This window comes from Rana temporaria, chromosome 1 (genome assembly GCF_905171775.1).
Source record: "Rana temporaria chromosome 1, aRanTem1.1, whole genome shotgun sequence".
Lineage (NCBI taxonomy): Eukaryota > Metazoa > Chordata > Amphibia > Anura > Ranidae > Rana > Rana temporaria.
In genome coordinates, this window is record NC_053489.1 from 358674956 (window position 1) to 358819134 (window position 144179).

Consider the following 144179-nt stretch of genomic DNA (forward strand, 5'->3'; position numbering starts at 1 on the left):
ACAGTGTCAGTCCTTCTCCATGCACAGTCAGTGAGCACAGTGTTAGTCCAGTGCAGTCAGTCCTTTTCCATGCACTGTCAGTGTGCACAGTGTCAGTCCTTCTCCATGCACAGTCAGTGTGCACAGTGTTAGTCCAGTGCAGTCAGTCCTTCTCCATGCACTGTCAGTGTGCACAGTGTCAGTCCTTCTCCATGCACAGTCAGTGTGCACAGTGTTAGTCCAGTGCAGTCAGTCCTTTTCCATGCACTGTCAGTGTGCACAGTGTCAGTCCTTCTCCATGCACTGTCAGTGTGCACAGTGTCAGTCCTTCTCCATGCACTGTCAGTGTGCACAGTGTTAGTCCAGTGCAGTCAGTCCTTCTCCATGCACTGTCAGTGTGCACAGTGTCAGTCCTTCTCCATGCACTGTCAGTGTGCACAGTGTCAGTCCTTCTCCATGCACTGTCAGTGTGCACAGTGTTAGTCCAGTGCAGTCAGTCCTTCTCCATGCACTGTCAGTGTGCACAGTGTCAGTCCTTCTCCATGCACTGTCAGTGTGCACAGTGTCAGTCCTTCTCCATGCACAGTCAGTGTGCACAGTGTCAGTCCTTCTCCATGCACTGTCAGTGTGCACAGTGTCAGTCCTTCTCCATGCACTGTCAGTGTGCACAGTGTCAGTCCTTCTCCATGCACTGTCAGTGTGCACAGTGTTAGTCCAGTGCAGTCAGTCCTTCTCCATGCACTGTCAGTGTGCACAGTGTCAGTCCTTCTCCATGCACAGTCAGTGTGCACAGTGTTAGTCCAGTGCAGTCAGTCCTTTTCCATGCACTGTCAGTGTGCACAGTGTCAGTCCTTCTCCATGCACTGTCAGTGTGCACAGTGTCAGTCCTTCTCCATGCACTGTCAGTGTGCACAGTGTCAGTCCTTCTCCATGCACAGTCAGTGTGCACAGTGTCAGTCCTTCTCCATGCACTGTCAGTGTGCACAGTGTCAGTCCTTCTCCATGCACAGTCAGTGTGCACAGTGTCAGTCCTTCTCCATGCACAGTCAGTGTGCACAGTGTCAGTCCTTCTCCATGCACTGTCAGTGTGCACAGTGTCAGTCCTTCTCCATGCACTGTCAGTGTGCACAGTGTCAGTCCTTCTCCATGCACTGTCAGTGTGCACAGTGTTAGTCCAGTGCCGTCAGTCCTTCTCCATGCACTGTCAGTGTGCACAGTGTCAGTCCTTCTCCATGCACAGTCAGTGTGCACAGTGTCAGTCCTTCTCCATGCACAGTCAGTGTGCACAGTGTCAGTCCTTCTCCATGCACTGTCAGTGTGCACAGTGTCAGTCCTTCTCCATGCACTGTCAGTGTGCACAGTGTTAGTCCAGTGCAGTCAGTCCTTCTCCATGCACTGTCAGTGTGCACAGTGTCAGTCCTTCTCCATGCACTGTCAGTGTGCACAGTGTCAGTCCTTCTCCATGCACTGTCAGTGTGCACAGTGTTAGTCCAGTGCAGTCAGTCCTTTTCCATGCACTGTCAGTGTGCACAGTGTCAGTCCTTCTCCATGCACAGTCAGTGTGCACAGTGTTAGTCCAGTGCAGTCAGTCCTTCTCCATGCACTGTCAGTGTGCACAGTGTCAGTCCTTCTCCATGCACAGTCAGTGTGCACAGTGTTAGTCCAGTGCAGTCAGTCCTTTTCCATGCACTGTCAGTGTGCACAGTGTCAGTCCTTCTCCATGCACAGTCAGTGTGCACAGTGTTAGTCCAGTGCAGTCAGTCCTTCTCCATGCACTGTCAGTGTGCACAGTGTCAGTCCTTCTCCATGCACAGTCAGTGTGCACAGTGTTAGTCCAGTGCAGTCAGTCCTTTTCCATGCACTGTCAGTGTGCACAGTGTCAGTCCTTCTCCATGCACTGTCAGTGTGCACAGTGTCAGTCCTTCTCCATGCACTGTCAGTGTGCACAGTGTCAGTCCTTCTCCATGCACTGTCAGTGTGCACAGTGTTAGTCCAGTGCAGTCAGTCCTTCTCCATGCACTGTCAGTGTGCACAGTGTCAGTCCTTCTCCATGCACTGTCAGTGTGCACAGTGTCAGTCCTTCTCCATGCACTGTCAGTGTGCACAGTGTTAGTCCAGTGCAGTCAGTCCTTCTCCATGCACTGTCAGTGTGCACAGTGTCAGTCCTTCTCCATGCACAGTCAGTGTGCACAGTGTCAGTCCTTCTCCATGCACTGTCAGTGTGCACAGTGTCAGTCCTTCATGCACAGTCAGTGTGCACAGTGTCAGTCCTTCTCCATGCACAGTCAGTGTGCACAGTGTCAGTCCTTCTCCATGCACAGTCAGTGTGCAGTGTCAGTCCTTCTCCATGCACTGTCAGTGTGCACAGTGTCAGTCCTTCTCCATGCACAGTCAGTGTGCACAGTGTTAGTCCAGTGCAGTCAGTCCTTCTCCATGCACAGTCAGTGTGCACAGTGTCAGTCCTTCTCCATGCACTGTCAGTGTGCACAGTGTCAGTCCTTCTCCATACACAGTCAGTGTGCACAGTGTTAGTCCAGTGCAGTCAGTCCTTCTCCATGCACTGTCAGTGTGCACAGTGTCAGTCCTTCTTCATGCACAGTCAGTGTGCACAGTGTCAGTCCTTCTCCATGCACTGTCAGTGTGCACAGTGTTAGTCCAGTGCAGTCAGTCCTTTTCCATGCACTGTCAGTGTGCACAGTGTCAGTCCTTCTCCATGCACAGTCAGTGTGCACAGTGTTAGTCCAGTGCAGTCAGTCCTTCTCCATGCACTGTCAGTGTGCACAGTGTCAGTCCTTCTCCATGCACAGTCAGTGTGCACAGTGTTAGTCCAGTGCAGTCAGTCCTTTTCCATGCACTGTCAGTGTGCACAGTGTCAGTCCTTCTCCATGCACAGTCAGTGTGCACAGTGTTAGTCCAGTGCAGTCAGTCCTTCTCCATGCACTGTCAGTGTGCACAGTGTCAGTCCTTCTCCATGCACTGTCAGTGTGCACAGTGTTAGTCCAGTGCAGTCAGTCCTTCTCCATGCACTGTCAGTGTGCACAGTGTCAGTCCTTCTCCATGCACTGTCAGTGTGCACAGTGTCAGTCCTTCTCCATGCACTGTCAGTGTGCACAGTGTTAGTCCAGTGCAGTCAGTCCTTCTCCATGCACTGTCAGTGTGCACAGTGTCAGTCCTTCTCCATGCACAGTCAGTGTGCACAGTGTCAGTCCTTCTCCATGCACTGTCAGTGTGCACAGTGTCAGTCCTTCATGCACAGTCAGTGTGCACAGTGTCAGTCCTTCTCCATGCACAGTCAGTGTGCACAGTGTCAGTCCTTCTCCATGCACTGTCAGTGTGCACAGTGTCAGTCCTTCTCCATGCACAGTCAGTGTGCACAGTGTTAGTCCAGTGCAGTCAGTCCTTCTCCATGCACAGTCAGTGTGCACAGTGTCAGTCCTTCTCCATGCACTGTCAGTGTGCACAGTGTCAGTCCTTCTCCATACACAGTCAGTGTGCACAGTGTTAGTCCAGTGCAGTCAGTCCTTCTCCATGCACTGTCAGTGTGCACAGTGTCAGTCCTTCTCCATGCACTGTCAGTGTGCACAGTGTCAGTCCTTCTCCATGCACTGTCAGTGTGCACAGTGTTAGTCCAGTGCAGTCAGTCCTTTTCCATGCACTGTCAGTGTGCACAGTGTCAGTCCTTCTCCATGCACAGTCAGTGTGCACAGTGTTAGTCCAGTGCAGTCAGTCCTTCTCCATGCACTGTCAGTGTGCACAGTGTCAGTCCTTCTCCATGCACAGTCAGTGTGCACAGTGTTAGTCCAGTGCAGTCAGTCCTTTTCCATGCACTGTCAGTGTGCACAGTGTCAGTCCTTCTCCATGCACAGTCAGTGTGCACAGTGTTAGTCCAGTGCAGTCAGTCCTTTTCCATGCACTGTCAGTGTGCACAGTGTCAGTCCTTCTCCATGCACTGTCAGTGTGCACAGTGTCAGTCCTTCTCCATGCACTGTCAGTGTGCACAGTGTTAGTCCAGTGCAGTCAGTCCTTCTCCATGCACTGTCAGTGTGCACAGTGTCAGTCCTTCTCCATGCACTGTCAGTGTGCACAGTGTCAGTCCTTCTCCATGCACTGTCAGTGTGCACAGTGTTAGTCCAGTGCAGTCAGTCCTTCTCCATGCACTGTCAGTGTGCACAGTGTCAGTCCTTCTCCATGCACAGTCAGTGTGCACAGTGTCAGTCCTTCTCCATGCACTGTCAGTGTGCACAGTGTCAGTCCTTCTCCATGCACAGTCAGTGTGCACAGTGTCAGTCCTTCTCCATGCACTGTCAGTGTGCACAGTGTCAGTCCTTCTCCATGCACAGTCAGTGTGCACAGTGTCAGTCCTTCTCCATGCACTGTCAGTGTGCACAGTGTCAGTCCTTCTCCATGCACTGTCAGTGTGCACAGTGTCAGTCCTTCTCCATGCACTGTCAGTGTGCACAGTGTTAGTCCAGTGCAGTCAGTCCTTCTCCATGCACTGTCAGTGTGCACAGTGTCAGTCCTTCTCCATGCACAGTCAGTGTGCACAGTGTTAGTCCAGTGCAGTCAGTCCTTTTCCATGCACTGTCAGTGTGCACAGTGTCAGTCCTTCTCCATGCACTGTCAGTGTGCACAGTGTCAGTCCTTCTCCATGCACTGTCAGTGTGCACAGTGTCAGTCCTTCTCCATGCACAGTCAGTGTGCACAGTGTCAGTCCTTCTCCATGCACTGTCAGTGTGCACAGTGTCAGTCCTTCTCCATGCACAGTCAGTGTGCACAGTGTCAGTCCTTCTCCATGCACAGTCAGTGTGCACAGTGTTAGTCCAGTGCAGTCAGTCCTTCTCCATGCACTGTCAGTGTGCACAGTGTCAGTCCTTCTCCATGCACTGTCAGTGTGCACAGTGTCAGTCCTTCTCCATGCACTGTCAGTGTGCACAGTGTTAGTCCAGTGCAGTCAGTCCTTCTCCATGCACTGTCAGTGTGCACAGTGTCAGTCCTTCTCCATGCACAGTCAGTGTGCACAGTGTTAGTCCAGTGCAGTCAGTCCTTTTCCATGCACTGTCAGTGTGCACAGTGTCAGTCCTTCTCCATGCACTGTCAGTGTGCACAGTGTCAGTCCTTCTCCATGCACTGTCAGTGTGCACAGTGTCAGTCCTTCTCCATGCACTGTCAGTGTGCACAGTGTCAGTCCTTCTCCATGCACTGTCAGTGTGCACAGTGTTAGTCCAGTGCAGTCAGTCCTTCTCCATGCACTGTCAGTGTGCACAGTGTCAGTCCTTCTCCATGCACTGTCAGTGTGCACAGTGTCAGTCCTTCTCCATGCACTGTCAGTGTGCACAGTGTTAGTCCAGTGCAGTCAGTCCTTCTCCATGCACAGTCAGTGTGCACAGTGTCAGTCCTTCTCCATGCACTGTCAGTGTGCACAGTGTCAGTCCTTCTCCATGCACAGTCAGTGTGCACAGTGTCAGTCCTTCTCCATGCACTGTCAGTGTGCACAGTGTCAGTCCTTCTCCATGCACAGTCAGTGTGCACAGTGTCAGTCCTTCTCCATGCACAGTCAGTGTGCACAGTGTCAGTCCTTCTCCATGCACAGTCAGTGTGCACAGTGTCAGTCCTTCTCCATGCACTGTCAGTGTGCACAGTGTCAGTCCTTCTCCATGCACAGTCAGTGTGCACAGTGTTAGTCCAGTGCAGTCAGTCCTTCTCCATGCACTGTCAGTGTGCACAGTGTCAGTCCTTCTCCATGCACTGTCAGTGTGCACAGTGTCAGTCCTTCTCCATGCACTGTCAGTGTGCACAGTGTTAGTCCAGTGCAGTCAGTCCTTCTCCATGCACTGTCAGTGTGCACAGTGTCAGTCCTTCTCCATGCACAGTCAGTGTGCACAGTGTTAGTCCAGTGCAGTCAGTCCTTTTCCATGCACTGTCAGTGTGCAGTGTCAGTCCTTCTCCATGCACTGTCAGTGTGCACAGTGTCAGTCCTTCTCCATGCACTGTCAGTGTGCACAGTGTTAGTCCAGTGCAGTCAGTCCTTCTCCATGCACTGTCAGTGTGCACAGTGTCAGTCCTTCTCCATGCACTGTCAGTGTGCACAGTGTCAGTCCTTCTCCATGCACTGTCAGTGTGCACAGTGTTAGTCCAGTGCAGTCAGTCCTTCTCCATGCACTGTCAGTGTGCACAGTGTCAGTCCTTCTCCATGCACTGTCAGTGTGCACAGTGTCAGTCCTTCTCCATACACTGTCAGTGTGCACAGTGTTAGTCCAGTGCAGTCAGTCCTTCTCCATGCACTGTCAGTGTGCACAGTGTCAGTCCTTCTCCATACACAGTCAGTGTGCACAGTGTTAGTCCAGTGCAGTCAGTCCTTTTCCATGCACTGTCAGTGTGCACAGTGTCAGTCCTTCTCCATGCACTGTCAGTGTGCACAGTGTCAGTCCTTCTCCATGCACTGTCAGTGTGCACAGTGTTAGTCCAGTGCAGTCAGTCCTTCTCCATGCACTGTCAGTGTGCACAGTGTCAGTCCTTCTCCATGCACTGTCAGTGTGCACAGTGTCAGTCCTTCTCCATGCACAGTCAGTGTGCACAGTGTTAGTCCAGTGCAGTCAGTCCTTCTCCATGCACTGTCAGTGTGCACAGTGTCAGTCCTTCTCCATGCACTGTCAGTGTGCACAGTGTCAGTCCTTCTCCATGCACTGTCAGTGTGCACAGTGTCAGTCCAGTGCAGTCAGTCCTTCTCCATGCACTGTCAGTGTGCACAGTGTCAGTCCTTCTCCATGCACTGTCAGTGTGCACAGTGTCAGTCCTTCTCCATGCACTGTCAGTGTGCACAGTGTTAGTCCAGTGCAGTCAGTCCTTCTCCATGCACTGTCAGTGTGCACAGTGTCAGTCCTTCTCCATGCACTGTCAGTGTGCACAGTGTCAGTCCTTCTCCATGCACTGTCAGTGTGCACAGTGTCAGTCCTTCTCCATGCACAGTCAGTGTGCACAGTGTCAGTCCTTCTCCATGCACAGTCAGTGTGCACAGTGTCAGTCCTTCTCCATGCACTGTCAGTGTGCACAGTGTCAGTCCTTCTCCATGCACAGTCAGTGTGCACAGTGTTAGTCCAGTGCAGTCAGTCCTTCTCCATGCACAGTCAGTGTGCACAGTGTCAGTCCTTCTCCATGCACTGTCAGTGTGCACAGTGTCAGTCCTTCTCCATACACAGTCAGTGTGCACAGTGTTAGTCCAGTGCAGTCAGTCCTTCTCCATGCACTGTCAGTGTGCACAGTGTCAGTCCTTCTCCATGCACTGTCAGTGTGCACAGTGTCAGTCCTTCTCCATGCACTGTCAGTGTGCACAGTGTTAGTCCAGTGCAGTCAGTCCTTTTCCATGCACTGTCAGTGTGCACAGTGTCAGTCCTTCTCCATGCACAGTCAGTGTGCACAGTGTTAGTCCAGTGCAGTCAGTCCTTCTCCATGCACTGTCAGTGTGCACAGTGTCAGTCCTTCTCCATGCACAGTCAGTGTGCACAGTGTTAGTCCAGTGCAGTCAGTCCTTTTCCATGCACTGTCAGTGTGCACAGTGTCAGTCCTTCTCCATGCACAGTCAGTGTGCACAGTGTTAGTCCAGTGCAGTCAGTCCTTTTCCATGCACTGTCAGTGTGCACAGTGTCAGTCCTTCTCCATGCACTGTCAGTGTGCACAGTGTCAGTCCTTCTCCATGCACTGTCAGTGTGCACAGTGTTAGTCCAGTGCAGTCAGTCCTTCTCCATGCACTGTCAGTGTGCACAGTGTCAGTCCTTCTCCATGCACTGTCAGTGTGCACAGTGTCAGTCCTTCTCCATGCACTGTCAGTGTGCACAGTGTTAGTCCAGTGCAGTCAGTCCTTCTCCATGCACTGTCAGTGTGCACAGTGTCAGTCCTTCTCCATGCACAGTCAGTGTGCACAGTGTCAGTCCTTCTCCATGCACTGTCAGTGTGCACAGTGTCAGTCCTTCTCCATGCACAGTCAGTGTGCACAGTGTCAGTCCTTCTCCATGCACTGTCAGTGTGCACAGTGTCAGTCCTTCTCCATGCACAGTCAGTGTGCACAGTGTCAGTCCTTCTCCATGCACTGTCAGTGTGCACAGTGTCAGTCCTTCTCCATGCACTGTCAGTGTGCACAGTGTCAGTCCTTCTCCATGCACTGTCAGTGTGCACAGTGTTAGTCCAGTGCAGTCAGTCCTTCTCCATGCACTGTCAGTGTGCACAGTGTCAGTCCTTCTCCATGCACAGTCAGTGTGCACAGTGTTAGTCCAGTGCAGTCAGTCCTTTTCCATGCACTGTCAGTGTGCACAGTGTCAGTCCTTCTCCATGCACTGTCAGTGTGCACAGTGTCAGTCCTTCTCCATGCACTGTCAGTGTGCACAGTGTCAGTCCTTCTCCATGCACAGTCAGTGTGCACAGTGTCAGTCCTTCTCCATGCACTGTCAGTGTGCACAGTGTCAGTCCTTCTCCATGCACAGTCAGTGTGCACAGTGTCAGTCCTTCTCCATGCACAGTCAGTGTGCACAGTGTTAGTCCAGTGCAGTCAGTCCTTCTCCATGCACTGTCAGTGTGCACAGTGTCAGTCCTTCTCCATGCACTGTCAGTGTGCACAGTGTCAGTCCTTCTCCATGCACTGTCAGTGTGCACAGTGTTAGTCCAGTGCAGTCAGTCCTTCTCCATGCACTGTCAGTGTGCACAGTGTCAGTCCTTCTCCATGCACAGTCAGTGTGCACAGTGTTAGTCCAGTGCAGTCAGTCCTTTTCCATGCACTGTCAGTGTGCACAGTGTCAGTCCTTCTCCATGCACTGTCAGTGTGCACAGTGTCAGTCCTTCTCCATGCACTGTCAGTGTGCACAGTGTCAGTCCTTCTCCATGCACTGTCAGTGTGCACAGTGTCAGTCCTTCTCCATGCACTGTCAGTGTGCACAGTGTTAGTCCAGTGCAGTCAGTCCTTCTCCATGCACTGTCAGTGTGCACAGTGTCAGTCCTTCTCCATGCACTGTCAGTGTGCACAGTGTCAGTCCTTCTCCATGCACTGTCAGTGTGCACAGTGTTAGTCCAGTGCAGTCAGTCCTTCTCCATGCACAGTCAGTGTGCACAGTGTCAGTCCTTCTCCATGCACTGTCAGTGTGCACAGTGTCAGTCCTTCTCCATGCACAGTCAGTGTGCACAGTGTCAGTCCTTCTCCATGCACTGTCAGTGTGCACAGTGTCAGTCCTTCTCCATGCACAGTCAGTGTGCACAGTGTCAGTCCTTCTCCATGCACAGTCAGTGTGCACAGTGTCAGTCCTTCTCCATGCACAGTCAGTGTGCACAGTGTCAGTCCTTCTCCATGCACTGTCAGTGTGCACAGTGTCAGTCCTTCTCCATGCACAGTCAGTGTGCACAGTGTTAGTCCAGTGCAGTCAGTCCTTCTCCATGCACTGTCAGTGTGCACAGTGTCAGTCCTTCTCCATGCACTGTCAGTGTGCACAGTGTCAGTCCTTCTCCATGCACTGTCAGTGTGCACAGTGTTAGTCCAGTGCAGTCAGTCCTTCTCCATGCACTGTCAGTGTGCACAGTGTCAGTCCTTCTCCATGCACAGTCAGTGTGCACAGTGTTAGTCCAGTGCAGTCAGTCCTTTTCCATGCACTGTCAGTGTGCAGTGTCAGTCCTTCTCCATGCACTGTCAGTGTGCACAGTGTCAGTCCTTCTCCATGCACTGTCAGTGTGCACAGTGTTAGTCCAGTGCAGTCAGTCCTTCTCCATGCACTGTCAGTGTGCACAGTGTCAGTCCTTCTCCATGCACTGTCAGTGTGCACAGTGTCAGTCCTTCTCCATGCACTGTCAGTGTGCACAGTGTTAGTCCAGTGCAGTCAGTCCTTCTCCATGCACTGTCAGTGTGCACAGTGTCAGTCCTTCTCCATGCACTGTCAGTGTGCACAGTGTCAGTCCTTCTCCATACACTGTCAGTGTGCACAGTGTTAGTCCAGTGCAGTCAGTCCTTCTCCATGCACTGTCAGTGTGCACAGTGTCAGTCCTTCTCCATACACAGTCAGTGTGCACAGTGTTAGTCCAGTGCAGTCAGTCCTTTTCCATGCACTGTCAGTGTGCACAGTGTCAGTCCTTCTCCATGCACTGTCAGTGTGCACAGTGTCAGTCCTTCTCCATGCACTGTCAGTGTGCACAGTGTTAGTCCAGTGCAGTCAGTCCTTCTCCATGCACTGTCAGTGTGCACAGTGTCAGTCCTTCTCCATGCACTGTCAGTGTGCACAGTGTCAGTCCTTCTCCATGCACAGTCAGTGTGCACAGTGTTAGTCCAGTGCAGTCAGTCCTTCTCCATGCACTGTCAGTGTGCACAGTGTCAGTCCTTCTCCATGCACTGTCAGTGTGCACAGTGTCAGTCCTTCTCCATGCACTGTCAGTGTGCACAGTGTCAGTCCAGTGCAGTCAGTCCTTCTCCATGCACTGTCAGTGTGCACAGTGTCAGTCCTTCTCCATGCACTGTCAGTGTGCACAGTGTCAGTCCTTCTCCATGCACTGTCAGTGTGCACAGTGTTAGTCCAGTGCAGTCAGTCCTTCTCCATGCACTGTCAGTGTGCACAGTGTCAGTCCTTCTCCATGCACTGTCAGTGTGCACAGTGTCAGTCCTTCTCCATGCACTGTCAGTGTGCACAGTGTCAGTCCTTCTCCATGCACAGTCAGTGTGCACAGTGTCAGTCCTTCTCCATGCACAGTCAGTGTGCACAGTGTCAGTCCTTCTCCATGCACTGTCAGTGTGCACAGTGTCAGTCCTTCTCCATGCACTGTCAGTGTGCACAGTGTTAGTCCAGTGCAGTCAGTCCTTCTCCATGCACTGTCAGTGTGCACAGTGTCAGTCCTTCTCCATGCACTGTCAGTGTGCACAGTGTCAGTCCTTCTCCATGCACTGTCAGTGTGCACAGTGTCAGTCCTTCTCCATGCACTGTCAGTGTGCACAGTGTCAGTCCTTCTCCATGCACAGTCAGTGTGCACAGTGTTAGTCCAGTGCAGTCAGTCCTTCTCCATGCACTGTCAGTGTGCACAGTGTCAGTCCTTCTCCATGCACTGTCAGTGTGAACAGTGTTAGTCCAGTGCAGTCAGTCCTCCTCCATGCACTGTCAGTGTGCACAGTGTCAGTGTTCCTCTCCCGGTGTATACAGCCCCCTCACCTGCTGAACCTCTTCATCCCCTTGGTGGTGTCCCCAGTATCCTTAGGTTCTTCAGGCAGGACTCCCTGTCCAGCGACACAATGAAGAGTCACTCACTTTACCTTGCAGTATTTTTATTGTAGGGTTAACTTGGGTAGAGTCGAGAAGGGTGTAATGCAGAGTTCGACAATTCCCGGGCGCCAGGTCGCAATTGCGACTAGAATTAGCGACCTGGCACCTGAGGTGAGCTGGGGTATCCTGCGTCCCCCCCCGCCGCGTGATCGCGAAGCGCTGCTTCGGCCAGTAATTGAGGCCGCGGCTTTGTGGCCTACAATTCCTACTGTAGTCTGGCGCCATCTTGTGGTCGCCGCTGGTATGACAAGAGACAACCATCAATACCAATAGGGATTTCTGCCTGTATTTACTGCCTGCCCATCTCCTTCCCAAAGTGAAGAAGAGCAGGAAGTGATTGTGACCGTCATTTGGCACCTTTAGCCTAATGGTGAGTGTGGGGGGGGGGGGGGGCTGGTTTAAATGGCTTCATATAGCTTCTTTTTTTTTTTTTTTTTAAGTAAAAACTGTTTTTTTTCCTTCTTAATTAAAATGATTTTATTATTTGTCATCTCCCTGCTTGGCCTTTTTTTATATTTTTTATTCCAACACCCTAGAGAATAAAATGGCCAATGCTGCAATACTTTGTCACACCGTATTTGCAGCGGTCTTACAAGCGCACATTTTTGGAAAAAAAATAAACTTTTTTAAATAAAAAAATAAGACAACAGTAAAGTCAGCCCAATTTTTTTTTATATTGTGAAAGATAATGTTACGCCGAGTAAATTGATAGCCAACATGTCACGCTTCAAAATTGTGTCCGCACGTGGAGTGGCGACAAACTTTTACCCTTTAAAATCTCCATAGGCGACTTTTAAAAAAATCTACAGGTTGCATGTTTTGAGTTACAGAGGTCTAGGGCTAGAATTATTGCTCTCACTCAACCAATCACGGCGATACCTCACATGTGTGGTTTGAACACCGTTTACATATGCAGGCGCTACTCACATATGCGTTCGCTTCTGTGCGCGAGCTCGGCCGGACAGGGCGCATTTTCTGTCTCCTAACTTTTTTAGCTGGCTCCTAGATTCCAAGCAAATTTGTCAAACCTTGGTGTAATGACATGGGATGCCCATAGATATTAGCACATTGGTCATTTACATTCTGAAGATAAGGCACAGCAAAGATTGTAGTTTGGTGAGCTGCGTCACTGCAGACTATTGCTTCCTTGTGTGCATCACCGATTCCTGCAGAATATTACTTTAAAGAATTTCTTGCTTTCTTGTGAGAGGTCACTCTGAATGACTCTCTGTGGTGATAACAGTTATCCAAATGCTGGCCATGTGTCCGGAGCATATCCTCACACACCCCCCTCTGACCCCACAGTCCTAATAGCAAATGGTAACTGCCGGACTACTAGGCCCAAATAGTCCAGTGAAGGAAAGGCTGAGTTCCACATTAAATTTAGTCTCTCCTTTTAACATCATGCTGTATAGGACTGACCGTACAACATCCCGTCTAAGACACCCCCTTGTGGCTTTCAGTTACTAGGGGCAACAGCAGATATTCACAAGCCTCTCTATTAATAGACTCCTCTGTTCCTATCACTTGCTGAAGTGTAACCACTGACCTTCTCCATGGTTTCTGGTCCATGGAAGAGACATGGTTCAACCGCACAGTTCAGCAGTAACAGTTCCATAACTTCTTTCTTTTAATCTTGAATTCCTCCTATTCAGTGTTTGAAGAAAAGTGGTCCTCATCCAGGACTTTCTCCTCAGCATCAGGTAGGCCCCAAGCCTGGGGCCTTCACACAGAAAACACTACTGCTCCATGTTCTTTCCTCTCAGAACTCCTCCCCAGTGGCATGTTACCTCAGGTTATATAGCTGGCCTGCCAATCCTAGTTGGGGATTGGTCAGAGCTGCCATACAAGCTGCCTGCCACTCCAATCCCAGGCCCTGCCTCCTTCTCTGTACATTCTCCCCAGAGACAGAGGAGGCGCTTCAGGACTAGAGCACAGGTGGCCACACCCACTACTACACTGACACTCCCAGTCCCAGATCAAAACAACCAGGCCTGGCATAAGGCACAGGCCTGACTAGATTTTCCTGCACTGACAGTTAAATAATAAAAACCCTATTTCTACACATACCAAAAGGTAGTGGGCGCTACACTTGTAATATTTTTTTCTCACGAAAGCGGAGTTACTCTTTAACCACTTAAGACCCGAACCATTATGCAGGTTAAGGACCTTGCCCCATTTTGAAATTCTGCACTGCGTCACTTTAACTGACAATTGCGCGGTCGTGCGACATGCTTCCCAAACAAAATTGGTGTCCTTTTTTTCCCCACAAATAGAGCTTTCTTTTGGTGGTATTTGATCACCTCTGCGGTTTTTATTTTTTGCGCTATAAACAAAAATAGAGCGACAATTTCGAAACAAAATGCAATATTTTTTACTATAATAAATATCCCCAAAAAAATATATAAAACATTTTTTCCTCAGTTTAGGCCGACATGTATACTTCTACTTATTTTTGGTAACAAAAAAAAAAAAAAAATCGCAATAAGAGTTTGATTGGTTTGCGCAAAAGTTATAGCGTATACAAAATAGGGCATAGTTTTATGGCATTTTTATTAATATTTTTATTTTTTTACTAGTAATGGCGGCGATCAGCAATTTTTTTCGTGACTGCGACATTATGGCGGACACTTGACACATTTTTGGGACCAATGTCATTTTCACAGCGAAAAGTGCTATAACAAATGCAGATTACTGTGAAAATTACAATGGCAGTGAAGGGGTTAACACCAAGTGGCACTAAGGGGTTAAGTGGAGTGATTCTTACTGTAGGGGGGTGTGGCTGTAGGCGTGACGTCACCGATCGTCGTTCCCTATATCAGGGAACAGACGATCAGTGTCACTGCCACAGAGAACAGAAAAGGTGTGTTTACACACACACCTCTCCCCGTTCTTCAGCTCCTGTGACTGATCGCAGGACACCGGCGGCGATCGGGTCCGCGGGTCCCGCGGCCACGGAGCTTTGGACCCACGGCTGGGCTCTTAAAGGCGACGTACAGGTACGTGCCTGTGCCCAGCCGTGCCATGCCATTTTGCCGACGTATTTGTGCAGGGGCGGTCCTTAAGTGGTTAATGTATGAGTAGAGTGAATATCTATGCTTGATAATCCTCAAATTTTTAAAACGTAGAGAGGATTGTAGCCAGTAGGTAGGGGCTATAGTGAGAATCTTGCATTTGATACAATTATAGCAAATCCCTATTAATAGCCTAAATCAGTAATGACACCCAGGGCTGTTTTTAAAGAATTGGGGAAATCTGATAGGACAGAATCGTGTATGGAAAGCGTAAATGTATTCCTCCATTTCTTGATTCCACATGCCCTGTATTGTAGGGTGGCAAAACAAAAGCTCAGTTTAAACAGTATATAATAGTGGAGGACTTGAGGTACCCTTGTCTATTGCATCTTGATTGGGTGAATAAATGATAAACCCAGCTATTAGCACAGCTCTAGCACTTAGGGAATTGTATAATAGGCATATAATGTTAAAGCGGAACTCCAGCAAAAAAAATAACCAGATAAACAATCCAATAAAGAACATTAAAAAAAAAAGTTTTCGCCTGCTATAATTAGCTTTGATCCACAAATTTCCACTGCACAATGTCATAAGTCCGATGGCCAGTGTCACTCAAGCAAATTCTGAGCCCAAGTCACCCTGGACTGGATAGTGGAAGGAAATGCAGGGAAAAAAAACATTTACATGATGTATTATTGATTAAAAAGCTGCATTTATATGCGTCGTTTACATTTGCACTACATTCAGCTTTAAAAAATAAATAAAACATTCCAGGCCTGGCAAGTTGTCTTTAAAGTGGATCTTTGTCCCTCTTCCTAAAGTAGGGTTAACAATTATTATGCAGTTGTGTATTTTGTTTGGATAGTGCCATGTGTGATTGTTTTTTTTTCTCCAATAACTTATTTTTCACAAATCTCGTTGCTTCCACATTTGGCTGCCCAGGCGTTTTAAGTAATCTGTATTCTTGACTGCTGGGATATTGGCATCATCGATCCCAGGAGATTTGGGGCATTATCAGTATGTACCACGCAGTGTGAGTACTGCACAGGTGCAAGATTTCTACAGCAGGGAGGAGACAGGCCGAGATGGGTGCATGGTTTGGTTGCCCATCCCTGCCCGTTCTCCAGTTCCCCAATGTCCTTTTTGTGAACTGGTGACTAAACTGTATATTCCCAGATAAGGGCTTACTAATGATTTGTGCAAAGGTTAAAAATCTACTCTTCTCCCCCCAGTGTGTGCACTTTATTTAATAAAAAAAAAATGCTGCTCTATACCTTATTTCAGAGTGCGGCTCCCGTAACCACCCCACCCTTCCCTCTCTCATACTGACCACTACAGCGGGAGGGGCTGAGAATTCCCCGCTGTCAGTTGGGAGGAGGAAAGCGCTGGGTGGTCACGTAAACACCACTCTGAAATAAGGTATAGAACGGATTTTTTTTTTAAATAAATCAAGCGCACACACTGGGCATATAGCATTATCAAACACTGGGGATTGCCTGAAAATTACAGTTATTTTAGCAGCGGGAGGGGCAAGCATTGCCAGGCAGGCAATTTAAACCACAATAAAATTGATATATATATATATATATATATATATATATATTATAAAAAAACTAATTTCTTCATAAATTTAAGCCAATTTGTATTCCTCTACATACTTTTGATAAAAAAAAAAAAAAAAAAAAGACACAAACACAATAAGCGTATATTGATTTGTTTGTGACTACAAACTATGGGATAGATTTATGGACTTTTTTTTTATTATTATTGTTGTTGTTTTTACTGGTAATGGCAGCGATCAGTGATTTTTAGCAGGATTACGGCGGACAAATCTGACACTACTACTTTTTGGGGACCAGTGACACCAATACAGTGATCAGTGCTAAAAATAAAAATGCACTGACACTGTATAAACAACACTGGCAGAGAAAGGGTAAACATCGGGTTGATCAAAGGGTTAAGCGTGTTCCCTGCGAGTGTTTTCTAACTGTGTGGGGGATGGACTGACAGGAAGAACACCGATCGATGTTCCTGCTTACAAGGAATAGAAGGTCTATGTGTACTTTCCTGTCAGAATAGGGCTCTGCCCTGTTTACATAGGCAGATCCTAGTTCTGCCTCTGTGGAGCAATCGAAGGGGGCTGGCGGACATCCGCTGATTGGCTCCCACTCCATGCAGCGGGCACGTGTTTTCATTTGCTAGAAAATTACTCAGAACCCCCAAACTTTTTTTTTTTAGCAGACACCCTAGGGAATAAAATGGCAGTCATTACAACTTTTTATTTATCTGCGCAAACATTTTTCAAACGCCTTTATTGTGAAAAAATAAAAAGAGATTTTTAATACAGCTTACCTGTAAAATCTTTTTCTTGGAGTACATCACGGGACACAGAGCGGCATTCATTACTATATGGGTTATATGGAGTACCTTCAGGTGTAGACACTGGCAATCTCAAACAGGAAATGCCCCTCCCTATATAACCCCCTCCCATAGGAGGAGTACCTCAGTTTTGTAGCAAGCAGTATGCCTCCCAAAATGGTCCTCAAAAAAGAGGGGTGGGAGCTCTGTGTCCCGTGATGTACTCCAAGAAAAAGATTTTACAGGTAAGCTGTATTAAAAATCTCTTTTTCTTTATCGTACATCACGGGACACAGAGCGGCATTCATTACTATATGGGATGTCCCAAAGCAATGCTTACAATGAGGGGAGGGAGAACATCTCCAAGACAAAAGGATTTAATTTAGAGATATACTCAAATCATAATAAATCCAACTTAGTTGAGAAAAATAATTTTAAATTTTAAATTTAACTCAAAAAAGAGGAGCCCCCGGAATTCGAGGGTCTCAAACTGCAGCCTGCAGCACTGCCTGCCCGAAGGCAGTATCAGTATTCCTTCTTACGTCCAACTTGTAGAATTTTGTAAACGTGTGGACAGAAGACCAGGTTGCCGCCTTGCAAACTTGAGCCATAGAGATCTGGTGGTGTGCTGCCCAGGAGGCGCCCATGGCTCTAGTAGAATGAGCCTTTAATGATACTGGAGGAGGCAACCCTTTCAAGCCGTAGGCCTGAGTGATTAATTGCTTAATCCACCTAGAAATGGTAGACTTTGCAGCTGCCTGCCCCTTCTTGGGCCCATCCGGTAGAATGAACAGCACATCTGTTTTCCGGATCTTCTTTGTAGCTTTAAGATAGGCCTTCATGGCCCTGACAATATCCAAGGTATGCAGCAACCCTTCCTTTCTGGAAGTAGGTTTAGGGAAGAAGGATGGTAATACCAAATCCTGGTTCAAATGAAAACTGGATATGACCTTCGGTAGGAAGGAAGGATGAGGGCGGAGAACGACCCTGTCCTTATGAAAAACAAGATATGGTTCCTTACAGGATAAGGCCGCTAGCTCCGAAACTCTTCTTGCGGAAACTATGGCAACCAAAAATACTAACTTCCTTGTCAGTAGAACCAAAGGAATTTCAGCCAACGGCTCAAACGGTTGTTTCTGTAAACTTGACAGAACAAGATTTAAATCCCACGGACAAAGCGGGGATTTAACTGGAGGTCTAATACGTAAGACCCCTTGAAGGAAGGTCTTAACCAGCGAGTGGGTGGCCAGCGGCCGCTGAAACCACACTGACAGAGCAGAAATCTGTCCTTTGATTGTGCTTAATGCCAATCCTTTATCCACTCCTAGCTGGAGAAAACTTAATACTCTATCGATGGTAAATTTGCGAGAAAGCCATCGCTTGGACTCACACCAGCCTACATAGGCCTTCCAGACCCTGTAATAAATCACCCTAGAGACCGGTTTCCTGGCTCTGATTAGGGTAGAGACTACTTTCTGAGACAGACCTCTACCCCTGAGAATCAGGGATTCAGCTTCCAGGCCGTCAAATTTAGATGCCGTAAGGCAGGGTGGAGGATCGGACCTTGCGATAGCAGGTCTGGCCGTAGAGGAAGAGTCCAAGGGTCTCCCACTACCATCTTTAGGATGAGTGAGTACCATGCCCTTCTGGGCCATGCTGGAGCTACCAGGATGACTGGTATGTGTTCCACCCGGATCCTGCGCAGCAGGCGGGGTAGTAACTGGAGCGGGGGAAACGCATAAAGAAGTTTGAACTGATGCCAAGGGCAAACCAACGCATCGGTTCCGCAGGCCATCGGATCCCTTGAGCGGGATATGAACCTGTCTAGTTTCTTGTTGAGTCTCGATGCCATGATATCCACGTCCGGCACTCCCCATCTTTGGCAGAGTGCTTGAAAGACTTGTGGATGCAGAGACCATTCCCCCGGCCATAGAGTCTGGCGGCTTAAGAAGTCCGCCTGAAAGTTGTCCACTCCTGGAATGAATATTGCCGATATGCAGGGCACATGCGCCTCTGCCCATAGGAGAATCAAGCTCACCTCTCTCTGAGCGGCTTGACTCCTGGTTCCCCCTTGGTGATTTATGTATGCCACGGCCGTGGCATTGTCTGATTGAATTCTCACCGGGAACCCCTGCAATTTTGACGTCCAAGCCCTGAGGGCTAGTCGAGCAGCTCTGAGCTCCAAGATGTTGATGGGCAACTGCTTCTCTGGCTTTGCCCAAGTACCTTGGCGAGTGCAACCATCCAAAATTGCTCCCCAGCCCGTCAGGCTGGCGTCTGTGGTCACTATCTTCCAAGCCACTGGGCTGAAAGACTTCCCCTTCAGTAGATTCTGAGGGTCTAACCACCAACACAGACTTTGTCGGACTCTTGATAAGAGCGGCAATGGGATATCCAAGGCCTGTGGCCTTCTGCTCCATGCTGACAGGATGGCTGCCTGTAGGATGCGAGTGTGGCTCTGGGCGTATGGTACCGCCTCGAACGTGGCCACCATCTTGCCTAGTAACCTCATACATAGGCGAATAGTCGGTTCTTTCTTGCTTAGAACCAGTAGGATCAATTCCTTGATGGCTTTTACCTTCCTCAGAGGTAGGAACACTCCTTGTTGTTCTGTGTCTAATCTCATGCCGAGATATTCCAACTGCCTTGTGGGCTGGAAAGCTGACTTTTCTCGATTTAGGACCCAGCCGAACCTCTCGAGGTATTGGACCGTGAGGGCCACTGCTCGCTCCAAGCCGGGAGACGAGTGGTCTATGACTAGGAGGTCGTCCAGGTATGCTAGGATCGTGACCCCTTGGATCCTTAGCTTGGCTAGGATCGGAGCTAGGACCTTCGTGAACACCCGGGGGGCCGTAGCCAACCCGAAGGGAAGCGCCACGAATTGTAAGTGACGCGAAGCCACCATGAAGCGTAGATATCTTTGATGTGGCTGATAAATTGGAACATGAAGGTAGGCATCCTTTATGTCTATGGACGCCATGAAGTCGTCCTTCTGGAGTGTGGCAGCTGCTGACCGCACGGATTCCATCCGAAATGAGCGGATCTTTAGATATGCATTTACCATCTTTAGGTCCAAAATTGGCCTGACATCTCCATTGGATTTTGGATGATGAATAGGTTGGAGTAGAAACCCAGCCCCTGTTCCAGGACTGGCCGGAATCCGAGGCGGATCGTTTGGAATCCTCGACTCCTGGAAATGAGGAGGAGGAAACCTTAGGAAATCTAATTTGTAGCCTGTGGCCACGGAAGACCGTACCCACTCGTCGGGAATGCTGGCTTCCCAAATCTCTGAAAAGAGTCGCAGCCTTCCCCCCACCTTCGTGGGTGGGGGCGCCCCTTCATAAGGTTGGCTTGGGGGCTGGTTTTGCTGGTTTGCGAAACCACTGCCTTTTGCCTCTAACAGCCTGTCCTTGTGATCTGCTGTTGAAGCCGAAGTTTGCTTTTGCAGGAGGCCGTCGATACTGCTTGGCATTAGAGGGCCCCTGCCCAGGGGAATACTGTCGTTTAAACGCAGGCCCCTGAACCTTCTTCTTAGTTGGCAAGAGAGTACTCTTGCCGTTTGAAATGGTCTGAATGTATTTATCTAGGTCTTCTCCGAAGAGTCGTCCTCCATGGAAGGGGAACCCTACCAGGAGCTTCTTGCATGGGGGCTCAGCCTCCCAGCTTTTTAACCATAAGAGTCTTCTCATATGGATAAGGGATAACGATAAACGTGACGCTTGCTGGATAGAATCCTTGATTGCGTCTACCGTAAAACATATGGCCTTAGGGACATCCGAAAATTCTTCTGCCTGCTGGGCAGGAATAAGTTTAAGCATCTGCTTAAATTGATCCGATAATGCTTGAGCGACCCCAATCGCAGCCACAGCTGGCTGTACTACTGCCCCTGCAGTAGTGAAGGAGTTCTTAAGTAGTGCTTCCAAGCGCTTATCAACTGGATCCTTGAACACCTGTATGTTTTCTACAGGGCATGTTAACGATTTGTTAACACATGAGATGGCTGCGTCCACTGCAGGAGTAGCCCATCTTTTGGAAAAATTTTCTTCCATAGGATATAGGACAGAGAACTTCTTAGGTGGTAAGAAGATCTTATCTGGCTTGTTCCAATCTTGGAACAAAACTCCCTCTAATAGAGGATGGATCGGAAACACAGCATTGCTTTGAGGCGCCCTCAGTGAGCCCAAAGCTGAAACCGTCGATACCTGGAGATCTGGTACTGGCAAGTTGAATGCCCTATGGACCAAGTCCGACAATCCTTGAATCCACCAGCTCTCCCTCAGGGAGACTGCCCCAGACTCCTCTGTATCCGGATCTTCGATCCCTGAACCTACTTGGTCCTTGTCCAAGAGGTCGTCCAATTCCCCTGAGGAAAGGACCTCCTCTTCTGAGGGTCCGCGCTCGGGCGACGGAGATCTATTCCGCTTACTGCCCCGCATAGCTGCGGCTATCATTTTACCCATGCTTTTCTGCATCTCTTTTAAAGAGGTGAGTAATACCTCCTCCGTGACCATCTTAGGGTTGGACTGACCCGCGTCAGCTCCAGCCCCAGATCCCGATGGCCCCAAGGCTCCCTGTGGGGAAAGCAGCGGCATAGCTTTGTCCGAGACCTCAGACTCTCTGGGGGAATCCCCACCTCTTGTACCCTTGTTTTTTGATGCCATGGTACAATACCGAGGTACACCTGCTACTTATTGGTACCTGGGACTTATAAATAGTTAAATGCCCAAACACCTGTTTGGGGGATAAAAAATGCTTCCTCTCCCCTAGATGACACTTTTTTTTTTTTTTTTTTTTCAAATCTAGGAAAGAAAAAACATTCTGTCCCCCTGAGTAGTATTGCAAGAAAAACTATGAGATGGAAAAGAAACAGCCTATTCCTAGGCTTGAAAACAGTCTTCTGAAGACTGCAATATTCTTTCTGGCCACTGTGTGTCCTCGGCGCCCCGTGCTTGCCGTTCTGGTCTTTCCTCCTCAGTTCCAAAGTATTGAATGAGCTATATGGAACAAACAAGGAAGGGCCGCCCCTTCCTTAAGCCACTGACCCGCCCTTCCCCCCCAGCAATCTCAAACAGGAAATGCCCCTCCCGACAGGGGGGGGGTGGGGTGGGGTTGGGAGGAAGGGACCTCTCTGCTCCAGCAAACTGCAGCCTGCAGCCTGGAACCATGAGGAGGTCAGCGTTTTGCCTGCTTTGCAGGCCGTGAGGAGGAAGACTGAATGGAGCATCGCCTGGAGGCTTGCAGGTAAGCACAGCTCTCTGACACACACATATAATTTTATATCACACAGGCCCCACTCAATGCTTTTCCAACACTACAAGGGAGGTCACATCTTATGGGGAATAATACATATAGAGCCATCCTATCTTTATGATATGTGACTAGTTTGCCAGATGCAGTGCATAACTTTAGGCATGTCCCCTGTGACCCCCCAGAAAAAACCTGCTAAGAACCAAGTTCCGCAAGTTTTCCCCTCACTTACCTGCTCCATGCCGCAGGACTTTGCCAAGCAAGAGGCCCAATCTTCCCCCATCTCGGTGGGGATGTCTAGACCTTCAGGCCCTGGGTTCCTATGAAGGATCCACTGTCCTGGGCCCATATAGCACTCTGGCAACAGAAACATTAGGCACCCAAAGGTTTCTAAGTTCTGGGCCCAGGGTCCAGCTCTCTAAAAAGAAAAGCATTATGGGCTATACCCCAAGGGTTTGGGGTCCGGTTACTGACCACTTTAGCGCTGAGGCTTTTTTGGACAGAACCGGTTAGCTCACCTAATCCCAAGGATGTGGAGGCAAGCTAAACCATGACTAACACCTAAGACACTGGCGGAAAAACTGAGGTACTCCTCCTATGGGAGGGGGTTATATAGGGAGGGGCATTTCCTGTTTGAGATTGCCAGTGTCTACACCTGAAGGTACTCCATATAACCCATATAGTAATGAATGCCGCTCTGTGTCCCGTGATGTACGATAAAGAAAAAAAAGTTTCATGAATTAAAAAAAACAAAAAAAAAAAACAGTAAAGTTAGCCCATTTGTTTTGTATAATGTGAAAGATGATGTTATGCCGAGTAAATAGATACCCAACATGTCACGCTTTAAAATCGCATACACTTTTTTTTTTTTTTTTTTACAGGTTACCAGTTTAGGAGTTACAGAGGAGGTCTAGTGCTAGATTACAGATGTGGGCGCAAGCTACCAGGGACAGGTTAGTTAAAAAAAAAAAAAAAATTATTTTACATTTCTTTTTTCAAATCACTTTTATTCCTATTACAAGGAATGTAAACCTCCCTTGTAATAGGAATCTGTCGTGACAGGTCCTCTTCATGGAGAGATGCAGGGTCAATAAGACCCCACATCTCTCCTCCAGGCTGGAAAATATTAGATCGAAAAAAAAAAAAAAAAAAATTCACCGATCTCATACGGACAGCCCCGATCGCGGCCCGGACGTGACGTCATATCCAGAAATTTCTATGGTGGTCATCTGGCAAGGGTCGATTATTTCTCCAGGTTCCCGATGGCATGGGAGAGCCCGGAGAAGCGTCGCTTGTAAGGATCAAGTGGCTGAACTGCCGCTATGATCATTATCGTGCACAGAAAATAAAGATATCTGAATGATGCCTGTAGCTGCAGGCATCATTCAGATATCCCCCCTGAAGTCAAGGATATCATATGACCTACTGCGGGCAGGAAGTGGTTTAAGTGTAAGGGTCCCATCTCCCACCATTAAGAGTTGTGGAAAAGTGAGGCGGGATGACGTAGCACGTCACAGTAGCTGGGGGAGGAGCCCGACAGTGGCGCTGAAGTTGAGGAGCTCCAGGCGCCGGGGGAGCAGGACGAATGACAGTAGCCGGTGCAGAGCGGTGAGAGAGACTGCCAGCAGCAAGCTACCAATGCCCCCAGGACCCCCCCTGTACACTCTGGGTGGCTGCCGCTGGTGAAAAGAGCAGATCGCGGAGAGGAGCCAGGGGAGGGATGGCAGCTTTGCATGGATTAAGAACATAGATCGTCAGCACAAGGGAGGAAATCTACACCCCCCTGGTCCCAGGATTTTTGGGAAGTGAAGCGCAGGGGGAGAGGTGAGCGAACTTTAAAAGTAAGCTGCAAGATTGTAATTGCAAATAACCCTGCCACTATACTAGAGGGGCACATTTAAGGGGCAAGCTACCTTGGAAAAGGGCACATATACTGCAATAAGAGTAATAGCAGGACTGGACTTTCTCTGTCCCCTTCATATCTCCCAGTAATTGAGGCAACATCGTAGGGAGTAAAGTGACTGTGTGAGGGGGGGGGGGGGGGGGGGAATATCTCTTGCTATGCTGTGCCTGTAGAAACAATGGAACATTACTAAGATATATTAACCATGGTGTATGGGGAAATCACAGCAGGATGGACTGCTTGTGCAGTAGTAGAGCTCAGCACCTCTGGTCATGTGGTATAAAGTAACGGACAAATGAAATTAAATAAAAAAAAAAAAAAAAAAAAAAGAAGAGCACGGCCCTGGGAATAGACCACCCTGGAATAATTTATCATTTGACATACAATTAATATGATAGCTCTATCACAGCCTGAATGTTGATTGGTTTGCTATGTGCAAGAAAAAGTGTATAAGGAAAAAAACTGTGGTTCTTCATGTTCTATGCAATAAAATACTGCAAATGGAATGAGTCAATATATGAAGGCACAGAAATGTGAGAATAGTGGCAGGGGATGCAACTATGCAATTGTGCAGAAAGCAAATACGGGAATTATTGACACATTATTCTCCTGGTAGAGATCCCGTTTTTTTTTTTGGCCCCTTATTTTCCATACTCGGATACATTTGGAATTATCTGGAAGTTGGAACGTGGAGAGCAACGGAAACCCTGAATTGATTCCGAATACTAGGCTTTTATTGCCCTGCCTCTTTTTCGGGGTGTAGTACGTCTAAGACGCTCTGCTCTTCCCTCTGTTTGTAGGATTCACGGGGTGCAGGATAGTGCATATTTTTTAGCCTCTTCCTCCATCCTTATTAGGATGAGCACAAGATCTACAAAAGCAACAAATGCAACTAAAGCATTAAAAACAGCAGAACCCAAAGCAGCAAGAGAAAGCTTTAATACGAGCAATATACAAAAAATATTTAACAAAAAAGGAAAGTAGCCCTGCAACCCCTATACCTGGAAAATCACAGGCAACTAAAAGAAAAAAAAAAAAAAAAAAAACAACAGTGGTGAAACAGAATGGAGAGGAACAGAAAAAAGCCAAAGAAAACACCAGGATGGAGAGCCAAGCGGGCCTAGGAGAACAAAGTATACAAACCCAAATGCCGACTAAATTAGAAATGGCGGAAATGTTTGAAGACCTGGAAAGGAGGCTTGAAAAATCCTTCAGAAATTGCAACAATGCGAGCGGACTTGGGACACCTTAAAAGGGTGGAGGATGCAGAGGATAAGAACGATAAGCAAGCACTGGAAATACAAGTTAAAAATACAAAATCAAAAATTTGAGGGAAGTAGTATATAAAATAGAAAATCAAGAAAACCAAAGCAGACGTCAAAATCTAAGGAAGAGGGGAATACCAGAGGAAGGAGGCGAGGAAATAAGGAAAACTATGAAGGAAATATTTAATCCTCTATTAGATAGGGGAGTGGATCACGATCTTAAAATAGATCGATTACACAGGATCAGGACGCAGAAATTCCACGAGATATCATTGTTCAGTTTCAGAAATACAAAGAGAAGGCGGAGATATGGAAGAGATTGGAGAGATCGACCACCTCTAAAATATAAAGGAAAGGAACTCCAAATCTTTACAGATCTATCAGCTGAGACATTGGCGAGAAGAAGACTCCTTAAGCCATTATTGGTTCAATTGAGAACAGCGAATATTAAATATAGTTGGGGGGTTTCCGGCATCCCTGGTTGCCCAAAAGGACGGTAGATTTGTGAGGTTAAAGTTTCCGGAGGAATTCAATTTTTTTTGTAAAGAAACAAACACCAAAGATGGACATACCGCAATGGACTAAGAGTTGGAGAGGGATGGGGATGCAGGGGGGGGGGGGGGGAAGATGGTAGCCTAGAAAGAGGAGGGGGAGAAAATCATGAAATAACTATAGAATAAAATTACTGTAATAAGAGTGGGATCGGGAGGATGAAACGAACCAAGCAATCCGGATAAGTCCTGGGTGATGAACAGCCGCTCTCTCCCCCGCTTCTTATCCAGTGCGAGGGATGGGCGGCGGGGGGACAGGTTGCGGAGGCCACGGTTGGAGTAACACCCCAGCAGGAAAAATATAGCTTGTGAAAGGGAAAATGGAGGAGTTCAAACACGAGCTAGGAACCAGCAAGGGGTGGGAGAGGGCATAGGAGTTATGGGTGGGGGGCAGGATGGCAACCTCATGGAAAAAAAATACCTATTTGGAAATTCACCACGTTCTAAGATAGAACATGGACCACTCAATCCAGTGAAAAAAAAAAAAAGAAGAAGTAAAGATGGTATATTAAGATGATTGTTACATTTTTCACATATAATGTTCGAGGGTTGAATACCCCCTACAAAAAGACAACATTTTAAAAGAAATTGAACATCATGGAGCAGGGGTAGTCTTTTTACAGGAGACACACCTGTCCCATGAAACAAATGTGAAGTTGTATTCCCACCGACTTCCAACTTGGTATTACGGAGATTCAATGACCAATAAGGCAAAGGGAGTAGCAATTGGCATAAGTAGAGGAGTTAGGTTTGTCTTGGAGGACAGACTGACAGACTCAGGGGGGGAAGATATATCTTCTTTAGGGGGAAGTTGATGGGAATAGAAAGCACACTCGCCAAAATATACTGCCCTAATAGAGACCCAACAAGATATGTGGGGAGAGTACTGGAAAAACTGTCAGGCCTCGTACACACGACCGAGTTTCTCGGCAGAATTCAGCCAGAACCTCGATGGGAGACGTATTCTGCCGAGAAAACCGCGTGTACACTTTTCGCTGAGGAAACCGACAAGGATCTCGTCGGGCCAAAAAGAGAACATGTTCTCTATTTCCTCGTTAGTCAATGGGAAAAGTTGGCCCGCCGAGATCCTCGGCGGCTTCACAAGGAACTCGACGAGCAAAACGATGTGTTTTGCCCGTCGAGTTTCTCGGACATGTGTACAGGGCCTCAGAGTTTAAAAAGGGGAAAGTGTTTATGGCGGGGGATTTAAACTTCTGCATGGATCCAAAACAAGATAGAACGTCACGTATACAGGCGACAAGGAAAGTCCAGCTGAAGGCAAATCAAACATAAATTACATAGCCACCAATTGGTAAATCTATGGAGAATACAACATCCTAAAAAGGTACAAGACTTTACCTTTTTCCCCCCCTGTGCATGGGACGTACACTAGGATAGATTACTGGATGATAGAGCATAGGATGTTAGATTTGGTGATTTCTACAAACATTGAATAACGACTATATCTGATCATCGACCAATGACTATGAAAATTAAGATACCTGAAACTCAGAGACAATACTCCTGGATGTTAAATGAAGAGCTATTAGATAAGCAAGGAGAGGAGCTAGTGAAAAAAAGAATTGGAACAATATTTTAGTACAAACGGAACCAGCGAGATGGCAGATAATACTCTGTGGGAGGCCCACAAAGCCTACATAAGGGGGATCCTGATCTCGCTGGGTGCCTGAAAGAAACGAAAAAGAATATAAAAGAAAAAAAAAAAGGGGGAAAAAGTAAGAAGAAATATATCAGTTAGAACAGAGACATAAGAGAGCGGGAGGACAAGAACAGGAACTATTACAGAGTACGAAATAAAGAAAACGTATAATAAGATCGTGAAGGAAAGATGATATCAATGGGGAAATAACAGTAGGTGCCTAGCAAGGAAAAAACAATTTGTGATATATATATATATATATATATATATATATATATATATATATATATATATATATATATATATATATATATGGAAATGGTCCACAACACAAAGGACATCGTGAAGGTCTTCTGCTAGTTCTCTGAACAATTATATTCAGTAAAACAGGGTGGATTAGGGAGGGGGGGAAAAAAAAAAAAAGGGGGATGTAAGAATATCCAACAAAAGCCAGGATCCCCCAAATGACTGAAGAAAGAGCATTAGCACTTGAAAGGCCCATAACAAAAAGAGGAAATCAACCAAGCATTAAAAGAATCCGCAGCAGAAAAAAAAAAGTCCTGGCCCAGACGGGTACACAAAATTATATTTGAAAAGGTTCAAAGAAATATTGACCCTTGAACACTTCTACTCCTCCAGAAAATTAGAGTGGGAAGGGTCCCTGGTCTACTCCTGTCAATAGATGCCGAAAAAGCGTTTGACAGGGTAGACTGGGTTATCATGAGGAATACATTGGAGAGCATGGGAATAGGCCCTAGAATGATGCAGTGGATACAGACATTATATAAAGGGCCTAGGACCATGGTAAGAGTTAATGGAATATTATCATCCCACTTCGAGATGAAAAATGGAACGCGACAGGAACCATTGCTGGCGATGGTGCGGGGCGGATATATGGGCTTTAGGGTAGGAGAAGAAGAGCATAAGTTGGAGATATTAAATATAAAATCAAACATTTTACAACAAGAAGTCCATTTCCTTGGAGAGAGACAGAAATTAAATATTTGGGGATTAAATTAACGGCTTCACCAAAGAAACTATATCAAGCAAACTATATCCCATTATTGGAAGAAATTAAAGAGAATAGAAGTACGTCCTATCTCATGGACAGGTAGGATTAACGCCTTAAAGATGAGAATACTTCCAAAGATCATGTACAAGTTTCAGATGCTCCCCATACGCATACCCCAAGTATATTTTAGGGTATTAAAAAAACACTCATCACAAAATTAATATGGCACAATAGGAAACCTAGAATAGCATTGACGACACTGCAGAAAGAAGAAAAAAAAAATTTAAATCAAGGGGGACTGAGTGATTTTCAAAAATACCATGAGGCAGTATTGTTAACGCGGCTGGTAGAATGTGTGAAAATATCAAATGAAAAAAGATGGGTCAATAAAGAACATGTGCTGGCCTGGCCAATACACAATTAGGAAATGACATATGGACACCTCCACAATATAGGTCACTGGGGGCCAATACACATACACTTACACAGACAGTATTAAAAAGTTGGGATAATGTGCATAAGAAAAGTAAATGGAAATATAATTCACCACTGATGGCACTAAAGGAAATTATTTTGCACCCGGGAAAAATTTAATGGGAGGGAATTGGATATAAAAAAAAAAAAAAAAAAAACCTTACAACTACTGGATATAATGCAAGGGGGGAAGAATATGCACTCTACAAGTATTAAAAAAAGAAAAAAAGAAAAAAAGATTTGATGGATTTAAATGAATGGCGGTACTTCCAGCTTAAGCATTTCATAGAGGCGCTACCCTACCCGCTAGGAAGAGGAAAGAATTTAACATCATTTGAAAAATCTTGCAACTTGTGCATGGATCAACAACAAGATGATGGAAATGAATTACAAATGCATATCTAGGTGGTATAGAACTCCCGCCACACTAGGGAAGTAACAAATGGGGCAGACAATGGAGTGTTGGCGGAGGTGTGGTCAGGTGGGAACTATGGCCCACATATGGTGGGGATGCCACAAGATAGTGACCTATTGGAAGTAAGTGCTAAGCTATATCAAAGAGATCACCAAGATAGCTTTACCAGAGGAACCTTGGACATGTTTATTTCATGGAGTAGATATCCCGATAAATGAATATAAAAACGTAATAATACACATGATCAATGCCGCAAAAAGTTTGATTCCAAAAAAGTTTAGAGCCCAAAGATAGGCGATTGGTTCGATAAAATAGACGAGATCCGCAATATCTAAGACATTGCTACGAAGATACAAGAGAGGGGTTCTTAGAGAGGTGGGAAGCGTGAAAAAAATTTAAGTCAACAAAGAAATATGGTGAAATTAAGATTATGAAGTGAGGTTGAAGGGGGGAGAGGAGAGTAGATTTGCAAGAGGAGATGGCGTAGTGGGGGGGAGGCAGTGTAGAAATAGTTAGGGGTTAAAATACACACACACACACACACTATTTATATATATATATATATATATATAAATAAAGGGTCGCAACACTGAGTAAAGGCCCATACACACGATCGTACTTTTTGACAATTGTCCGACGGACCTGTTTGATCGGATAATCCGACCGTGTGTATGCTCCATCGGACAAATTTTTACGTTTTTTCATCAGACAAATGTTCACTGTGAAAACAGACAAACTTTCCAACAACAAATGACCAGTGGCGCATAATCCAATCGTGTGTACACAAGTCCATCGTACTAAAATTCAAAGAACAAACACGTATGCTCAGAACTAATGCTAAAGATCAGACAACAATAGCAGAAGTTGCCCACAGGGTGGTGGTAAAGAGCTGAAAAACCACGTGATTTGGTGAAAGTTGGCTGAAAAAGTCTTGCCGTGTGTATGCATAACAAGTTCACGACCAACGCCCCTCCGGAAGAAAAATCAACGGAAAAGTCTGATGGAAGTCCGATCGTGTGCATTAGGCTTATGAATCATTAACCACTACTCTGAATTCTGTCTTTTGGCCAGTTTTCTATTCATTTACAAAATAATTTTTTCAAGCCTGTAAACTTTACCTTACACATTGGCCGTGTGGTGTCAAACGCTTTTGTAAAACCCAAGTATACCACATCCACTCTGGTCTTGTTCACTTGCCCAAAGTGAATATGACAGCATGCAGGAAACCAGTGAGAAAAACATTTTTACATGGAAATCATCAATATTATTAGCAATAGACTAAATATGATTATTGCTCTTTTAAAAAAGTGTATTTTTTTTAAAATTTAGCTGCTTTGCCTGGAGTTCCTCTTTAAAAAAGGTAGCACAGAAATCATTTAACCTCATTTTGCCCCAAATATGGATAATCAGAAATATGCATAGATCGTAGCTGCAGCACCACCTATTAAAATCACCAATATCAGTCCTCAGATCAAATTTGTGTCCTGAAATCACAAATTTTATTTTTCAAACATCCTTGCAAAGTCAGTCAAATACACATAAAAAAACACACACACACACACACACACACACACACACACACACACACACACACACACACACACAAAATATGCAATTCAAATCATACAAAAGAGAAAATAAAATGTATAAATAAAGTTTATTTTTTCTTATATACAGAGGGAATCACTTCACTGAGTCTTTTATATACTTCCAGCCATCCGCTGTGTACTCACAAACTTTGGTTGGTGCAGATGAGAGAGCAGAGACAGACTTCTGCACCCCTAAAAAAACAAGAGGACAGGTACAGAATTAGTCGCAGTTCTGAACAGCTGATGCACAGTATATATGGTTTGCTGGAAAGGTTTATAAAATGTTTATTTCATATCTTCTGAATTAAGACTCATGGACCTAAAGTTTCACCAAGTGTTTCAACCCCGATTGTGCACAAAAATCAAATCTGCATAGATGCTGCTTGCCTGGTTAAATACAAACAGATTTGGACTGCACAAGTAGATGAGCTTTGAACGCTGCAAGAAAAAGTATTAGTCAGATGCTCAGCTTAGAGTCACACAGTAAGACCCCTTTCACACTGAGGGCATTTTGCAGGCGCTATAGCGTTAAAAATAGCGCCTGCAATCCGCCCTAAAACAGCTGCTCTATTCACTCCAGTGTGAAAGCCTGAGGTATAGCGTTGCGCTGGCAGGTCGTTAGAAAAAGTCAGCCCTTACGCTGGCAAAACGCCGCTGTAGCTGCGCATTGCGGGCGGTTTTAGCCCCCTCTCGCAAATCTGACGGTAAAGCGCAGCGTGAAAGGGCTCATGCTCTGTCACTCTAGATTACATAAATAAAAAGCAATTTACTTGTCACATGATTTTATCTCTCATTCAAAAAAAAATAATTGTTTTCAACTTGCAAACGCCAAATCTCATGTTCTAACACCCTAGAGAATAAAATGGAGGTCGTTGCATTACTTTGTCACACCGTATTTTGATAAAAAAAAAAATATATATATTTATAAAAAAAAAAAAGAAAAACAGCAAAGTTAGCCCTTTTTCTTTTTTTTTTATATTGTGAAAGATAATGTTACGCCAAATAAATCAATAGCCAAACATGTCAAGCTTCAAAATTGCACCCGCTCGTGGAATGGCGACAATCTTTTACCCTTAAATATTTCTACAGGTTGCACGTTTAGAGTTACAGAGGAGGTCTAGAGTTACAGAGGAGGTCTAGTGTCATATGAGGGCGCTACTCACGTATGCGATCGCTTCTGCAAGCGAGCTCGGCAGGACGGGGCGTATTCATTCATTTATTTTCTTCTCGTTTAACTACCTTTCACAATGTTCTTTATAAAAAAAAAAATGTAAACATCCCTTGCAATAGAGAAAAAAAAAAAAGAAAAAAAAGAAAAGCATGACAGGTCCTCTTAAATTCGAGATCTGGGGTCAAAAAGACCTCAGATCTCACATTTACACTAAAATGCATATATAAAAAAAAGGCGGAAGAAGATAAGATATGGTAGAAGAGCTATGAGTAAGCACCCGACCTTGGTGTGAAACATGTAAGCCGATACCTGTAGTTCACCTTTGTATCCGGCACTTAAAGAAATTGCACAAGAGTGTGGATGTCCAACCTTCTTTTTTTCTAAATATCTGTTTGCATACAATGCTCACACCCTCCACGTGGGAATGAGGCTTTTTGGAGCAGCAGGGTAAGAGAAACTGCCTTAGAGCGATGTACATATATGCTGAAGAGGATGATACCGGGGTTATGGCAGATAGCTGCTGCCATACATCGGCTGTTTGAAGACAAATATCGTTAACGACGGCAAGCGGTTAATGGCATCCCAGTCTTAGTCCGAAGGGATCAATATTAAAGCGGGGGTTCACCCAAAAATTTTTCTTGAACATTACATACAGCATACCAAGCACATTTACTGTATGCAGGTCATTTTTTTTGCCGTACATACCGTTATATTGTCATTTTGTCCAGGGCTTCCGGGTTCTGATGACTGCGGGACTGGGCGCTCCTATCCTTGGATTACATGATTGACAGCTTGTGAAACAGTTCCCCCTGTCGCACAACGCGCGTCACCAGATTTCCGGAAATAGCCGAGCTGCCAGTCGGCAATATACGGCGCCTGCCGTGTAGAGCTGACTGCGCAGGTGCCGTATAGTTCCGACTCGCAGCTCGGCTATTTGCGGAAATCTGGTAATGCGCGTTGTGCGACAGGGGAACGGTTTCACAAGCCGTTAATCATGTAATCCAAGGATAGCAACGCCCAGTCCCGCAGTCATCAGAACCCCGAGGCAGGGATAGGAACGACCAGTCCCGCAGTCATCAGAACCCGGAAGCCCTGGACAAAATCAGAATATAACGGTATGTACGGAGAAATAAAAAAAAAAATAAAAAAAAAAAAAAGACCTGCATACAGTAAATGTCCTTAGTATGCTGGCTCTAATGTTAGAAATTTGTTTTTAGGGTGAACCGCAGCTTTAAGTTCGCACAACCTTTGCAGCTATAACAGCTTCAACTCTTCTGGGAAGGCTGTCCACAAGGTTTAGGAGTGTGTCTATGGGAATGTTTGACCATTCTTCCACATTTATGAGGTCAGGCACTGATGTTGGATAAGAATGCCTGGCTCACAGTCTCTGCTCAAATTCATCCCAAAAGGTGTTCTATCGGGTCAAGATCAGGCCAGTTCAAGTTCCTCCACCCCAAACTCACTTATTCATACGTTTATGGACCTTTATCTGGAAAAGGAAGGGGCCATTCCAAACTTTTCCCATGTCTTGGTATGCTGACACCTTAAGAGTTCCTTTCACTGGAACTAAGGGGCCAAGCGCAACTCCTGAAAAACAACCCCACGCCATAATAATTCCCCCTCCACCAAATTATTTGGACCAGTGCACTAAGCAAGGTCCATAAAGACACGGATGAGCGAGTTTGGGGTGGAGGAACTTGACTGGTCTGCTCAGAGTCCTGACCTTAACCCGATAGAACACCAGGACAGCCAGAACCAAAAAATCCCCATAGTAACACATGCGATGTTAGTGTGGCATTATCCCCTGCTGTGCCTTTGTGTTCTGACAGGGTGATAAACCCCTGCAAAATACACACCGATAAGCACTCAAAGTCATTGTGACCGCTGATCAGATGCTGGTTTTCCAGCATGTCCCTTTGTCAAAAGCCGGTTGTTAGACAGGCTTCTGTGATAAAGACAGCTATACATACTGACAATGTTGGCCAGCTCCTATTGAACCAGCCGATATTTGGCCTATGTGTAACCAGCCTTAAGCCTCATACACACAATGAAAATATCGGACAAATGTTTTTTTTTTTTGCGTGCTAGTCTCATATCGAAAACTAATAGTTTACTAGAGTTCTAAAAATTTTCGTGAGACAGAATAAAACTTCCTGATGATGTGATGTATCATATGCTTTCGTTTCTGAGCATGCGCAGCCTTGGTTACTCGTGTTTTGCATGAACTGTCGTGATCGGCTCTCGAAAGCTGTGTACCAACAATTCGATCATTATACGATTGCTCCAATCGCGGTATTTTTCATCCGATTTTCTCATCATGTGTACTAGTACTACTAGGCATAAATATCTTAAACTATTGAATCAGGATGGCTAAAATGATAGGCAAGAGTACTGAATTTTGCATAATGAGCCAGCATTAGAAGCCTCAATGTCTTTTCATAGAAACCTCTCTCGGTCTTAATGTAAAAATAAATAACGCACAATGGAATTTTTACTTTCTAAAAAGAGTTTAATATAACCTAATTTTTGCACTGTGTATTAGCACCTTTATAATAGGTAATACTTAACATGTATGCATCATTAATCCAAAAAATGTATGCATCATTAATCCAAAAAAAAAAAAAAAAAAAACACACACCCTCGTTCGAGGGTCTGAATTTTTTCTTTTTCTGCAAAGTAAGCAGGCTTATTCTGTATATAGATACTTTTCAAGATTGAGGCAGATAAAATATTATATAACGGTTTAACAAAATGGACAAGACAACTACTGCATGCATTGTAAAGAAACTCCAAGGAAATTTTTACCCCAATTCCATGACTCGCCAACGGAAAAGTCCAGCTTCGGTGTAGATGGAAGCTGTAAAAGGAAATATATAAATCATATTTACTATTTTTCTCTTGATGTAAAGCAAACAGAATGTTTACAAAATTATATATATAGATGAGTAAAAGTACCATAGACATAGGTTGTTGCATTACTAATATTAAGCATCTTTACTGTGTCAGTACACCATGCACAGACAAGAGATTAACAGATTTCTGATGTGCATCCTGAAACAGATTGAATTCCAAACATACTGCATAGAGTAGCAGCAGTCATTGTATCTTCTTCCAATGATGTATCTGCTGGACATTTCAAAAGCCATCTACCTATTTTAATGTAAGCAAGTATCACAGGGGCACAAATCCTTGTGGCAACTGAAATGGTAAAAAAAATGTATAATATATATATATATATATATATATACAAAATGTAATTATCACTAAAAGTATTTTAAAAGATTCAAAAAAGATTGCTCAAGCATGATTTGCAGTTCCAGAAGGCAACGTGATAGAACAAAAAAAGAAAAAAAAAAAAAACCTGCAAACAAAACACTAAAATTGGAACGATATACCGGTTAAGAAATAAATAAATCTATTGTTCCGATAGTCAGCAGCTGAATACTGTGGCACTATTTTCTGAACCTGCAATTATTTCTCTGTGTGGCAGACCTCCCACCTCTCAAGAACTAACAATGTGCTCATCCCCAAGCACCTCCCTACTCTGGTAAGCAAGTGAGAGTAGCTTTATGTAGAACAGCCTACACAGACTTGGGTCAGATTCACACCATTGCAAGGTGTAACTGCATGCATTAACGCACTGCAAGTTGGTTCACTAAAATGCAAGTGGAGCCATTATCCGGAATGTGATTTTTTTTTTGTGCTTACCGAAAAATCCACTTTACTGAAGGACACGGGATTTCAAATAGTCCGATTATATTTATTTGTTAACTACATGAGGACTGGAGGCTGGCAAACAGAAAATGTGTTCCCCCAAAAAGGTGCCAAATGTGTTACTGGAGAGGGGCATGGGGGTGGAAGTTCTACTTTTGGGTGGAACTCCACTTTAAAGTTTGTGAGGGATCGATTTTTTAACGATTAACCGTGCAGCTTTAATGCGTGGGAAGCGAACCCACACAGCAAACTACATCCAAGTAATGGAGGGAGATCTCCTTCTGACCAATTGGAGCCAGAGAAGAAAAAAAAAAAAAAGGGGGAAGAATGATGTTCTGGCTGAGGTAAAAGGCTAAAAACGACTTTAAGAAAAGAAGGCCTCAACACCGCCTTGTTCAAGACCAGAATGTTTAGCCACCATCTCAGAGGTGATGGCAACAAGAACAGCAAATTTGTGATCGACAGCAGAAAGGGAAATTCTCCTGATGGGTTTCAAGAGGCGATTTTCAAAGTGAACCAAATTCAGATGACAAAGAATCACAAGATGGTGCACTGGGGAAGCCACATAGGAAACACCCCATTTAAAAGCCATGATCAAAAAGAATGTAAAGCCAGCAGTCTGTGGAACAAAAATCAAAAGAATCTCCTAAAATGAAGGGAGGCTATGGCAGATTTTGTGGTTTCCATGCAGAATTTCTAGGCCAGAATAAAGACATTTAAAACCTTAGGATCCAGGATGGAGTGGAGGACCATTTTGGTTTGGAAACTGAACAGGTTGGAGTAGAACCCCTGGAACCATTCCACCACAGGAACTAGGGCAATTACACCCTGCTTCAGAAAATCCACCAGGGCTGCATAGAGAGATTAAAATACTATACAGGATTTATATAGCGCCAACATATTGTGCAGCGCTGCACAATATAATGGGAGGCAATACAGCAACAGTACAATTCAATATTAGAGGGTTAGAAGGGCCCTGCTCTTGCAAGCTTATAATCTAATAGGGAGGGGCTGTTGAAACAAATAACTGATGAGGGAAGTAGAAGATTTGGTTCTTAGCTGAAAGCAGTATAGGCCTCCCTGAAGAGAGGAGTTTTCAGGGATTGCCTAAAAGAGAACAGAGTATGAAATAACCAGACAGATTTGGGGTAGTTAGTTCCAGAGGCTCTGGAGAAGTCCTGGAGTCGAGCATGGGAGGAGACAAGGGAGCTAGAGAGCAGGAGGTCTTAGAAGGAGCAGAGAGGATGGTTTGGGTGAATTTGGAAAGAAGATTGGTGATGTAGCATGGAGCAGAGTTGTTAAAGGGCTTTGTATGCAATTGTTAGCGTTTTGAATTTTATTCATTGGGCAATGGGAAGCCAGTGGAAAAATGGGCAGAGAGGGGTGGCAGACACTGAACGGTTGGTAAGGTGGATGAGTCTGGCAGGGGCATTCATGATAGACTGAAGAGAGGGATAGCTTGCGTAGAGGTAGGCCAAAAAGGAGGGAATTGCAATAGTCAAGGTGAGAGAAAACAAGGGTGTGAAAACGTTTGAGATCTGCTAATCCGTGTGTTGATACAGGCAGGTTGAAAGTAAAGACCTGTAGGGTACTGGGAATGAAATTCTAGCCAGTTGCCCCTGGAACTGACCACCCAAACTCTCGCATCTAAGATGTTGGTTGTCCACAAGGGCTAACCGATTTCCCCCACAAAAGTATGCACTAATTGCAAGTGTTTTGAAACACAAAGTATAAACCATCTTTTTTATCAACTGGTACATGTTGCCTTTACTGAACTGACAAAAGTTAAAGCATGATTAAACCCAAAACAAAAAAATATGTAATATACTGTATTGCAGTTTACCAATCCCTAGATGTGATGGCTGCATTAGTTTTTCATGCTTTCATTCTGTTTTTACCTAAGGATCTAGATAGTAACACACCTCCTGGATTTGCATGCCCCCACTTTGGATGAAGGAGCACAGAGGTACAGCAGCATTGTTAATCTTTGAGTTGTAGTGCATCTAAATCTGTCAGTACATCTAACAAAATAAAAAGTCAATCTTAAAAAAATATAAATCTTGAATTAAAAAAAAATAAAAAATAAAAATATCTCCCCATTAATCCCCATGATGCAAAGAATACAATAAATGTTCTGGGTGACATTTGCTTTTACTTTGTATACAATAAACCTGCACATTTTTATTCAGAATTGTAATGATGGCAAACTTGATTGCGTTTTAAAGCTACAGCAATAATTTACACAAACAGATTTGAGTGTTTTAGTGTGTCACAAATTATTAATATCACAAGATAATAAAGTTCTGCTAAATTAAAGCTTTGGCTGTCACGTCAATCAGGAAAGGAGCTAGAGGAGAAAACTCCAGAAAAACAGCTTTCTAGAAGAGCATATTGGTTCGTCCAAAGTAAACCTGTAAATCTTATTTTAACATCTAATGAATACTATCCTAACAAAACAAATAGCACATTTACAAAAAGTAAGCCATTATTTGGGCTCCTAGATATTTCAGCAGTAAATAAATCTTTAAAAAAAGCCTTCACTGACCTCTATCATTACAGACATTGCGGAGCAACTCATCCTCAAATCCACTGCAGCAGCAATAAATTTATTGCACTAAGCTTACTTTGCTCCCACCACTCCGCATATAACTTGCCTTTATTTTGCTCCCCTCACTGCTCTGTTCAGCAGTGGAGAAGCAGAAAACGTTCCCCCCAGTATAAAGTATTTGACTCATTCCATTCATTCGGCCAATTAGCCCCCTCACAAGAAGTGTCCATAGCCCTATTTAAACTAGCTTAAACAGCCACTCACTGCTTAAACAGGACTATATTTGCAGCCACTAGTCGCAAAAGGAAGCTATGTTAACATAGAGGTAACATTTTGAGTAGAGTAAGTGAGGATTAAAACCAGTCTGTTTTTTTTTTTTGCTTTTTTTTTTGTCCGTCTGTCTAATTTAGGAGTACGAAGGAGAAGGTGCACCAATCTAAGTGCAGCAACATAAAAAGTTTAATGGGAGTATGTATAACACACAGCCAAATGGCTACTCACATGGTGTAAGAAGTAAAAGGCATATATGGAGCAATCTAGTCCAGTGTCACTAAAGAGTGGAGATGGCAGCGATCAATATCCAACACGAAATCCTCTGCAAGCAGGGGAGCTGGTCATAGTTAGGCGTACACTATCGCCCTGAAAGGCCACGGAGGAACAGGAAGTGCTGATCGAGACGGCGTGAGCCTCAGCGTGGAGCGCAACGCCGCGTCGTCGGACCGGAAGTGACTGAATAAAATTCCACCACCAACACCTTAGTCAAGATTAAAATAGACAACGTTGTCTGGTCAAGATGCATGTGAATATATGAATGATGCATGTGCATCCCTGGGCTAGCACTGTGGCAGAGTGAAATCACTATTTGGGCACCATGGCCACCGTGAATGGAAAATCCAGGCACAGGGCACCACGTGGATGACGTATTGATGTCACCAAAAATACCAGCTTAAAAACCCGCACATGCTCAGTGGAATCTGCATTCTGCAAGCATCACAGCATCCATCTTTACCAAGGCCCCCTGAGGCTGCCACGGGACCAGACCGAACTAACCGCACCCGCTGCCATCCACAGTGGCCATAGGATGTCCTTTTGCTGCACTCCGAGCCCCAATTTTTGATCAACCATCTCCAAATCTGCAGGAATATTTTTAATCTATGGTGCCCAAATAGTGATTTGACTCCGCCATAGTGATATTCTTCATATTACCCCAGGGATGTTATGTTGATATGTGCATGGATATGAATGATGCAGCTGCATCTTGACCAGACACCGTTGTCCATTTTAATCTTGACTGGAAGTGTGGGTGGTGGGAATTTTATTAAGTGATTTTTGTACTACCATTTGATATTTGTGTAATTTAGGATCCCTTACCTTTAGCCCTGGTTCACACTGGGTACGATTTGGAACGATTTGAGATGCGATTTGACATGTCAAATCGCATCTCAAATCGGTGGCAATTGTCGGCAATGGCACTGTCCTAATCAGTGCGACGCTGCATCTACGATTTCAAAAAGTAGTTCCTGTACTACTTTTTGCGATTTCGGGCCGCGATTTACATTAAATTGCGGCCAAAATCGCGGCAAAATCGTGGCCGCGAAATCGCGGTAAAATCGCGCATTTTACCGCGATTTTGAATTCGCAGCAGTGTGAACCTAGGCTTAAGCTGCATGGTCCTCAGTAATTACTTTAGGCGAGTTCCATCATCACCTTTTTTTTTTGTATGCTTTACTTTTGATTACCAGGATCACACCGTACCAGTAAGTCAGCAATCTGAGGCATGCCGTGTCTGTTCTTATACAGAGCCTTCCCAGCTTATATACACCCCAGTAAGCTATGGCTATTCCTTGTTTTTTCTAAATTAACATGGGGACTGGAGGACCTCAATTATGAGGAACGACTAACAAGCGCAAAATGTATTCTTCTTGGAGAAGAGACGCTTGAGAGGAGATATGAGATCGATATACAAATATTGCAACAGTGATCCCAGTGCAAGTATGAAACTGTTCAGTCTCACAGAGTGTAAGAGGACATACGATGAGACTGGAAGCGAAGCGATTTAACCTTACGCTGTGTAGGGGGTTTTCCTCTGCCAGGGCGGTAAAGATGTGGAACTCTTCCACAATATGTGGTGGCGGCAGGAAGTATGGATAGTTTTAGAAGACTCTTGGACGTTCATCTTAGAGAAAATAATACACAGGAATATGGGAAATTATTTTTACACACACACACACACACACACAGAACTGGGTGGACTGTTGTCTTTATTCAACCTTACCAACTATAACTGTTATGACAAATGAGAGGGTGAATGATAAGGAAAAAAAAAATGTTTAACAGGTGTTCTAATCCCTCTCCATTCTATCCAAAACAAAATGTAGTTTGCCTTTAATTATACTTTAAGTCCAAGTGTTAAGACCAATCACATCAATACCCAACCGGCACTATGCATGGCTAGTTAAAATTTCTGATCCAGTATACTGTACCTGCAAACCAAAGTAGTCTGCCCATTCATGAACAGCAGGAGGTATAGCTGCTGTAGTCTTTTTCAGGGCTTCTTCTCCCTGTGTACCACTGCCCAGCAGGCCATAGTCATACGCTACATAGACAGCTCCTCCAGCCACCGCAACTTTTGTGGTGAACCTGGAATAAAAGTACATAGGAATATGAACAGTTAAAGTGATTGTTATTTTTATAGGGGAAACAACAAGACTTTACAATCATGTTATACTTACCTGCTCTTTTGCAGTGGATTTGCACAGAACAGCCCACATCCTCCTCTTCTGTGCTCCTGGCCCCTCTCTTCTGTTCAGTTCCCCCACAGCAAGCAGCTTGCTATGGGGGCACCCAAGCTGAGTCACAGCTCCCTGTGTCCATTCAGACACTGAGCCCTGATTCAGCTCCACCCCCTCTCTTCCCTGATTAGCTAGCTTACTTTGACAGCAGCGGGAGCCAATGGCGCCACTGCAGTCTCAGCCAATTAGGAAGCAGAATCTCAGACGGCTGAGACAGTCGTGGACATCAGGTAAGTGTTAGGGTGTCTGCTGCACACAGGCGGCTTTTTATCTTAATGCGTAGAATGCATTAAGATAAAAAATAAAATAAAAAACTTCTGCCTTTACAACTACCGTATTTTTCAGGCCATAAGATGCACTTAAAATATGCCAACCTGCTCTGCTGGCTCTTCTTTGGCACACGTCAGGCTGCATTTCATGGGCACTGGTAAATATTTTAGTACACCATTTGGTTCAGAATATATATATTTTTTTGTTTTCCTCCTCTAAAATCTTGGTGTGTCTTATGGTCAGGTGCGTCTTATAGAGCGAAAAATACAGTACTTTAAGAAATAATAAGGAAAGCAACAAGTTAAGGTTTTTTTTTTTTTTAACTGCCCCTCCCTATGCTGAAAGTGGTAATTTTTTGGCTTTGACACTTTCTCATTGCCCTGGAAGTATGCAGATAAACTCAGTTTTCAGTTGATGCTAGCGTATTATGGCTCAGTGACTCAGTAGCAGAGCCATATGCAGCCAGGCAAATAGCATTTTTAGAGAAAGGTCAGAAATGGCAAGCCGTTTACTTTTGACAGGGCACTTCAATACTACTCATCACTTTGGACTGTAGGTGTCAGGAAGTATGCCATACTTGTGCATGTGGTCTATGCATAAGGTGTCATAAAAGACCACATCTGTTAATGAACAGAAAAACGATGCAGTGGCTAAAATGTGTCATAACATTTTTACTGGGCACGCAGGAGAATTTTATCAGTTGACACAAAAGATTTTAATGTCTTCAAAACAAAGATGTAACAAAACAGAAAATGCAAAAAGAAGGCTTTATACCGTATTACCCTGTCCCACTGCCTGCTGGTCTATACTTTGCTTTCTTGTACAGCAATATCCTCTTCACAATGGACACACATACAAGTTTGTCAGATGTCTGGTCCCCTGCTGTGCTCTGTGGTTCTTTCCATAATAGAAGACAAGTAATATGGGGGTCAGCAGAAGGAACCACAGCATATAGCTGAGGAACAGAGTGAAGGGATGAGTGACAGGACATTATATAGCCTTTTATTTTGCAGGTCCTGCTTTGTTATATCATTTTAAGTACACCATCAAAAATGTGGACATATAACAAAGAAAGCCAATACAGTATCCTAGGGGCAATACACGTGAATGGAATGACAGCATGTGCAGGAGAGGCATGTAGAGGCCACCAAACAGGATGTCCAGGAAAGTACAAAAGATATGACTTTGGTCTGTATATACAATAGAAAAGGGTGGAGGGTAGGATGTGCAGGAGAGGAGTGGGAGATAAGGACTGCTGAAAAATTCATCTTTTGACTTACCAATGGTGGTTACTGATCCTTCAATAATTTTCAACAAAATCATTAATAAAGTACATAGTCCTAATCATAGATGGGAAAGTGCTCCCTAGATCAATGTAAGCAGTCATTTACAACACTTACTCTAGTACAGTGTTTCTCAATTCCAGTCCTCAGGCCCCCCCAACAGGTCAGGTTTTCAGGATTTCCATTATTTTGCACAGGTGATTTGATCAGTTTCACTGCCTTAGTAATCACCACAGCCTTTTCATCTGAGGGAAATCCTGAAAACCTGACCTGTTGGGGGGGCCTGAGGACTGGAATTGAGAAACACTGCTCTAGTAGCAGCATGACAGCCAAGGTCTTCACACAGGGGGTTTTATAGCAGAAGAGAGGTCAAAATCAGTGTTCAGGAAATAACTGAAATAAAAGCATCTTTATATGGGGCAGTGGAGGGAAGTGTGTCAGCAGTACTGCAGTCCACATTGCTGCTCACACACTCCACACCACCTCCACTGAGGTGGTCTGCAAACTGTAAAGATAGTGGAGGGGAAGCATTCAGAATGGAACAGCAGGAATGTCTTAGTGCAGTTGAGGTGTTGCTGGAGAAGTGGGAGATGCAGCACAGCTTTGTTGCCAGAGAATGTTTACAGAGGAAATGAGTGGGGCGGAGATTACCACTTGACCAGTCAGTATAGATGAGATTGATAGTTGGAGCAATGCACTGAATAAATGTGAGGGATAATCCTAATTTCGCTACAGACTGGGAGAAGAGGGGTTAACATACATGCACTGGGCATAGAAGGGTAAACAAACATGTGCTAGCTACTGTTTGCTGACCAGCCGCTAAGGGGTAAGTTCAAACATGCTAGGTACTGCCAACTGAATGATAGATCAGTTTATGATCTAGAGATTAAATCTTACAAGGGAAAGACCAATCTGTCTGCTGGGGGGTGGGTGGTACAGGGGAAGGACCCATGTAAGTGCTGGAGGTGGGATGGTACAGGGAAAGGCCAATCTGTGTGCTGGGGGTAGAATCCCACTGAGCAAAGTCCAATCTGTATACTGGACCAATCTGTGTCCTCCAGGAGCTAGACAGGGGGAAGGCTAATGTACGTGCTGGAGGTGGGATCTCTGTGAGGAAGGACCAATCTCCATGCTGAAGGAGATCTACAGGAATATGACCAGTGTGTGTCCTGGAGGCGGGATCTTACAGGGAACAAACCTACCGTATTTGCCGGCGTATAAGACGACCCCCTAATTTTCCAGCCAAAATGTTGGTTTTGGGATATACTCACCGTATAAGACTACCCCCTTCCTACTAGTCATGCCTCGCCTCACGGTGCCACCATTACATGCCAGACTGTGCCCCATTACATGCCAGACTGTTGCCCCATTACATTACCCCTCCATTGTGCTGTTCCCTTACCTTATCCTAAGGTAGACATGCAGAATCGCGGCCGTACTGTACGTTTTTTCAAAAGCCGCGCCTCCTACATCTTCTGTTCTGTGATAGGCGGAACAGTCAGCTTCCCAGGAGGCACTGTGTTCAGTGTTCGCCTATCACGGAGGCCCTCTCGTCCGAGGATGAGAGGGCCTCCGTGATAGGCGGACACTAAACACAGGACGAGAGGGCCTCCGTGATAGGCGGACACTAAACACAGGACGAGAGGGCCTCCGTGATAGGCGGACACTAAACACAGGACGAGAGGGCCTCCGTGATAGGCAGACACTGACCACAGTGCCTCCTGGGAAGCTGAGTGTTCCGCCTATCACGGAACAGAAGATGTAGGAGGCGCGGCTTTTGAAAAAACATACGGCCGCGATTCTGCATGTCTTTAGGATAAGGTAAGGTTAGGTTACCGGCGTATAAGACGACCCCCAAGAAGATTTTAAGGGGTTAGAAAGTCGTCTTATACGCCGGAAAATACGGTATGTAAGTGCTGGTGGAGGGATATTATAGTGAAGGAAAAAGTCACACTTCTTTAAATTTGTCACCCACACACAAAGTTCAGCCAATTTATCAGGAACTGGCTGAACCTTCTTCAAATGGATGGCCCTGCTGGCTGCCTCCCAGCAGACAGCCTTTGATTAAAATAATAATAAAAAAAAAAAATTAATTTTTTTTTTTAATATATATATATATATATATATATATATATATATATATATATATATATATATATATATATATATATATACATACATACATACATACACACACACACACATATATACACATATATACATACATACAGGGCTTGACAAATTTGCTTGGAATCTAGGAGCCAGCTAAAAAAAAGTTAGGAGCCCCGTCAAGCTCACGTGCAGAAGCGAACGCATACGTGAGTAGCGCCCACATATGAAAGCAATGTTCAAACCACATGTTAGGTATCACCGCGATTGGTAGAGCGAGAGCAATAGTTCTAGCCCTAGACCTCCTCTAACTCAAAACATGCAACCTGTAGAATTTTTTAAATGTCGCCTATGGAGATTTTAAAGGGTAAAAGTTTGTCGCCATTCCACGAGCGGACACAATTTTGAAGCGTGACGTGTTGGGTATCAATTTACTCGGGGTAACATTATCTTTCACAATATAAAAAAAAAAAAATTGTGCCAACGTAACTGTTTTATTTTTTTAATAAAAAAAAAAAAATTCCCAAAACAAGTGCGCTTGTAAGACCGCTGAGCAAATACGGTGTGACAGAAAGTATTGCAACGACGAGCCATTTTATTTTCTAGGGTGTTAGAAAATATAAAATGTTTGGGGGTTCTAAGTACATTTTTTTTTTTTTGCTAGAAAATTACTTTAAAAAAAAAGCTATTTAAACCAGCCACCCCACACTCACCATTAGTCAAAAAGCGCCAGAAGACAGCTGCAAACACTTCCTTCTCTTCTCCACTTTGGGGAGGAGATGGGAGGGCAGTAAAACAGGCAGGAAGCACCATTAGCATTGCTGGTTTTCTTCTGGTCAACGGCCACTACAAGATGGCGCCAGATCACAGGACGCATAGGCCTACAGAAGGCCGCAAAGCCGTGGCCTCAATTACCGGGCAACGCGATCACGCGGCAGGGGAATGGAGACACAAGATAACCCAGCTGTGCCATGCCAGGTCACTAATTCTAGTTGCAATTGCGACCTGGCGCCCAATGTTTGTCGAACTGCGTATATACATATATATCTCTATCGCAGTGGGTGGGGGAGATTGTCAGCTGAACAGTGCCTGCATCCAGTCAGGTGCCAACAGTGTGCCACTTGTCACATAACCAACAAGTTTATTAAAAGGCATATCAACTTACATTCAAAAGAAAAGATGAGGTCTTGTCAGACCCACGGAGGGTCAGGATGATTACAGCACACCTGTGTACAAAGAGGTTACGGGCTAGTGCCCAATCGGCTTTGAGAAATAAGCTGCAGGCAGCTCCAAAACGCATTAGCCATGCCCACCTATTACCCCAGCCACCACTGTCGGCCATCGGTGCTCTGCGTTTCACAGCCCCGGGAGGCACCAGGCTCCTAGGAACACTGCGGTTTCTGGTGGTCCCTCACCTGAGTGAAGCAGCAGATCCTTAGGACTCCACATTTATTCACGTGTTCATCCTGACCCTTAGCGGGTTCCGATAAGCGACCACCTTTTCTGTTGAATGCAAGTGCTGCCTTTTTTTTTTTTTGCCCCCCCCCCCATGATCATTATTGCTGCGACTCCTCCCCCTTCTTCTTTGGCCCATGGACTCAGCGATCACCCATCCTTTGTGCCAGTGCCATCTACTATAGACTGTATCCAAGCAGATGCAGCTGCTGGCAGGCCCGGATTTCCCACAAGGCCACTGAGGCCAGGCCTTGGGGCGGCAGTGGCATGGAGTCCCCCGACGCCCAGAACATACAGTTAAGGGCGGTAAGTTATGGGGGAATCCGCTCGCTCATTAACAAGTGATTGCGGCGATGTTGACGAAATCACTTGTAAAATGTGTGCTCCCATCCGTCCTCCCCTCTCCCCCACCCCACATACCTCTCTTTGCTGGCTCTGTCCCGTCCTCCCCCCGGCCACCGAGTCTGTCCCCTGTCCCTGCTGCTGATGTACACAGAGAGAGGGGAGAGCTGTGCTCTTCCCATCTCAGCTGTGACAGGAGTTCTAGCACAGTGCTAGGACTCCTGTTTTGGAGGTGACAGGGTCAATAAAGAGAACTTGTCACCTCCAATTGCTATCACACAGGGAAGTGTTTTCTCCTGTGTGATAGCAAAAAAAATTAAGTGAAAAAAAAATTGATAAAAAATAAAGAAATAATAATTAAATTAATAAAATAAAAATGTAAAGAATAAGAAAAATAAAAGGAAAATAAGAAAATTATACAAAAATAAAAAAGGAAGCAACAAGCTACAAAAAAAATGTGATAACTAACCGCGCCGCCCATTCTCCGTTGATTGGGGGGGGGGGGGGTCAGTTGGCGGGGAGGGGGTGCATTGCGGAACCTGACCTTGGGGTGGCAGGGAGAGCAAATCCGGCCCTGGCTGCTGGGCAGAGATTTTAAGAGCTAGCAGGGTGGCTGTCAAAATACAAAAGCCGCAGCAGGAAATAAATCCATCTGTGAACATGCGTGTGGCCACTTTAATGTATACAAGTGCAGCATCCGACCAGTATGACCATCTTGGCAATCAATCTGCATAAAGTGAACGCTCATTGGCTGCCACGGGTTACCGCAAACTCCACTACTTGATGAAAACACAATCCTAACACAAGAAAATCTCTTCACATCTCACTACATGCACTATTCAAAGACATCCTCCCACCTTAGTACTCCCACACCTGTCAGCTAACGCTAGAATACTACGTGCAGCCGTGACCCCCTTGGTGTATCATGCACCACGCTTTTTAGAACAGATAACTCAGACATGTTTATTGATATCCCTGGTACGATGCGGGACTCACTTGAGAAGTCTCAGCACGGCAGGCGCCATGTTTCTCCCCGGCAAGGACACAGCACCACAGGAAAGGGTAACGCCACGATCATGTGACTGTGCAAGGAGGCAGGGCGTAGAGCAGGCGAATCCTCAGGACAGACCTAGTGAGAGGGGCGTGGTGTAGAAGAGGCGCAGTTACGTGTGCTTTCCTGTGCTGTGTGTTGTGTAGCGCAGGCGCAGATAATTTGTGATAGTGTTGCTGTAGGCGGGAATATTTGTCAGAAGAGAAATGTTAGAGCTGGCCTGCTGAAAATGATGTCAGTCAGATACCTGTGTGTAGTGTGTAGCCCTGTTATAGGGGAGCATATGACGTTGCCCTCTCCACACAGGCTATGGCGCAAACTTGCAGGTAACCAAATGAGTCAGAGCTTTCACTTAGACCCCTTTCACACTGAGGCAGTTTTCTGCTAGAAATAGCCTCTAAATAGCGCCTGAAAACTGCCTCCCCATTCATTTCAGTGTGACTTTTCACACTGGGGTGGTGTGCTTGCAGGACATTAGAAAAAGTCCTGCAGATGGCATCTTTGGGGCAGTGTAGGAGCCCTGTATACAGCAGTCCTACACCGCCTCTGCCCATTGCAATGAATGGGAAGCACTTCAGAAACGCCGCAACACTCACGTTTAACCCCTGAAAAGCACCCTTTAAATGGGCAGCGCTAACGTAGCCACTGCCCCAGTGTGAAAGGGGTCTAAAGGAAGAGTGGACTATGAATATATAATTGGCAATGCTTATACCTAGAACAGGGCTCCAGTGTATGTAGAGATTTCAGGGAGGTGGCGCTTCACCGGCAGGAGAGGAGTGGAGCTGGCTGCGGGGGGCGGAGGAGGAAAGGAGTGGCAGAAGAAGAACACGGGGGCCGGAGGAGAACGGGGGGCAGAGAAGTACATGGAGGGGGCTGGAGAACAGAGGGGCACAAGCGTCGGGAGGGGGGGGCTGGAGCCCAGAATGTGACCACGATAAGCCCTGAGTCTCATGCTGGCCAGTCTCCATTGATAGCCCCAAGTCTCATGCTGGCCTGTCTCCATTAATACCCCTGAGTCTCATGCTGGCCTGTCTTCATTGATAGCCCAGAGCGAGCGACAGGACCGATCTGATCCCGAGCGCTGTTGAATGTGGCCGAGTGCCATAGCAGGTCCCCCTATCTGGAGCTTGCGCAACGCCTATAATAGACGTCCCATTGGTCCAATGCTGGGACCGTGGGACCTGTGACGTCCATCTTAGGCACTGCAGGCTCCAGAAGGCGGGAATTACAATGCGACCGCCGCCCCACATCCCCGCTCGGCGCTCAGGCGGCGCTCCTCTTCTCCAGCCCCCCCCCCCCCCCCAGGCTCCTCAACTCTCCTCCCCACCAGACTCCTGTGCTCTCCTCCTCGGACGACTGACGGAATGACTGACTGAGCGCAGGTAGGTCAGACAGTGTATGTAAATGTCAGTGTATGTAGGTCAGTGTATGTAGGGTCAGTGTATGTAGGTCACTACCATCAATGTACGGTAGGTCACGGTCCAGCCAAAAAAAAGCCTGCATCACATACACCATCTCTCCCCCCTGGTGGGCCGGGGGGGGGGGGGGGGCACACAGAGCAACAGGATATGATCGGTGCGGCAGCTGTGATCACCAACTTCCCTGTATAGCTTTTTAGCTGACAGCCGCGGGAGGGAGAGAAGGAGAAGCGGCTGTCAGCTAAAAATCTATACAAAGGATATCGGTGTTCACAGCTGTTTTCTGCTGCCGCACCAATCATTCCCAGAGATCGGGAGGCACTTGCGGGTGTTAGGGAGCCGCCGCAGAAATGCGGGAGTCTCCCGTACCTCGCGAGAGACTTGAGAAGTCTGAACTAGTAATTCACCAAAAATAACTGACAGCAGTAGTACTAATACACCCAGCATAGATTTCTAAGAGTAAAGATATGCAGACATACCAGCGGGTGATTAGTGTAACTTTATATATAATAAAGTGATGGCATTACATACAACCAAAGCAATAACGGGAAGAATGTACACACATTATCTCACCAAAGTAGATTTTGCATTGAAGTTTATGAGAGGCAACTTTGCATTGAAGTTTATGAGAGGCAACTTTGCATTGAAGTTTATGAGAGGCAACTTTGCATTGAAGTTTATGAGAGGCAACTTCGCATTCAAGTCTATAGGAGGCAACTTTGCATTGAGGTCTATGAAACGCGACTTTGCATCGATGTCTATGGGACGCGACTTTGCATTGAAGTCTATGAGACCTGATTTTGCATTGAAGTCTATGGGATGCAGCATGCCATTAGCAGCACCTTTTTTTTTCTATTGGCAAAACTCAGATAATTGTATTTGTGGACAATATATCAATGTCCTAATGGTGGCAGGCTCTTGTTGTTGAAGAGGCCACGTCAGCCTTGTCCTAGTAACTGGGGTTTTTAGTGATCTGAGTAGAGAGAGTGAGATGAACACTCCAGGTTCTCGGCAGCAACTACAAACGATAGTATTGCTGATAGGGCTGTATAATCTCCAGTGTCTCCTCTCCTGGCCTTGAGTTTAAGTCTGGCGGGATTGGGCTCTTGCCTACAGACAGGTGCCCCTTGGCCCACGCCAAGAGAGCATCAAGAGGTCTTTCCTGGGTGATTTGATAAAAAAAAACCCTCCTGTCTCCTCCTGCTGCTGGAACCTATAGTTCAGCAAGTCAGTTATTCCTTTACATGGCTCCCGTTTTGGACTACACCTCCCAGGATTCCAGGCACTCTGCATTAATGTCTATGGGCTCACTTGACTTTATGGTATGGGTGAAAAAATTGCTGGTGAGCTTCTACCACTGTACGCCGGACGTACGACTTACGTAAACGGCGTAGCTTACTGCGACGGGCGCAAGTACGTTCGTGAATCGGCGTATGTAGCTCATTTACATATTCTACGTGTAAATCTATGGAAGCGCCCCTAGCGGCCAGCGTAAATATGCGCCCAAGATCCGACGGCGTAGGAGACTTACGTCGGTCGGATGAGGCCAGAATTCAGGCATATCTAGCCTTGAGAATAAGGCGCATAGATACGACGGCGCATCTGTTCACTTACGCTGCGTATCTGTAGATACGTCAGCGTAAGTATTTGCTGAATCTGGCTCTATATAGTGTTTTTCTTTTAGGCCAAAAAGTTAAATTTTGGTCCCATCTGACCAGAGCACCTTCTTCCACATGTTTGCTGTGTCCCCCACATGGCTTCTTGTAAACAGCAAATGGGACTTCTTATGGCTTTCTTTAACCGCTTGCCGACTGCCGCACGCGGATGTATGTCGGCAGAATGGCATGGCTGCGCATATTGGCGTACAGGTACGTCCCCTTTAATATGCGCCTCCTATTGTATTTACAAAGCTTTGTACCAGCTTATGGACAATTGTTACTGGAGTCAGTCCTTCCTTAGGGGGACCAAAGGTTCTTTGGTGTGGGGAGTGTATAGCTGGGTGCCTGCCGGTTTGTGAAGTTACTGCTTGCCCCCCCACCAGTGAGTTGCTGTGCTTGTGAAGCGCTGGACTGTGTGCACTAGAGCCGGCTCCTCTCCTCACTGTATTGCTAAGAATTACAGTAAAATTTCCTTTACGCCATTCATGCTTTCATTGTTGATGCTATTTCTACTGATACTGTGAGGGCTAGTGTAATGGGGCTTAGCTTTATTGCGTTGTTGTAAGTTAATAGCTGTAGGCTATCAACAATGTAGTATGTTGTACTATTTATTTGTTCTATGCATTGCATTTGCTTACCCTTCAATAATATGTTCGTTTTTCAAGTTGCTTGTGGTCTATTCTCTGTGTACTACCATAGAGCGGTAGAATATCAACACTTAGCCTAGGTTCACACTACTGCGATGCAATGTACTGCGAATTTGATCTGTTTTTTTACTTGCAGTAAACTCGCAGCACACCGTTCACATCTCTGCAAATTGTTCACTGTCTGCCTCCTGAAATTTGCAGTAAAATCGTGGTAAATTCTCACCTGTCCATCTCAAAACGCAAGGCAAATTCGCACCTCACACAGGACAAAAAAAATGATAAAATTCACAGTACATCGCTACAAAGGTGTGAGTAACTTATTACCCGGTGTGTTGGTGGGGAAAGAACGGCTTCAAGAGTCAAGGCTCTGTTATATTGTGTTTATGTGAGTAATGCATTGTTTTTAGGTTTTATGATAAGGTGACTAGATTTTTTTTATTAAATCCGGGGACATATTTTTTTTTTTTTTTTACTAGTAATGGCGGCAATCAGCGACTCTCTGCGACCCGCCTCACAGTTTTCCAAGTCTTACTCTCCGGGCCCCGGCTCCTACCAGGTGGGGAGCAGAGGAAGATCACTCTGCCAGGGAAGGCAAGGAGATAAGCAGGCAGGCGGCTGGCCGGGACTTGAGCCAAGGCAGAAGAAACTGCGAGCAGATCTGGATGGGCATGCACCCGAAACTGAAGAAATATTCCCTCAGCTCCGACCAGCACATGATCATCAGAAAGGAGCACAGATAATGAAAAAATACACCCCCCTAAGTTAGTAGGAGCGGGGGTGTGTAATTCAGAATTTTGTTTTTTATTCTACACTGACTGTCTTTGAAATTGCCCCAGTCCCTGTTCAAATCCAATCCGGGGACAAAACCGGGGACAGACTTGGTCCGGGGACTGTCCCCGGAAATCGGGGATGTCTGGTCATCCTATTTTAGGAGTCATGTTCAAATTTTTTGTACAATGATAATAAAGACTTTCTATTTCTATTCTATATTCAAGTATCTCTTTCCCTTTTTAAAGCGGAGTTCCACCCAAAAAAGGAACTTTCGCTTTTCGGAACCCTCCGGTGTCACATTTGGCACCTTTCAGGGGGGAGAGGGGGTGCACTTCCGGCATAGACTCCCATGGGAGTGACGCCACTTCCCCCCCCCTGCTGTCTCCTGGAAAACACACTGGTCCCAGGAGAGAGCGGGGACCAGTGAGAGCATGCCGCGCTACTCGCACAAGCGCAGTAGGGAACCCGGTCAGTGAAGCCGCAACGCTTCACTTCCTGATTCCCTCATGAGGATGGCGGCGGGGGCAGCCGAGAGACGAGAAATTGTTCTGCCTCGGCTGCCGACATTGTGGGCGCGCTGGACAGGTAAGTGTCCATTTTTGAAAAGTCAGCAGCTGCAGTATTTGTAGCTGCTGGCTTTAAAAAAAACAAAACATTGGGTGGACCTCCCCTTTAAACCAATATAATCAAAGCGATATAAAAGGCAGAGTGCCTCTGCCTCTGTGTGCTTGCTAGTATACTGCCTTATGCAACAGGAGGACATAGGAGCACTAATACAATGCAATTCATTTTATGAAGCAAGAACTTTGACCATGTGACGCCTCCAGATCTTGTTAAGCTGCATTCCAATCAGAAGAAAAAGCTTTCACACACACAATACATGTGTTACAGATTACAAGTGAGCTGACTGTGAATATTCTGCTTTCCACTATGGGCTACCTAATGAAAGGATGGTGCTTTGTTGCCCTTGTGGCTTTAGTTGGATATCTATACAGAGACACTTTTGACCCTGGTAAGAAAATGTATGGAGTAAATAAATGACTATATACTTGATTTGGTTTATCAGGGGCAGGAAATATTGCAGGTTATAGTTTGTATAATGTGTGACTCATAGTTAGTTATGTGTGATTTTATAGGTATATGTGATTTCAGGCAAGTGGGAGGCATTTCTGTGTTTATATGACAATGTTGTGCTGTAATGACATCACACTATATTCTTTTCTTTTTGTTCAACTTTATTGAAATGTACAAAATTAGACTTCATTTGTTTTTATGCACTGCAGTGCCTTGTAGTCCATTACAACTTGCTGTGCTGAAAAAAAAAGCACAGCACTTCCTAATCCTTTTTCAGTGCAGTGGTGTGAATTGAACGGACAGATCTAGAGGCAATTTGCCTTGGCATTGTGTCCACGCTGGGCAACACTGCCCCGAAGATTTACTCTCATATACATAAAATATGATGATAATATAATACTACAGCTAGTACAATGTTACTCTAATTTACTGATTTCTCAAATATGCTGCTATTCTTGTTTATTGGTTTAGAAGTTCAACATTATTTATGAGACTGGTTGGTTTTCGCAGGCCCCTTTTAGGCCTCGTCCACACTTTTTGCGTTTTGTAGCTTGAGCTAGGGTTGCCACCTGGATTCACCTGGACAGTTCAGGTTTTGAATCTTGTGTTCGGGTTTCAGTCCACCTGAAACCCGGACACAATATTCAGACAGGAATGTGGCTCAGAATAGGGCCCCATAGGAGGGTGAGGGGGGCAGTATGTACGCCACATTACTATTCTCTTTGGAGCGCCCAAAGGTGTCCCAGGTCTGTTACAATCCTATAGTTCAGGGGTCTCCAAATATTCTAGAGGGGCCGGACTGTGCCCAGTGGGAGTAAACAGCGCCCGATCTGTGGTATTAGGGGGAAAAATAGTTGGTGTCAATGGGAGGAAATGTGCCCAATTTTTGTTATCATTAGAAGAAACGATGCCTAATCGTTGATGTTAGTGAAAGGAATACTGCCCCATTGTTGGTGTCAGTGGCAGGAATAATGACTCAAACGCCGGATAAAGGCAAGCAAAGGCCCGCAGTTTGGAGACCACTGCTATAGTGTATACTAAAAACAGCCCTCAAAATGTAACTCGCCTGCTCGCATTTTGCGAGTAAATTTTGAGGGCTGGCGAGTGTGGGCTTCTTGGGAGTGGGGGGGGGGCGAGCAAGGAGAGGAGAGCAGAGCCGCGGCGTTCAAACCGCGGGGAACATTACAGCTTTCAAAGCTTGCCATTACATTGGCGGCGTTACCGAGTTACTATGAGCGCGCGCGGGGGGGCAGTCCGGGCAGACTCTCACTCTGTCAGGGCGGGATGGAGCTGGCCTGTGATTGGGTCACAGGCCAGCTCTGGGTCATGTGTCGACGTGTCATCGACGTTGTGACGCGTGACGCTGGCGCATGCACGCGCCTGAAGTCTCGCCCGCAGTAGTGTGACGGGTCGGGAGGGAGTGAGTCTGGCTCACCTCCCCACCGTCACCTCAGCCGCCGACATCCGACGGTCCGCCACCAACGGTCCGGACTCCGGGGACACTCACCGTGCCAGCAGTACACCGACCGACCGTGGCCCTGCGCAGGTGAGGAGCCGAGGCGAGCGGCATCGGATTGGGAGTGGGGGGCGGGGGGGGACAGATGACGGGACACTCCACCGGACCGCTCCACATGCCCAGGCAGGCCCAGCATTATCACACTTCACCTGCCCAGCAATACTGTACAATATAGATTCAGTGTGCAGTGTGAGTGACACTTCTGCAGTGCACACTGAATCTATATTGTACAGTATTGCTGCCTGGGCAGGTGGAGTGTGCTGATGATGATGATGATTATATTAATGTACACAGTATTGCATTTGCTGGGTCTGCCATATACTGTACTGTATACTGTATAACTGCACTACAAAATTCCTTTACAAATAATACATATGTTAAAATATTATTAGTAATAACATTTTAAAATATGCATTATTTGTAAAGGAATTTTGTAGTGCAGTTATACAGTATAGTACAGTATATGGCAGGCCCAGCAAATGCAATACTGTGTACATTAATATCATCATCACACTCCACCTGCCCTGCAATACTGTACAATATCACTCACACTGCACACTGAATCTATATTGTACAGTATTGCTGCCTGGGCAGGTGGAGTGTGATGATGATATTAATAATTGTACACAGTACGAAATGTTCTAAAATACTGTATATAGTGTTTTATTCTTCAATCAGTTAATATAAACATCTTTGATATTAAAGATGTTATAGAATGTAATTGCATTGTAGAATATAAAAAAAAAAAATCTCAGTTACTTTTCAGAGTAACTAGTTACTTTGCTAATAAAGTAACTGAGTCACTAACTCAATTACTTTTTCGGGCAAGTAACTTGTAATTGTAACTAGTTACTTTTTTAAAGGAACATGAACAACACTGACTCTGGCTGCAATGTGTGGGGGGGGGGGGGGAGACTCTGGCTGCAATGTGTGGGGGGGGACTCTGGCTGCAATGTGGGTGAGGGGACTCTGGCTACAATTGTGAGGGGACTCTGGCTGGAAAATGGGGACATTTTGCTGCATTGGTAGACATGGGCAGGCTGCATTTTTGGGCACGGATAAAGTTGTTGTTAATATTTATTTTTATAACTTAATTCTACATAAAACATTTAAGTGTAATTTCATGAAATTTTTGAGGACGGGACATTGTAGGGGTTGGGCGGGGCAACTGGTGGCGAGTATGCCTTGAGGCCTGGCTAGTAGCTCAGGACTTGAAATTTTGAGCCCTGCTAAAAATATATATATATATTTTGCTGTGCACTGCTAAAGTGCTCGGGTTTGGCTTGAAAAAAAGTGTCAACCCTAGCTTGAGCCCAGGTTCACATTGATGCAATTTGACATGTCAAATTGCCGGCAATAGCACTGTCTGAATCAGTGTGACGCCGACTTTGTGGCGCCTCACTGATTCCCAAAAGTTGTTTCTGTACTACTTTTGGCAACTTCAGGTGCAATTTCAATAGACATCCGTGCAGGAACCCGCACAGATGTCTCTGAAATCGTTCCCGAAGTCAGACTGACAAGCGAGTATGAAATTGTGCGAGTTCAGCTGAACCTAGGTTGAAACTCAAAAATGCTCAACAAGCAAAAACCTATTATTTTCAATAGCCCTTGTTTACATCTGAGCATCCTGTCGCTTGTAGCAAAATGCCTGTCGCTCAAAAAAGTACATGAGCTACTTTTACTTTTCAGGCAGAATTTAGCATTTTTGTCCCCACAGAGATCAATGTAAACGCCTGAAAAGCGATTTTTTTTTTTGATCATTTTGTCGCAAGTTTTTTACTCAAATGGTAACTCTCCACCCCTTTTTCAGCAGCACTCCACACCTTTTAGTTGAAAACACTTGGACCCCTTTCACACTGGGGCCGTGACCACATTGGCGCTAAAGCTCCGCTCGTTGTAGCGGTGCTTTAACGCTGTTTAACCATGCATTTTGGCCACTAACAGGGTGCTTTTAACCCCAAAGAAGGGGTTAAAAGCACCCGTGTTTTGGCGTTTCCAAAGAACTTTTCAGGCCATTTGGAAGCGCTGCCTATTCATTTCAATGGGCAGGGCATTTTGGGAGCGCTGTATACAGCGTTCCCAGACCGCCCCAAAGATGCTGCTTGCAGGACTTTTCCTAATGTCCCACAAGCGCACCCACTTTAAGGGGCTATTTAGAGGCTATTTTTAGCGCTAAAACGCCTGAAAACTGCCTTGGTGTGAAAAGGGTCTTAAAGGGGTTCTAAAGGTACATCTTTTCCCCCCTAAATAGCTTCCTTTACCTTAGTGCAGTCCTCCATCACTTACCTCATCCTTCCATTTTGCTTTTAAATGTCCTTATTTCATCTGAGAAATCCTCACTTCCTGTTCTTCTGTCTGTAACTCCACACAGTAATGCAAGGCTTTCTCCCTGGTGTGGAGTGTCGTGCTCGCCCCCTCCCTTGGACTACGGGAGAGTCAAGGTGCTCTCTACGTTGCATATAGAGAAAGGAGCTGTGTGTTAGTGGGCATCCTGACTCTCCTGTACCTTTACAACCCCTTTAAGAAAAACGTGCAATTCTGCTCCAATTTTTTTATAAATAAGTGATTGAAAAAATGCTTGGAAATGTGATGCTTAGGTGTGAATGTAGCCTTAAACCTGTGCATCAGTGTCTTTGTTTCACCTGTGACTGTATTTTGCACCCAATGTTCGACTAGGGGGCAGTAAAACCAGACAGTTGAGCCCCGGTTTTACCACCCTCCAACTGCCCACCTGGAACCACTCAAGGCACACATGGCACGGCCATGGCAAAAACAGCATGTTGCATTTAGCAGGCGTTATCGCCACTCTACACGGTCAATGCAAGTCAATCGTGCCGCAACCATGTGCAATGCACACAATTGTGACATGGTAGGGTGGCATTTACAGAGTTAAAGCAGACGATGAGGAGGCAATATAATATCAATATCATTTTACCTCTCACAAGGTCTCTGAAGAGCGATCCAATGCAAATTTTTTAGAGGGAACTGCACATGTGAATGAGCCCTTACAATTTTTATTATACTTTTTGTGCCTATTTGCACATTTTATTTAAGAGGAAACACTCCCTGCCAGCTGTATTGTTATTATTTCTTTATTTTTTCTTTATTTTTAAATAGGTGTTGCGTGGGTGAATTCAGAAATAAAATAGCAAGACCAGGGTTATGTAATTTTAAATACAACTACCGCATTGTGGTAACAGCGGATCTTAAAAAGCCACATTACATGACTTGTTTTGTAAAAAATTTTGATCTCTGATTAACCACTTCAACCCCGGAAGAATTTACCTCCTTCCTTACCAGAGCACTTTTTGCGATTCGGCACTGCACCGCTTTAATTAACAATTGTGTGTACGACGTGGCTCCTAAACAAAATTGAGGTCCTTTTTTTCACACAAATAGAGCTTTCTTTTGGTGGTATTTGATCACCTTGGTTTTTATTTTTTGCGCTATAAACAAAAATAGAGCGACAATTTTGAAAAAAAATCTATATTTTTTACTTTTTGCTATAATAAATATCCACCAAAAATCTATAAAAAAAACGATTTTTTTCCTCAGTTTAGGCCGATGGGTATTCTTCTACATATTTTTGCTAAAAAAAATCGCAATAAGCGTATATTGATTGGTTTGCGCAAAAGTTATAGCTTCTACAAAATAGGGGATAGTTTTATTGCATATTTTTTTTTACTAGTAATGGTGGTGATCTGCGATTTTTATTGTGACCATGACATTGCGACGAACAAATCGGACACTTTTGACACATTTTTGAGACCATTCACATTTATACAGCGATTAGTGCTAAAAAACTGCACTGATTACTGTATAAATGTAACTGGCGGGGAAGGGGTTAACACTAGGGGGCGCTGAAGGGGTTAATATGTTCCCTAGTGTGTGATTCTAACTGTAGGGGGAGGGGACTCACAAGGGGAGGAGACCGATGTGTGTTCCTCTGTAATGGGAACACAGCATCGGTCTCCTCACCGCTGACAGGACATGGATCTGCAATTGCGGGTTCCCACCGGACATCGTGGCTGCCGGGCACGCGCACCAGATGCCACGGGGGCGTGCGCGCCCCCTAGGCGGCCGGGAAGCCCAGGACGTCATATGACGTCCACCCAGGATTGGAGATCCCATCTGTGGATGTCATATGACAATGGGTGGGTAGGGAAATGGTTAAAGAGGAAGTAATGGGTAGTAGCCCATTATGTGTCACTTACCTGAAAGCAAAGCCTGCAATGCCACCACTGTCCCTTCTTCCACGAAGCATCCATCTTCCTTCCAGGTATCGGGGCTCTGGCACTGTGATTGGCCGCGGAGCCGCAATGACGTCACTCCCACGCATGCGTGCAGGAGCCGGTACAGTCCCCTTTAGAAACGGCACGGTTGCCGTTTCTATAGTGCGCCTGCGACGTAGACATTGGCGCCTGTCTCATTTGTAAATATCTGCTAAACCGTGGAGGTTTGGGAGATATTTTGAGTACCTACAGGTAAGCCTTAATTTAGGCTTACCTGTAGTTAATAGTGGTTGTAATGGGTTTACAACCACTTTAATATGTAATAGGATATTGTATATACTTATAAAAAAAAAGATTAATTGTGATTTGCTTAAATGTTCTGTTCATATTTTTCAGAAAGTCTTGCCAATGCTAGGGTCCTAGTTACTGGTGCAAGCACTGGCATTGGCGAGGAAATGGCATACCACTACGCCAGGGCAGGTGCACACCTCTTACTAACGGCAAGAAGGGAAGATGCTCTGCTCAAGGTGAGTAATGAATAAATAAACAACTGCCTGGGGGGGGGGGCAGAGCTGTTCCTGGAGCCTATGGTCGCCCACTTAGCCTCTTCAGTTCACGGCATGGCTGAGGGGCGTAGAGTAGAGGTCAGCTAACTGGTGAGGAACATGAAGTGGGATGGGCTGGAGGATTTCGGCATAGGTGTCACTGCTGCGGGACACCACAGAGCTGGAGACACAGTGAGTAACACTACCTGTGATTATAGTTGCCATTAAAAGTCCCCACTACAGTTCTCAGATCAGCAGATGACCTTGACCAAGAGCACCTAAGTTGGCTGATCAGAACCCCCCCAACACTGCCACTGATCCCACCCCCCCACTAGCACCGCCACTGATACCACCCACCCCCCCACCAGGATCGGCTTAAGTCTATTGGCCAGAATTTTGGCCAAGATCTTATTATCCGTGTTTAAGAGCGATATAGGCCTATAGTTTCCGAGCAAGGAATGATCCTTCCCTTCCTTTGGTGAACGGTGATGTGTGCCATAAGCGCCTCAGAGGGCATTGCCAGTGTCCCCGCCGCAGAAGTGAGTTTATGTACATGACCGGAAGCACGCTGATTTTTGAGGGCTCTAGCCAGCATCCTCCTGCATTTATTAGCGAATTCATAGAATTTGTGTGTCAAATGTCGTATACGCGCTTTAATTTTGGTGTATAATAATGTAGCTAATTCCTGGCGAAGGGAGTGTTGTTCCGCTGCCATCAACGAGGTGACGTTCTTCTTAGGGGTAAGTACTGCTGTAAGGATTTTGACCAAGAGGGTCTGTAATTCACCCTCTCAAGCCTTCTTCAGTCTCGCCCCTTGGGATATCAGCTCACCCTGAACCACTGCCTTATGGCCTTCCCAAATGGATCCCATGCCCACCTCTCCTGGTCGATTCTCTGCAAAATACAGGGAAATTATGTCTGAAACCTGCTTTTGGGCAACCGCATCATCCAGGATGCTGTCGTTCAATTGCCAGGTCCATGTCCGTGCCTCCATAGACTGGGGATGCAGGGAGATGGAAACCGGTGCGTGGTCTGAAATGGTAATGGCGCCAATGGAGGCCCCTGCCAGGGAATCAAGGGAGAACTGGTCCATCATCAAAAAGTCTATACGGGTATAGACATTGTGCGTGGTCGAGAAATAGCTATAGTCCCTGTCAGTTGGGTGGAGTAGTCGCCAGCAGTCTACTAAATGGTGTGTCTGCAGGGACTTCCAAGGCGGGGTGACTCTTGAGGAAGATACTGAGTGCTAGATTGGAAGAGCTCAGGGGATCCAGTGGCAGTGGATCAGTAAGTCTAGTGGAAGACTGAGAGCTCAGTGGAATGAAGTTCTACAATAGGAGATTGTAGAAGAAATGAAAGAGTTCATTGCAACCTTTGTTAGAAACTTTTACAAGACAGTTGCCATAGGAGACAGTGTTGCTACTCATGTAGATGTGGTGTCTGGCTGGATACCTTTCCCTGCATGGCTGTCTGGAGGTGATCTGAAGGGGTTAAAGGGGGGGGCAAAAGAAACTACTGTGGTGGGTGTTGATGATTTAAAAGATGGGTTGAGGACACTGAGTTGGGTAATAATGACAACCATTATCAGCGCTTAGACACACCGGCAACGGTGTAATTGGCGCTATATAAGTGTAAGCATTATTATTATTACTGCCCTGAATAAAGGTAGTGTGTGATGGGAAGGGGGCTTGAGAACACTACTGTGAAGGGGAAACAGTGAAGTGAAGAACTGTGATTTGCGTGTGACTGAGGACACTGATGCAAGAATATAATTGTGATATAGGAGGAGAGGGGTGTCATGTGAAGGATCTGAGTCATTGCACAAAATTGTGATTCAGACCTCAGCTGGAAGAACATTTTACTGATCGGACCTCTCTACAATAGGCTGTACATACAGGGCAGCAAATTACCCCACAAATCTACATAATCAATGCAAATCTTATGCCTGTGACAAACACAAGATGCAGGTATGAAAGTTTATAGCGCCTTTAATCACTTGCTGACCCATTCACAGTAAATATACTGCGAGCGTGTGGCAGGTGCAGGCAGGTTTTGCGCGCCCCCCCCGCTGACCCGTGCTGTGATTAGACACAACTTTGTCAGCAGGTTTCAGCCAATGATTTCAGTTGAAACCTGCTGATCAGCTGTGTCCAATCACAGCACCAGGTTCTGTGTTTACAAACACATAGAACTCTGTGTACACAGAACAGTAATCTGGTGGTTTCTTGTCTCTGAAAAGCAGGGAGAAAAAACAGCCAGATCTGTGAGTAAAATTAGCACACATTACACTTGTTAGGTGCACAGTTAACCCCTTGATTGAGCCCTGATGTTAGCCCCTTCCCAGCCAGTAAATTATACGCCAGTTTTTAAATGATTATTTATACCCCAAAACCAATAATCACTGATAAAACAATTCTACATTCATCCCCTTGGGGTGTAAAGTCTCTGTTAGATATATCCATTTCTTTTCACACTTTGATACATTTCTGACTCTATTTGTACCCCTCCAAACAGGCAGGGTCATTGCTGGCGAGGGATATACTGCTAAATTCAGAGTCATGGCATATGTGTAAGCATACGTGCTGCCGCTGGGTTAATCTCCCATGCTCGTAAGTGTATGAATCTAGATGTGCTGCGCTGTTTGGCCACGCCCTCTGCCGAAGTGATGACGAAATGCATCGGTTCATGATCATGCAGCCATTCAGTCTGTCAGCTCAACCCAGATACGCCACCCTGTTAGAGAGCCACTAGGTAGTGAGAGGGGCCAGTATACAGGGGGAAGGGGGCAGTATACAGGGGGAACACTCTACAGGGGGAGGGGCAGTATATAGGGGTGGGGAGCAGTATACAGGGGGATGGGGCAGTGAGCAGTATACCAGAGGAGGGGGCAGTGAGCAGTATACAGGGGGTGAAGTATAGAGGGGGAGGGGAAAAGTATACAGGGGGAGCAGTATACATGGGGAGGAGGGCAGTATACAGGGGGAGGTGAGGGTTATACAGGGGAAAGGTGGCAGTATACAGGGGAGGCAAACAGTATACAGGAGAAGGGGGTAGTGAGCAGTGTACAGGAGGGAAGCAGTATACAGGGGGAGGGGGGGGCAGTGAGCAGTATACAGGGGGAGGGGGGGCAGTGAGCAGTATACAGGGGGAGAGGGCAGTGAGCAGTATACAGAGGGCAGTATACATGGGGAGGCAGGCAGTGAGCAGTAGACAGGGGAAGGGAGTATAAAGTGTTCTAACCACAGTAGGGAGCTGAAGCATTATAGATAGAGGGAATAGCTGTTGCAGCCACTTACCACATGGATGGAGAAGAAACCTTCAGTGGTCACCATCTATGCTGCTCCTCCCAGTTATCTATCACTTTCAGCAGACACCTGTGCTTGTAAATGAAGATGGCCACACCCCCAGCCCGCCTACCAGCTCGGTCAGCCAGTGTAGAAGCTGCTGGCTGGGAGAGAGATCATCGGGTCTGTTGGCCACAAATGCTGCACTGCACCCGGGGAGAAACCAGAGGTAGCCTGTAGCTCCCTGGTTTCATAGATAGACATGCTCACCTGGGCCTTCTGCAATATGGCCATGGCCGCCTGGGTGGGAGGGGCGGCTCTTCAGCACATAGAGGAACCAAACCGTCCAGTTATCTCCTGCCACCACTGAATACCTGCAGGACCTAAAAATAAAGAAGGTATTGGCCTCCCAGATTTTAAGAAATATCAAGTTGCCTCTCACATCACCAGACTGATAGACTGGCACTGCCACGGTTCCAATAAAGATTGGGTCCAACTCGAACGCTCTCTCCACACAAAAACAATCTCTTACTACCCCTGGTCTAATGATTCTAAATTGATTCGAAAGATTTCCCACCCGCTAGTGGCTGATATTTGGCACAGATCAGTAGCGACATACGGTCAACCTCCTGTACCAGGCCCACTAACCCCTATTGTGGATAACCCTGATTTTCCCCCAGGCCTAAACATTACAATTTTTCCCTCTTCTACTAACTGATAAACTCCTTGCTATTCACTGCTTGATTGGGAACAAAATTAGGACTTATGTTGACCTGAAAACAATTGAAGGATTTTTTAGTGAATAGCAAACATAAATTGGCATATTGTAAAGACCTCACTCAGCTAGAACACATCTGCTTATCTGGCTCTCAGATAATGAAATCGACCTCTCTGATCTACTCATGGCTTTGTCAACCATCTGTGAACTGGCACAACAAAAACAAGAGTAATTGGGAAAAAGTGTTGGGTGTCGCTTTGGGTGAGGCCCAGTGGGAGAAGGCCAGCATATTTGCACATAAATGTTCCCTAAATTTCAGGAGATCTCCTACAAAGTCCTCACCCAGTGGTACATCACCCCACTTAAAACTAAACACTGGTTCCCAACCTCATCTGATACTTGTTGGCGCTGTCACAGGAAGTTGGATCTTTTCTACATATCTGGTGGTCGTGCCCCCCTATCCTTGACTTTTGGACCCAAGTACGGTAATATACTGGATTAAAAGAATCACAGATACTCAAATAGTGCTAGATGCAGCCGCGTGTCTCCTTCATATTAACTCACTTTCAATCAGCAAATATAAAAAAGCACTCACGAGACACCTTCTAATGGCAGCCAAAACTTTAATCCCTCTACATTGGAGGTCGTCCAGTTGCCCGACGGTCAAGGATTGGTTGGACAGGGTGCATTACATATTTAAGATGGATGAGATAATTGCCATGGCAACCATGGGTTTTATTTATTTCCATAAATGAATATACAGTAGAATGCTAAAAATCTGATGTCTGATTTTACTTTACTCAAACAGGACTGAAATATTCCAAGGTACCAAACTTCATTATTTATCTGTGATAATATTGTTAATACATTACTGAGAATCTCTGTATTCATAAATATCATTGGTCTACAATATGCTAATTTACTTGCCATTAGATGCAAATATTTTGTAGGTCCCCTTATGCTTTTTTTTCCTCCTCTTCCTCCAACCCACTCACCCCTTCCCCAATCCCCTTGTTATAATATATATGAATCCTATATTCAAAATCCGGTTCTGAAAACCTTCCCTTTCTTTTTTGCAAATGTACTATGTAGATCATGGGTCTTCAAACTACGGCCCTCCAGTTGTTCAGGAACTACAATTCCCATCATGTCTAGTCATGTCTGTGAATGTCAGTGTGTTACAATGCCTCATGGGATGTGTAGTTCTACAACAGCTGGAGGGCCGTAGTTTGAGGATCCCTGATGTAGATGATTGATGTATTGCGTTTTTTGTTCCTTTGTTACTCAATACCCATTGTCAATTATCTGTTACAATTCTGAATACCTGCAGGAGGAGAAGCCAGCATTCAGCGGTGGCAGGAGATAAATGGAAGGTTCGGTTCCTCTGTGTGCAGCCTAGCCGCCGGCCCAATATGTCTGCTCAGGATGTTTGGCATCAGTCAGATGCAGGCCCCCTACTGGTCCTGGGCCCTTGGGCAGCGCCCATATGCCCAAATGATCAGTTCGCCCCTGAAAATACATTTTGGCCTACAATTATGAAGAAATTATATTTTTTATTATTATTGTGTATTTTTTTTAACAGTAGAAAATATATATTTTAGTTATTCATTTTTTTTTTCTCAAAATTTTCCATCTTTTTTTGTTTATATAATAAAAAATAAAAAACCTAGTGGTGATCAAATATTGCCAAAATAAATCTCTATTTGTGGGAAAAAATAAAAAATTATATAAATTTAATTTGCAAACAGTGTTGCATGAATGAGCTAAATAGCGAAAAATTTCCTGGTCATGAAGGGGGTAAAACCTTCCAGAGGTCAAGTGGTTAAAGGGAGTTGAAAAATAATAGACTAGCACCCCATGTATAATTGGTAATCTACAATATATTACTTTTTTTAATTTTGAGTTTAGACCCACTTTAAGGTAGGCCATACATAGTTTGTTTTTTCTTTTCACTTTTTTTTTTCCAGCCAGCGGACTTAAAAACATACAGTATTTTTGAACATCTCTGCCACACATGCACATTTCCCTATGTTTTATCTCTTTGACCACTTGCCTACAGGGCACTTGCACCCCCTTCCTGCCCAGGCCATTTTTCAGCTTTCATCGCTGTCGCACTTTAAATGACAATTGCGCGGTCATGCTACACTGTACCCAGATTACATTTTTATCATTGTCTTTACACAAATAGAGCTTTCTTTTGGTGGTATTTATCACTGCTGGGTTTTTTATTTTTTTACAAAAAACATTGAAAAAACATTTATACTTGAAGTAAGTATAACTAAATAACTAAGTAATTTTTCTCCTTCACTGATGGCCACTCATAGGCTGAACTGATGGGCACTGATTAGGTGGCACTGAGGAGGCACTAATATGCTGCACTGATGGTCACTATTTTAAGTGCCACTGATAGGCAGCACGGATAGATTGAACTCTTGACCCCAAGATCTAAAAATAGATTGAACTCTTGACCCCAAGATCTAAAAATAGATTGAACTCTTGACCCCAAGATCTAAAAATAGATTGAACTCTTGACCCCAAGATCTTAAAATAGATTGAACTCTTGACCCCAAGATCTAAAAATAGATTGAACTATTGACCCCAAGATCTAAAAATAGATTGAACTCTTGACCCCAAGATCTAAAAATAGATTGAACTCTTGACCCCAAGATCTAAAAATAGATTGAACTCTTGACCCCAAGATCTAAAAATAGATTGAACTCTTGACCCCAAGATCTAAAAATAGATTACATTTTTACACATCTACAAAAGCTCACAGTTTGGGGGGGGGGGGGAGGATACAGTAGTTGTTCCCTTTTAGGGTAGTGTCCCTTTTAAACACTTGAGCCCAACATTTAAAAATAGATTGAACTGTTGCAACCAGGATCTAAACTTAGATTGAACAAGTTGAGCCCAGGATTTGAAAATAGAATACATGTTCATGCATCTACAAAATGCTCAGAGATTGAAAAACCAATGGGGTAATTTTTTCCCCAATAGGGATGCAACAATGCTTGCAATGCAATAAAAGTAATGGAGAAATTGATCAAAAGGCTACTTCCAGTTTTGGATGCTACATCTCTTGTTTCATAAATGGCAGTTTTCCAGTTAATGTTTGGCTTTTTAAGCTTGGAATCAACTTATTTGAAATCCATCTGGTAATTTTCATGGTAAACTTAAACAAGAAATTGGTTTGGTTACAATGGACTTTCATCATTAAGCTGAGGAGACCACAGTCCAATGTGGTATTTGCCCTGTCTCGTGGCATTTGTAAAAATGTTGTTCAATACCTACGCACCAGTTTGATTAGCTTTAAAAGTAGCCCCAATAACTACTGATCTACATATTGTTTCTATAACCGTTTTCTCAAAATGGGCAGACTATTGTCAGATAACTGGAAAAGATAACTGGAAAAAATTGTCAGATAGCGCAAGATTTAGCAGAGTATAGAACACAATGGCCCATGAATACAAAATGGATAATTCTTGGTAAGGTGATGATATGATAGTAAATGAATTAATTAATAATGGTAGTCCTTATTCCAGAAAAAAGTCAATATAGTCCAAGGCGCTTAGCAGGAGCAATCCCAAAGCAGACGCCACATCACTTCCGGTGCGACGATCCTGTTTGCCGTCCCGTACGGCTTCCTGCAGTTCCTCATGGTTGCTCAGGTATCAGAACGCTTTACCACCAGCTCCCCCGCTTACTGAAGCCCTTGCTGGGGACCAGGATCTATCTGACACCGCAGTGACAACGGACCTAAGCCATAGATATGCCTGATTTCTTTATCGTACATCACGGGACACAGAGCGGCATATTCATTACTATGTGGGTTATATGGAGTACCTTCAGGTGATGGACACTGGCAATCTCAAACAGGAAATGCCCCTCCCTATATAACCCCCTCCCATAGGAGGAGTACCTCAGTTTTTACGCCAGTGTCTTAGGTGTTGGTCATGGTTTAGCTTGCCTCCACATCCTTGGGATTAGGTGGGCTAACCGGTTCTGTCCAAAGGCCTCAGCGCTAAAGTGGTCAGTAACCGGACCCCAAACCAAAGGGGTATAGCCCATAATGCTTTCTTTTTAGAGAGCTGGACCCTGGGCCCAGAACTTAGAAACCTTTGGGGGCCTAATGTTTCTGTTGCCAGAGTGCTATATGGGCCCAGGACAGTGGATCCTTCATAGGAACCCAGGGCCTGAAGGTCAATGCCCCACGGAGATGGGGGAAGATTGGGCCTCTTGCTTTGCAAAGTCCTGCGGCATGGAGCAGGTAAGTGAGGGGAAACTTGCGGAACTTGGTTCTTAGCAGGTTTTTCTGGGGGGTTCACAGGGGACATGCCTAAAGTTATGCGCTGCATCTGGCAAAGTAAGTCACATATCTTAAAGATAGGATGGCTCTATGTGTATTCCCCATAAAAGGTGACCTCCCTGGTAGTATTGTAAACATTGAGAAAGAGGCCTGTGTGTGCAGTAAAGAGAGCTGTGCTTACCTGCAAAGCCTCCAGGCGATTGCTGCCACGGGTTTTCCTCCTAGCCTGAAGACAGGACAAACTGCCTCCTCGTGTGGTCTCCTTCCAGCGCGCGCATCCCCGTGATATGGGCGCAATTTCGCGCCGTTAGCTGAGGGGGAAAGGGCGGGCCTGCATGTTAAAGGAAGGGGCGGCCCTTCCATTTGTTCCCAGCTCAGTGTATGCTGGAACTGAGAGAGGAAGAGACCAGAGCGGCAGCACGGGGCGCGGAGGACACACAGTGGCCAAAATAGGTATTACAGTCTTCAATAGGACTGTCCTGGAGCCTAGAGTTAGGCTGTTCTTTTCTATCTCAGCAGTTTTTTGGCAATTCTACTAAGGGGGACAGAATGTTTTTTCTCTCTTGGGTTTGAAAAAAAAAAAGAAAAAAGAACCATTAAAGGGAAAGAAGGCATTTTTTATTCCCCAAACGGGTTTTTGGGCAATAACTATTTATAGTTCCAAACACCGATAAGTTAGCGGGCGTACCTCGGTATTGTACCATGGCATCTGGTTCAGAGGGTACAAGAGGTGGGGATTCCCCCAGAGAGTCTGAGGTCTCGGACAAAGTTATGCCGCTGCTTTCCCGAGAGGGAGCCTTGATGGGACCATCGGGATCTGGGGCTGGAGCTGGCACGGGTCAGTCCAACCCTAGGGTGGTCACGGACGAGGTACTGTCCACCTCCTTAAAAGAGATGGAAAAAAGAATGGAAAAGATGATAGCCAAGGCTATGCGGGGCAGAAAACGGAATAGATCTCCGTCGCCCGAGCGTGGACCCTCAGAGGAGGAGGTCCTTTCCGCAGGAGAATTGGACGACCTCTTGGACAAGGACCAAGCAGGTTCGGGGATCGAGGATCCGGATACAGGGGAGTCTGGGGCAGCCTCCCAAGGGGAGAGCTGGTGGGTTCAAGCCTTAACGGACTTGGTCCATAGTGCATTCAACTTGCCAGTACCAGATCTCCAAGTATCGACTGTTTCAGCTTTGGGCTCACTAAAGGCGCCTCAAAACAACGCAGTTTTTCCGATCCATCCTCTGCTAGAGGAAGTTATGTTCCAAGATTGGACCAAGCCAGATAGAATCTTTTTACCACCTAAAAGATTCTCTGCCTTATATCCTATGGAAGATAAATTTTCCAAGAGATGGGCAACCCCGGCGGTGGACGCAGCCATCTCATGTGTTAACAAATCTTTAACATGCCCTGTAGAAAACATACAGGTGTTCAAGGATCCGGTTGATAAACGCTTGGAAGCACTACTTAAAAGCTCCTTCACTACTGCAGGGGCAGTAGTGCAGCCAGCTGTGGCTGCGATTGGGGTTGCACAAGCATTATCGGATCAAACTAAGCAGATGCTTAAACTTATTCCTGCCCAGCAGGCAGAAGAATTTTCTGATGTCCCTAGGGCCATACGCTTTACGGTAGATGCGATTAAGGATTCTATCCAGCAAGCGTCACGTTTATCGTTATCCCTTATCCATATGAGAACACTCTTATGGTTAAAGAGCTGGGAGGCCGAGCCCCCATGCAAGAAGCTCCTGGTAGGGTTCCCCTTCCATGGAGGACGACTCTTCGGAGAAGACCTGGATAAATACATTCAGACCATTTCAAGCGGCAAAAGTACTCTTTTGCCAACCAAGAAAAAGTTTCAGGGGCCTGCGTTTAAACGACAGCACTCCCCTGGGCAGGGGCCCTTTAATGCCAAACAGTATCGACGGCCTCCTGCAAGATCAAACTTTAACTTCAACAACAAATCGCAGGGACAGGCCGCTAGAGGCAAGAAGCAGTGGTTTCGCAAACCAGCAAAACCAGCCCCCAAGCCGACCTTATGAAGGGGCGCCCCCAGGGCCAGATTAAGAACATCATGGGCCTGGTTCTGAGGATTTTGGTGGGGCCTTTTAGGCTGCATTCACACCACCGCGACAAGTAACGCCGCGTACGCGGCGTATTTTGCCGCGAATAGTGTAAGTTTTTTTTTACAAATCCTTCCTATTGCTTTGTATGGCGGAACGCCAATGCTGCCTGAAAAAAAGGGTCCGGGACTTTTTTTCATGCCGCAGGTGTACGGCGTCTATGAGATGTGAACCATCTCATAGACAGCAATGGGAATTCTCCCCTCCAGCGGCACGAGCGGCCAGCGTCGGGCGTTTTGTCGCGGAGGTGTGAATGGGGTGTAATAAATAATAAATAAATGCGTGGGAATGACATGAACGCAGCCCAGCCAAGGCAAGTGATCAAAGGCACAGAACCCAGAAGGAAGACCGGGTGAAGATGGAAGTGTCCAGGCCCCGCCTGATTCATCGCAGCACTGGAGGGCTCAGTCTGAAAATGTAAGTGTACACTAATGTGCTAATATGCTGTGCATACTTGTACATTGTGGCATAACCTACCCCAGGGCCTCTAAAAAGTAGTAATGTCAGGAAAGTTTACTACCGCTTTATTATCACAGGATCCCAGGAGCCTCTCATGGGGCCCCCTACTGACCCGGTGGACGGTGGCCCTTGGGCAGTGCCTAAGTGCACAGTTGCCAACATTTAAAAAATATTTTCAGGGCCACTTTTTTATATAAGTGCTATATTTAGAGTAGCTGAGATCCCCGATGTTCCTCTATACATCATAGTAGTAATCACAAAATTAAATGAGTACTAATAATGGGGCAGTACAAATATGAGAACTGATATTTCCTTTAGTTGAACTAACAAAAGTGTGTCCATTCTAGAGCTGGTAACATTGAGGATATTCAGTATAATTTTAAAGAACTGTTTTTGTGGGTAAGCGACATAGGGGAGGAGTATGGACGGTATATAAGTGGGAAGTATGTGCAGGTGAGGGAGAGGAATGTGGAGGGTCTAACAGTGGGCACTATGTACAGGAGAGGAGTACAAAGGGTACGGAAAAAAGCACTATGTACAGGAGAGGAGTGTGAAGGGTATGACAATGGGCAGTATGTACAGGAAGAGTGAGGGGGTATGACAGAGGGTAGTACGTACCAGAGAGAAGTGTGGAGGGTATGATGGGGCAGTATGTACAGGAGAGGAGTGTGGAGGGTATGACAGTGGGCAGTATGTACAGGAGAGGAATGTAGACGGTATGATAGTGGGCTCTATGTATAGGAGAGGAGTGTGGAGGGTATGACAGTGAACACTATGTATAGGAGAGGAGTGTGGAGGGTATGACAGTGGGCACTATGTATAGGAGAGGAGTGTGGAGGGTATGACAGTGAGCAGTATGTACAGGAGAGGAGTGTGGAGGGTGCGACAGTGGGCACTAAGTACAGGAGAGAAGTGTATGACAGCAGGCACTATGTACAGGAGAGGAGTGTGAAGGGTATAACAGTGGGCGCTATGTATAGGAGAGGAGTGTGGAGGGTATGACAGTGGGCACTATGTACAGGAGAGGAGTGTGTAGGGTATGACAGTGGGTACTATGTATAGGAGAGAAGTGTGGAGAGTATGACAGTGGGCACTATGTACAGGAGAGGAGTGTGGAGAGTATGACAGTGAGCACTATGTACAGGAGTGGAAGGATATTTAGGGACTGAGTAGTGGTTAAGCGGGTCATACATTGATTGAAATTACGCCAATTATGCAGAGACCAGCCATAGTCAATCTATGTATGGGCTAGCTGGTTTTACACAAGTCAATCTATTAATCAACTTGAGTACAACCAGCCTGTTTTTTTTTCTTAAAACAATCAGTGCTGCCAGCTAAAGTTAGCAACACTGATCATTGTACGCACTGGCAGAACACAATAACACTGCAGGAGTGATTCCCCCATCCACAGGTCAGCAGGTGAGAGGGTGTGTGGGGACAGGCTGGGGAGAGATATTAGTCAGTGGCTGGGTAGGCACTGGTAGTATCAGAGCCAGATACACACAGGTTACATACGCCACGATCGTTAGAGCGAGAACAATAATTCTAGTACTAGACCTCCTCTGTAACTCTAAACATGTAACCTAAAAAAATGTAAAGCATCGCTTAGGATACCAAAAAAAATTGTGCTAACTTAACTAACTAACTGTTTTTTTAATGAATGAAACATTTTTTTCCAAAAAAACATGTTTGAAAAATTGCTGCGCAAATACTGTGCTAGAGCTGCACAATTAATCGTTAAAAAAAATCGTGATCTCGATTCAACCCCCCTGACGATCTTCAATGCAGAGTTTGCTGATTCTTTCATATAACAAGTGGAGAGACTTTCAGCTGTCAAAAGAAAATATCTGGGCAGTCTGCCAAGTTTTTAACAGGAAACATTGTAACTGACACTTCCTTCTTAGATCAAAGGGATACACTTCTGTGTGTAAAGAACAAATCTGGGCAGTCTGCGAAGTTTGTAAACAAAATGAAACATTGTAACTAACATTGTAACTAAATTTAACCACTTAAAGTCCAACACTTGTTTCTTAAGTTAAAAAGCAATATTATTTGCTAGAAAATTACTTGGAACTGCCAAACATTATATATATTTTAGCAGAGACTCTAGGGAATACAATGGCTATTGCTGCAATATGTTATGTCACACTGCATTTTCCCACTTCAATGAATAATAAAAACCATAAAAACAAAACAGTGAAGTTAGCCCATTTTTTTGTTTTGTTTTGTTTTAATGTGAAAGATGATGTTACGCCGCAACAATCGTGAGAGAATCGTGATCTATCTTCTAAGCCAAAAAATTGCAATTCTCATTTTAGCCAGAATCGTGCAGCTCTGTACCCTGCAACATAAAAAGTGCAAAGACCACCATAGAGTAATTTTCTAGCAAAAAACAAATGATGATTTTTACATGTAGTAGAGAAGTGTCAGAATTGGCCTGGGTGGCAAGGGGTTAATTACCATGAGTAATATACAAATAATTATTATAAGCACTGTGATCCTATAAGTCTGCTGTAGTGTGTCAGCTTGTATTTATATTGGCCGCTCTGAATGTAGCTTCTGACAGGCTGTGCAAGCAGGCCCATATCTCCGGAACCATAAATGATAGCCGTCCCATATTTTAACCAGTTGTGGGGTAGCTCTTCCCATGCCTACCCCCAAATGTGGGGTTTCTGTGACCTCTGGTCATCGAGCTACAACCCCCCAAATTCGATCTTAAAAAAAAAATTCTTAAAAAAAAAAAAAAAAATTATTATTTTTTTTTTTTTTTGGGCAAATGGGCCTATCTTGAGAAAGGGGCCTGGAGCTGCAGCTCCATCAGCCCCATTGTTAATCCGGCCCTGGGCGCCCCCACCCACGAGGGTGGGGGGAAGGCTGCGTCTCTTTTCAGAGGTTTGGGAAGCCAGCATTCCCGACAGATGGGTACGGTCTTCCGTGGCTACGGGCTACAAACTAGACTTCCTAAAGTTTCCTCCTCCTCATTTCCAGGAGTCAAGGGTTCCAAACGATCCGGAGAAGGGAGCCGCATTAATGACGGCATTGAATCATTTACTCTCCCAGGAAGTAATAGTAGAGGTACCAGTCCTAGAACAAGGGCTGGGTTTCTACTCCAACCTATTCATCATCCCAAAGTCCAACGGAGATGTCAGGCCAATTTTGGACCTAAAGATGGTAAATGCATACCTAAAGGTCCGCTCATTTCGGATGGAATCCGTGCGGTCAGCAGCTGCCACACTCCAGAAGGACGACTTCATGGCATCCATAGACATAAAGGATGCCTACCTTCATGTTCCAATTTATCAGCCACATCAAAGATTTCTACGCTTTATGGTGGCCTCGCGTCATTTCCAATTCGTGGCGCTTCCCTTTGGGTTGGCTACGGCCCCCCGGGTGTTCACGAAGGTCCTAGCTCCAATCCTAGCAAAGCTAAGGATCCAAGGGGTCACGATCCTAGCGTACCTGGACGACCTCCTAGTCATAGATCACTCGTCTCCTGGCTTGGAACGAGCAGTGGCCCTCACGGTCCAGTACCTCGAGAAGTTCGGCTGGGTCCTAAATCGAGAAAAGTCAGCATTCCAGCCCACAAGGCAGTTGGAATATCTCGGCATGAGGTTAGACACAGAACAACAAAGGGTGTTTCTACCTCCGATAAAGGTCAAAGCCATCAAGGAATTAATCCTACTGGTTCTAAGCAAGAAAGAACCGACTATTCGCCTATGTATGCGATTACTAGGCAAGATGGTGGCCACATTCGAGGCGGTACCGTACGCCCAGAGCCACACTCGCATCCTGCAGGCAGCCATCCTGTCAGCATGGAGCAGGAGGCCACAGGCCTTGGATATCCCTTTGCCGCTCTCATCAAGAGTCCGACAAAGTCTGTGTTGGTGGTTAGACCCTCAGAATCTAGTGAAGGGGAAGTCTTTCAGCCCAGTGGCTTGGAAGATAGTAACCACAGACGCCAGCCTGACGGGCTGGGGAGCAATTTTGGATGGTTGCACTCGCCAGGGTACTTGGGCAAAGCCAGAGAGGCAGTTGCCCATCAACATCTTGGAGCTCAGAGCTGCTCGACTAGCCCTCAGGGCTTGGACGTCCAAATTGCAGGGGTTCCCGGTGAGAATTCAATCAGACAATGCCACGGCCGTGGCATACATAAATCACCAAGGGGGAACCAAGAGTCAAGCCACTCAGAGAGAGGTGAGCTTGATTCTCCTGTGGGCAGAGGCTCATGTGCCCTGCATATCGGCAATATTTATTCCAGGAGTGGACAACCTTCAGGCGGACTTCTTAAGTCGCCAGACTCTGTTGCCGGGGGAATGGTCTCTACATCCACAAATCTTTCAAACACTCTGCCAAAGATGGGGAGTGCCGGACGTGGATGTCATGGCATCGAGACTCAACAAGAAGCTAGACAGGTTCATATCCCGCTCAAGGGATCCGATGGCCTGCGGAACCGATGCGCTGGTTTGCCCTTGGCATCAGTTCAAACTTCTTTATGTATTTCCCCCGCTCCAGTTACTACCCCGCCTGCTGCGCAGGATCAGGGTGGAGCACATACCAGTCATCCTGGTAGCTCCAGCATGGCCCAGAAGGGCATGGTATTCACTAATCCTGAAGATGGTAGTGGGAGACCCTTGGACTCTTCCTCTACGACCAGACCTACTATCGCAAGGTCCGATCCTCCACCCTGCCTTACGGCATCTAAATTTGACGGCCTGGAGGCTGAATCCCTGATTCTCAGGGGTAGAGGTCTGTCTCAGAAAGTAATCTCTACCCTAATCAGAGCCAGGAAACCGGTCTCTAGGGTAATTTATTACAGGGTCTGGAAGGCCTATGTAGGCTGGTGTGAGTCCAAGCGATGGCTTTCTCGCAAGTTTACCATCGATAGAGTATTAAGTTTTCTCCAGCTAGGAGTGGATAAAGGACTGGCATTAAGCACAATCAAAGGACAGATTTCAGCTTTGTCAGTGTGGTTTCAGCGGCCGCTGGCCACCCACTCGCTAGTTAAGACCTTCCTTCAAGGGGTCTTACGTATTAATCCTCCAGTTAAATCCCCGCTTTGTCCGTGGGATTTAAATCTTGTTCTGTCAAGTTTACAGAAACAACCTTTTGAGCCGTTGGCTGAAATTCCTTTGGTTTTACTGACAAGGAAGTTAGTATTTTTGGTCGCCATAGTTTCCGCCAGAAGAGTATCGGAACTGGCAGCCTTATCCTGTAAGGAACCATATCTTATTTTTCATAAGGACAAGGTCGTTCTCCGCCCTCATCCTTCCTTCCTACCGAAGGTTATATCCAGTTTTCATCTAAACCAGGATTTGGTATTACCATCCTTCTTTCCTAAACCTACTTCCAGAAAGGAAGGGTTGCTGCATACCTTGGATATTGTCAGGGCCATGAAGGCCTATCTTAAAGCTACAGAGAAGATCCGGAAAACAGATGTGTTGTTCATTTTACCGGATGGGCCCAAGAAGGGGCAGGCAGCTGCAAAATCCACCATCTCGAGGTGGATTAAACAGTTAATCACTCAGGCCTACGGCTTGAAGGGGTTGCCTCCTCCGTTATCATTAAAGGCTCATTCTACTAGGGCCATGGGCGCCTCCTGGGCAGCACACCACCAGATCTCTATGGCTCAAGTTTGCAAGGCGGCAACCTGGTCTTCTGTCCACACGTTTACAGTGCTGCAGGCTGCAGTTTGAGACCCTCGGATTCCGGGGGCTCCCTTTTGAGTTAAATTTAAAATTTAAAATTATTTTTTCTCAACTAAGTTGGATTTATTATGATTTGAGTATATCTCTAAATTAAATCCTTTTGTCTTTGGAAGATGTTCTCCCTCCCCTCATTGTAAGCATTGCTTTGGGACATCCCACATAGTAATGAATATGCCGCTCTGTGTCCCGTGATGTACGATAAAGAAAAAGAGATTTTTAATACAGCTTACCTGTAAAATCTTTTTCTTGGAGTACATCACGGGACACAGAGCTCCCACCCCTCTTATGGGGACCATTTTGGGAGGCATACTGCTTGCTACAAAACTGAGGTACTCCTCCTATGGGAGGGGGTTATATAGGGAGGGGCATTTCCTGTTTGAGATTGCCAGTGTCCATCACCTGAAGGTACTCCATATAACCCACATAGTAATGAATATGCCGCTCTGTGTCCCGTGATGTACTCCAAGAAAAAGATTTTACAGGTAAGCTGTATTAAAAATCTCTTTATTTCATACAATTTGTGAGTAGCCATTTGGCTGTCTGTTTACTCAATTTTATTACAAGTTCTCTTTATACTGCACTTAGATTAGCGCATCCTTTGTTCTTCCATTGTCAGATAACTGTCTCTCAACCTCCTGAGCATTGCACAGGATTTATAAATTGTACACTTAGAGCTTATTCACATGTGCATCAATACCCTTTGTTTATACTGCATTTTAGCATTGTTTTTAAAGCCTCATAACTGCCCATCAACACCTGCCATGAATATTTCAATGGAAACCACACAGGTGCGGTAGTGTTAAAAATTAAGCAGGATGTTGCTTTCATAACGCATCAACAATTGTCAGGCACCTCCATTGTTTGCAATTGAAACGAGCTGTAAGGCCTCGTACAAACGATAGGTTAACCAGAGGACAGCGGTCTGAAGGACCGTTTTCATCAGTCCAAACCGATCGTGTGTAGACCCCATAGGTTATTTAACCTTAGGTTAAAAAATAGACAACTTGCCTTAAAATTTAACCTATGGATTGGTAACCGATAGGTCAAAACTGATCGTTAGTACGCACAACCATCGGTTAAAAATCCATGCATGCTCAGAATCAAGTCGACGCATGCTTGGAAGCATTGAACTTCGTTTTTTTCAGCACGTCGTTGTGTTTTACATCACCATGTTCTGACACGATCGTTTTTTTAACTGATGGTGTGTACGCACGACGGACCATCAGTCAGCTTCATAGGTTAACCTAGGACAACGGTCTGAAGGTTAACCTATCGTGTGTACGAGGCTTTACTGTACCTATAGCATTTATGGCATGTTAATGAAGCATTTTTAAATGGCCCAGAACTATAGAAAGGGCATTATTTAACTTTTATCAAATCTGCACAGTTTGTTTATATCTACAGAAAACTTGACTAGATTGAACTCTTGACCCCAAGGTCTAAGAATATATTGAACTCTTGACCCCAAGGTCTAAAAATAGATTGAACTCTTGACCCCAAGATCTAAAAAAATGGATTGAACTCTTGACCCCAAGATCTAAAAATAGGCTAATAGGATCTAAAGATGGATTGAACAGTTAAGCCCAGGATTTGAAAATATAATAAATGTTCATGCATCTACAAAATGTTTAGAGATGGGAAAACCAATGGGATCATTAGTCCCCAATAGGGATGCAACTAGACATGTGCGATTCACTTATTTCTGAATTGAAATTCAGATAAATTTTGTGTTTTTCGGAAATTCGAATTACAATAGTACCGAGTTTCAATGAATCCGAAATAACGAAAAAAAATTTGAACGAAATTCCATTTCGAATAATTTTTTTATCGTTTTTCAAAAGTTATATAATAGAGTAAAACATAACAAAATAGAATATACAATTAAAAGAACAGACTAGACTAGACTAGAATATAATAACAATTTAACCATCTTCTGAAATTTGAATTTCAAATAGAATAAATTTGAACACATAATAAAATAATAGAATAGAGAAGAATAGAATAAATAAAAAGAGACTAGAATAGACTATAATAGAATAGAAAAGAATGGAATTAAAAAAACAATAGAATCGAAAGAATATAACAATTTCCCAAAATTCAAATAGAATAGCAAATAACAGAATAGTATAGAAAAAAAATAGAATAGAATATAACCATCTTTCGAAAATTTGAAATTTCTAATATAATACATTTGAATAGAATAAACAGAAAAATAATATAATAAAAATAGAATAGAAAGAATATAACCATTTGCCAAAATTCAAACAGAATCAATTTGAATATGAATAGAAAAGAATAGAAAGGAAGATGGTTATATATATTCTATTCTATTCTGTTTTTTTCTATACTATTGTGTTATTTTCTATTTTACTCTACTCCTATTCTTTTCTATTCTATTCAAATTCGAATTGATTCTATTTGATTTTTGGAAAATGGTTATATTTCTATTTTCTATAGTTTTTTTTAATTTTATATTATTTTTCTATTTTATTCGAATTTCAGAAGATGGTTATAATCTTTCTATTCAATAATTTTTTTAAATTTAATTCTATTCTTTTATTTTCTATCCTATTTTGTTCTGTTTTACTCTATATTCTATTATTTTATTTTTCTTTTCTGTTCTATTATATGTTTTTCTATTCTATTCCTTTAAGTGTTCTTGCATAGCTTTTACACTACATAGACAAGTAATATACTGAAACGTGCCGATTGTTCCCGATTGGTGTGCTATTACTTTGTGGAACGTTTTGCCAAATCGTTCAAGAAATATTGTCGTTTTTGCTGAAATTTTTTCCCATAGGAATGAATGGCGACATGTTCAAAACTAGAGTGTGAGCTGACAAAAGCTTAAAAATCAGGACATGATTTCTAAACTGCCACCACTCCCTCATTTTTAAGCCCACCTACACAAATCTTGTATCAAAACTTTCAGCTATCCCTGCTGCCACTACACATGTCCACGGCTAAGCTATAGTCCTGATAGTTTTCACAATATGACCATTTGTTTGCAACTCACGCCATTTATTGACATTCATTGAAACTCTACTCTAGCCACTTCAAATTTGAAGGGCAATATCTAAACTGCGACTGTGCCTTCATTTTTAATATTTCAGACACATACTATGCATCAAAATGTAGGTCTGGATTCTCACAATTTAAAGCTCTTCGCTGTAGGATTTATCGTTTATAAAATATGACCGTTTGAGTTATTACAGCTATCATAATCCTGTGTATTGTGTTTTGAGCAGTGGTTGTGAACACGCTTAGAGCCTGCATAAACAGGGCATGAGCGTTGCGAACAGTGGTTGTGAACACTGATTATCATCAGATAGCACACCTTCACCTCCATTCTACATCAAGATGCTGAGACCCCCCAAATGCATGTGGCCATACCTTCATCTGCTAGGCTTGATAATGCTGCTAATGTTTTTATAAATGTATGTTTTAAAGTAACTGTGAAGCACTTTGGGCAACAACGTTGCAATTAAATGTGCTATATAAATTAAATAAAAGTTGAAATGCATTTCACACTCTATCAAACTTGTCATGTGTAGAGTTGAGCGAACTCGAACTGTAAAGTTCGGGTTCGGTACGGACTTTGGGTTTTTTCCGAACCCGAATAATTGCTGAAAGTTTGGGTCCGGGTTCGGAGTTCGGGGAAAAAAAATGCGCGGAGGTCCCCCCAAATTCAATAACCAGACCCTTTAGGTCTGATATGGATATTAAGGGGAACCCCGCCGTCAATTTAAAAAAAATTACGTGGGGTTCCCCCTAAATATCCATAACCAGACCCTTCAGGTCTGGTGTGGATTTTGAAGGGGAACTCCACCCCAAATTTAAAAAAAAATGGCGTGGAGTTCCCCCTAAAATACACACCAGACCCCTTATCCGAGCACGTTGACCTGGCCGGCCGCAGAAAAGAGGAGGGACAGAGTGCGGCCCCCCCCCTCTCCTGGACCGCACTAAGCCACATGCCCTCAACATTGGGAGGGTGCTTTGGGGTGCCCCCCAAAGCACCTTGTCCCCATGTTGATGGGGACAAGGGTCTCATCCCTACAACCCTTGCCCGGTGGTTGTGGGGGTATGCGGGCAGGGGGCTTATCAGAATCTGGAAGACCCCTTTAACAAAGGGGACCCCCAGATCCTGCCCCCCCCCTGTGTGAAATGGTAATGGGGTACACTGTACCCCTACCATTTCACAAAGGAAGTGTAAATAGTAGTTTTCAGGAAAAAAACACACACACCGTAGAACAAATTACTTTATTAATTAAACCAAATAAAAATCCAGCGGTGAAAATAGACGATCGATGCTGCTCCCTGCTCCAACGTTGTCTCTATCCAGCGCCGGGTGATGTCTCCAGCGACGGTCCAGCGATGAGAACATCCATCCATTCAGAGCACAGCTCAGCGAATGACGCGCCGATGCTTTGACGTTTCTTTTATAGGGGAGGCGGGCCACGCGTCACGTGACCCCGTCCCCCTCTGACGCACACTCTGCTACGTCACTGGGACAGCCCAGACATGCCCCTTGCGTTAGAGCGGGACGGGGTCACATGACACGTGGCCCGCCTCCCCTATAAAAGAAACGCTGGACCAATCGTTCGTCGCTGGATAGAGACAACGTTGGAGCAGGGAGCAGCATCGATCGTCTATTTTCACCGCTGAATTTTTATTTGGTTTAATTAATAAAGTAATTTGTTTTACGGTGTGTGTGTTTTTTTTTCTGAAAACTACTATTTACACTTCCTTCGTGAAATGGTAGGGGTACAGTGTACCCCATTACCATTTCACACAGGGGGGCCAGGATCTGGGGGTCCCCTTTGTTAAAGGGGTCTTCCAGATTCTGATAAGCCCCCTGCCCGCTTACCCCCACAACCACCGGGCAAGGGTTGTGGGGATGAGACCCTTGTCCCCATCAACATGGGGACAAGGTGCTTTGGGGGGCCCCCCAAAGCACCCTCCCAATGTTGAGGGCATGTGGCCTGGTGCGGTTCAGGAGAGGGGGGGGCCGCACTCTGTTCCCCCCTCTTTTCTGCAGCCGGCCAGGTCAACGTGCTCGGATAAGGGGTCTGGTGTGGATTTTAGGGGGAACTCCACGCCATTTTGTTATTAAATTTGGGGTGGAGTTCCCCTTAAAATCCACACTAGACCTGAAGGGTCTGGTTATGGATATTTAGGGGGAACCCCACGTCTTCTTTTTAAAATTGACGGCGGGGTTCCCTTTGATATCCATACCAGACCTAAAGGGTCTGGTTATTGAATTAGGGGGGACCTCCGCGCATTTTTTATTTATTTTTACTAAAAGTCCGTGTCCCATTGACTTCAATGGAGTTCGGGTTCGGGTTCCCGAACCCGGACTTTTTTTTTAAAGTTCGGGTCCGAACCCGAACATCTAGGTGTCCGCTCAACTCTAGTCATGTGCACTTTTTACATTTGATCAATTGGTTAGTGTAATGTTTACTATCTCCGCCCACTCCAGTTGTAGACTACTGGTGGAGGCAAGAACACTTCACACAATTTCCCCAGAAATTTTTGCTTTTCTAGTTTGTTTTATTTTCCTTGGAAATTGAAAAACTATTGAAAAACTTTTCTAATTCGAAAATTCAAATAGATTTGAATACAAATAAATGAAACAAATTTTGAAAACGAATTAAACAATTTTTTTTTTTTTAAGTATTTGTTTATTGAATTTTCCACAAAAAATGTTAACATACATTTTTCCCAAAAGGATACATCATAAATACTAATGACTGTTATAGAACGCTTGGCCCAACATATTGATATAGCAGAATCGGCATCTCCAGTTCCCAACGGGGAGGAAGTGACATATTATGGGGTCACAATATTTAAATTGAAACCAAAAATTTTTTTTTGTTTTTCACATGTCTAGATGTCTCCGCATTTGTACAGTTCAAGCATCAGTCTTGGTAATGGATATTGGGTTTAGTTAACAGTAAACAGTAAGTTGTCCGAATAACTGGCTGTTTTATGTGGGCTTTAACTGTCTGGAAGAACAGACATTTCTGAGGTTTCTGTGGATATATCGTACCAAGGCTTCCATTGTGAGGGTAAATATTAGAGGACACAGGGGAAATCCTGGTGGGTGCCATTTTGTAAGTGAAAATATTTAGAAAGACACTCATTGGTTCTGACTGCAGCTGTCACTTGCAATTTAATAGCCTTTGTCCAGCTAAGCATGTAAAAGTCTAGGCCTATATGTTGGAGCATGGTTTCCATAAATTTCAAATTCACTCTGTTGAATACTTTTTCAGCATTGGAAGATATTTGCAAATTTGGAATTCAACGGGAGGTAGCGCTATTGTTCATGTGCAAAAGTGTTTAAAGGGATAATGATCACATTGGTTTCCCTGGGGTAGGTAAAACCTACTTAAAAAAAAACTACTTAACCACTTCCCGACTGGCTCTTGTATATACACGGTGACAGAATGGCTCTGCTGCACGAAGCGCCGTACATATACTACAGCCGTTCTAAGAGCAGTCATGCGCAAATCACTGTATATATACTGCGGTTTCTGCTCGGCGGGGGACCCGATGTGCGTGGCCGGCGGGCGCGATCCCCACCGGGCAACCATCGATTGCAGGCACAAGAGCAGGAACGGGGATTTGTGTGTAAACACAAATCCCTGTCCTTTCAGGAGTGGAGAAACAGATCGTCTGTTCCTAATAAGTAGGAACAATGATCTGTCTTCTCTTCCAGTCAGTCCAATCCCCTCACAGTTAGAACACACCTAGGGAACACACACTTAACCCCTTGATCGCCCCCTAGTGTTAACCCCTTCCCTGCCAGTGTCATTTATACAGTAATCAGTGACTATTTTTACCTCTGATCGCTGTGAAAAAAAAATGTTTAAAAAAAAATTGGGATAAAAGTAAAAAATGATGTGCTTTTTTTTTTTTTCAAAATTGTTACTCTTTTGTTTCGCAAAAAATGGCCTGGTCATTAAGGGGGCAAATCTTTCCGGGGCTGAAGTGGTTAATTGAGGTTGATAGGTGTACTGTAGAGTGATGAGGTAGGAGTTTGTGGTACAGTATTTAGATAAAATCTTCAGGATTGTATTAAGTAGGGAGATTGGTCGATGGCAGGAACAAAAAGATAGGTCTATCCTCACTTTGGGGATGACCATGATTTGGGCATGTCAGGTGTCCTGTGGACACCTTACCTATATGACCTGACACATTCTGGGCCAGGTAAAGACTAAAAGGTTTTGTTGTAATGTACTGTGAAGCCCTTAGGGCCAGGGGCTTTGAGTTTTGTGGAGGGGATGGCAGAGGGAAATGGGTTGTTCTACGACAGCTCTGTATTTCTTAGAAAGGGCTGGGATGCCCAGGTCTTTAGTATTGCAATTGCAAGAAAGTTGATCATCCTGGTCTTGGGGAAAGGGATTGGGGAGGGAATTTTATATAGCTTTTTGTAGCAATTTGTAAAGCAGCGGGCTATATGAACTGATGACAAACACCTCGACATACCTCATTATAGACCAGCGACTGCAGAAAGAGTCTGCAGAAGCCTGGGAATTGCACCTGTGATCCACTGATCGCAGTTGCAATTATTTGCAGGCTCCTATGCAAAAACAATATTGTTATTTTGTTTGCAAAAGGTGTACTTAGTAATCTGACAATATTGCCCACATGGCCAGCATATGCTCTTAATAAACATGGGGGTAGTTTAGTGCAGTCACTTCAGACTGCCTTTTCATGAAACGGCTGGTATTTCCATCACCATGGCGGTAAAGTCTAGCCCAAAATACTATAGTATTCCCTGCAGATCAAATCTGTTTTTTTCAAGCATACACATTTACAATGCACAGAACACACTTCCCAACTTTATAATTAAGTGGTCTTGCATAGCAAGATCACTTATTGTTCTCTCACACATATATTATTCTTATTCTTATTATAGCCAAATTTGCCACCCTAACTCCTCTCACAGTTTTTACACTACATAGACGAGTAATATATCGAAACGTGCGGATTATTCCCGATCGGTGGGCTATTACTTTGTGGAACGTTTCGCCGAATCATTCGCGAAATATCGTCATTTTTGCGGCAAAATTTTCCCATAGGAATGAATGGTGAGAGGTACAGTGTGGGAAGTCAAAAAATGAAAAATCATTACATGATTTGTAAACTGCGACCACTCCCTCATTTTCAAGCCGACCTACACAAATCTTATATAAAAACGTTCAGCTATCCCTGTTGCCACTACACGTGTTCACGGCTAAGCGATCGCCCAGACCGTTTTCACAATACGGCCATTTGTTTGCAACCCACACCGTCCATTGACCTCCATTGACTTCCATTGAAATTCAAATGAAAACACCTAAGAATTTTAGGACAATGTATAAATTGCGACTGTGCCTTCAATTTTAATATTTCAGAGACATACTATACATCAAAATGTAGGGTCTTGTGATTCACACAATATAAAGATATTCGCTGTACGATTTATAATTTTTAAAATACAACCATTTGAACGTATTGAAATTTTGAAAGTATTAAAAAAAAAATCCTGATTTTCTGCTGTGTTTACAGAGAGCCCTCAAACCAAACAATTGGTTTCCTAGGAGACGCTGAGGAGTTTAATAACTCCTCACAAACAGCTGTGAGGTGAGTTGGCTCCTCCCACACAAGGCTGAGGGAACTTGGCTCTGCTTAGAGGCTGCTTGCATATGTTTACATTGGTTTCCTAGGAGACGCTGAGGTAAAAACCTTCATACACACAGCTGTGAGGGCTTTCTATAGCTCCTCCCACACAGCTGTGAGGTGATATGGCTCTGTTTTTTTTGGCTCTGCGTAACTTCTGCATGCTCTGCATATAGCAACCATCCATAGCAACCAGACCATAGCAACCAATCCATAGCAACCAGACCATAGCAACCGTCCATAGCAACCAGTCCATAGAACCAGACCATAGCAACCAGTTCATAGCAACCATCCACAGCAACCAGTCCATAGCAACTGTCCATGGCAACCAGTCCATAGCAACCCTCCCATAGCAACCAGTTCATAGCCATCAGTCTATAGCAACCATCCAAAGCAACCAGTCCATAGCAACCAATCCATAGCAACCAGACCATAGCAACCGTCCATAGCAACCAGTCAATAGCAACCCTCCATAGCAACCAGTCCATAGCAACCAGTCCATAGCAACCAGTCCATAGAACCAGACCATAGCAACCAGTTCATAGCAACCATCCACAGCAACCAGTCCATAGCAACTGTCCATGGCAACCAGTCCATAGCAACCCTCCCATAGCAACCAGTTCATAGTCATCAGTCTATAGCAACCATCCAAAGCAACCAGTCCATAGCAACCAGTCCATAGCAACAAGTCCATAGCAACCAGTCCATAGCAACCAGTTTTGATGGGGCAGTTGTTGATGAGGCAATAGATCGAACTGGATCGACACACTGTTGGATCACATTTACATCTCCAGGGGCACTGTCTCCAGTCAGGAGTATTGGTGGAGGCAAGACCACGTCACACAATTTCCCCAGAAATTGTATATTTTCTAGTTTGCAAAAGAGAGACACTATGGTGCGAAGAAGGTTTACAGTGCACGCTGGAGGAAGGTATAAACTGATTATGGTTGGTCAATAATGGTTTTAAAGTGGGGGTCAGCAACCAGTAGATCGTGGACAGGTAACTGGGAGATCATGGTCTGGGCTTGCTGACCCACCATTCCAAAGCACCAAACTGAGTGCAATACAAAGGGACTACTTGTAAAGTTGGAGGTGTAGTAGGGAGCAAGAGCCACATAAGGCGATGCCTCCTCTGTAGTGATGGATCCTGTCCCATACAGAGTAAAATCACATAGATTTTAGCTACACCTTTCCCCAATCTAGATACTATTCCTTGCCTGTTACACATACATCTGTATGAGTATACACAGGGCTAATGGTTTCATCATTTGTACACTATACTGGCCTTTTGGAGAGTCATGAATGGGCTTTTGTTATCTGGCCTTTGACTCTGGACCTGCACATAATTGTTCACATCGGCCACTCTAGTTGCTCATACCATTAACTCGTAGTATATGATCTTAGCACATGTTTCGGGCCGACTTCATATTCACTTTATGTTTTATAAACATCATAGTTGCTGCCCGCAGCACTGTGTGCATTGCATTGTTTAGATCTCCACAGGCATGGTGTTCATTCATACACTTTGTGTTTTATGACACACTTTCACACTAGATTTCCATCTCCATCTAATTATAGCCATCAAACACTTAAGCCGTTAGTATCACTTGACAGCTGGGCTCAGGAGCTCGCTCACCCTATGGGATACGAATTCCTGCCATAGTTACATCCATTTTTTATTATATTCTTTTTTCTTTCTTTATATGCAAACTGTTATTTCAGAATATGATTTTGGCAAGCCCTTTGGGCCTGTTCTACACATATCTGGATGTATGTCTAACGGGTCAGCGGTCACATCAGTTGTTTGGCCTTCTGGAGAGTCATGGTCGGGTTCCCGACAACAGACTATCGCACTAGACCACTATCACAATTTTTTTACTTTTTTATACATTTTTTTACAACTACATCATTGATGTTCATGGCCCTGCATACGTTGCAGTGTTTGAATGGCTATAAGCATTATGTTGCCACACAATCCCCGTGTTCGCAATAAAGTTTTGTATTAGATCATTATCTCCACTAGACACTTTGTTAATATCTGGCATATATGTTTGCATGTTCACACATTATCATTTGGTCACCCCACATTTGTATTTATTTTAAATATTTTGTATAGACAATAGGTACACAATATACAACAAATAAATTAAGAATAAAAAATACAAAAATACAGGAACGAGAATTTTCGCCTTAAAAAACAATATAAATAAAAATAAATACTCATATAGAAAACCAAAACGAAAAATAAGAATAAAGAAGCACTTTAATGTTCATTTCTTTAACTCGTACAAATGAGGTAATTCACATTAATATTACACAGAAGTGTTCACATTTAAATACCAGATGTTCACTCTTTAATGCACAATAATATTATCCTCATAATGGTCATAGAACATGCATACACTTTATTAATCTCATTAATTTTAGTATAGCTATACACGGGCTAAAAGTGTGACTTCATAATCTTGGAGCATTGTAGGGATATATATAGGTGTTTTGTCATTATGTATGTGTATGTGTTTTATATGCTTTATGTATACTATGTGTGATTTCTTTAGATTTTTTACATTTTTGTATGTATACTTTTATATCATGTCTATATTATTTTAAACATTTTTTCAATTTATCAATTCTGAGGGAGGCCTCATCACCTGCTCCATATGATCTAAATTGAATGTGCTTGCAATTAATTGTTAGTCTAATTATTTGATTGATTGAACTCTGCCATTGGCGGATGTCTTTTTCACATTATGGTGGTTTTGGTATTTATGTTGTGTTAGTATGAACCCATGACTAAGCGCTGAAGTACAGCGTGAAACGCGTCGGCCAATACTGTACCTGTTGTTTGCGGTGAATGCATGTGCATTTGAAAATAAAAGACCAACTTTATTTTAGTTATTTTGGAGTGCGGCTATCCAGAGTTTTTTCGTCCATTAGCTATAATCGGCATCGCCAGCACCCTGGTGGTTCAACAACCCTTAATGATACACGAGGCTCACCTGGAGCGGTGAAAGATTTGTCTGTATGAGGGGGCGACACTGTGCCCTGTGATCTTTGACTTCTCCCATTGTGTTCAGGTAGATCTCCACCTCTTTAAAGTTGCCATTCCCTGGTTTAAAGGGATGTGGTCAAATCATAATGAGCATATCTTTCAATCACTAAAAGATTCAAAATGGTAGATCTATATGCAAAAGCCTTTACTCTGTGATAGAATTATTTCTACAGAAAGAGATCTAAAGTAAATATAAAAACTGGTCTTCAGTGTGCAGGAGAGTTGTAGGCAAAGCTTGGGTATTTTTTTTTAGGGCTAGGGTAAAACATGCCAGAAGCATGGTAGCCCTCTCAAAACAGTAGCACAACATCTGTAATCAAGAGATTGACACAGATATCAACCATTATTTGATGAAAAGATGGAATTAAGCCCTGGCCTAGGTCTGCATAGGAGGAGAAATGCCTTGGTGTCCATGTGTGGAGGAATGTCCTGGCCTTGGTGTCCTTGGCCTTGGTGTCCATGGGTGGAGGAATGTCATGGCTTTGGTGTCTATTGGATTAAGAATATCCCATCACCGGTGCCGGTAACAGAACAGAGATACGTTACATTATACTATACTGTATGTCCTATTGTTGGAATGAGGAATGCCCAGCATTGGTGCTCAATGGCTACGTACCACAGAAATGCTCTGTGCCCCACATCAATGCTTCTGATTATGATAGATGATGTTGATAGATAGATAGACAGACAGACAGACAGACACTGCTGTATATCTATAGTTCAAGATTGCAGGCACTGCTGCCCCTGACTGCTAGTTTCATGAGACTTTGAGGACATTTGATGATGTCACTACTGTGCTATCTACTGTTCTCATTTCTGGAGGCTCTGACATGAGGAAGCAAAAAATTAGAAACGGAAGAGAGGGAACACTACACAGTGATTCCTAACAATCTTACCTATGGGTATTTGGTAAAACAGTATAAGCAGTATCAAAACTGATAGAAGGCATTTGGGGGCTGAGAGAAGCAATATGAACTGTCCAACAAAATTAGGGCTCTTTCACATGGGCGGTCCGCCCGGCAGACTCCACCTTGCTTAGCAAGGAATAGCTCCGCTGATCCCCACTGAGCATGCGGATGAGAGGTACATCTCCGTTCACTGTGCAGAGATGGACCTGTCATTGTCCCACTCTCCCCTATAGGGAGATCAGATGAAAAGAGACCATCTGTCCGTTTTCATCCGATCCACCAGACGGATGGAAAATAGAGTCTCCATCTGTCTGGATTTTGTGGGGGGGGGGGATCAGATTGGATAGCATTTAGGACATCCGCTGCTCCATGGGGCATAATTGAGAAGGCAGACCTGATCGGAAAGCCTGTGTGAAATGGCCCTTAGAGATATTTGGAAGCTGTGACCTAGTAAACAATTAAGTTAGGACATTTGTTGTACAAGGTACAGAGTTATGCCGCGTACACACAACCGTTTTTCGGGTTCTAAAAAATTACCTTTTTTTTTTATGTCATTAAAAACGATTGTGTGTGGGCTTCAGAGCATTTTTCGGGTTCTGAAAAACGGGCAATTTTTTTTTCGAACATGCTCTATTTTTTCACAACGTTTTTAACGTTGACGTTTTTCGGGTTGTAAAAAATGGTCGTGTGTGGGCTTTAACGACATGAAAAATCCACGCATGCTCAGAAGCAAGTTATGAGACGGGAGCGCTCGTTCTGGTAAAACTACCGTTCGTAATGGAGTAAGCACATTCATCACGCTGTAACAGACAGAAAAGCACAAATCGTCTTTTACTAACACATAATCAGCTAAAGCAGCCCAAAGGGTGGCGTCATCCGAATGGAACTTCCCCTTTATAGTGCCGTCATACGTGTTGTACGTCACCGCGCTTTGCTAGAGCATTTTTTTTTCACGATCGTGTGTAGGCAAGACCGCTTTAATGATCAAGTTGAAAAAAACAACGTTTTTTCTAGAGCCTGAAAAACTTTGTTTTTTTACAACCCGAAAAATGATCATGTGTACACAGCATTAGCCTTCCTAGCTGTTAAATGGCATACACTGAATGTGGTAATAAACTCAACCTTCTCTTGAATACAGGTGAAAACCAAGTGCCTGGAGCTTGGAGCAAAGAGTGTGTCACTGGCCCTCGCTGACATGGCCTCATCAGAAGCTCGTGAAAAAGTGATGGAACAAGCTATAACTGCCCTGGGTGAGGGAAATGATTGATGTAGCAACTTGTATGCTATAAAAATTCTGAACATTAATCTCTTTCTCCTATGATGGAAGGCTTCAAGTGAAAGTAGGCATCCCATAAGAGCCTTAGATGACTGCATTTCACAGTAACGTTTGCTACTATTACAGACATTCTCTCATACTGTTCTGACAGTTGTGATAATGCTGAGATGTTTCAGCCATAGTTAAATACAATGCTTTCAAGTAAATAGATGAAAATTGTGTATTTACAACACTTTGCTAAATGTATCCCTTCCAGCCTTTTCTGTCCATTTTGCAATATTCTTTCCACTGCCTGAAATGGAGATCTGTATGTTCTGTTAGAATAAATAGATGTACCTGTTCACATTTTAGACCCACAGGTTGTATGTGTAGTAGACCTTCTTCAGCAAATCTTCCATTGAACCTAACATTTAAAATAGAAGTATAGGGTTTTCCTTTATTTCAGAATCATACTGTACCTACCTAGGTGGATGCAGGTTCTCTAACACTGAGAACAGAGCGATCTGCTACCGTCGATCGCTTGGTTCCCAGAGCTCCGTGAGCAGAGAGCTGGTCACTGTCAGTCACCAGCTTTCTGCTTGCCCCCTCGCACTCCCGGGATCACAGGGCTGTGGCAGGAGTGGGCCAGTTCAGGCTCTCAGCAGCTCACTGAGAGGCTGAGCCGGGTGCCAGTCCAGGCCAGGCATGTGGGCGGATCCCAGCCATAAGGTCGTGATCCTTCCCGAGCCTGGAACTTCCCTGTATAATCAGCTGACAGTGGGCATTAGCCCACTGTCTGCTAAAAACGGATCACAGGAGTGCAGAACAAACTGCACTCCTATGATCCACAGGTGAAGTACAGTCAAATGAGATTTGGCTGCACTTCTTTTAATGTGTCCAAATATTAAGCTGACGTTTAAAGCGGATGTTCAGTTTTTTTAAATAGTGCAAAGGATTGAATGATGAGTGTCCCGTGTGCTGATGGCTGCTGTGTTAGGTTGAAATTCAAAGTCCTCTGCTCCCGCAGCAGTGATCTTCCAGTGCTGCAAGGGTTAATTTGACCAGTACTAGCTGTGACAGACACTGACCAAGTGATGATTATGCCCTGCCCTTTCCATTCCCGTGCTTCATTCAAAGAAGCGCTCTATGAATAGTGGACCAGCAGATGATTGAAAGTTCTGCCTACTCTATTCATAGAATGCTTTTCATTGTGGGGACAAATAGTACAGCTTCTTTTACCGCAGCATGGGGGTGGAAAGGGTGGGCATTTTTGGTGCTTGATGAGTGTCTGTGAAAGGTGCAGCTGCTCATATTAATCCGAGGTCTAGGGGATTTCAGATTGCAACCTAACACAGCAGCCACTCTTCATTCATGGTAAGTACTGTCTCTGGCGCTGTTTAAAAAAATAAATATAGAGCTAAGAAGTTCTCACTTTACTGGCTGCATGTTTGTTATGGGAGCAACAAGCATTTTTAAGCCTAGGTTCACACTGCTGCGAATTCAAAATCGCGGTAAAATGCGCGATTTTACCGCGATTTCGCGGCCACGATTTTGCCGCGACATGTCAAATCGCATCTCAAATCGTTCCAAATCGTACCCAGTGTGAACCAGGGCTTAAAGGAATTCAGCAATGCCCTTCCATATTTCTCTGAGCATAGGAAATAACAATTCAGCCTACAAAGTTATTTTTTTTTAAAAAGTCATTAATTTGGCAACTGCTTCAAAACTTTCATTTTTAATTATGCCTCAATGATCTAAAAGAAACAGACGATTTCAACTATTTTGCAAAATTAACCTTGTCACTGATAAGTGTGCTTTATCTGATGTGTCTGTGTTATTACATACAGAAATGATCCATTGGCTGTTTGTCTCCAGTTATCAGGGTGGACTGATGTTTGAATAGTCTAATTAAGATTGTCAGAGATTTTTAAAAGGAACATTGCATGTCAGCGAGATCACATATAGTATATGTAGTGCCTGTGTACTTTATGGTACCAGTGCTAGTTAAATTTAAGGGTAAGATCAGAGTGTAGTTAGACTCTGATCCAGATTGTTAAGTGCAAAACAGGGTCTCTGTCTTAGCTTGGCTGTGCTGTGGGCTTATTCTGCTGTACCGGGGTGTTCTTCCAGCCCTGGTGCTGCAGGTGGCAGCAGTGGAGTCAAGGTTTGGGTGCTCTTTCCCAGCAGCCAATCAGGAGGGTTTGACCTCGCTGTGCATGCTGGGGAGGGGTATTTATGAGGCAGACGTCATTGGTTCTGGGTCTTCTTTGTCCAGTGTGGCACCCACCTTTTAGGGTGGCCACGTCACGGTGCCCCGGCGTTATGGCTACCTGGCCGGGGCTTGCGTGCCACGCGGTGTTCCTGGTTCCGGGGCCATGCTGGCCCAGAGCATCTGAACAGCGACGGGGACCCAGTGAGTGACTGGGTTCCCACCTTTGAGGATCCCAAGCTGCTGTTCAGTGGGGAGTCAGTCTAAGGAGCGCCATTAAGAGGCTGACGGTCCAAAAGGGCCTGGACAAACTACCGGGGATTGAGGTAGCCGGACACTGAGGGATTGATCACCTGTCAGTCGGTACCTGGGCGACAAGTTGAAGAAGATCCAGGCGTAACTCATCTAAGGAGGGATATCTCCAAGAATTCCATCCAGAAGGGACCTGTGGCAGAGGTATCTTTCTGAGGCTCACCGAGGAGGGTCTGTGGCAGAGACTTCATCCTACAATTGTCCAAATGATACTCCTGGTGCCATGTCAGTGAGAGAGGCCTGTCCGGGTACACTAAACCCACTCCGGCAGGAGTGGCGCAGAGAAGTGTTACGCTTGGGAGCAGGACTGTTTTGCCTCGTACACACGATCAGTCCATCCGATGAGAACGGTCTGAAGGACCGTTGTCATAGGTTAACCGATGAAGCTGACTGATGGTCCGTCGCGCCCACACACCATCGGTTAAATAACCGATCGTGTCAGAACGCGGACACGTAAACCACGTACGACAGCACTATAAAGGGGAAGGCCAAAGCCTTTGGCACCACCCTTGACGCTGCTTTTGCTGATTCCGTGTTACCGCGTGTTAGTGAAAGTTTGGTTAGAGCCGATTCGCGCTTTTCAGTCTCTGTGCTTTGCAGATCGTATTCTCGGGTTCAGTTTGTTCTTGTGGGTTCGTATTTGGCATTCAGTGATTGCAGTCAGGTCGTTTCTGTTTTGCAGTGCCTTCCTGTCCGCTCGTATCTGTTTTTCCAAGTGCGTTTTTTACAGGTCTTTCTGTCTTTGGGGTGCTTTCTGTTTCAAATGCGTTCTGACCAGCCGACCGGTTTTAAGCTATGTTGGAGGTGTGTTCTCATGCTCGAGTTCGTGCTGCGTATGGGCTGTCTTCTGCAGTTCATATTGTTGCTAGATCTGTGGCCGTGAACAGGGCGAGGAGGAGTTCATAAGCCAAGAATTGGTTGCGCCAGCGTGACCAATTCTCTCATATGCCTCTGCTTAGGTGAAATCCAGGAGAATAATCCTGAGGACTTCAGGAACTTTCTCCGTATGACAGACCCCGTTTTCCACCGTCTATTGGATCTTCTGTCCCCCTTTATAACGAGGTTGGACACTGTGATGCGCCAAGCCATGACAGCCGAGCAGAGGCTTATTGCCACGTTGCAGTACCTGGCGACTGGGAGGAGCCTACAGGACCTCAAGTTCTCGACAGGCATCTCCCCCCAGGCGCTTGGGATCATCATACCGGAGACGTGTTCTGCCATCATACAAGTGATGCAGGAGGAGTATGTAAGTTTCCTCCTTTAACATCACAATCTATGTCTTTAATGTATGCTAATGTCTTTCATTTCTTGCATTATTCCCTAAATACCATGATTGTAATATTCTTTGAATGTTCCCTTTGTCCCCATGCATGTTGTAAGCTTTGAATGGTCCTTTTTTAGCCTACATGCATCTTTCCCTTCACTAACCTGTCCAGCATGCTATCCTAGGCCCAAACACACCTAGCCTAGGATGTCTTTTGTATTGTGTTTGCAATGTTTATGTGCCAAAGTACTAATTTTTTTTTGTTTGACCCCACAGTTTTCCTCCACGCCACAGGAATGGCAGACTGTGGCTTCCCAATTTGCCCAGCGGTGGGACTTCCCTAACTGCGACGGGGCAATAGACGGGAAACACGTCCGCATAGTGCCGCCACCCCGTTCGGGTTTCTTACTATTTCAACTACAAAGGTTTTCATAGTATTGTGTTGATGGCGGTGGTGTCGGCACAGTACGATTTTTTGTATGTGGACGTGGGGAAGAACAACCGTCTGTCTGATGGGGGAGTGTTTGCGCAGACGGAGTTTGCCCATCGTCTATAGACTGGTGGTCTTGCATTGCCACGGGATGAAGACAATTTGGATAGACTCCCGTTTGTTTTTGTCGCGGATGAAGCTTTCGGGCTTGGACCACACCTCATGCGGCCGTTTCCCCAGAGAGCCCTAACCCAGGAGAGGAGGGTTTTCAATTTTCGGCTGGCCAGAGCCCGGAGGGTAGTCGAGAATGCCTTTGGGATACTGGCCAGCGGGTTCCGCCTGTTCCAGACAGCCATACACATGGCGGAATATAAACTGAACACTATTATTTTTGCTTGTTGCATTTTGCACAATTTTTTACGCAGGCACTCACAGACATACCTAACCAACATTGGGCCTGAGGCAGGACTACCCTCAGATACCTTTGTTGGCCTGGACACTGGTCGAACTGACTTGGCCCCCCAATCTGCTCGTGATGCACGCGACAAATATGTTGAGTACTTCGTGGGTAGGGGGGCCATTGCTATGCCAGACCATATTTCTTTCTAATTCGGCCCAAAAAAAAAAGAAATAAATAATAAATAATTTGACCATTGGAATTATACAGTTGTTTGTCATTCTTGCTTGGGTTTCTTTTATCTGTCTCCCTGGTTCTCCAACTAGTGCACCTGTAGTGCCAAATGTATTTCTCTGTTTTAGTAAATAACCACAATTGTCACAGTAATCACTCACTTTTTTAAATGTCCAAACTGGTATTGAGCATAGTTTTTCTTGATTGGGGTTTTATCCTGTGCACAACTTGTGCGTTTTTTTAATTTTCAGGTATCCCATTTTTTTTCTCTGTGCACAACTTGTGCTTTTTTTAATTTTTCAGGTAAAAAAATATATATATATATTTTTTTTGGGGAAAGAAAACCAGGCTTTTTTCAAACAAACAAACAAATATCTACAAACAATGGAACTTACAAAGTTCAACCTTATTAGAAACACATGTGATGGGGTGATGTCACCCAGGACCAAGCCAAAATTTGAAGATGCACACATTTTGAGAGGCAAAATGGGGATTTCTATCCTGATCCCATGCCAAATGTCAACATGTGCTATCTGCCATCATGGGTGATCAATGGATGTGTTTTGGGGGTGCAAACCCTTCCTCTCACCCAATCGTTATGGCTGCTGCTGTAGTCCATCCGTTATTTAGTATCCAATAGTGTGGTTTGCGCATCTAGTTACCCCCCATTCCAATTATATTATTATTATGTTTTCTCGCATTATATCATGTTTCTCGTGTTTATCGTACATCATCATCCCTCCCCCCCCTCCTAAAAAACTTCATATTCCCAACTTAATTTTAACTTTAAACCTACTCGTAATATTAAACTCCCATTACCATTACGTTTTATTAATTAACTAAATTAATTTTAATTTATTACTTATTTATTATAATATTCCTAGTAATATACAAGCTTCCTCCCCATAATCTAGATGATAAACATTGCTAATATCCCCTACCCCAAGTCTATATATAAATTCTCTTTATCCTCATTCCTCTGCCCTGCATTACTGATATATTTTTATGTCCTCTCCCCACTCTTTTCTTTCTTAACATACACCCATTAGCCATACATCCGCCACCTCATTTATCCCCCCTCATCTTTTTAATTTCTGTTTCCCTTTTATTTTATATATTACTCTATTCCCACCAGTGTTTTACCTTGTTTATATTTATTTCCATTCCTCTTCCAGCTTAATCATTTTCAGCTTCCCCCCTTTTTTCGTTTCTCACCAATCCCCTGTCCGCCCCATCCTGTCCCCTCCCCATTCTTGTGATACAAGTTTAGCTCCCCCATCCTCCTGTCATCAGCTTGAGAAAGGAGTGCGGTAGCCGCGTCATTCGCTGCCTGACCACTCAGAAACGCGTCGCTTTCCCGGTGACGTCATCATCCCTCGCCCGCCGGTCCACCCGTGCCTCGAGTGCCTGACGAGATCCATCCACCGCAGCCGCCCCTCACCACCAGTGGTAAAAGGAGATCCTGATCTCCCCCCACTCGACAGTGCCACTGCGAGGACCAGGGACACAACGTACTGGAGGACATCCACCTCTCCCTCATGAGAAATCCTTTACATGCCTGCATTATACCACCAAAATGTGAGTGTTTTTTAAACTATGCTTTTAATAAATTTGTTTTAAAGTATTGCACCCAGAGGCGCCTCTTCCCTTGCTTGTCATGTATGACATCTGCTGCTGCTTCTGATTTCTGGGATTTGGGGAGCACATTGTGCCCCAAATTAGAGGGACTCCTGATGTTATTGATTTTGTTGTTGATCATGGTGAAATGTGCCTTTGGTGTCTAAAGTCGGCATATATTTGGCTGATTGGGCAATTGTTGCCCTTCATGTTGCTTTTTTCTTTATCCTGAATAAAAGGAGATTTAATTTAAGTTAAATACTTGTCTATTGTGTTTTTCTGGTGAATAGCCATCAAACCTTTCCGAAATACAATGTGTAATTAACAAAGGACACAACCTCCTTGAGGGAGGGGTAAAAAAAAAAAATTGTTGTGATAACTTGAGAAAAAAATAAATGAAAGTTCTCCAAAAAAAAAAATATATATATATATATATGTGGAGTACAAAAAAATTATTTGGGAGATCTGGCTTTCTAAAAAAAAACAAAAAAAAACTTGAGATCATAAGCAAAAAATAAAAGAAGTCAGTATGGGAGAAATGTCTAAATAGCATCAGCAAAACAACGTGTTTATTCTAGCAATAGAAAGAAGAAAAAAATGCGCTGCAATAAACAAGGCACTAATTTTAAAAATGTAGAATGTGCCATCTCCAAAACGAACGCAAGTTTTACAAGAACGAGCGCTCCCGTCCCCTAATTTAGTCTGAGCATGCGTGGATTTTTAACCAATGGTTGTGAGTACTAACGATCGGTTTTGACCTATCGGTTAGCAATCCATTGGTTAAAATTTAAAGCAAGTTGGCTTTTTTTTTAACCGATGGTTAAATAACATATGGGGCCTACACACGATCGGTTTGGACCGATGAAAACGGTCCATCAGACCGTTATCCTCTGGTTAACCGATCGTGTGTACGAGGCCTAACCCTATCATCACGCCTGAATCTGCTATTCTCCATTCTTCTTCAACTTTACTTTCCTCACCACAAGTTTACTGTTTTTACCCGGCTGGGTAATAAAGAGCGCAGCAAAGAGAACCTGTTGTGGACATTCCTTTACTTCTACTATATGCAATATGCATCACTCGCCCCTAGGAATTCGGAGGAGGCGGAGCCATGAGGTAATGTGCTGCCCAAACATCCAGCAGCTCCTCCAGGGGTAATGCTACATATATACTGTACTTTTGCATAGTTCGCTTATGTGTGCTTGTCTTGCTGAAGCTTTAGGGTAGCTTTATATGTAGCTTTAGGGTCCATGCACACTAGAAGCAGAAAAAAAAATGCCAGAGCCTCTGCCACAAAAAGTGGCATAAAAAATGCTCATGGTAGCTCATAGTGCACACGAGTTTAGAAGAGTTTAGGGAAGTTTATGAGCTTTTGCTTTTATAAGCATTACTCCCAAAACCTTCCCCCTGCTCCATCTTTTATGTAAACTTGAAAACACCAAATGTGTCTGTTTATGTGCGTATATGAGAGTATAGTGTTTTTTTTTTTCTTCTGCCTGAAAACTCCTCCCAAAAACACACTTGTGATGTTTTCTTCTTCTGCCTCTAAACTCTCACCTTGAAATATGCCTCTCATTGCCCTAACCTAATGTGTTTTAAGGCCATTGTGCACGACCCCTAATTCGGAAATAAACCCATCAAGTTACAGTAACTGTTTCCCTAAACAGTTACATTCAAGGCATGCCATGAATAACTGTCAAAGATGCTTCTGCTCTCAACCAAACAAGCAATCAAATAGCTGGTGTCATAATTGATCACATGAGCAGCACTGGTTGCAGATTAAACATAGGCTAAGATGGCAGCTTCCTTGGCAAAAAGGAGGGGAGGATTTATTTCCACTTTAAAGTGATTGTAAAGGATTAAAAAAAAAACGTGTTATATTTAACTGCCCTACTTATCCTCCCTTTCTAGGGGCCCCTGCCGGCGCTTTTTTGAGTACCCCCCAGGAAGCAGGTTTCTGGGGGTTATTTATGCGGCTTGATCCCGAGCTGCACTGTGTGCGTCTATTAACACACATAGTGTGGCTCGGCCTGGCCCCCCTCTCCCTCGTCACTGCATTTGATTTAGGGCAGCAGGAACCAACAGCTCCAATGAGAAGGGAGGGAGAGAGCAGCGCTACTGCTCTCAGGCACAGCGCTGGGCCAATATCGGGTAAGGGTAAGGGTGCAGGGGGACTGCACCTAAAAAGGTTTTTTAACTTAACCACTTGAAGTTGAATGCCCTCTGAAATGATTTTTTTTTTAAAAGTCAGCAGGTACAAATACTGCAGCTGCTGACTTTCAAAATATGGACACTTACCTGTCCAGGGCACCCGCAATGTCCTCACCGGAAGCCTATCTGTCTCTCGGGTAGAGACGCCACAATCTTTGATAAGGGAATCAGGAAGTGAAGTGTTTTCTGGGACCTGTGTGTCTCCCAGAAGACAGCAGGGGAGACGGAGGAGAGGCCAGACATGGAGTAGATGTATCCGTGGATACTGCGGCTATACAGATATCTCAAGTCTCCCGCAAACCGCAGGAGTCTTCCACGTTTGGCTGCGGTCTCCCGGACACCCGCGAGAGCAGGGCGATCTCCCGGCTGGGCCTGTCACTCAGCCACAGACAGACAGAGCAGCCTGAGCGCCTGAATGGAGTATGGCGACTCTTATCTGTGGCTGAGTGACATGCGGCAGTAAGGCGCTGCAAGCTGAGGCAGAGGGGGGGCAGCCCATGCTGCTGTCCCCAGCCTGCTTTTGCTGCTGCATGGGAGGGGGGGGAAGGGGGTCGATGCCGGCACAAAGTGTCGCCTCCCTGAAATGAATTTTTGCAGGTTGGAATGTCTGGGCTATCAACTGTATGCCCGAAAGTGGGAGAAAATACCTGAATTACGCACCTTTCAGGGGGAGGGAGGAGGCGTCACCATCAGAGTCCTACCTTTGCATCAGGCGTCGCCATCAGAGTCCTCCCTTTGCATCAGGCATCACCCCTCTCCCCCCCCTCGTTTTCACAGCATCAACCTTTAGCCAATCACTAACCACAACAGGGAACAATGCTGCGCTGGGAGTGTTCAGGGGCAGGGCACAGGAATGAGACCTCGGTCAATCCGGCAGCCGTATCTGCTCCCTCAGCCCCAAGCTCTAGGACATATGGGGGCAGGGGCCCCACAGAAAAGGCCACAAACCCACCACAAGATCAGCCATAGCTTGGACCAATGCTGCTAAATAGATTTTTTTTACAAAGGTCAACTTATCCTTTAACAACTTATTACCTGTTGCTAATGCATCAAAACTCATGTTATATGCTTTTTGATTCACTTTTATTGACTTCTATGGGCTTCCCAATGCACTAAAACACAGAAAAAAATGTAAACATATTTTTCAAATGCAATACACAGCAGCGCTGCGATGAGAACAGGCATTATTTTTATCATGAGAAAATAGGACGTAAACGTTTTAAACGCAAAAGTGTATATGGGCCTTAACTATTATGGAAAATCGAATCACATTGTATTTCGTTTTTTGTTCTTTGTAATTTTGAAATCGAAATCGAAAACACCAAAGGGGTTCATTTACTAAAACTGGAGAGTGCAAAATCTGGTGCAGCTCTGCATGAAAACCTATTGGCTTCCAGTTTTTTGTCAAAGCTTAATTGAAAGAGTTGGATTTAGAAGCTGACTGGCTACCATGCACAGCTTCACCAGATTTTGCACTCTCTAGGTTTAGTAAAACTCCCTTTAAATGGCATTTCTGTATTTTTTCCTCCTTCCTCTGCTATCTGCATGAGTCACTTCTGACACCAAGAGAAAACAGATCACAGGGATGGATATCCAGCACACAGCCTGTGATTGACAGCCTTGGCGCTCTTCTGTGTGCTGTGTTAAGGGGTATAAATGGGTACAACTTATGTGGGGAGGATTTGTTTCATCTGTGTTTTACCTGAAGCCAGTCAGTTTTTTGGGTATTTGTAAGGATTTAAAACCACTTTAGCCCTCAATGTATGTAGGGGGCAATGTTTATTGGGGAAGTGTTTACACAGCCGGGCAATGTGTACTGGGGGGGGGGGGGCAGTGTGTGCGAGGGCTGGGGAGATTTGTACTGAGGAGGGTAGTGTGGACAGAGAACATTGTGTGCAAGGGAAAAGGGGGGGGGGGCAATGTGTATATGGAGGTATGTGTGCAGGGGAGAAGTGCACTTGTAAGTGTAGTCGCTGTAGATCTGAGGGGAAGTTCTAAAATCAGGGGAAGCTCTGCTGATTTTATCAGCCAATCATGTGCAAGCAAAAATGCTGTTTTTTATTTTCCTTGCATATCCCCCTCAGATCTACAGTGACTGCACTTGAAAGTGCACTTCCAAGTACACTTGCCATGCACTTGTAGTGCAAAGTGGGTTTGCCTTTTGTAAATAACCCCCAATGTGTACAGTTGCCCAATTTTAATATGCACTAAATCTCAGGTTTCTTCATTGTTTCTAATTGTATTCTGTTAATCCACAGCCAATATTCAAATCAATCTATCTAAGTCCACATGGTGGTCATTGTCTCCCTGAAGTGTCCCTCATTCTCAGGTTCTTTAGTTGGGAGATATGTCAGTATGAAAGCAAGGTCAACCATGACAAAGTTACCCACACATTCCACTAAAGGGGCCCACTTCAGAACAGGGCTGACTTAGGCCTAAGCCACTGGCCACACACAGTCCACAGACCACGTAGAACTCTGCAGCTAGTGTGCACGTATGTCAGGTTAATAAACCCTTAATTTACCATACTCCTGGTCACTATAGCAACCAACATCCCTCCAATGGCTGGTGATACTGTTTGCATCAGGACTGATGTTTTCCGTGTGGTTAAACGATGGTGCTCAGATAGTTTGCTGAACAACCGAGGCCAGATGTCACTTGCTGGTTGCTAAATGGAGGGGGGTCAGCTCCACACTGACAAGAGGGAGACCTCATCTCCTATCCACCATCAGCCCCAACCTGACCAGGTTTGCACTAGAGTGGTCTCCTCAGGATCCTGTATCACACAGTGTTTTCCCTCCATGGGATGCACTTATCCAGCACAATGGCCTGGATATTCTGTCCCAACTCATACCTTCAGTGATACCAGGCATCCACTCCAATCACTCCTAGCCATTTTATATGTACTTGGGTAGCAATCTTAGTATTAGGTAATCCTCAATTCAGCAAGATACCACGTCCTCTAAGTGGCAGCGTACCTCCCATAACCCGATATGGGTGCCCATTCTGGGGTTAGAAGAATATATGTAAGTCCTTCAGCACATCTCTCCAACCAGGCTCTTCTGTTCCCATCAGCATACTGAACACTAGTTAAAGGCCACCCAGACTTTATAAAGGATGCTATAAATGAACCCACCTCACTTCCTATAAGGATATAAAGTGGAACTAACAGTTACATTCCTAAAACATGCCAAGAACGTAACTGTCACGTTGGATGTCATACCATCAAATGGCTGGTGTCATAACTGATCACATGTGCAGCACCATGGCATTTGAAGATCAAACAGAAGCCAAGATATCCTCTGTTTCCTTAGGTGAAAACGATAGGAGGGTTTAATTCTGCTTTAAGAAGATTTTTAAAGGGGCAGTGAATTCATCTTTGCCTAAAAGTGTCCCATCCAGCCCTTTTAAGCTGCCACCCACACCTAAATGCAGGAGCCTCATGCATCAGGGCTAATCCCTTTGTGCATAAGCGTGTCAAATGAGTAGCTATGGCTGACCCATTATATAATTACAACCTAAATGAACAAGGTTTTTAAAACCTTAATATAAAATATTATTATTTACATGTACATATTTGAAAATATATTGAAAAGACCAATATTCTCTACAAATAAAGCTGAAATTCCAAATAGAAAATAAAATAAAATACATAGGGATAATAATTTCTAGAGACCCTAATCAATATATCATATATAATATGGTCCCATTATTGGATAAATATAAGAGAGAAATTTAAGTATGGAAACGGCTCCCACTATCAGTGGCGGGTCGTTGTAACTTGATAAAAATGGTGTGGTTGCCGCAGCCTCTTTTTATGTCTTATGCCGCGTACACATGGTCGGTTTGTCTGATGAAAACGGTCTGATGGACCGTTTTCATCAGACTAAACCGATCGTGTTTGGGCCCCATCGGTTATTTATCCATCGGTTAAAAAATTAGGAACTTGTTTTAAAATTATCTGATAGATAAAAAACCTATAGAAAAAAACGATAGTCTGTGGGCACGTCCATCGGTTAAAAATCCACGAATGCTCAGAAGTCGACGCATGCTTGGAAGCATTGAACTTCGTTTTTTTCAGCACGTCGTGTTTTACGTCACCGCGTTCTGACACGATCAGTTTTATAACTGATGGTGTGTAGGCACGACTGATCATCAGTCAGCTTCATCGGATAACTGATGGAAAAATCCATCAGACCGTTTTCATCGGATGGACCGATCGTGTGTACAGGGCATTTCAAAACTCTCCAGTATGGATATATAAAAAGTGGTTCCAAAAGATAGATACCATCTTCAGGGAACTAATTTGGAAAAAAGGGGTGGGAAGAATCCAATCAAATATTCTCCAAAGATCGAAGCAAGAAGGTGTGGTATTACCACACCCAGTCAGTTATTTCCTTGCAGCACAGCTCCAATATATGAAGGGATGCAACACGGAAAGGTGGCGAAATAGAGAGGAGGTTACTCCTACATAACACCATACATAGTTCTCTAGTAGAAACTATGGAGGCAGGATCCTACTCTCAGAAACTACCCACTTTAGCCCATATGCTAAGACCCCATTCACACCTGAGCGTTTTGTAGCTTGAAGCCTGAAGCTACAAAACGCTGGAGGGGAAAAAATCAATTATTCTCTATGGAGATGGTTCACATCTCCACTACAAAACGCCTGAAGCCAGAAGTTCAAAAACGCCTGAAGCTCAAACAAGTTCTGGGACTTTTTTTTGGGCGTATTTTGGCGTTTTTCTGCTTTTAACATTGGTGACCCTAGACCTGTCCAAAATCGCAGAAAAAAAAACGCCTTAAATATCGCGGCAAAACGTGGTAAAAACCGCAGCAAAATCGAGGCAAAACGCTACGCTCAGGTGTGAATGCAGCCTAAGAGTATGGAAGGCAGCAAAGGCAGCACTGTGATACAACGGGCTAACAGAGTATACACCCCTGTGGGAAAATAATAACTTGGAGGAAATACAGAAGATGGGGACAGTCAGGGAATGGAAAAAACAAGGAATAAAGAAAATCATCCAGCTGTATCAAGACGGTATATTAAAAACATTTCAGGCACTAAGAGCACAATTTGCATTACCAAATGCATCATTCTATAGATACCTGCAGATCAGGCATGCTCTTGCAGATCAGTACAAAGGAACTGTAATAGAATGGAGCAAGATCCCACTGCTCCAGGAAATTATCAATGCAAGAACATCAAAGGGTTTAATATCAAAAGTTTACCCTAGTATATATAAGGGGAGCCTAAGAGGAACACAAGGCCCGATACAAAAGAAGAAGTGGCAAAGAGATATTGGTAACATAACTGAGACACAGTGGGAAAGAATCCTGGAACTTGCCCCATTGGTTTCATTATCCCCCTCCCAGAGGATGTCTCATCTGTTTTTATTAAATAGAGCTTATTATACCCCGGACAAGCTTTTCCGGTTTGGTCATAGATCAGATGCTAGCTACCCTAGATGTGGAAGAAATTAAGGGGATATGATCCACATGTTTTGGAGCTGTCCGAAACTATTTCGGTATTAGAGGGAGGTAGTGGAAATCATTTAGGAGATTTTTGAAGTCAATATGGAATTGGAACCGATACAGTGTGTACTGGGCTGGGCAGAGGGAGAAGGTAAAATTGGTAATAACCAGCTGGCAATTTTGAGATACCTATTTCAGGCAAAGAGGCTGATTGCACAGACGGCAAACAGCTCTCCCACCGTCCAGTAAAGAATGGGAACAAAGTATGAATGAAACAATACTGAAGGAAAGAGTTGCGTATATCAGACAAGGTGCTCTTAAAAAATTTGATAAAATCTGGAGACAGTGGTGGGAGAAAAGTAATATCCAAATCTAGTAAATAGTTGGGGAAGAGGAAGAAGGGGAGAGATGATCCAAGGAAATAGAGGTTAAGTGGGGATGAAAAGGGAACGCAAGTAGATGGATGTGAGGATGGGATAAATAAGTTTGATAGGGGAGGGAAGCTTAGTTGGAGGGAAGGGTTCGATAGTCGGAAGGAATAGTTCAATTATAAGGAATTGGGAACTACCTATGGTTTTTAAGATATTATGTCTATAGTATTGGTATGTTCCAGGGGAGGGAGGGAATGTGAATGTGGAGATGTATAATGGAAAATGGTTCAATAAAGATATGAAGTTAAAAAAAAAATAATAGCAAGTTAGCAGGTCCAATTTGTCACTAATTAGATTTTTTACCTTCTGCATATAATTTTTTTTCTGTAGTTCAGTCTAATTTATGTATTCCACTAATAAAAAAATTAGACAAAGAAGAAAAAGCTGACATTTTTATCATTACTGTTGACAACAAAAGTTTTCATCTATTCACGAAATGTGAAGTGACAGACTACAGTACCTTTTAGGGTTCATTCATTCAAGTGGAAGAATATTGAAGAAAGAATAATAAAAGGATTTTGTACTGTTGTGTGTTTTTCCTGAGCAGTTCAATGTCCTATTTAAATATATGAAGACATTAAATACAAAGGGAACAGACCAAAATGCAAAGAATTGCTTCTATGTGTAGCGCCCCCTTACTTTCAGTATGGGCACTACGCTAAAGTTAGTGGGCAATGGGAGAGTTACTTTGCTCCTATTCACAATTTATTAAATTGGGACTTCTGTCATTCCAGAAAAGTCCACTGGGTCAGTCTGTGCTCCAGGGATGCGGTACCATCCCTGGCCAGCAGTTGGCACCAGAGGGGTTCTGGCAGAGCAAGTTTTCCCCAGCAGCCTATCAGAGGAGTTTTCCCTTGCGGGGCATGCTGGGGAAGGGTATATCTGTGACAGGTGTCATGTGCTCAAAACTCTTCGCGGGGTCCCGGTTCCAGGTGCGGCATCCACCTTCAGGGTGCGCGCATCCATGGACCCCGCCGGCGCGGCCCACCTGGCCACAATTGCAGACTACACGGAACCTCATCCTGAAGGTAAAAAGGGACTCCAGTGACTTACTGGGTCCCCAGTTCTATTGAGAGGATCCCAGGCTGGGTGCCGTTCGATTGGGGGGTCGGCTTGAGGGGAACCCGGAGGCAGGTTGTCCAACAGGGCTTGAACGAACCAATCAGGGATCTGGTGACCGGAATGCTGACAGGTACGCTTTGCCATCATCCGGTGACCTATGTTAAAAACCTACTGGGAGGATTCGCTCCATTCATCCATTTAGCTCACTTAAAGTAATAGGCCTGTGGCAGAGGCCCTAGAGCCAGGTCTGTGAGAGAGATCTGTTCCTCCCAGCAATCCAAAGTCACACTTCGGCTGCCAGGCTTGAGAGAGGGGTCTGTCCGGGGGCACTTCACCCACTCAGAAAGAGTGGCGACGAATCACAATTTGATACTACTGAGAGCAGGACTGCTCGGTTCATATCCAGGCCTGATACAGCAAGGTTCTCCCTTTCTCTTCATCACCCTTTTCTTCCCATTTGATGTTGATGTTGGCTGTGTTGGCCTTGAAATAAAGCATTGGAAAAACCCTTATTCACTGTCTGGACCTTCGCTCACTACTTTGATTCTACAACTGCACCCCTGGGCCACATCAAGGTAACTTAATATGCCGATCCCAACAACAAATCAGCGGCTCCTTCGGGGGTAGCGCTACATATGTATGGTGAGGGTAAAGAAAAACGTTGCGCAAATATCCTGTGACATAAAAAATTGGAACTACCACCATTCTTGCGCATGCCATTTTCCAGGGTCTTTTGTTTTCAGAAAATGTATAATGTTTGGGGTTTTTAACTGATCTTTAGGTATAATTTTTTTTTTTAAATATGCAAAAACGGCTCTGCCCGCAAAAAGGGTTAAGTCATTAACCATGTGCATTGCACTGTTCCTCAAAATCACTATGTACACTGCACAGTAGCTTAGATACAGTGCAAACTGTAAAGTTTATTTAGATGGATCCTTATTATCCATACATTGTCAGTGCTTGTGATTTTCCTGTTGTCTGTTATTGCGCATGCGTAAATGCATGTTTTTTTCACAGTTAAAGCCCCTAGCACATGGGGCTGTCTAGATGCAGTGTTCCTCCCAGTGCTTTTCTGCTCCCACGGGGGACAGCAATGCTACCTGCAGCCTATTGAAGTCTATGTCAGACTGTGGCCGGACGGGGCTGAATTCTGTACCAAAAGGAACTAAGGTTTAAGGCCCTATGCATTCAGGTACAACTGTCTAGAACTCAGATGGCAAGAGGGTTTAATATGCATTGCATTTAGCCCTTATTTACATTGGGGGGGGGGGGGGGCTGGTGTTAAAAAAAAAAAAAAAAAAAAAAAAGGCACTTGAGCTGAGATGTTGCCACCTCCCAACTGCCGAGCTGCTGGTTAACATGGCTAGAAGCCATATTGGTACATACAGCAGCAGTTGCAGCATGGCATGGCAAAGTCTATGCAACCGGTCATGTTTGGCAGGTAGTGCCACTGATGAATGCAACCCATTCAAGAAAATAGGCTTGCATATTTTTTTTTTGCTGCATGGTGTTTCAATTTGAAAATCTCCCCCCCCCAAAAAAAAAAGGGCATTTAGGAGATGATAGTATCACATTCTGCATGCTTTGCTGCTGCACTCCTGAAAAGTCATCTCCAGCAGATCGCATTCCTGAGGGGCAGTAGAAATTGCTGCTCATGTAAAAGAGTCCTTGGGCAACCCATTAACTTTTGAATTTTTCATTACCTCAATGAATAAAAAATAAAAAAAACACACCTCCACTTCTTTAGCCAATAGAGTGCACCACAACACAGTATTCACATTTGTGGGTTGTGATGTGCTATAACGCAGGTGCGTTCTGACCAGTGACGGAATTACCAGGGTTGCACTTGTGACTGGGCCCTTGAGTTCCGCCACTGTAGGGGGTCGGCCGCCGCCGGGAGATAGTACACTGGTCATTCATGTGCACACAGTCCCCACCCCACTCCACCCATCCTCTTGCCCGCACTCACGGGCACACTGCACAGTCCCCGCCTGCTCTGCCCATCCTCCCCGCCCTCACTCATGGGCACAGTCCCCACATCACTACTACCACTGATACCCCCCACCCACCACTACTGTCACTGATACCCCCCACACAACCACCACCACTTGTGCCACTGATACTCCCCCACACCACGACCACTACTGCCACTGATTAACAGCCCCCCCCCACACCACCATTACCACTGCTGCTACTGATCCCATCCTGCAACCACCATGCTTGCCACTGAACCCATCACCACCCAACCACCACTGCTGCCACTGATCCCATCCCCCCTACCGCTGCCACTCATTTCATCTCTCCCTCACTGCTGCCACTCATCCAACCACCACCGCTGCCACTGATCCTATCCCCACCCAACCACCACTGCTGCCACTGATCCCATACCCCAACACCACTGCTGCCACTCATCCCAGGGGCATAACTACAGGGGTCACAATTGCAATGGAGCACATGCTGCCCCTGTACACCCCTCCATTTTTCTCCTGCAGCCGCTAAAAGCCTGCCTCGCCTCCTCTACCTCCCATAGGCATTCAGTGGCTGCAGGAGGAAAATGGAGGGGATTTGTTCCTCCCATATGCCGCCACTCCTTTCCAGGTCCTGCTTCCCCTGGGATCAGTGGGAAGGGCCCTGGCTGGAGGTCAGGGGTGCCCTTCATGGTTTCTTGCACCAGGGCCCTGAAGGTTCTAGTTACACCTCTGGTTCTGACTATATACATGCATTGGGTACCGTTCAAAATGAATGGCAGCACTTTCCAACAGACATACGCCCATACTTTAAATAGATTTTAGAGGGTCATTTTTGATTTTTTTGCTAAAATAAAAAAGATATTATACTTGCCTGCTCTGTGCAATGATATTTCACATTTTACACAGCATATCTCAGCTCTGAAAAGCAGGGGATGGAGGTCAGAATATGCAAGCTGTGGCTGTCAAATACAGACTGTGTGCTAGAGCTCCCCTGTCACCCAATAACTCTTGGAGTCTGGAAAAGCTGTCAGAAGTGACTCATGCAGATTAGCAGAAGAAAAGGGCAGCAGAGAGAAATACAACTCAGGCCCCGTAGACACGACCGAGTTTCTCGGCAGAATTCAGCCAGAAACTCGATCGGAGCTGGATTCTGCCGAGAAACTCGGTCGTGTGTACACTTTTCAGCGAGGAAGCCGACGAGGAACTCGTCGGGCCAAATAGAGAACATGTTCTCTATTTCCTCGTTGTGCAATGAGGAAAGTCGGCCCCCCGAGATCCTCGGCGGCTTCAACACTGAACTCGACGAGGAACTCGATGTGTTTGGCACGTCGAGTTCCTCGGACGTGTGTACGGGGCCTCAGAGTTTTGGATAGAGACAAATGCACAGTATAGAAGGATGTGCTTTGTTCATATTTCTTGTACACACACTTTAGGGTAAAACACATTTTGTCTTTAGAAAAACTAATGTGCAGTGTGGTAGACCATGTGAAAGTTTGAATGCAACCATAATGTTTTATACAATCACTTCTTATGTTTTCTGGGGAAAAAAGTCTATTAATAGTTCACTGTCTGTACTTTTGCAGGTGGTTTGGATTATTTGGTGTTAAACCACATTGGTATAAGCCCATTTCAAATGTGGGATGGAAATATCCAGGAGATCAGGTGGCTAATGGAGGTTTGTTTTGATTTTTCTACTCAGAATATTCTATCTAATATCAAAATTGTAATCTCCTATACCACTTACACAGTGAAAGCACTTTTTGGCAGTCGTCTCATTTGCAGCTTATAACTTTCACTGTGCTTACAGGTGAACTTCCTTAGTTATGTCCATCTTGCCAGCATGGCTCTCCCTCACTTGACAGAATCAAACGGCTCCATTGTTGTTCTATCTTCTCTAACAGGTGATTTGTGGTTATTGAAAAATCAATTACAGTAGATGCACACTATGGGGGTTATTTATGAAAGGCAAATCCACTTTGCACTACAAGTGCAAACTGCAAGTGCAAAGTGCATTTGGAAGTGCAGTCGCTGTAGATCCGAGGGGGTAATTGCAAGGGAAAAAAAAAACAGCATTTTTGCTTGCACATGATTGGATGATAAAATCAGCAGAGCTTCCCCTCATTTCAGATCTACCCCTCAGATCTACAGTGACTGCAATTTTAAGTGCACTTTGCACTTGTAGTTTGCACTTGTAGTGCAAAGTGGAGTTGCCTTTAGTAAATAACCCCCTATGTATTTGATTTTGTTTTTTGTCTTTGTTAATTTAAAAAAAATGAGGTCCAGATAGAAGAATGTATATTTAAAATTCTATGAAAATATGAAGGTGAAATTTCATATTTGCAGTAACTTAACCATGCCCCCCCCCCCCCACACACACACACACACCCTCAAACTTCACAGAATAGGCCGTGGGTCCTAAAGGGGCATTAAATACCAGGAGTGCATTATGTACAGAGTTTGGGGAGAGAAGATGGTTGCACACAGACTGCAGAGTTCAGGGGCATGCTGCATACAGAGTGCAGAGTTATGCCTTCTGTGTACCTCTGCGTCCCCCTTCCACATCTCACTTTCACCCCTCTTCAGCACTGATCTCTGAATGCAACCCCCCTCCACTGCCCCATCTTCTCCTCCTTATAAGCTTTACCATCTTCCACATGCCTTAATTTTGTTGCTGAATTAAAGTGTTTGTTAACTCCCCAAAAATACACATATTGGTCCCTTACAGCAGATTAAACAGCACAGTGCTTGTGCTGTGTAATCTGCTCCCCTCTAAACTGTAAATAAAAAACTCCCTGAACCTGCCACTTCCTGTATGCCCTCCTCTCTATACTGAGCACGATAACCGGGGCTACTGAGCCCTGACCACCATGGTCAGAGTGCGTCACTCCATCATACGCTGCTGTCCCCTCTGCTCTCCTCTCTCCCCCTCACCCCCTCCTTCCTGCCTGTCAGCTCCCTCTCTTTGTCTCCGTCTCCGCCCCCCCCCCCACGCTGATGTGAGCTTGAGAGATCATGTGGCTGCCCAGCTCCTCCCGCAGAAGCCCTGAAGACAGCTGTAAATAGGTATTTAGAATGCTTGTTTTTTTAAATAACTTCCATAGTGTGGTATGCCAGGCTCTAATAGAGGTTCTGGCAGTTACTTGCAAATTAGGCTTAACAAACACTTTAGGCTGAAAAACCGAGGCCGGCTCTAGGACCTTCATGCACACTGTAGGTGGCTCTGCCTTCCTCATTTGCAAGGAGATCATCCAATGGGGGTGTCGGCATCCGCACTGAGTTCCAGACACCTTCACCACCCTTGTCCCCATCCTGTATTCAGTGGGAGCTGTTTAGGAGATCAAGCTGTCACTTGTAAACACAGAAGCTGGACTGTGTTTAAAAATGATAGATTGATCTCCTGAGCAGAAGGCTGGAGGTTGTTTACATATTTGTAAAAAAATAAAGTGTCTAAGGTCTGGGCACATGACAGCACTATACAAGTTTCAATTTCTACTGTCACTGGCTTGAATTCTATAATGTACAAAAAGACATGGTTTCGCTGTGGCTAAAATGGACTGTAGCAGATGTAGGGGCTGCTGAGTATAGTCTTCTCTGGACCTCCTTCTGATCATTCTGCAGCCAGACACTTTTTTACACTGTCACCCGCACACTCTTCCACTTGTTATCCAATGATCAGTATCTAGGGTATTTGTTTTTTTGGTATTTATTGGTAGAACTTAAATAGGAGAAGGGATTAGTGGGATAGTCCAACTTGAATTATGCACAGATGAGGACAACTCTCACTTGACCCCAGGGATGGACTGGCCATAGGGACTACCGGGAGATTCCCGGTGGGCTGGTCCATCAATGGGCCGATTTTGAGTGACAGCCCCGAGTTTCTGCGCTCTGCTGACTGCTGCTTATGAGAGTACTGAGTATTAGCGAGGACTTGCTCTGCTCATCCCACACATCCACAGCCAGTCAGCAGGCAGCGTAACCCTCCCCCTCCAGCCCGCCACATTTGACTATCCGGGTGCTGGAGTGGGGCTGAATGGGGGCGCAAGGAAGGAGAAACACAATGCCGACGAGATACAAGAACGATAGCCAGTCCTGCAGCACACAGATCGGCAGGACTCGGGAGAAATGTCATATCACAGTCTCACATGTACACTGGCTGCAGTGTCTTCCAGAAATCTAGGCAGTGTGCAGGTCAGTCCCCTCTCCCCCTCTCTCTCCCTCCCCCTTGTCTCTCGCTCCCGTACTTTTTTGTATAGCTGTTTATCCTGCACACTGATAAGACCTGCTGGCATTCTGTGTCCAGTGACTGTGTGACACACGGCTGGCTGTTAACCATTTCAGTTATTTAGCCAGAGCTCTGTGTGTGCTGCACGGTTTTTGGGATGTTTTTTGGAAGGATTAACTGCTAGTTCAGGCTAGAACTTCACAGACCAATTAACTGTTTACTGTCCTCCACTAATCCTGGCCAGATCACTGTTTGTAAGAACATTTGTATTTTGGAAATTGGATGTGCAGTTGTCACATGGGTGTACTTTCAAAGGAAGATTACCAACTTGATCTTTACAGAGATGGTTTAAATGGAGTGGAGCAATCCTGCGATACTATATACTGTTACACTGGGTTCAGCCATGAACGCAGTCTCTGACCATCTCCTGTAGTATGTCCGCAGTCTCTGACCATCTCCTGTAGTATGTCTGCAGTCTCTGATCATCTCCTGTAGTATGTCCGCAGTCTCTGATCATCTCCTGTAGTATGTCCGCAGTCTCTGACCATCTCCTGTAGTATGTCCGCAATCTCTGATCATCTCCTGTAGTATGTCCGCAGTCTCTGACCATCTCCTGTAGTATGTCTGCAGTCTCTGACCATCTCCTGTAGTATGTCCGCAGTCTCTGATCATCTCCTGTAGTATGTCCGCAGTCTCTGATCATCTCCTGTAGTATGTCCGCAGTCTCTGACCATCTCCTGTAGTATGTCCGCAGTCTCTGATCATCTCCTGTAGTATGTCCGCAGTCTCTGATCATCTCCTGTAGTATGTCCGCAGTCTCTGATCATCTCCTGTAGTATGTCCGCAGTCTCTGATCATCTCCTGTAGTATGTCCGCAGTCTCTGACCATCTCCTGTAGTATGTCCACAGTCTCTGATCATCTCCTGTAGTATGTCCGCAGTCTCTGATCATCTCCTGTAGTATGTCCGCAGTCTCTGATCATCTCCTGTAGTATGTCCGCAGTCTCTGATCATCTCCTGTAGTATGTCCGCAGTCTCTGATCATCTCCTGTAGTATGTCCGCAGTCTCTGATCATCTCCTGTAGTATGTCCGCAGTCTCTGATCATCTCCTGTACTATGTCTGCAGTCTCTGATCATCTCCTGTACTATGTCTGCAGTCTCTGACCATCTCCTGTACCGTGTCTAGCTTATAAACTGTTTTTGTGCGTGTTCGCAAAATTAAAGTGGGCCAGTCTGGATGAAGTCCAGGGCCAAATTTTTGTCCCAGTCCATCCCTGCTTGACCCAATTAAATTGAGTCGAATAGCAGATTCCCTGCTGGACCACAATATAGTTGTGTGGGAGGAGAAGTCCTTTTCTCTGGCAGCAGATTTAATGCACCACTTTTCTGCAGGACACTCACTAGTATCCCCTTTGGCTGGCACCCGTTCACTAACTTCACTAGCCCGAAGGGATGGCCCTCACAGAACAGGCCCCTAGATGCAGGTCTGTACTCACAGTAGCCAGGAACAGATCCTTCTAGACGCATCTCCCTCCTAGTCAGCTCTACAGGACATCTGAGTTGCCGCTTCCACAGTTCCATCCCTCAGGTTGACAATATGAGGCCACATGGCAGCCTGTACAGAGGAGGGGCAGCAGCCCCCTCCCTTTGGGATCCTGCTCTCCAGCCGAAGACCCTGAGCACATGTGCCCTAGGTATTTATACAGTCACCCAACATGCCTTGAGGCACCTGCTTTTGCCAGTGGCCAGGGCTGTAACTACGCCTATGCTCCCATTTGTCAAGTTTCCTCCCACTGTCCAATAGGCCTCATCCTATTGCACCAGTGTGAAACAGGCAGACATCATGAGCAGCATCTGAGTACAATGAGCAGACCCTATTAATGGATCACTGCTCCCTGATTGGCAGAGAACACCTACATTTACCTAATGATTTTCCTGGTAGGCAAGGAAACCCAAAACTATACTCTCTCTTTTAGCACCTACCTAAGAGGATGCTACAGAGATTTTTTGGGTGTAAGTATTTTAAGAGGAATAAAGACATAAATGGGGGAGGTTTAAGCTGAAAATAAAAATGTTAGTTTAAAGGCTAAGTTCATCTTTTACATAAACTGGTCCATGTAGGCAAGGATCACTTTAGACAAAGACCAATAGTTTAAAATACTCTGCATAATTTATACAAAATATTGTTTAATACAAATGCTATAACTGTAGGCCTTTTTCCTCACCCATGCCTGGATAAAATACTCCAATATTTACATATCTACATCCTGGCTTTTTTCCAGGAAATGGAATGCTACTAAATGGCATCTGAACCTTCTTTGAGGACAACTAAAATGATAATCTATTTAATGACCTCAAAAGGGAGAGTTGTGTTCATTTTGTTGTAGCCCAGAGTATAGGATGGAAAGGGGCTCAAGGAATGTGAGAATCCTGGTGGGGATGTGCAACTGCTGCAAAGAGAGAAAGAATGTGTGCTTTGGTGTCCTGGAAATAAGCTGAGGTATAGAAATGTAAATGGTGCGCATTTGGGGCCACACACTTGCCCTCGCATGGGCAAACGCTGTAGTACACCCATGTGAATGAGGCCTTACATCATAACTCAAGTAAGAATACACATGGCTCTTCTCTTTAGACAAGATTTGTTATCCTGGGTATCCGCTTTAAAAGATAACTTTACTTTTGTTGAAAAGTATTAGTACATAAATTAATATTGAGGGTGTTACATAAGTTACATGAGTCTATTCTGATATGTTACTTTGATCATCCAGGTAAAGTTGCAACACCATTTACCACTTCATATGGTGCAACAAAGTTTGCATTGGATGGTTTCTTTTCCTCTCTGCGACATGAACTAGCCATGAAAAATATACCTGTCTCCATCACGTTGTGCATCCTTGGCCTTATTGATACCCAGTCAGCCATGGAGAAAGTCAAGTGAGTAAAAAGTCTGTTTTATTGAAATTTTGCTTACATAATTAAAGTATAATCAAACCTTGAAGGACAAGAAGGGGAGGAAAATACTTGGAACACAGAAGCCAAGGGTAAACTATGGGGGACATTTACTAAAACTGGTGCACACAGAATTTGGTGCAACTGTGCATAATAACCAATCGGCTTTTAACAGTTTGTTCAATTAGGCTTTGAAAATAAAACCTAGAAGCTGATTGGTTACTATGGACAGTTGCACCAGATTCTGTGTGCACCAGTTTTAGTAAATCTCCCCCATTGACTTATCATGAGAACTACCTAAAAGGAAATACATACAGAACACTAAAAGGAACATAGGCATTTATGAAAGCATAACAACTGTAGCAGTAATCCCCAGAAGGGCCCCTGGAAATAAACTGTGTCCCCCTTACCTGTTCAGAGGCTGCCCATACTGGTTTCAACCCCACACTGACACATACAGGCTCAGTCTAGGGGTCCTATTAACCTCCCTGGCAATATGATTATGTCTGGAATTTTGTACCAAAAGCGGTACAATTTTTTGCATGGAAATTTGGTGTTTTATACTGTAGGCCTGCAATTCTTAGGAATAACTCACTTAAATCTGTCCAAACAAGAGTCTAGTAGACATCTCGGGTATGATAAAGTTTGAAAAACAAAATCATAAACTATAATATAATAAATAACTATAAATAATTCTAACAAATAATAATGTAATTAAAATAAAAATTATTCAATAATGTTTTAAAATCAAAAACACTGAAATTTGCTCAGTTGCAGAATTGTCGCTGTCATTATTTTTATTGTTTGATGACGAATTTTCCCACAAATTGCTATCGCTCAATTCTGCAACTGATTCTAATTTATTATCGCTGTTTTCTAGCTGGTCTAAAAGCACTTTTGATGTAAAGGGACACTTTTTGGTTGCTAGGGACAATCTACAGTTTGCAGGCAGAATGAACAGTTTTTATTATATAAAAGTACATGTAGGACACTGGGCAGACCACTAGGGACAAAGGGTGTGTGTATTTTTTTCATACAGTACTGTAATCTATAAGATTACAGTATACTGTATGTGTATTGTGTTTTTTACTTTTTGAATTTGACGCCGAACTCCGTCCCCGTGCGTCATATTGTTGCAGGGAACGGAGCTCGGCGGCACTGTGAATCGAGCGAGGAGACACAGCGGAGGAGCCCGCACACACAGCGGGGACGCATCGCAGGATCCAGGGACAAGGTAAGTAACTTCCCCCTGTATCCTGCCATGCGATCCCGAGTCTGGCTCGGGGATACCGCTTTTGGTATAATAAATTCACCCCAAGCCAGACTCTGGATTACCGCTAAGGAGGTTAAAGTGAAACTTCACTCACCCAATCAACATTGATTATTTTTAATCCTCATGCTGCTAGCATTAGTAGAGAAAATGGAAAAGTATAATCAGGATGGGAAACTATACCATATTTACTTGTTTTAAACTTTTCTTTTTCTTTTACATTTCTTAAAGCGGATTTTCACCCAAAAGTGAACCTCCGCTTTTCGGAACCCTCCCCCCTCCGGTGTCACATTTGACACCTTTCAGGGGGGAGGGGGTGCAGATACCTGTATAAAACAGGTATTTGCACCACTTCCGGGTATAGACTCCCACTGGAGTCCGGCCCCTCCGTGTCACCCCCCCCGTTGTGTTCTGGGAAACACTCAACTCCCAGAACACAACGGGGACCAGTGGGAACTGCACAGCGTGACTCGCGCATGCGCAGTAGGGAACCGGGCAGTGAAGCCGCAGAGCTACACTTCCCGATTCCCTTACGAGGATGGCGGCGGGGAGAGCCGAGCTACCGCTCGGCTTCGGCTGCTGACGTCGCCGGCGACTTGGACAGGTAAGTGTTAAGTTTTCTAAAAAAAAAATTCAGGTGAACCCCCGCTTTAAGTTACTTCCTAGTTTCCTGCCTAGGCAAATTATGTCATACATCACAGGAGTCTTCAGGGGACATTTTCTCAGCTAAGCAAACTTGAGCTAAGGCCAGAAAGTAAATACTACATTAATCATTTTGTCCTTACTCAAGGTGACCATGGGCAGAAATGCTAGAGGGGTTATTTCAGAGTTTTTGGTTTGTGGTGCTCAGATTAGGCCCTATAGTAGCAGCCTCAAAATGATGCTGATGAAAGAGGGGACAGCTAATAAATCTGAGACCCAATTCGAGCAGGCAGTTGTTTGCAGCCACTTCTGGCACCTCACACTCAAGAAGTACTTCCACACCTGGAGCTGCAGGCGAAAGGCCCCCAACTCTCCGGCCAAGCTTCCGCAGGCCAGTTTCCTCCTTCAAGCATCCTTCAGTCCCTCAGCACATGGCACTTGCTGAGACCCATTGGCTCCCACTGCTGTCAATCAAAGTCAGTGAGTCAATGAAAGAAAGAGGCGGGCCAAGAATATTTGGGAGATAACATATTCAGATAACTTTTCATAATTCAGTGACTGATACTCCCAAACTATTTCTGGAACATTCTTCCTGAAGTAGACAGAAGCAATCAACCATCAGGTTTAGGGAAAGCATAAAAATGAATTGCAGCTCAGCTGGATACAGCAAAGCCATATACTAAATTTAATTTAGAAGAAATGTAAAAAAAAAGAGTGTTTATTTAAATTCTGTTTCTTTCAGCAATCAAGTGAATAATAATTCTGACTACAACTACTCACCACCACCTTGTCCAGTCAGTGGCAGGGAAGATAGGCAAACTGCAACACAGTTATGTGATGTCCAGGCTGGGCAGCTCCCTAACTTTAACCACTTAAGCCCCGGACCTTTAGGCAGCTAAATGCCCAGGCCAGGTTTTGCGATTCGGCACTGCGTCGCTTTAACAGACAATTGCGCGGTCGTGCGATGTGGCTCCCAAACAAAATTGGCATCCTTTTTTCCCCACAAATAGAGCTTTCTTTTGGTGGTATTTGATCACCTCTGCGGTTTTTATTTTTTGCGCTATAAACAAAAATAAAGCGACAATTTTGATTTTTTTTTTATATTTTTTACTTTTTGCTATAATAAATATCCCCCAAAAACATATATAAAAAAAAAATTCCTCAGTTTAGGGCGATACGTATTCTACCTATTTTTGGTAAAAAAATTCGCAATAAGCGTTTATCGATTGGTTTGCGCAAAATTTATAGCGTTTACAAAATAGGGGATAGTTTTATTGCATTTTTATAAATTTTTTTTTTTTACTACTAATGGCGGCGATCAGCAATTTTTTCGTGACTGCGACATTATGGCGGACACTTCGGACAATTTTGACACATTTTTGGGACCATTGTCATTTTCACAGCAAAAAATGCATTTAAATTGCATTGTTTATTGTGAAAATGACAGTTGCAGTTTGGGAGTAAACCACAGGTGGCGCTGTAGGAGTTAGTGTTCACCTAGTGTGTGTTTACAACTGTAGGGGGGTGTGGCTGTAGGACTGACATCATCGATCGAGTCTCCCTATAAAAGGGATGACTCGATCGATGCAGCCGCCACAGTGAAGCACGGGGAAGCCGTGTTTACATACAGCTCTCCCCGTTCTTTAGCTCCGGGGAGCGATCGCGACGGAGCGGCTATAAACGAATAGCCGCGCCGTCGTCCCGGATCGCGGAAAGGCAGGGACGTACCTGTACGCCCGTCTGCCTGTACGTGCCATTCTGTGGACGTACATATACATGCGGCGGTCGGGAAGTGGTTAAAGAAGTACAGCCAAAGCTTGTTTGGCTGTACTTCTCTTATCGATCACTGGATCACTTATCTGCACCCCTGTGAACCATTTTCAGCCCGCTGTCAGTTGACATCACAGAGCAAGTCCAGACCAGGGAAAGATTGCAACCATATGTTCAGGATCCACCCAGTTGCCTTGACCGGGACCTGGTTTAGGTTCTCAGTGGGGGGGGGGGGGAGATAGAGCAGAGAGCCGCTGACTGACAGTCATCATTATCTCTGCGCTTAAAGCCAGCGGTGGACAGATGCAGCATCAAACCAATGCTGCATCCTCCTAGGTAAGTATGATTTAAACAAAAAAACAAAACCCAAAGGTCTCTTTTACAGGGGGGGGGGGATTCTATAATCAGAAGGACTGATGGAATAGTTTGTCACCAGGATTGCCTCAACTGACTGGTTTGCTGTCTCCTTGGTGCCAGGGTTCAGCATGTGGTGGAGGGGGTTGATAAATTACTGGGAGAGGCTGGGCATGATCCAGCTGTTTTCGTCCACGTTGGAACCAATGACCGAATATATGGAAGGGCAAGGCTCCTTAAAGCGGGGGTTCACCCTATAAAAAAAAAAATAGTCTGTGCGCAGGCGCCGTGAAGAGCCGAGACCTACTCCGGCTGTCTTCGGGGAGCGTGACGTGCCAGAGCCGGCCGTCAATCACCCTCCCTCTTGAAAGGAACGCCCATTCCCCGCGGGCAGTCGGAATCTTCTATGTACGATTACACAGTGAGTACGGGGCTAAAAAAATTAAGACAGGCATACTGTAGCTCGCGCTACTATGCCTAATTTTATGCTAAAAAGTTGTTCTGCAGGGTGAACCACCGCTTTAAGAACCAATTTAGTAAACTAGGCTGCAAGTTGAAGGGAAGGGGCTCCAAGGCCAATTCTCTGAAATATTGCCTGTGCCATGTGCAATACAGGAAAGACTGGGAGATTAGAGAACTGAATTGATGGCTAAGGACCTGGTGTAAGAAGAAGAGATTTGGGCTTTTAGAGCACTGGCTGACTTTTAATTGGGGTACAGCCTATATGCTCAATGTGGTTTGCACCTAAATGGAATGAGGTCTGCTGTGCTGGGGGAGAGGTTTCTGGGAAGGCTGGACAAGTATTTAAACTAGGATTGAGGGATGAAGGTGAAGCAAATTGGATCATGCTTTGCTGATGTTTTTCACCTTCCTCTGGATCAACTGTGGGTATATGGAATTGTATGTTTATTTTTTTTATTTTTTTGAACTAGATGGACTTGTGTCTTTTTTTTAAACCTGACTATATAACCATTACTTTTCATTAGGGTGGGTGGTTGGGGCTAAGAGAATAAGCATAAACGTATCTGTTAATCTTCTCTACAGTGGGTTTATTGTCTACATTCCACAGTCTCCTTAACAATTTGCTTATATTTTGTGATATAGTGGAAGTGTTCTTTAAACATGAGCTGGGGAAAATAGTAATTGTGGTTTTAAGACCACCGTGGCAATTGGGCATTTCATTTTCTGCCACAGATGTGCTTTCCCTGCCTGCAATGAGCTGAAGCTTGATGAAAACTGACGAGGTTAGCTCTAAGGCATCATCCCAGAGAGTGTCATTATGTCCACATTTCAAAAGTACTCAAACACGCAGATCAGTTTTTAACATTGCTGTCTTATCTACAACTTCCAGCAAACTAATGCATTTGCAGTGGAAGGCAGTTAGTATCCTGACTGCAGCTGTACTTGTTTCTAACCATGATAGTACTGTCATCGATACTAATCAGTTTTGGATATTTAATTTGTCCATTCAAATGTTCATTGGCAGAATGATCCTTTGCTCTACTGGACTGGACTGCTTTATAAAAACCATAGAAAGGAGAAACCATCGAATATGTTTTATATATATATATATTTTTTTATAGCTTTCTTAGGTGCCTCAAAACCCTATAACTGTAGTATTTTTAAATCAGTGTGAGTGTATTCTAAAGCAGGGGTGGACAACTGCAGCTCTACAGCTGTTGCAAAAGTACAAATCCCATCATGCCTCTGCCTCTTGGAGCATAGCTCCCAACTGTCCCTGATTTCGGGGAACTGATTTGGAACAAAGTCCCTCTTTACTCCTCATTGGTCCCTCATTTTGGTCTTATCTATATAGTTGTATATACAATGCACTTTTTATCTTTCAAAAGTGTTTCCCAGTGCTAAACCTTTCATCCAATTTCTAAATTGGCAAATTTGTAAATGTCAGAAGCCAGTAAAAAATAATAGTAGTGGTAAAAAAAAGGCACTTGTGGGGTTTTCTTTTGTATAATTCACATTTAAGGGGCCGTGGCAGGGGTGTGTCCTATGTCTACATACTTTTTGCTAATAGTTGTCCCTCGTTCCCATCTCAAAAAGTTGGGAGGTATGTGGAAGTCATGCTTGTAACTATCAATGCTACATGGGACATGTAGTTCCACAATGCCTGGAGTTTGCCATTGCCCAACCCTGCCCTATTGAGAGAAATATCTAAAGATGTTCAGTACAAAAATGTAGACGGTGTGAATTAGTGGCTTCATTTTATTTTTGTTTTATTTCATCTCTTGTAGAGATAAGACCTCCTTGCCTGCTTACCCTGCCCAAGATGCTGCCTTAGCAGTGGTGTCCGCTGGGGCCAGCCGTGTGTGGGAAATGTATTATCCTTGGTATGTAAGACCTGTCTGCTTTATCAGAGACTGGTTTCCACAGGGCAGAGACTGGATGATACAGAAGTCATACCAACAAACATCTGATGAGAAGCAGAGTGTACCGCAATGAGTTTATATAAAAGAACCTAAAAACATATTGTTATTATATGCAAGTCTTGCATTATGTCTGTGGTGCGCTATTGTAAAATTTGTTTTTAAGATCCCAAACTGCTTTCTAGTCTTTCTTTAAAATCCTAATGCAGAATATTTTCTAAAAAAAATAATGAAAAAAATGCACGTCTTTTTGCAGATAAAAATTTGAATTTATTTTATTTATTTTTTGTGAACTTGTCACTTTTCATTTTACATTCATTATGGAAAGTACAGCCAGCAAAGTGTTTTGGCCCTACTTCTTCTATGGATCACATGAGTGCAGTACATTCTGCATTCCTGTGACACGTTTTCACATCTGATGTCATTTAGCCTCTCCAGCTACTGGATCGATCCCAAATTTTCTCTTAACTAGCCTCTAGGAGACTGAGCCAGCCACTCTCACCCCCTGCACAGCTCAGTGCTCCAGTGAGAGTGGAGGGGAGAACTAAGCGTTCTATGGTGTTTGATTTCTCAGTGTAGAGGCTGCAAGGGACAGATGCTGCATCCACCTAGGTGGAGTATGATTTTTCTTTTTGGGGGGGAACCCACACTTCTCTTTTAACTGTGTGTGTGTGTGTGTGTGTGTGTGTGTATATATATATCTGTGTGTGTATATATATATCTATCTGTATATAGTGTTGACAATTTACACAGCACTTTACATCAGTCCCTGCCCTCTCAAGTTGCTATCAAGCTAAGGTCCCCATTTCATATGCATACACATTCTAGGGCCAATTTAGAAAGGAGCCAAAGAACCTACTAAAGTTTTTAGAATGGGGGAGGGAAGCCGGAGTACCATCCTTAGTGCGTGGAAAACGTACAAACTCCATGTACATAGTGTTCTGGTTGAGATTCAAATCTAGACCATAGTGCTGCTGGGTATACATGCTAACCACTAAGCCACCATGCTGACATGGGCAGAGGGTGGGTAAAGGGAGGGTAGCCAACCGTTTCTCTTCACTGTATGGGAGCTGCAGCTTGCACAGCTCTAATACTTGCTTTGCTGGAAGTACAGCACTGGCTGTACTTCCTGCCATCAATATAACTACCGTATTTTCCGGCGTATAAGACGACCCGGCGTATAAGACGACCCCCTAATTTTCCAGGAAAAATTTAGATTTTGGGATATACTCACTGTATAAGACTACCCCCTTCTTACTGTCTTTCTGGAAGCTGAGGGGGAGCCAGAACCGCTGACAGAAACAGGCTTTTTCAAATCTCACTGTGCCATTACATTACATTCCTCACTGTGCCATTACATTACATGCCCAGACTGTGCCATTACATTCCTCACTGTGCCATTACATTACATGCCCAGACTGTGCCATTACATTACTCACTGTGCCATTACATTACATGCCCAGACTGTGCCATTACATTACTCACTGTGCCATTACATTACATGCCCAGACTGTGCCATTACATTACATGCCCAGACTGTGCCACTGTGCAATTACATGCCCCCACATTGCCATTACATGCCCCCACATTGCCATCACTTGCCCCCACTGTGCCTAAACTTGTTGCCCCCCCCCAGTGCATTAACACTCACTTTTTTCCCCAGCGCTGACAGTCCCCCATGCTGCGATCGCGATCGTGAATGATTTCAAAGCCGCGCCTTCACTGCAGAGTGTTCTGTGATAGGATGAACAAAAATCTTCCCAGCAGCGCCTCTGTTATGTTTCCCGCCTATCACGGACGTCTTCTCATCTCGTCCGAGGATGAGAAGGCATCTGTGATAGGAGGAACAAAGAACAGAGGCGTTGCTGGGAAGATTTTTGTTCATCCTATCACAGAACACTCTGCAGTGAAGGCGCGGCTTTGAAATCATTCTCGATCGCGATCGCAGCATGGGACACTGTCAGCGCTGGGAAAAAAGTGAGTACTTAGACTGTACCCGGCGTATAAGACGACCCCCGACTTTGGATGCATTTTTTTGCATCCAGAAAGTCGTCTTATACGCCGGAAAATACGGTAAGATTTTTACCTAGATTGCATACAAATTGAAAGTGTTTTAGACTTGACCTCATATTATATGGTTTTGGTAAATCTGAAGGAAAATTGTTAAAGAAAATTGTATAATGTGTAGCCAACTTCAAAGTGGAACTGATCCATTGATTTAACTGTTTACCAAAAGTTACATTCAAGGCATGCCACGAATGATAACTGTCACAGTTAGGCCCCTTTCACATTGAGGAGTTTTTCAGGCGGTACAGCGCTAAAAATAGCGCTGCTATCCCGCCTGAAAAACTCCTGCCCAGCTACCTCAATGTGAAAGCCGAAGGGCTTTCACACTGAGGCGATGCGCTGGCGGGAGACAAAAAAATCTCCTGTCAGCAGCATCTTTGGAGCGGTGAGAGGAGCGGCGTGTATACCGCTCCTTCACCGCTCCTTCCCATTGAAAACAATGGGAAACCGCGGCAATACCGCCCGCAATGCGCCTCTATATAGGCGCATTGCGGGCGGTATTAACCCTTTATCGGCCGCTAGCGGGGGTTAATACCGCACCGCTAGCGGCTGATTTCCACGGCAATCCCGGCGGTATAGCGCCGCTACTTTTAGCGGCGTTATACCGCCACCGCGGCTCCCGCCCCAGTCTGAAAGGGGCCTAACTTTGCTCTCAACTGAACTGTCTTGCCATCAAACGGTTCAGTTGAGAGCTGGCTGGTGTCATAACAGATTGCATGGCAACTGCAGATCAAACAGACACTAAGATTGGATTTAAAGGATAGGCTGGTTTAGTTCTGCTTTAAACCCACCGCAAACCGTCGTAGCTGTACGTTGGTACTTTAATTTAGCATACCAGGGTTATGGCAGCAGATAGCATGTAATTATATATCAGACAGGAGGCTCATATCTTATGCATTATCTTTCTTTAATAATGCCCATAGCAGAAATACAACTTTTTCAGTGATTTCAAGTACAAAAAACGTTTTAACTGAAGAAAAAGAAAAACTACAATACCCAGCAGCCCTCAGGCTGGGTCTGCCAATCATAAGGCAGGACAGCCGGTATATAAGGGGCTGCCCCCTTAGAACCTTCCTCTTTCTTTCTGCTCATGGCAGAGATAAGTATTTCTATGTGATATTGTTTGTTCTTTCATAATATCTTACTTTTATAATATCGTTTATTCTTTCATGCTGGTAATATCTTACTTTTATAATATCGATATCTGTGGCATCGTGGATAGTATTTCACTATCTGCGGTGCGCCTTTATTTATTTTATTTTAATATTAATTTTATGTTGATTTATTTTAATGGTTGTTTTAATTTTATTTACTGATATATATATATATCATTTATTGTCTATCCTTTGGGGGGGACGCAGTCCCCCCCACTAATGTGTACATTTTCGTACAGTTATTGTGCTTAATTATGCGCTTGTTTAGGGCACTAAAACGCTGCTTCGTTGCATTTGTTTGCCCCCTGTGCCTGGGGCACTCTATTCACGGCCTCCCGGGCGGGCTCCGGCCGTTGCGCACCCCATCCGGTGCGCTCTGACACTTTCTACCCAGTTTTTGACTGAAGGTAGGACGGCGCCAGTGTACCATCTTGGCGCCTTTTTCCTACCTTCCGTCTGGTTCTCCGTACGCCGCGCGCCCTCTCCTCAGAACGTCTCGTCTCTGAGGGGGGCGTGGCAGTGCGGGCCTGTCTCCACCAATCGCGCTATTGCCGCACGCTTCGGCGGCGCGATTGGTGCGGGCGTGTCCTGAAGGCCCCGCGTCAGCCTATCCCAGCTCGGGAGACGTAATCTCGCGAGATTACGCTCCCATGAGCTAGGATGACGCTCCCCATCGCCGCTACGCCAGTGTGAGCGTGCGGCTGTATGGGTCGGAGCTCTCTGTGTAGATCTCGGTGATCTACTCAAATCACGTTGAGGCCGTAGTCTCGCGAGACTACGTCCTCTTCATTTGTGATAGGCAATCTTCCCTCACCTACTCCTGTCACTCCTAATCGTCGGTTCTCGTTTCTGGGAATTTATTCCCCTGGAATCTAGCTTCAAATAAATAATATATAAACTTAAATAAATTACATATATATATATATATATATATATATATATATATATATATATATAAATTAATTGTACAAATATATATAAATACATTACAAATATATAAATAAATTATTAGAATATATAAATAAAATAATATATAAATAAATTATACAAATAATTAAATAGATTAACAAATAAATACATAAATTATACATAAAATATAAATATATATAAATAAATTATTCGAATATATAAATAAATTAATGTATAAATAAATTATACAAATAGTTAAATAGATTATACAAATAAATATATAAATTATAAAAAATATATAAATACCCACAGCATTGTTCCTGTACTATGCTGTGTTACTGTGCTGTTCGCAGACCCTCTCCTATAACTGACGACAGGACATTATCCTGCTTGTGTCCCTGAAGTGGTGGACACAGTCCTAGTAGACCCAGTCTCGACAAGGCTGCAGGGGTTCAAAATTGTTCGGTAGATCCGTCCAGCGGCCATGGCGTCGGTTATGCCAACCCGCCTGCAACCCCTATGTCCGGACCAGCCGACAACGGTCTACCGCCCCTAAGAAGGGCGAGGTGCCCCAAAACGCCGCCACGTCTGTGGCCCTGACTCCCCGGCAGGGGAAGTAAATAACATGCTCCAGGCAGTACCCTCCCAGGACTGCCGACCCACTGCCCTCCCAGACTCCTATCGACCCCCAAGCCTCGGGGAGATGCGCATGCAGAGGCAACGATCCGTTAGACGGACTAAGCCAGACCCATTCGTGGACTCTTCCAGAGTCACCCGCGAAGTCTGAGGCGGCTAACACCTTTGAGTCTGAGGATGATGATGATTGTTAGGGCAGTGGGCACATGGCGCTTCATGACAACGCCAACCCTGTATCCCAGGCTGACACATTATTGGACTCTCGTGGAGAGCCATTGTCGATTCGGGGGCGATTTGCCATCCACACTCTGGTGACTGGGAACCTCTACCCGAGGTGGCCCAACATATATCTATACTGGACCCAGAAACCGGTCGGTAAAGCCCACCGCAACAAATTGAGGGCGTAATACCCCCTTCCATTGCCATATGAGATTGTACACACTCCCGGGGTGGACCTCATACTCTGGAGGTATCTCACCAAACACGGGAAGTATCCCCAGAAGGGAATAGAAAGGTCCTTCGGACCATACAGGCCAGGGTCTTAGATCTTTTGGACCTATCACCAACATCCTACGCCTTAGTGAGCAGGCTACCACCGCTGAACAACCGATTGATCTATCCCAACTTAGGGGCTGGGCCCAACGGGCAGTTGCCTCCTAGGAGGCGCGAACACTACGTGCCCGACAGGACACCGCCGATCAATCTTAATGAGACTTGATCAGCAGCTGCCCCACCTAACCAAATCAGACCCCGGACCGACCACCGAGGGCATGTTATTCGGGATCACGCTGATTACACGTATTTCTAGATGGTAGGACTCTATTCCAGCCGGGATAAAGCCCAAACATCATTAATAAGTCTAACACAGTACAGTAACTGTCTATCAGAGTTATAGTGCCAGACACGGACCTGGTCCCTCTTCCCACTCGGTTTTCAAACCTGAACACCGCCCTGATAAACAACGAATTGCAGGACCTTTGGATCAAGCAAGCGATAGTAGAGGCGGACCCGCTCCCTCCCTCGATTCCTCAGCAACATCTTCCTGGCCAGGAAAGGGTGGCAGTTATCGCCCAGAGGTAACTTGGGAAACCTCACCAATTTCTTGAACCCGGTGGCGGTACTCTGCGGAACAGAGGGGTAAGGTTGATTATCTATTCGAACGACCTACTATTAATGGCTCGTTCCCCCCTCGCCCGGCGAGCGAGCACGCCTCCCAGACAACTCCCCATAGACCACGGGGAATCTATCCTCTCCCCATCTCAGGTGATGGAGTTTTGGGATTCTTGGTGGTCACCAACCGGGCGACCCTTCGGCAACCTATGACCATTTGGCCACCATCTGCAAGAGATCAGTATCGTGCCGGGCAAACAACGGGTATCCTTACGCGGACTGGCTCGCCTGGTCGGCTCGTTATCGGCGTTAATCCAGGCCATTTTTTTCCAGTCCCCTTTTCGCTATCGAACCCTTCAGAGACTCAGAACCCTGCGTTTTCGCTAGGGGCTTCGCTGGGCAGTCGAAACCGCTTGGACGCAGAAACCATGATGGAACTACGGTGGTGGTTACGTCAGGCCGGCGTACGGAACGGCAAGACCACTTTCAACTCCACAACGGATTTCGTCATAGAGTTGGATGCCAACCGCCTCGGCTGGGGTGCTCGATGCGGTCCCTCATCCACAGGAGGGACGTGGTCCGCGGTGGAGTCCCTGCTGCAGGTCTACACGTGGAACTCCTGGCGACCTTCTCGCCATCAGGAGTCTACTGCCACACACGTCCTACCACGGTGTGTTCTTGCGTATGGGCAACGTTATCACGGTCCAGTACGTCCGTCACTTGGGGGGTCCCAGATCCAAATCCTAGCGGATCTGGCAAAGACTTCTGGCACTTCTGCCTGGGACATAACATTGTTCCGCTTGCGGAATGCACCCCTGGCATTCCCACTATGGTGGCAAATTGGAATTCTCGTTACCCGACCGATTCCAGCGATTGCCGACTGTGCCGGTCATCATTCTTGGCCCCGCTTACTTATGGGATCCTTTCTCTCGTCTTAACCGTCAACTCCCACGCTTTTACGGCCAACGGCCGGATCCGGAGGAACACGCTTTGGACGCCCTCCGCCAACCTGGTCACAGGGGACACATTACGCGTTTACCCCGTTCTCATTGATCCTCAGGGTCCTCCTTTACATTACGAGCCTGAGAGCATCAGTCGTGTGGTTCACTCCGCGGTGGCCGACACAACCATGGTTCCGGATGACCGTGGATCTCCCCAGGTTGCTTCCTCACTCCCCTCGTCTCCTCGCCAGTCCGAACGGGGATCTGCACCCTCTACTCACGGCACACATCCTTCCTCTCCTCGCATGGCGGGTTTCGGGGTGCCGGTCGCGGACAGCGACCTTTCATGTACGGCTGGGGATCTCCTTGCCTTGGCCCCGGGACTAGATCGACATCTCGATCAGCCTGGGAACTCTAGGTTAGGTGGTATGATCAACGACGGGTTGATCCCGTACAGGCGTCTACCGGTAGTGACCACCTATCTGGCGGATTCTTTTGTAGCCAGGAAGTCCTATAGCTCCCCTAACGTCTATCGCTCTGCGATTTCAGCCTACCGCTCCCTTGTAGACTTGCTACCGGTGGGTAAACATCCATTGGTGTATCAACTGGGAAAGGCGTTTAAGTTCCACGCCCATCACACCCAAGGTTTCAGCACTCTTGGGAGGTAACCGAGGTCCTGACCACGCGCTCGGACTGGGGGGACAATCTCCCGCTGTCTTGAGGTTATTGTCCTTTAAGCTTACTGTCCTCTCGTGTCTGATTCCGTCAAACGTGTGGCAAGCGCCTCGGCGTTGGACATATCCAGGCGTCGGATCTCGCCTCGGAGAGTCAGGTTTTTCCGTCGTGCGTGGGACAGCGACGGGACTCAATCGGGTTCTACCCGTTCTTCTCCGCGCATCCACAACTGTGCGTGCTCCACTGTATACAGGCTTCTGAGTCCTTGACGGCCCCGCTGCGATCTTCGCATTCTCCCAACTCCTCATTTCCTACGTTAAACCTCAGCTTCCGGATTCCTTGGCTACGTTAGCCAGAGGGCTACGGTCGGTCATGGAAATGGCAGGGTTTGACATAACCCCGTTGGTTGCCCTCTCCTCCAGTGGAGCGGTGGCTACTACGGTCGTCACCTCGGCCGGCTCCCTCTAGGACCTACGGCTAGCGGCGGACTGGTCGTCCCGATCATCTTCCGCCAATTCTGCTTCAGACCGGAGGAACACATATCTATGTCAGTTTTGTAGTTGTTTCATTTGTTATCATTTATATATATATATACATGGTTATAGCTTTGAACTTGCATAAGATATGAGCCTCCTGTCTGATATATAATTCGAGATTTTCCTAGCTTGTGACGGAAAATATTAATTATATGAAGACAGGAGGCGAGTATCTTCCCTCCCGACCCAACCCTATCACGATGTTGTTTATCTCTTGTTCTAGGCTGTTGAACCACACATCCCGCAAGTCGGAGGCTGTTACGTCCCGGAAGTTCGTTTTTCGCTATCCCCATTGGGATTGATGTTCCCGTTTCGATCCACGGGTTTTAGTTCACCGCAGACCGAATATGGAGGCTCCTACTGCGTTCCAGATCCGGAGTTGAGATGCCGTCGGCTGAATCCTGTACCGAAGTTCCAGTTTGTCAGGCCCCGGTGTTTCGAGCTGTTTGCTGTTCCAGGTTCCCTGCCGATTCGCCTCAAGAAAGAGGAAGGTTCTAAGGGGGCAGCCCCTTATATACCGGCTGTCCTGCCTCATGATTGGCAGACCCAGCCTGAGGGCTGCTGGGTATTGTAGTTTTTCTTTTTCTTCAGTTAAAACGTTTTTTGTACTTGAAATCACTGAAAAAGTTGTATTTCTGCTATGGGCATTATTAAAGAAAGATAATGCATAAGATACTCGCCTCCTGTCTTCATATAATTAATATTTTCCGTCACAAGCTAGGAAAATCTCGAATTGTATGCAACGGCGGGCGGTCCTCATAAAAGTGTAATTGGTAGTCAAATTAGATTTGACATTTCTGCCCCTAGAACACCTAATGGTGCTCCCTGCATGTTGGGCCTCTCTGTGGCCAGGCTGTGTAAAAGTCTCACATGTGGTATCGCCATACTCTGGAGCAGTAGGAGAATCTATTTTGGGGTGTAGTCAAAGGGGAAGAGTATTGCCTCTATTAGCTACTTGCCGACCGCCCACCGTCGTTATACGTCCTCACTTTAGAGATGAATATCTCGGTAACGGCAGCAGCTGCTGCCACAATCGAGATATTCATCTCTTCTGTGGGCGGCCGTGTTAACGATAATGGCGGTCTCCGCGGCGAATTCGCTGCGAGATCGCCGTTATCGGTGGCGGGAGAGGGCCCCTCCCGCCGCTGTCCCGCGCCCTCCGCCGCTTACCGTAGCCGTCGGTAGCGGCGGAGGAGATCGCGACCATCCGGCAGCTGAGCGGGGACGAGACTGAAGGAAAAATCTCCTTCGCCCGTCCCCATAGCTCCGCTGGGCGGAAGTGACGTCAAAACGTCAGTCCCGCCCAGCGTCTTAAAGAAACATTTTTTTTTTTTGTCATTTGAAAAAATGACATTTCCAAATTTTTTTTTTTTTTTTGCATTTAAGCCCAAATATGAGATCTGAGGTCTTTTTGACCCCAGATCTCATATTTAAGAGGACCTGTCATGCTTTTTTCTATTACAAGGGATGTTTACATTCCTTGTAATAGGAATAAAAGTGATAATTTTTTTTTTTTTTTTTTTTCAGTGTTAAAAATTCTAAAATAAATAAAAATAAATGCGAAAAGCAAAAAAAAAATTTTTTAAAGCGCCCCGTCCCGACGAGCTCGCGCGTAGAAGCGAACGTATACACGAGTAGCGCTGACATATGAAAACGGTATTCAAACCACACAAGTGAGGTATCGCCGCGATCGTTAGAGCGAGAGCATTAATTTTAGCCTTATGCCGCGTACACACCATCGCTTTCTGCAATGGAAAAATGCGACACTTTGTGCTTTAAAAAAACGTCATTTTTCAAACTTCAATTTGAACAACGACGTAGCATACACACCTTCACTTTTTCACAACGCTCTAGCACAGCGCAGTTCCGTCAATCACGCACGACGTCACTATAAAGGGTCGTTTCCATGCGGAAGACGGCCTCTTTTGCTGATATCGTGTTGCTGCGTGTTAGTAAAAGTTTGGTGAGATACGATTTGTGATTTTCAGTGACTGTGCTTTAAATTTCGTTTTCTGTCGTACAGTTTGTCTATTTGTTGTCGGATCTGTGATACAGTGCTTGTACTAAGGACGTATTTGTTTTGGCATTACGTTTTGTGTGCACGGTGCTGTTTAGCAGGTCGTTCTTCAAAGGCCATTCTGTACTTCAGGGCGTAATTTTTAGTCTCATCTGATTTGACGACCATTTTCTAGCCATGTTGCGGGTACGAACTCGTCGCCGAGATCGTGCTGTGCTTGTTGTTAGGATGTGTGCTGCATCCCAGCGACGGTCCATGAACAGGGTGAGGAGGAGGTTGTGGACCAAGAACTGGTTGCTACGCAGGGACCAGTTCTCTCATATGCCTCTGCTGCGGGAGATCCGAGAAAATAACCCTGATGATTTCAGGAATTTTCTTAGGATGTCTGACCCCGTATTTCAGCAGCTTTTGGCTTTGGTGTCGCCATATATCACCAGGCAGGACACCGTTATGCGGGAAGCCATCACTGCTGAGCAGAGGCTAGTTGCTACGTTGCGCTACCTTGCAACAGGGAGAAGTCTGCAGGACTTGAAGTTCTCGACGGGCATCTCCCCCCAGGCTCTGGGCCTCATAATCCCGGAGACCTGTTCGGCCATCATTCAGGTTCTTCAGGAGGACTATGTTAAGGTAAGTGGTGTTCTTTCAATGGTCAAACTATGGCCCAAAAAAAGTAAAAAAAAAATGTTTCTAATATGCTCAGAATGCTCACTTTGTCTCTATGTATGCTGTTCTACACAATTTGTAAAGCCCTACATGTTTATTTAATTTAGCCAACCTGTCCATCATTCTATGTTGTGGCCAAACCCACCTAGCATAGTCCCTATATCCCCGTTTATTTGTGGCCTCCATTGTAGTGCTACATTTTGTGTGTCCCTATATCCCTGTTTATTTGTGGCCTCCATTGTAGTGCTGCATTTTGTGTGTCCCTATATCCCCGTTTATTTGTGGCCTCCATTGTAGTGCTGCATTTTGTGTGTCCCTATATCCCCGTTTATTTGTGGCCTCCATTGTCCAAACCCCCCCCCCCTAGATTTTTGAACTACATACTAATAATTATTTTTATTATTATTTTATCTTTTTTGTGGGGTTGTTTCTCAGGTGAGAAACTCATCTTGGGCCCCCACTCCCCCTAAATATATTTTTTGAACATCAGAGGGGGTGATTAATATGCTTAGTGTTCACATGTTATTTTTTAATACTAACCTTTTTTGTGGAATTGTTGGTGGGATCCCTTGAAATTTTAGCTATATTCTGTTCAAAATATTTGTTTCAATGGATTTTTTATTTTCTTTCTATCCAGTTCCCCACCACGCCACAGGAATGGCAGACTGTGGCAGCGGACTTCTCCCAGCGTTGGAACTTTCCGAACTGCGGAGGAGCCATTGATGGCAAGCACATCCGCATTGTGCCCCCACCCCATAGTGGATCCCATTTCTTCAATTACAAGGGGTTCCACAGCGTTGTTTTGATGGCGGTGGTCTCTGCCAATTACGAGTTCATGTACGTGGATGTTGGGAAAAATGACCGGATGTCGGACGGCGGTGTCTTTGCGGAGACGGAGTTCGCCCAACGGCTTCGGTCGGAGGACCTAGGATTGCCACCTGCGGAGAACGAAGAGGGTCTGCCCTTCGTGTTTGTTGCAGATGAGGCTTTTGGTTTGGGTCCCCACCTCATGAGGCCATTTCCCGTACGCACCCTCACCCATGAGAGGAGGGTTTTTAATTATCGGCTGGCCAGAGCAAGACGTGTGGTAGAGAATGCCTTTGGAATCATGGCCAGCCGATTCCGATTGTTTTTAACAGCAATAAACCTTGCGGAATACAAATGGAATTACATCATCCTATGTTGTTGCATTCTACACAATTTTTTAAAGAGAAATTCACAAACTTATCTGACGGTATTGCCTGATGAGGCTGATGTTGTGGCTCCGGAGCCGGGACATCAGGCTAGCCATAGAGGCTTGGCCCCCCAAACCGCACGTGCAGTGCGTCAATCATATGTGGACTATTTTATGGGGAGGGGGGCCATTGAAATGCCCGATCTTGACTAAAGAATAAAATTTACTTTTTGTTTGATTAAACAGTGTTTATTTTTTGGATTTTCTTTATTTGTAAGTTTTGGGGGGTAATGTTTCTTTTTCCTAGGTTCTCATCCAGCCATGTGTCTGGGATGTCATAAATTCCCATGAGTGTTAAATCTTAATAACTCTACAAATATGCCTGAGTAATTGAATGAGTCTGCATTGATACCAATAACTACACACAAATTGTTTGGAGTCCAAATTTTTATTTATTTTTTACTGTTTTGTTTTTGATTATTACAAAATAGAATCATTTTTTTTTTTTTGTCTTTTTTTTTATTAGTACAAAATATATTTTGTTCTTTTTTTTGTCTTTTTTTGATTAGTACAAAATATTATTTTTTTATTTTTTTGTCTTTTTTTTGATTAGTACAAAATATTATTTTTTTATTTTTTTGTCTTTTTTTTGATTAGTACAAAATATCTTTTTTTATTTATTTTTTTGGTGTTTTTAAAATTCAAGGGAAATAAAAATAACACAAACAATTAAACCCTCCCCAAAACATTAATAACATTTTTAAGCTGCCGTTCCAGCGTCTTCGCTTTGTGTCGAATTTCCCGGCAGGCCAGACGTATGTCCTCGACTTGGGCCCTGCAGGTGAGAACCTCGCCGATGAGGAGCTGGGCACTATACGTGTCCAGTCCCTGACCAGCCCTTTTTCCTCCTGAAATGTGGAACCAAAACATGTGTTAAAAGATTGTATGCCTATATCTATATTCACTGAAAATGTGGTATATGTTACTTTACCGGATGTTGTGGCAGGTTCCTCTTCATCTACATCCCTCGGGGGTGTGGCTTGATTGGCTTGTGCCTCCTGCCTTTCTGCTTCATTGAGCATTACAAGATTGAAGAAAGGGAAAACATGAGGTTAAAACATTACGAGCGGCCTGAAATGACCCAAAAATATTCCGAAATTATAAACAAAAGGGCAATATTGTTGATTTTTAAACAATTAGAAAGAAAATAGACCAGTATTTAATCCATTCACAAAGTAATGTCAAATCTGGTGACCAAATTTTTTTTATTATATATGTAAGCTAACCAAGTCTCCCCTGGATCTGCTCACCCCTGTGTGTGACCCAACATAGGTTGTGATTGTGACAAACAATTGTGCTACTGAGTACACATGTTCAATAAAAAAAGGAGTAGCAAACGCTCCTTTTTGGGAATCTCAAGGTATTTATGTTTCTTATAAAATAAGCTGAAACACATTTACATCAATACCAGAATTGAATACACCTTTTTTTTAAGCCCCAAAAATGTCACAACTTTCATATTTGTGTCGACTAATTGGTCATAGGAGTCGTCGTTCATTCGCCCACAATTCCTAAATTTACGATTTTAGTTCAGATACAGTGCTTCAACTCCCCTTTGCACATGCAAACTAGGCATGATGCCATTTCTCATTAATATGGTATTGGATTATTGAAAGTCAGCGAATGAACGACGACTACGATGACTGCATCATGCGTCCACATTCATAATATTCATTATGGTCAACCTGCAAAAATAAAAAACATGGCACAAAGAACACACCAAAATAATTAATACACATGGAAAAAACTTACTTCTTCTTCGAATCACCCTATTAATTTTGGCAAGTTGGTGGGGTTCCCTTTTTTTTAAATCCGACCACCTTTTGCGCAGGTGCTCTCTGCTCCTGGTTTTCCCAAACTTCCGCTGGAGCCTACGGATGACCTTCTCCATAATTTTTGCTTTGACTTTATTGGGATGCATGTAGGGGCCATGCTTGGCATCATAGTCCTCCCTCCTCAATATGGTGACCATCTCCACCATTTCATTAAAACTCATGTTGGAGGCTCTGCAGCGGAATCTGCGGCGTGGTTGGGCCTGGCCTGCCTCCTGGCTTGAGCTGGAATACACCTCCATGTTGTCCATCTTTTCTCACTCACCAAACGACAGAGAAGGGGCGTGGAAAGGACGATACCGAACGTCAGGGGCGGGGTGTCGTGCGGAGCGTCACGCGTGCGTAGTGTAAAAGGGATGGGACGTGTTTGTAAACGGCGTGCATAGTCTGTGGAAGAAGGCGTAAATCACGATCTTTCATAACGACGATACGTAAGTTTTTTATTCCGACTTTATTATAGTGAAGAGGGAATGAGTTTGTGGGCTAGTTAGGGGAAGTAAGCTAGTTTTACATTATGTTTTGGCTTCTGTTTCATGTGCAGAAAGAATGGATCCCTTCAAGGATGCTGATTTCCTCACAGAATTCATTCAAAAATGGAAGGAACATCCTGTTCTGTGGCAAACCAAAAACACAATAAATAAAAACAAAGATGCCAGGGAAAAAGCTAAAGAGAGCATGCTTGTTTTTCTGAAAACAAGGGTCCCCAACGCCACAACAGACACAGTGCAAAGCAAAATCAATTCCATCAGGGGCACCTACAGGGCCCAACGGGTCCAAGTCCTGGCCTCAATGAGGTCTGGGGCTGCAGCTGACTCCATATACAAACCAACCCTGTGGTACTACAGTCAGCTGCAGTTCCTGGACGACCACATGGAGACCAGGGCATCCATGTCTACCCTTCCCCCAAGAGGTAGCTCCCAGCTTCCCAGCAGCCAATCCTCCAGTGTTCCCTGCAGACAAGAGCAGGCAAGCTCGGAGGAAGAGCAAGAGTTCCTGGAGGACCCCAATTGTGAGCCATGGAGAATGGTATGTGTTTTTTGTATGAATTCAGTTAGTATATGACAAGTATAGTAATAATGTTAAATGTATGTTACTATTGTTCTAAATTCTATGTGAATCTCCTAAGTTTAGGGATAAGATCAATAGTCAGTAGTGGCAAAACATGATGGGGACAAAATTGGCCAATTAATAATGTTTATGAAGGAGTGGGTGGCATTTTCAGATAGGCCAGTAGGGGGGAGTAACGCAATACACCTGCAAGGGGTCCCAGATGGAAGACACCCTTTTTGAGTACTATCTAGTTGACACTAAATTTAATATTTAATTTTTGGGGGAAAAGGCCACTTATTTGCTAAATTAGGCATGCAACAACCCACATAATTCCAGGGGGACCATGTCTGAAGGTGTTTAAGGGGCCACATAATTAGGGATGGCGACCCTGTGTGTAATATATATTGACATTCAATTTGCATCACTCATGATTTTAAAAATGTGTGTGATTAATGACAAACACAAATAAAATATGTTCCTTTTTTTGATACACAGGCAGACCCAAGCCAGGAAGAGCCAGGGCCCACAGGGAGCCAGGAAGAGACAGGGCCCACAGGGAGCCAGGAAGAGACAGGGCCCACAGGGAGCCAGGAGGAGCCAGGGCCAACTGCAAGGCAGGAGGTGGCAGAGCCCACTGGGAGCCAGGAGGTGGCAGGCCCCAGTGGGACCCAGGAGGCACGCCGGCGGGATACCATCTCCCGGATCCCTCCATTCCGCAATCCCAATAAACGGCTCAGGAGTATGCGACAAATGGAGGAGGAGACCCAGGGCCTGCTTCGCCAAGCTACTGCAGCCATCCGAGAGCCACCCAGTGAAGTTGAGGGGTTCGCAGCGCTCATTGCAGCCAGGCTCTACAATCTGGAGCAGAGCCAGCGTGTGCGCTGCGAACTCCTCATCTTCCAAGCCATAAGCATGGCATCCCTGGGGCAGCTCGATGACGACACCCACATTGTGCGGATTGCTCCTCCTGTCCTTGCTGCTCCTCCTGCTCCTGCTCCTGCTCCTGCTCCTGCTCCTGCTCCTCCACTTCATGAGGCTGCTCTGGCTCCTGCCACCTCATCTCCTCCAGGAACCCAGCCCCCAAGGACTCGGGCTACAGGGAAGGCTGCAGGGAAGACTGCAGGGAAGGCTGCTGGGAAGAAAAAGCCCAAGAAATAATACGGTGCCCCTGATGGAATTTTAATGTGGACTCACAGGCTGTATTTGTGGCTTCGGGGACCCTTGTTTTCAGAAAAATTCAAGCATGCTCTAAAGTGCTGCCTTCCTTGGCATCTTTGTTTTTATTATGTTGTGTTTTTGGGTTGCCACCTTTTTTTTTTTGGAATTTTTATGAAGACTAAAATAAATGTTAATTTTTCAGCCAAATTTCACCATGTTTCTTTATTGTAGATTTGAGAGATCATTATTGAGTGGGCAGACCCATTACAAAATAAATATTGCAAACATTAACAAGGTAAAAAAACATGCTTGTGGGTGAGTTAAAGAAAAAATTAGGTTGTTGCAGACACTTCACACACTCCTAAATCAACACAAAATAGAGATTACAAATAAAATTGGTGACAAAAATATAAAAAAAAAAAAAAAAGGTGGACCAATATATATATTTAAAATGTTTAAGATGGAAGATACAACTAAATAACAGAACACAAACATAAACATTATCAAACAAGAAAGAAACTAATTAAAAGCTTGTCATAACTATGTAACAAGATCAGCCGCAACAAACGTCCATTTCAGGGTAGCAGTTAAAAGCAGGGGTTAAAGAAGCGCTTTCTTTTCTTGTCTATAAGCTGAAAAACACCTTAACGAATGTGCTGATTCCATTCTGAACAGTCGTTTTACATGAATGAGCGCTGCCGTCTCCTAACTTGCTTCTGAGCATGCGCAGGCTTAAATCGACGTTTTTACGTACACACGGTCAATGTTTAGAACACAGAAAACGACGTCGGCCAAAAACGACACATAAAATTGAAGCATGCTTCAATTTTTTTCTGTCGTTTTTTAGAAGACATAAAACGACGTTTTTGCCCACACACAGTCAATTAAATTGACGTTTTTCAAAATGTCGTTTTTTTCCATCGCAGAAAGCGATGGTGTGTACGCGGCATTAGGCCTACTTTGTAACTCAAAAAATGCAACCTGTAGAATTTTTTAAACGTCGCCTATCAAGATTTTTAAGGGTAAAAGTTTGACGCCATGCCACGAGCGGGCGCAATTTTTAAGCGTGACATGTTGGGTATCATTTTACTCGGCGTAACATTATCTTTCACAATATATAAAAAAATTGGGCCAAATTTATTGTTGTCTTATTTTTTCATTTAAAAAAGTGAATTTTTTCCAAAAAAAGTGCGCTTGTAAGACCGCTGCGCAAATACGGTGTGACAAAAAGTATTGCAATGACTTCCATTTTATTCTCTAGGGTGTTGGAAAAAAAAAAATATAATGTTTGGGGGTTTTAAGTAATTTTCTAGCAAAAAAAAATGGTTTTGTCTCGTAAACACCGACTCTGAAAAACAGGCCCGGGGCTAAAGTGGTTAGACTAATTGTAAAAATAAATTCAATGTGCCAGCATCCCGTTTAATATGTAGAAAGTGGAACCCAATTGAGAAAGTACCAAAGGCTGCTTGTGGCCAATTGGCATCAATAATCATAGGTCAATAGAGAAGGGAAGGTTGATGGCTGGGACTTTCACGGCACTAATAGGAAACCAGATTAGTATTAAAAAAAAAACATTTTTATTTACATAAGACACAGTACAATATAAAAGCATTTAGGGACAGACCCCAAAGATCAAATTAGATAACAGAACCATCTGTGTCTAATAGGTCTATTAGGTCATTGGCTCCACCTATTAGACACAGATGGTTCTGTTATCTAATTTGATCTGTGGGGTCTGTCCCTAAATGCTTTTATACTGTACTTTGTCTTATGTAAATAAAAATAGTTTTTTTTTTATACTAATCTGGTCTCCTATCAGTGCCGTGAAAGTCCCAGCCAACAACCTTCCCTTCTCTATTGACCTATGATTATTGATGCCAATTGGCCACAAGCAGCCTTTGGTACTTTCTCAATTGGGTCCCACTTTCTACATATTTTGGGGTGTAGTTTTTGGTATGTACATGCTATGTGTTATAAATATTGTATAAATAGTCAACTTTGTGTAAAAAAAAAATGTGTTTTAATCTTCTTTACACATTTTTCAAAATTTTTGTAGAAATAAATGACATGTTAAAAAAACTCATTATGCCTTATAGATTATATGTTGGGATGTTTTATTTTCAAAATTGGATCATTTATGGGGTGTATCTATTGTCCTGGTGCTCCAGGGCCTTCAAAATTGCAAGAGGTAGTCAAGAAATTAAGAACGCCTGATGGTGCTCCCTGCATGTTGGTCCTCTGTATGTGGCCAGGCTGTGTAAAAGTCTCACACATGTGGTATCGCCATACTCAGGAGGAGTAGTAGAATGTGTTTTGGGGTGTAATTTGTGGTATGCATATGCTGTGTGTGAGAAATAACCTGCTAATATAACAATTTTGTGGGGAAAAAAAATCTTGAATTTGCAAAGAATTGTGGGGAAAAATTACAACTTCAAAAAACTCACCATCCCTCATTCTAAATACCTTGGAATGTCTACTTTCCAAAAAGGGGTCATTTGGGGGGTATTTGTACTTCCCTGGCTTGTCAGTGTCTCAAGAAATGAGAGAGGTTGTCAGTACTTCAGGTGCGATCAATTTTCAGAGATTGGGACCATAGCTTGTGGACTCTATAACTTTCACAAAGACCAAATAATATGCACCAAGTTGGGTTATTTTTACCAAAGATATGTAGCAGCATACATTTTGCCCAAAATGTATGAAGAAAAATTACTAATTTGCTAAATTTTATAACAGAAACAAAGAAAAATGCATTTTCTGTATTTTTTTCTTTTATAGCACAAAAAAATAAAAAACCCAGTGGTGATTAAATGCCACCAAAATAAAGCTCTATTTGTGTGGAAAAAAATCTCATATAGGTACATTGTTGCATGAGTTAATGGTAGAAAAAATATTGCGCTCATTTAAAAAGTGACCAGTAAGCAACTAAAAGTGATATATTACACCAAAACCAAATACAAAATCAAGAAAGCTGCGCGAATGAAAATTAATATAAAGATGCCTCTATATAAATAAAAATAAACAAATGAATGAATATTACTATAATGTGAACCAGACTCTCTAAATAAATGGAGAGTGACTAAAAGTAATATTATAATACATGAAATAACCCAGTGATAGGTGCAATCATTCAAAGTCCAAGTATTGAACAATCCATGTAAGTGTAATCCCAATACAGGTGTTTAAACGTTGATTTTCCAGTGTAAAAAGCTGCCAACATCCAGAAAACGTGAGGATAGGAAAGCCTCCACCATAGGTAATTGCTGCCTCTTACCAGCTAAAATTGATCTCTGATTAAGGAGATCACAATCGCATAAAGGCTGGTACTTCCAGACGTCTCTCCACCAGGGAAATCCTCAATGCAGGTATTCACATTCAGTGCATGTAACAATGTGCCATGAAAAGAAAACTTGCATAGTATAAAATCCAGGGTATATTTATTAGATTATATAAAATGCACACTTACAATACTGTTGATTGTTAGAAGCATATAGTAAAATCGAGCCGGCCGGCTCCTCGATGTGCCTGCCCGTGTCTTCCGGGTTCTGCTGGTAACGCAGTGACGTTAGAACGTCGACTGCCCAACGTTTCGTCGCAAAGATGACGTGGTCACGGGATAACGGGCGGCACTCTGACCACCGCTTAAATACACTAATAGATCTCATAACCTCATTTGGGAATCCCAAGGAGACCGTGTTGACGCAATTTTTGTTAAGGGATCGCATAAGGGAAAATAAGCTAAAATGTCAGGGGACTATAACAATCACCCCAGCCATTGTGCTAACCCACACCGTGTTATAAATAAAAGGTGTGAAGGCAACACTGCATACACATTATAGGATGAACAGTGTATTATTTAACCCAATCTAAAAAATCATAAATAAAATCGGCCAAAAGTTGTTTTAACCATATAAATTGGTGAATTATACAAAAAAAATATTTAACTAATTGCTCTAACCATTGCTTAAAAACAGACAATAATTTGTAATAAATAATAAAAAATTATATAGGTACATATCTAAATATTTAAGGGAAATGAGCCAAAAAGGGACTTTTATTATTTGCAAAAAATGCCCAATCAATAACCCAGAATGGACCTGAGACCACACTGGAATTGATCGTCTTAATAGTACCAAAGAATGCATAAATAGGGACAAAAGAAAAAGGAGAAAAAAGGCAAAAAGGGAAAAACTGTTCAAGACATCCATCATAATGAATGCTTATAACAGAACGGTCACAATTAATGTTGATAAGCCCTCACATATTGCAGGGCGATATGATGAATAGCGAGCCACTTGGGACTCACATCAAGTTCACATACTTGTACTTATCAACCAATATGCATGCTCAATTAGTAGTGTGGAAAATACATGGAGCAAAGGTAAATTGCATGATTTACTTTCTAATGAGCGCTAAACCACCTCATCTAAGGGGACAACCCTCTCACTATAGGTATAACTATCAAATAGGCCTACGAGTTCTCAATGAAACAGTTAATGTCGACATCAATATTTAGGCCAAAAGGAGTATAACTTTTGAGCTTATGTACCCATGACATCTCAAGTTGTGATATACTCCTGACAAAATCACTACCCCTCCAATGGGAGGTGAACTTGTCAAAACCAAGAAAGATAGTATTAGTTGGGTCTCTCTTATGGACAGCCAAATAATGTTTGGATACTGAATGTGTTTCGTGTATCCCCTCCTGATGTTGTTGATATGTTCATTAAGGCGTACCTGCAATGGGCGTTTGGTCCTGCCCACATATTGCAGGCCACAAGGGCACTGCAACATGTACACGACTCCAACCATGGAGCAGGTAATAAACAGCTCAATCGTATAGCTCTTAGATGTACACCCAGACCTGAAGCTTGTAGTCCTTCTGGTTGTGCATCTGTTTAACCACTTGCTTACTGGGCACATATACCCCCCTCCTGCCCAGGTGAAATTTCAGCTTCCGGCACTGCGTCGCTTTAACTGACAATTGCGCAGTCGTGCGACGTGGCTCCCAAACAAAATTTACGTTCTTTTTTCCCCCACAAATAGAGCTTTCTTATGGTGGTATTTGATCACCTCTGCGGTTTTTATTTTTTGCGCTATAAACAAAACAAGTGAACATTTTGAAAAAAAAATCTATATTTTTTACTTGTTGCTATAATAAATATCCCAATTAAAAAAAAAAAAAAAAAAAAAATTTGAGTTTAGGCCGATACGTATTCTTCTACATATTTTTGGTAAAGAAAAAAAATCGCAATAAGTGACTGGTTTGCGCTAAAGTTATAGCGCCTACAAAATAGGGGACAGAATTATTAATTTTTTTTATTAATATTTTTTTTTACTAGTAATGGCGGCGATCTGCGACATGGCGGACACGACGGACACTTTTGACACATTTTTGGCACCATTCACATTTATACAGCGATCAGTGCTATAAATATGCATTGATTACTGTATAAATGTGACTGGCAGGGAAGGGGTTAACACTAGGGGGCGAGGAAGGGGTTAAATGTGTAGCCTAGTAAATGTTCTAACTGTAGGGGGAGGGGACTGACTGGGGGAGGTGACCGATCTGTGTCCCTATGTACAAGGGACACAGCATCGGTCTCCTCTCTCCCTAACAGGACGTGGATCTGTGTTTACACACACAGATCCACGTGCTTGTCTGTGTAACCGCCGATCGCGGGTGCCTGGCGGACATCGCGGCCGCCAGGCACGCGCATCGGCAACTCAGTGATGGAGGCCGGAGGCCGTATATAGACGGCCTCCCGGCAATTGGGATCCACACTGCGGCCGTACAAAGTCGTACGGCTGGCAGGAAGTGGTTTAAGGAGCAAACCTGACATGTCCTGCATTGATAATAGCCAGTTAGGCCCGAAAGAAACAGAGTTTATAGCAGGGGGATTGAGGATATTAGGGGCTAACTTATCTCTCAAAGAGAGAACACCTCTGAAAACCACTTGAGGCTTCTCTGGAAGAATGTTAGCAAGAACCCTATCATTTCTCAAAATGTGCCAGTGTTTCCTCATAATATTTTTAACACTGGCATGTTGACATGAGTAACTTGTAATAAAGGGGCTCCTGAAAGCATTATCTTCACCTCTACCAATCTTATCCTCCAACAATACTGCCCTATCGGTTTTCTGAACTAAATCCAAGGTGTTAGACAAGGAGTGGGTAGAATAACCCTTCTCAACAAATCTTTGCGTGAGGACCTGAGCCTGCTCTAGGAATGTTTCCTGGTTAGTACAATTACGCTTCAAACGCAGGTATTGACTTTTTGGTACGGACTTCAGCCATGAGGCATGGTGACAACTATCGCTAGGTATAAATGAGTTACCGTCAGTATCCTTGAAGTAAGTGGAAGTAATGAATCCTTCATTGCCCACAGAGATCCTTAAATTCAAAAAATTAATAATTTCTTGGCTAGCCTCGTAGCTCAAAAGGATACCCCTATCGTTGTCATTAACCACTTCCGGACCACCGCATGTACATTTACGTCGGCAGAATTGCACGGACAGGCACATCCACGTACCTGTACGTCCCTGCCTAGACGTGGGTCGGGGGTCCGACCGGGACCCCCCCCGTTACATGCGGCGGTTCCTGTGGCTGTCCGAGCGATCCGGGATGAGGGGGCGGCTGTTTGTTTTTGTCCGCTCTCAGCCAATCCGCGCGCTCCCCCGTGTGTCACTTCCTCTGCCTGTGTAAACACAGGAAGAGGGAAGTGATGTGATCCTGCATGTACTGGTGTCAGTGTAGTGTTGTGTATTTTCAACCGCCGATGAGGAGAGATCACATCACACAGTGAGTCTGCACAACACTACACTGACACCAGTACATGCAGGCACATTAACCCCTTGTGATCACCCCACACCCCCTGTCACAGTGTCACTGAATGCAGTGATCATATATGTACTTGATCACTGCATTTAGTGTCAGTGTGACAGGCAGTTAGTGTTAGGTTCAGGGTAGCCCCCGTACCCCCCCTAATAAAGTTTTAATCCCTTGATCACCGCCCTAGTTAACCCTTTCACTCCCTATTGCCAGTGTCACTAAGCGATCATTTTTCTGATCGCTGTATTCGTGTCACTGTTCCCGCTAAGTAGCTATTTTTTTTTTATTGCGATTTTTTTTTTTTACTAAAGACATGTGGCTGAATAAATTTTGGCCTAAATGTTTGACTAAAATTTAGTTTATTTGATTT

General features: G+C 44.6%; 2 protein-coding genes across 4 annotated transcripts; one reads left to right on the plus strand and one right to left on the minus strand.

Annotated features, from left to right (window-relative positions):
- Positions 1-30792: 30792 nt before the first annotated feature.
- MICOS13 (mitochondrial contact site and cristae organizing system subunit 13) lies at positions 30793-47572 on the minus strand. The gene is made up of 4 exons (XM_040321701.1): positions 47424-47572; positions 40660-40816; positions 34720-34771; positions 30793-30935 (listed from the first exon to the last, which is right to left on the minus strand). The coding sequence occupies exons 1-4, from the start codon at positions 47450-47452 to the stop codon at positions 30838-30840; spliced, it is 336 nt and encodes a 111-aa protein (XP_040177635.1). The 5' UTR covers positions 47453-47572; the 3' UTR covers positions 30793-30837.
- A 68-nt stretch (positions 47573-47640) lies between these two features.
- Positions 47641-121173, plus strand: HSD11B1L (hydroxysteroid 11-beta dehydrogenase 1 like). 3 transcript variants are annotated; one of them, XM_040321670.1, is made up of 7 exons: positions 47647-47804; positions 59191-59321; positions 89683-89794; positions 108995-109086; positions 109219-109312; positions 114402-114567; positions 120868-121173. In XM_040321670.1, exons 1-7 carry the CDS (start codon positions 47708-47710, stop codon positions 121073-121075), a joined length of 900 nt encoding a protein of 299 aa, XP_040177604.1. In that variant the 5' UTR covers positions 47647-47707; the 3' UTR covers positions 121076-121173. The 3 variants fall into 3 exon arrangements, with proteins under 3 accessions (XP_040177622.1, XP_040177604.1, XP_040177613.1); XM_040321679.1 differs by lacking the exon at positions 47647-47804 and adding an exon at positions 52730-52984; XM_040321688.1 differs by lacking the exons at positions 108995-109086; positions 109219-109312 and having other exon boundaries at positions 47641-47804.
- Positions 121174-144179: the final 23006 nt, after the last annotated feature.

What these genes read in the sequence shown, in the direction of transcription:
- HSD11B1L (XM_040321670.1), top strand. Translation starts at nt 47,708, where the DNA reads ATGATGTCAGTCAGATACCTGTGTGTAGTGTGTAGCCCTGTTATAGGG. An exon ending in TGTTCTATCTTCTCTAACAG is followed by an intron (nt 109,313 to 114,401) that starts GTGATTTGTGGT and finishes TTGATCATCCAG; the next exon opens with GTAAAGTTGCAACACCATTT. An exon ending in TCAGCCATGGAGAAAGTCAA is followed by an intron (nt 114,568 to 120,867) that starts GTGAGTAAAAAG and finishes CATCTCTTGTAG; the next exon opens with AGATAAGACCTCCTTGCCTG.
- MICOS13 (XM_040321701.1), bottom strand. Translation starts at nt 47,452, where the DNA reads ATGGCGCCTGCCGTGCTGAGACTTCTCAA. An exon ending in CAGACTACTTTGGTTTGCAG is followed by an intron (nt 34,772 to 40,659) that starts GTACAGTATACT and finishes TTCCTTTTACAG; the next exon opens with CTTCCATCTACACCGAAGCT. An exon ending in TGGCGAGTCATGGAATTGGG is followed by an intron (nt 30,936 to 34,719) that starts GTAAAAATTTCC and finishes TTGTTTTTTTAG; the next exon opens with GGGTGCAGAAGTCTGTCTCT.